Source organism: Pristiophorus japonicus, chromosome 1 (genome assembly GCF_044704955.1).
Source record: "Pristiophorus japonicus isolate sPriJap1 chromosome 1, sPriJap1.hap1, whole genome shotgun sequence".
Lineage (NCBI taxonomy): Eukaryota > Metazoa > Chordata > Chondrichthyes > Pristiophoridae > Pristiophorus > Pristiophorus japonicus.
In genome coordinates, this window is record NC_091977.1 from 43,696,898 (window position 1) to 43,818,793 (window position 121,896).

General features: G+C 44.2%; 1 protein-coding gene and 1 pseudogene across 1 annotated transcript; one reads left to right on the forward strand and one right to left on the reverse strand.

Moving 5' to 3' along the window:
• Nucleotides 1-19,750: 19,750 nt before the first annotated feature.
• On the forward strand, nt 19,751-120,747 carry stox2b (storkhead box 2b). Its single transcript, XM_070878639.1, has 4 exons — nt 19,751-19,790; nt 96,901-97,053; nt 115,375-117,622; nt 120,406-120,747. The coding sequence occupies exons 2-4, from the start codon at nt 96,921-96,923 to the stop codon at nt 120,593-120,595; spliced, it is 2,571 nt and encodes an 856-aa protein (XP_070734740.1). The 5' UTR covers nt 19,751-19,790; nt 96,901-96,920; the 3' UTR covers nt 120,596-120,747.
• On the reverse strand, nt 82,857-83,035 carry LOC139278710 (U2 spliceosomal RNA; annotated as a pseudogene).
• Nucleotides 120,748-121,896: the final 1,149 nt, after the last annotated feature.

Below are 121,896 nucleotides of genomic sequence, written 5' to 3' on the forward strand. Positions count from 1 at the left end.
GCTGTGCCTCTCATTACATCCCCATCACCCATCACTCTGCTTTCCCTCCTGCACATCCTTACTCACACGTGGTGTGAAACATTGAAACCTTTACGTTCAACATTTTGCATTCTTGGACAGATTCGTGTGCACCTTTGGAAGTGGCTTAGTGAGTTGCAGTGAATGGTGAGACGTAACGGTACCCCCTGCAATTGTGTTGAGTGTGAAAGAAATGGCTTGGGCATTGTAGGGATGCTTTATGGTGTTGGTGTGGGGTGGTGCCAACCTGGCGCATCATGTGGCAGCCAGGGTGTAAAGCGTCAAGAGAAGTCAATCTGGCCATAGTGAGGCCATCCCTGGCCTCCCAGGCAGCAGTGTGCTCAGGTGCTGATGTCCTGTGTCCTACACAACATCAGTTGATTGCGGAGAAGGTTGGGGATGCTGGTGTGCTTGGTGCTGCTGGTGTACCTGATGATGCTGGTGTGCCTGGTGATAATGGTGTTGAGGCTGATCGTGGTGGGATTCTGAGGACCAAGGTGAGAGAGCTTCAAGGGCACCCATGCTGATGGAATAGATGGTAGGTGAAGTAGAGATCACAGAAGCGATCTGTCAATGGTGGGAGAGATAATGAGGTTAGACTGGATGGAAACTTATGTAAAGACTTGCAGCATCCTGAATCTGTAGTGGAAATGCAATTTAGAGAAGCTAGTGATTAAGGAAACATATCTCAATCAGCTGGGAGCATTTACTTGATACTTGAAGCTGTCAACTCATCAGCTAATTCAATGGGCAGTGATCTCCTGCCTCAGCTTCACAGATGAGGTCTAGGTGCAGCGGGAAACCTGTGGGCAACCTGTCAAATCCAAAAAGCTGGAAAAAAAACATTGATAAGTGGCTGTAAACAAGTGACTAATGATTTTAATTGCCTGCCCCGCCGCTTCGTGTCGGATCTGCTCAGTGCTGACAGACCCAACATTTGGCGGCAGGATCCCGACCCGCTGGGAAAAGAAAACACTTTCCCACCTGACCTGCCACCAATCACACCCACTGACCCCCCGCATTTTCCAGCCTATAGATACTGGTCTCATAAAATCTAAATTATAATAAAGCCAATATAAAACCAGCTCTGGACAACTGTACTGCCTGGTTTTGTTAACTGCTTCGTAGTGTCCTGATAAATTCGAGAAATCGGTTTCAATTCAAATCCAAAATCCTTCGAGTGTTGGTTGTTTTTAGTCTTGCAATTTCAATATTGTCATTTCTCTCTGAAAATAATCAGCATAAAGTGCCTGTTAGACACTCAAAATATAGTTTTGCCTCCCCTCTTGTCCTGAGAGTATTGACTTTTGTTCCAAATGGTTCCACACACAGCAGGACTCCAGCTCTCCAGTTTTGTATATTTACTGTGAGTGTCAGCTTGGTTCAGTGGCAAGACTCCAGATCCGAAGGTTCTGAGTTCAACCCTACTCCATGCTTTGAGCACATAATCCAGTGTGGCACTGAAGGAGTGCTGCATTGTAGGAAATGCTGTCTTCAAGATGAAATGTTAAACCAATCTGCCAGTCAAAAAGATGCAATGGCATAAGCAACGGAACTCTCCTGGTGTCCTGGCTGACATTTATCCCTCAGATAGCATCACAAAAAACAGATTAACTGATCATTTATCTCATTTGCTGTTTGTGAAACCTTGTGGTGAAATTGGCTGCTGTATTTGCCTGCACAACAACAGTGACTACATTTCAAATAATTTGTGGCTGTGAGGCACTTTGGACATACTGAGAATTTGAAAGGCACAATAAAAATGCAACTTCTTTTCCCCTCACCCAAATATTTAATATTATAACTATTTAACCATTAGGGGGGTTGGGTCAGGGAAATCACAGCCAAGCCCAATCCTATTCTTACCTGCACGCTTCCAGCAGGGGTCACTGGTTAGTGATCTGAAACTGGAGTCCTGGCTGAATTTCCTCAGCCCTAATCCAGGAGTACGACCCCTACCGCCAACCTGGCTAAGATCAGCTAACTGAGCACAGTGCCAGGAATCGAACACAGGACCTTTGCTGGTCTGGTACAGCTTAGTCTACTCACTACATAGAAACATAGAAACATAGAAAATAGGTGCAGGAGTAGGCCATTCGGCCCTTCGAGCCTGCACCGCCATTCAATGAGTTCATGGTTGAACATGCAACTTCAGTACCCCATTCCTGCTTTCTCGCCATACTCCTTGATCCCCCTAGTAGTAAGGACTACATCTAACTCCTTTTTGAATATATTTAGTGAATTGGCCTCAACAACTTTCTGTGGTAGAGAATTCTCTGGGTGAAGAAGTTTCTCCTCATCTCGGTCCTAAATGGCTTACCCCTTATCCTTAGACTGTGACCCTTGATTCTGACTGCAGGGGAGCTACGTTTGTCTTTACTAACCTTTTTCTCTTTACATATCTATAGAAGCTTTTGCAGTCCGTCTTAATGTTCCCTGCAAGCTTCCTCTCGTATTCTATTTTCCCTGCCCTAATCAAACCCTTTATCCTCCTCTGCTGAGTTCTAAATTTCTCCCAGTCCCCGGATTCACTGCTATTTCTGGCCAATTTGTATGCCACTTCCTTGGCTTTAATACTATCCCTGATTTCCCTTGATAGCCATGGTTGAGCCACCTTCCCTTTTTTATTTTTACGCCAGACAGGGATGTACAATTGTTGTAGTTCATCCATGCGGTCTCTAAATGTCTGCCATTGCCCATCCACTGTCAACCCCTTAAGTATCATTCGCCAATCTATCCTAGTCAAGTCACGCCTCATACCTTCAAAGTTACCCTTCTTTAAGTTCTGGACCATGGTCTCTGAATTAACTCTTTCATTCTCCATCCTAATGTAGAATTCCACCATATTATGGTCACTCTTCCCAAAGGGGTCTCGCACAATGAGATTGCTAATTAATCCTCTCTCATTACACAACACCCAGTCTAAGATGGTCTCCCCCCGAGTTGGTTCCTCGACATATTGGTCTAGAAAACCATCCCTTATGCACTCCAGGAAATCCTCCTCCACCATATTGCTTCCAGTTTGGTTAGCCCAATCTATATGCATAATTAAAGTCACCCATGATAACTGCTGCACCTTTATTGCATGCACCCCTAATTTCCTGTTTGATGCCCTCCCCAACATGACTACTACTGTTTGGAGGTCTGTACACAACTCCCACTAAAGTTTTTTGCCCTTTGGTGGTCTGCAGCTCTACCCATATAAATTCCACATCATCCAAGCTAATGTCCTTCCTAACTATTGCATTAATCTCCTCTTTAACCAGCAATGCTACCCCACCTACTTTTCCTTTTATTCTATCCTTCCTGAATGTTGAATACCCTTGAATGTTGAGTTCCCAGCCCTGATCATCCTGGAGCCACGTCTCTGTAATCCCAATCACACTAGATAAACTCATTGTGGGAGTTGATATGCTGGGGAGTGGAGCGGACCTGAGCCAAGGGAGAGCAGAAACAGAACTGAGCACAAGAGACAGGAAGAGGAAGAGTTTGGAGTGCACAACTCGTATGAAACAAAGGGTTCAAGAAGGATAATCTGTGAAATGCCCAGAGTTTCAAAATGTTAAGTTTCAAAATCACAAAGCTTTCATAAAATATTGCAAGTAGTTAATGTCACAAGCCTGTAAAAAAATGGGATTAGTAATTAAACATAAGATGGGCAGAATTATTGGAATTGTTATTTAAGAATCATTCATTGTGTGTCGTATCACTTGCCTTGTCAAACCCCAAAATGTTGGGGAAGAGTGACCATAATATGGTGGAATTCTGTATTAGGATGGAGAATGAAACAGTTAATTCAGAGACCATGGTCCAGAACTTAAAGAAGGGTAACTTTGAAGGTATGAGGCGTGAATTGGCTAGGATAGATTGGCGAATGATACTTAAGGGGTTGACTGTGGATGGGCAATGGCAGACATTTAGAGACCGCATGGATGAACTACAACAATTGTACATTCCTGTCTGGCGTAAAAATAAAAAAGGGAAGGTGGCTCAACCATGGCTATCAAGGGAAATCAGAGATAGTATTAAAGCCAAGGAAGTGGCATACAAATTGGCCATAAATAGCAGTGAACCCGGGGACTGGGAGAAATTTAGAACTCAGCAGAGGAGGACAAAGGGTTTGATTAGGGCAGGGAAAATGGAGTACGAGAAGAAGCTTGCAGGGAACATTAAGGCGGATTGCAAAAGTTTCTATAGGTATGTAAAGAGAAAAAGGTTAGTAAAGACAAACGTAGGTCCCCTGCAGTCAGAATCAGGGGAAGTCATAACTGGGAACAAAGAAATGGCAGACCAATTGAACAAGTACTTTGGTTCGGTATTCACTAAGGAGGACACCAACAACCTTCCGGATATAAAAGGGGTCAGAGGGTCTAGTAAGGAGGAGGAACTGAGGGAAATCTTTATTAGTCGAGAAATTGTGTTGGGGAAATTGATGGGATTGAAGGCCGATAAATCCCCAAGGCTGATGGACTGCATCCCAGAGTACTTAAGGAGGTGGCCTTGGAAATAGTGGATGCATTGACAGTCATTTTCCAACATTCCATTGACTCTGGATCAGTTCCTATCGAGTGGAGGGTAGCCAATGTAACCCCACTTTTTAAAAAAGGAGGGAGAGAGAAAACAGGGAATTATAGACCGGTCAGCCTGATGATGGAATCAATTATTAAGGATGTCATAGCAGTGCATTTGGAAAATGGTAACATGATAGGTCCAAATCAGCATGGATTTGTGAAAGGGAAATCATGCTTGACAAACCTTCTGGAATTTTTTGAGGATGTTTCTAGTAAAGTGGACAAGGGAGAACCAGTTGATGTGGTATATTTGGACTTTCAGAAGGCTTTCGACAAGGTCCCACACAAGAGATTAATGTGCAAAGTTAAAGCACATGGGATTGGGGGTAGTGTACTGACGTGGATTGAGAACTGGTTGTCAGACAGGAAGCAAAGAGTAGGAGTAAATGGGTACTTTTCAGAATGGCAGGCAGTGACTGGTGGGGTACCGCAAGGTTCTGTGCTGGGGCCCCAGCTGTTTACATTGTACATTAATGATTTAGACGAGGGGATTAAATGTAGTATCTCCAAATTTGCGGATGACACTAAGTTGGGTGGCAGTGTGAGCTGCGAGGAGGATGCTATGAGGCTGCAGAGTGACTTGGATAGGTTAGGTGAGTGGACAAATGCATGGCAGATGAAGTATAATGTGGATAAATGTGAGGTTATCCACTTTGGTGGTAAAAACAGAGAGACAGACTATTATCTGAATGGTGACAGATTAGGAAAAGGGGAGGTGCAACGAGACCTGGGTGTCATGGTACATCAGTCATTGAAGGTTGGCATGCAGGTACAGCAGGCGGTTAAGAAAGAAAATGGCATGTTGGCCTTCATAGCGAGGGGATTTGAGTACAGGGGCAGGGAGGTGTTGCTACAGTTGTACAGGGCCTTGGTGAGGCCACACCTGGAGTATTGTGTACAGTTTTGGTCTCCTAACTTGAGGAAGGACATTCTTGCTATTGAGGGAGTGCAGCGAAGATTCACCAGACTGATTCCCGGGATGGTGGGACTGACCTATCAAGAAAGACTGGATCAACTGGGCTTGTATTCATTGGAGTTCGGAAGAATGAGAGGGGACCTCATAGAAACGTTTAAAATTCTGACGGGTTTAGACAGGTTAGATGCAGGAAGAATGTTCCCGATGTTGAGGAAGTCCAGAACCAGGGGTCACAGTCTAAGGATAAGGGGTAAGCCATTTAGGACCGAGATGAGGAGAAACTTCTTCACCCAGAGAGTGGTGAACCTGTGGAATTCTCTACCACAGAAAGTAATTGAGGCCAATTCACTAAATATATTCAAAAGGGAGTTAGATGAAGTCCTTACTACTCGGGGGATCAAGGGGTATGGCGAGAAAGCAGGAAGGGGGTACTGAAGTGCATGTTCAGCCATGAACTCATTGAATGGCGGTGCAGGCTAGAGGGGCTGAACGGCCTACTCCTGCACCTATTTTCTATGTTTCTATATTAATTCATACGTGCAATAGCACTTAAAGCTGCTATTTCTGGCCAATTTGTATGCCACTTCCTTGGCTTTAATACTATACCTGATTTCCCTTGATAGCCACGGTTGAGCCACCTTCCCTTTTTTATTTTTACGCCAGACGGGGATGTGCAATTGTTGTAGATTGAAAGTGGGAAAAGTGTTTTGGATCTGGAAGAGGTTCTGATTTCTTCTCTACTCAATTAACTTTTGGCTCTGTGTCTCTGATTGGCAGTAACTAACTGAGCAGAGTCAATTTTTAAATTAAAATCAAACAACGTTGCCACTCTCACTTCCCACTGCAGAAAACATGTATGCTGCAAATGGATTTCTGGAAGCCTGCCATATTCGATCATGAGAAAAATCAAATTGTGAGGAAATCTGCTTTAACAGTTACCACCATGGTTAATGATTAAGTTAAGGTTTCTAGAAATTTTGTGTCATAGAGATTTTCTGATAAATTGTGTAGTTTTACTTCCACCAGGCATCGCAATTAATTAACTCGAATTGTTGGATAAAGACCAGGTTTTGTTCTGCTTTGTACATTTTCCTTTTCCCTACCCTCCACCTCTCTAATCGTTTTCCATTCCTTCTTTTCTTGCTTTCCAATTTTATCCTGCTCTTGACCAACCATTTGTTTACCATTGCTCTCCTGTGAGTGGACTATGGGAGATAGATCAATTTGCACCTGCTTTTCACACTGAACGGGCCAGAAGGGGTCAGCCAAAGGACCACCTGAAATTGGTCCTTGGCAATCATCTTAATATTTCTGATGAACTGCTGGCCCCAGTAGCTACTCCAGAGCTAGTTCGCCAATCTGGTACAATTTGATCACAGGTTGCCTGCCTCACCGGCAGCAGCCCCAATGGATAAGAACATAAGAAATAGGAGCAGGAGTAGGCCATTTGGCCCCTTGAGCCTGCTCAATAAGACTATCTGTCCCACCTGTGACAAGAGACTGTGGTTTTCGTATTGGACTGTACGACCACCTAGGAACTCATGTTAAGAGTGGAAGCAAGTCTTCCTTGATTCTGAGGGACTGCCTATGATGATGATGGGTTGATCTTCTAACTCAACTCCACTTTCCTGCACTATCCTCATATCCCTTGATTCCCGTAATATCCAAAAATCTATCGATCTCTGCCTTGAATATACTCAATGACTGAGCCTCCACAGCCCTCTGGGGTAGAGAATTCCAAAGATTCTGAGTGAAGCGATTTCTCATCTCAATCCTAAATGGCCGACCCCTTAGTCTGAGACTGTGACCCCATGTTCTAGACTCCCCAGCCAGGGGAAACATCCTCCCAGCATCTACCTTGTCAAGCCCTGTAAGAATTTTGTATGTCCTGGGGGGGCGGGCAGGGAAGGAGAATGGGAGGCGGGGGGAGGGCAAGGGGCAAGCGTGGGAGGTCAGCTGCCCCCACCATTGCTAAGGAGTCCTCCATTGCGGTAATTCATTTTTAGAGAAATTGGGGTAAAATTTGGGTAATTTGTGCCTCCTCTTAGTGCCCCCCCCCCTCCCCGTGGGAGCGCAAATGGTTTTTTGCCGGGTGCAGCGAATACAGCGCCTCACGCTAAATTGGCCAGGGGCTTTGCAGCGGCACTAACAGGGAGAGCCCCGCTTGGCTGTGCCCAGCGATGATGACGTCATCGGCGTGCACAGCGCCCAGTTACCGCCTGGAAATTAAATTTGGTCTCGCTGGGGCCTGCCACTGACAACGACAGCTTCAGCTGTCGAGTTTCAGTCGGGAGTCAGCTGGAGGAGCGCTATTTAAAGGCGCCATCTTTGGAATAAATTTTAGTCAGCCATTACTGTTTGCAGCTTACTAACACATAGGCAGACAGACTGTTTGACAGATTTGAGCGATTTTCAGTTGAAGGAGTGTTCTGGCTGTTAAATATTCTTGCCTTTCATTGAGGGCAGATTTGAAATGACAACATTTATATTATATCATGGGGGCTGTGCTGGCAATGGACCTCCTGCTCCGACGTAACCATAGGATACAACTTAGGCAGGGAAAAAGACAGGGAGAAAGACATAGAGAACAACAGGAAAATGTGGCCAGAGTGAGGAGGGCCAACAGGGTTGTCAACAGGAGACCTCACCCTCCCAGGGTACTCCGGCAGGAATTCTCCTACATCAATTTCACTGAGGAACAATGAGTTGAAGGCTGCGCTTCAGCAAGGACGTGGTTACAGAGCTCTGCCATCTCTTGCAACCAGACCTCGAGCCTCAGACCAGGGTGAGGACAGCTATCTCAGTGGCAGTCAAGGTCACCATCGCGCTCAATTTCCACACCAGTGAATCCTTCTAGTATGCAACAGGAGACATCGCCAACATCTCCCAGTTTGCCGTCCATTGCTCCATCCGCGAGGCGACAGATTCTTGGTACAGAAGGAGGAGGGATTACATTTCCTTCCCCATGACCAGAGAGAAGCAGCTGATGCATACATGTGCCTTTGGCAGGATAGCTGGCTTCCCCATAGTGCAAGTCGCCAGTGACTGCACCCACGTCGTTTTGAGGGCACTGCATCACAATCCTGAGGTATTCTGTAACCACAAGGCTTCCACTCACTGAATGTGCAGTTGGTATGTGACCTCACCGTCAATGCCCGCTATTCTGGCAGCAGCTACAATGCATTGATCCTGCGCCAGCTCTCTTCTAGCCACCACGTGAAGCTCGCGGCTGGCTGGTCGGAGACCAGGGCTATCTATGTTCTACCTGGCTCACCTCTCCCCTCCGCAGCCCCAACACTCTTGCCCAGCACTCATATAATGGGAGCCATGCCGCCACCAGGAACATCATTCAGCAGACCATCGGAGTGCTCAAGCAACGGTTCCGCTGCCTTGACTGCTCGGGAGGAGTCCTCCAGTACTCGGCTGAGCGGGTGTCCCTTTTTGTTGTCGTCTGTTGCATGCTGCACAACTTGGCCATCATGAGGGTGCAGCCATTGCCACCAGCCATAGCTCCACCACCTCAGGAGAAGAAGCAGGAGGACAAGGAGCAAGAGGAGGACGAGGGGGAGCACGCAGACGAGGAACAAGAGGAGGACGAGGAGGAGCAGGTGCAGCAAAACCAGCGATGGAGGAGGCAGCCAAACAATCGCGATTCTGCAATGGCAGTCCGCGACCATCTCATCAGACTTTGGTTCCAGTGAATTCCATCCCAATTCCCGGTTCCTCTGCATGTCCCCATCAGCACATCAATTTGCCCTTCCATACCACAGCCCCAAAACTGAAATGAGAGACACCACCAAAGATGAAACATTCCAATTCAAAATGATCTCATTTAGGAATATCATAAACAACAAATATATTTAAGAATAATCCTTATGCAATTCCTTATATCCCCTCTTAACACTCGGTTTACCTATTCTACAGCTTGTCCGCAATGTGCCCCTGTGGCTGCAGCACGGCTGGTGGAAGGCTACTGTGTCTCAGGGCCAGAGACTACAGATGGCCTTGCAGGACACCCTCGACCAGCTCTGGGCTTGGAAGGCCTGGCTGTAGACTGCATTACCTCAGGTTGGGCAGCGGCAGTCTGGCCTGACTGGGTGACAGGCAGCGACAGGTGCAATGGCAGCATTGCAGTGGTGGGATCAGGAATGCTGTCATCCTGAGAGTGGACAGCAGGTTCATACTGCACTGATCCACTGCCACTCCCCCGGGGCAGCATCTCAGTATCCCCACCAATCTGCTGGAGCACAGATTGGTGGCCTGCTGCAACACCGTAAGATCCCCGCTTGACTGTGGTGGACCCAGTGACAGTGGCAGCAGTCAAAGCACGTGTTGCATCCAGCTGAGAGTGCATGAGAGCAGTCATTGACTGCATGACAGCACCAAGACCATGCGTGGCATCCAGCTGAGAGTGCATGAGAGCAGTCATTGACTGCATGACAGCACCAAGACCATGCGTGGCATCCAGCTGAGAGTGCATGAGAGCAGTCATTGACTGCATGACAGCACCAAGACCATGCGTGGCATCCAGCTGAGAGTGCATGAGAGCAGTCTGAGCTGCGATATCACCAACCATTCTCTGCATTACAGCACTAAGATGTTGCATTGCTTCCGCCTGTGCTGCAATGAAAGCTGCCACATCGCTCATGACATGCATCATGAGGTCTGAATCCGCACGGTTTCTCTGGGAGTCCACCATCATCTGCAGACTGGAAATGATGGGCTCCATGGTGTGCGCAGAGCTCTGTGCAATGCTGAAGGCGGGCCCCTCCACGCTCCTTACTATAGCAGAGAGGCTCTCGGGCACCCTTGCCATTGCACCTATCATTTCAGAGTGCATGGCCATCGCCCTTCTTGTGAATGCCTCCCCATCGAGGTCTTCATCTGAGTCCTGTGCAGCAGAACTCGCATGAGAACTCACCCTCCGGAGAGCTGGCACCCGAGGTACCCTTTACCCTTGACCTTCTTGCAGCCCGCTAGGCCCCGGTGCATCACCCAGTGCAGACCTCTTTGCTAAGCTAACCTCTAAGGACCGCGTAGTGCCAGTCTCTGAGCAGGTGCCTGTGGGTGAGAGATGCAATGATGCAGTGCATGGCTCCACCTCCTCCTCCTCCTCCTCCTCCTCCTCTCCCTCCTCAGTGTGATGGGAGGCTCAGGTACAGGCTGCACATCTGTTTGTTGATCTGCTGATTATCTGAAAACATAAATGGCACAAGACTCATGTTAAGGTGAAGGCAGGGGGGCAGGAACGGAGCAAGGAAGGCAGAGAGTATCAGGAGCTGGAAAGTGATAAAGCCTTCTGGTGTGACGGGGAAGCGGGATGAGAAAAGGAGAGGGGATAAAGATACCGCTGTTTCCCCGCTGTGGCCACAACGCCCAACACCTGCAGGCCAATGAGCTGCAGCACTCGCTCCTCCAGGTCAGACAGCTCCAGCAGTTGAGATTCACCCCTACATTATAAAATTCTGTCAGGACTGGACAGGTTAGATGCAGGAAGAATGTTCCTGATGTTGGGGGAAGCCCAGAACCAGGGGTCACAGTCTAAAGATAAGGGATAAGCCATATAGGATCGAGATGAGAAGAAACTTTTTCACCCAGAGAATTGTGAACCTGTGGAATTCTCTGCCACAGAAAGTTATTGAGTCCAGTTCGTTTAACATATTCAAAAGGGAGTTAGATGTGGCCCTTACGGCTAAAGGGATCAAAGGGTATGGAGAGAGGGCTGGGGTGGGGTACTGAGGTTGCATGATCAGCCATGATCATATTGAATGGCGGTGCAGGCTAGAAGGGCCGAATGGTCTGCTCCTGCACCTATTTTCTATGTTTATACCAGTCCTTTGTTACTCCCTCCGATTATGTGCCATCTTGGACTGCAAAAGAAAGTAATTTTTGTGAGTAACAGTCCAGCTATGTATGTGGGAGATATGCCTGCCGTCGTTGCATATCTGTGAATGTAGGTAAGGCGTGAGATGAGGATGTGAGTTTGAGTAGCTGCACATGTTTGGTGGTTGAGTGGTGGGGAAGTGGTGCTTTCCTCATTGTGCACAGAATAAGGTTCAGAGGCTGGTATGTAGGAGGTGTGGAAACATGTACTCACCTTCACTGCCTGACTGAGGTCATTGAACTTGTTGCAGCACTGTGTCAGGGTTTGATCAATTACAGTGTTGGCTGATATCTCCTCGGCCACTTCTCTGACCTGTGGCAATGGACTCCTTCCAGATGTGGGGAACAGCGCATCCCTCCTTCTCTCTGCCCCCACCAGTGTCTTCAATGCCGCATCATTGAATCAATCGCCTGGCCCTCTCCTCTTGCAGCAGGATTTCCAGCAGCCATCCCAGAAAGTTGTTTCAGTAGCTCACAGCTCTCCCTCAAATGCAGCAATGCTGAAAATGAGCAGGTGCAGCTTGATATAACCTCACCTTTAAGAGCTGGAATCAGCCAGTGTGAAGAATTGAAGGATGATTCAAGTCACCTGAAATTGGGTAGTGCTCTGCCATTAGCGCCCCTGCAGGGCCTCACTGAGGTCATTAGCATCTCCTTTACCGCCCGCCGCCCCCTTGGGTGCTAAAGCTTAATTTAGCAGAAGTTAGCAATCGTTTACGCCTGGCACTAACTTTTAAAACTTTTAAAACTTAGTTCCCCGTTTCCCCCCATTATCTTTTTAGTGGTAGCCTTTGGCGGTCATATTAAGAGCCACTGTTAGTCTCCAGGTAATTGTCAAAGGATCTAAAGCCTCTACAATGCCCAAACAATATGGTATCAGAAGCGTTTTCGATACTGTTTGGGTGTGTGAGGCCGGCCCCTTAAATTTGACCTCTGTGCATCCGTTTAACACCAGGAAAGCAGGTGCAAGAGCAATTTCACCCCCTACTGGCTCTGCAGTTTCAAAGATAGCACTCTAATTTACACCGTGAACAAGGATAGCCCTGCCTGCCAGGTAATTCTCTCGCTGGAGAGCAGGAGAAACATAGAGGGAAAAGTCTGATTGCGAATCCAGATATTATTGGTGCAGTCTGAGCAGTCAAAACAAGTGTTCTTTTTAAACCCTGGAATCAGATCATCCTGAATAATCAGGATGGTTGGAATGTGAAACTCATTAACACAAGGAGCAGTTGAGGTGACTAGCATAGATATATTTAAGAGGAAGCTGGATAAACACATGAGAGAGAAAAGAATAGAAGGATATGCTGATGGGATATGATGAAGTAAATAGAGTGGGAGGAGGCTGGTGGTAAACACCAGCTTAGAGCAAAATGGCCTCTTTCTGTGCTGCAACTTCGATGTAATCAGGATGTACAAGAAGTTTGGGACTGGTCGGATGGACCATAATAGTTTTTTCCAATCCTGTATATTGTAATGTTCCTAAGTATTCTGGTTCAACACCACATTCTTACTGAGCCATCAGAGAAGCATACATTCTGACATTAACTGGCAGCAATATTTTCCAGAAAATACCGGTCCTGTGAATCAAATACGTTTCCCATTATGGCAAACAACTGCACCAGTAACTATAAACATGCTTTATGTATTGAACACTTCTTTCTGCTCACTCTTGATGCCATTTCATGCTGTGGTTTGAGGAACATAATTTCTGTAAATTAAAGTGGCGCTTTCCTTGAGTGTTTGCAGCTTGATAGGAAAGCGCCCACAATGGGGCTGAGTGCATTTCCGAAAAAGAGGGAATTTAACTTCTCACTTAGTACTATATTACTCGGTTGTAAACATCCCATTTGCCTTGGTTAGTTTTATAGCTTTCACATAATAGTGTAATTTGTGGTTGGGAATGACCTTGTCAGTTTCGTAATAACACACTGTTGAAAGCTGTTGCCTGGCAAAATAGTCTGACCATTCATGAAGTTTGTACACTGAAAATCTTGATTCTCAGACATCCCTCCCCCACCTGTTGATAATCTGCCTTTAAGAGATCATTCCCCCCCGCCCCCAAAATATATACACTTTGACCAACCCCCACAAAGGTAATAGATGAGACAGTCAATACAAAGGAACAAAGATGCTTAAGGTTTTTCATCCCCAGACTCTCTCTCTCTGCCCTGCCCCCTTTTCCAATTTCTCCCTCACCCTCAAATTCAGGCAGCCTGAGCGGCCTAATTACCCACTGACAGCCAAAACGATGACACAGTATTTTGACACAAGATGTTGGCTCCTAAATCCAACCTCCTGCAGGCTGGGCTCTATAAATCATCACATCAACATTAACAGCCCAGCCTGGACTCGCAGTCGTGCCTTACAGCAGCCACCGCCAGCGGTAGAGAGAGGTAGGAACAACAAATTATCGAGTGAGCGGTGATCAGAGAAAGGCACTGGGAGAGAAAGGAATGTAAACCATCACTGCTGGGACTCACCACCCCTTTCCCCAGCCACCAATGTGTGTTTGCGTGTGTATATGATTTGTGCTCACTCTCTCTCGTTCTCTGTCTACTGGGCTCGAGACCGACTCCTGTCAGATCAGATGTGGGAACTCCTGGTGACTTCTAACAGGGATCAGTTTGCAGCCTGGAACGTATTAATTCTGCAATTATATAAGGCCCTGGTGAGACCACACCTGGAGAATTATGTACAGCTTTGGAATCCTTATCTAAGGAAGGATATACTTGTCATACCAGACTGATTCCTGGGATAGGGGGATTGAGGAGAGATTGAGTAGACCAGGCCTATATTCTCCAGAGTTTATAAGAATGAGAGGTGATCTCATTGAAACATACAAAATTCTTACAGGGCTTGACAGGGTAGATGTAGAGAGGATGTTTCCTCTGGCTGGGGAGTCTAGAACCAGGGATCACAGTCTCAGAATAAGGGGTCAACCATTTAGGGCTGAGATGAGGAGGAATTTCTTTACTCAGAGGGTGGTGAATCTTTGGAATTCTCTACCCCAGAGGGCTGTGGATCAGTCGTTGAATATATTCAAGTTCGTTGTCGGCGAGAGGCGGAGCGGGGAGATCGAGGCGTCCTACTTAAGGCCCAGCATCGAGGAGAGGCTCGGGAGTTCGTTGACGGTGAGAGGTGGAGCGGGGATATCAAGGTGGCCTATTTAAGGCCCAGGGCCCAGCATCGAGGAGAGGCTCGGGAGTTCGTTGTCGGCGAGAGGTGGAGCGGGGAAATCAAGGTGGCCTATTTAAGGCCCAGGGCCCAGCATCGAGGAGAGGCTCGGGAGTTAGTTGTCGGCGAGAGGCCTACCAGTGCAGCTGCAGCAGGGAGAGAAAGCAAAAAAGAAGTAGGAAGAAATTGAAAGGTGACGTCACAGCCAAGGGGGTAAGTGATTGGCTGGTGATTGGTGAGTAGTTTTTCTTTTTCTTTTCTATATCAGTAAGTAACCTTTTGCATTGTTGTTGCCAAATTAAGTTAATCTAAGGGTTAATTCATGGCAGGACAGCTCGGACACATGTTATGCTCCTCCTGTACTATGTGGGAAGTCAGGGATGCCTCCGGTGTCCCTGACGACTACATGTGCGGGAAGTGTATCCGCCTCCAGCTCCTGACGGATCGCATTGCGGCCCTGGAGCTTCGGGTGGATTCACTCTGGAGCATCCATGATGCTGAGAATGACGTGAATAGCATGTTTAGCGAGTTGGTCTTACCGCAGGTAAAGATTACACAGCCAGATAAGAGATGGGTGACCAACAGGAAGAGCAATGGAAGGAAGGTAGTGCAGAGGTCCTCTGCGGTCATCCCCCTGCAAAACAGATACACCGCTTTGGGTACTGTTGAGGGGGATGACTCATCAGGGGAGGGCAGCAGCAGCCAAGTTCATGGCACCATGGGTGGCTCTGCTGCACAGGAGGGCAGGACAAAAAGTGGGAGAGCTATAGTGATAGGGGATTTGATTGTAAGGGGAATAGATAGGCGTTTCTACGGCCGCAATCGAGACTCCAGGATGGTATGTTGCCTCCCTGCTGCAAGGTCAAGGATGTCTCGGAGCGGGTGCAGGACACTCTGAAAAGTGAGGGTGAACAGCCAGTTGTCATGGTGAATATAGGTACCAACGACATAGGTAAAAAATGGGATGAGGTCCTACGAGACGAATTTAGGGAGCTAGGAGCTAAATTAAAAAGTAGGACCTCAAAAGTAGTAATCTCAGGATTGCTACTAGTGCCACGTGCTAGTCAGAGTAGGAATCGCAGGATAGCTCAGATGAATACGTGGCTTGAGGAGTGGTGCAAGAGGGAGGGGTTCAAATTCCTGGGACATTGGAACCGGTTCTGGGGGAGGTGGGACCAGTACAAACCGGACAGTCTGCACCTGGGCAGGACCGGAACCAATGTCCTAGGGGGAGTGTTTGCTCGTGCTGTTGGGGAGGAGTTAAACTAACATGACAGGGGGTTGGGAACGTATGCAGGGAGACAGAGGGAAATAAAATGGAGACAGAAGCAAAAGATAGAAAGGAGAATAGTAAAAGTGGAGGGCAGAGAAACCCAAGGCAAAAAACAAAAAGGGCCACATTACAGCAAAAGTGTGTTAAAAAGAAAGCCTGAAGGCTCTGTGCCTCAATGCGAGGAGTATTCAGAATAAGGTGGACGAATTAACTGCGCAGAAAGCAGTTAACGGATATGATGTAATTGGCATCACGGAAACATGGCTCCAGGGTGACCAAGGCTGGGAACTCAACATCCAGGGGTATTCAACATTTAGGAAGGATAGACAGAGAGGAAAAGGAGGTGGGGTGGTGCTGCTGGTTAAAGAGGAAATTAATGCAATAGTAAGGAAGGACATTAGCCTGGATGATGTGGAATCAGTATGGGTGGAGCTGCGGAATACCAAAGGGCAGAAAACACTAATGGGAGTTGTGTGCAGATCACCAAACAGTAGTAGTGTGGTTGGGGACAGCATCAAACAAGAAATAAGGGATGTGTGCAATAAAGGTACAGCAGTTATCATGGGCGACTTTAATCTACATATTGATTGGGCTAACCAAACTGGTAGCAATGTGGTGGAGAAGGATTTCCTGGAGTGTATTAGGGATGGGTTTCTAGACCAATATGTCGAGGAACCAACTAGAGAGCTGGCCATCCTAGACTGGGTGATGTGTAATGAGAAGGGATTAATTAGCAGTCTTGTTGTGCGAGGCCCCTTGCGGAAGAGTGACCATAATATGGTAGAATTCTTTATTAAGATGGAGAGTGACACAGTTAATTTGGAAACTTGGGTCCTGAACTTAAGGAAAGGTAACTTCGACGGTATGAGGCGTGAATTGGCTAGAATAGACTGGCAAAGAATACTTAAAGGGTTGACGGTGGATAAGCAATGGCAAACATTTAAAGATCACATGAATGAACTTCAGCAATTGTACATCCCTGTCTGGAGTAAAAATAAAACGGGGAAGGTGGCTCAACCGTGGCTAACAGGAAAATTAAGGATAGTGTTAAAACCAAGGAAGAGGCATATAAATTGGCTAGAAAAAGCAACAAACCTGAGGACTGGGAGAAATGTAGAATTCACGCCTCATACCGTTGAAGTTACCTTTCCTTAAGTTCAGGATCCTAGTTTCCAAATTAACTGTGTCACTCTCCTCCTCTCAACAAGGGTTTAATTAAGAGGGGGGAAATAGAGTACGAGAGGAAGCTTGCAGGGAACATAAAAACTGACTGCAAAAGCTTCTCTAAATATGTGAAGAGAAAACGATTAGTGAAGACAACCGTAGATCCCTTGCAGTCGGATTCAGGTGAATTTATAATGGGGAACAAAGAAATGGCAGGCCAATTGAACAAATACTTCAGTTCTGTCCTCACAAAGGAAGACACAAATAACCTTCCGAATGTACTAGGGGACAGTGGGTCTAATGAGGAGGAACTGAAGGCTATCCTTATAAAGCGGGAAATTGTGTTAGGGAAATTGATGGGATTGAAGGCCGATAAATCCCCGGGGCCTGATAGTCTGCATCCCAGAGTACTTAAGGAAGTGGCCCTAGAAATAGTGGATGCATTGGTGATCATTTTCCAACAGTCTATCGACTCTGGATCAGTTCCTATGGACTGGAGGGTGGCTAATGTAACACCACTTTTTAAAAAAGGAGGGAGAGAAAACGGTAATTATAGACCGGTTAGCCTGACATCAGTAGTGGGGAAAATGTTGGATTCAATCATTAAGGATGAAATAGCAGCTCATTTGGAAAGCAGTGACAGGATCGGTCCAAGTCAGCATGGATTTATGAGAGGGAAATCATGCTTGACAAATCTTCTGGAATTTTTTGAGGATGTAACTAGCAGAGTGGACAAGGGAGAACCAGTGGATGTGGTGTATTTGGACTTTCAAAAGGCTTTTGACAGGGTCCCGCACAAGAGATTGGTGTGCAAAATCAAAGCACATGGTATTGGGGGTAATGTACTGACGTGGATAGAGAACTGGTTTGCAGACAGGAAGCAGAGAGTTGGGATAAATGGGTCCTTTTCAGAATGGCAGGCAGTGACTAGTGGAGTGCCGCAAGGCTCAGTGCTGGGACCCCAGCTCTTTACAATATACATTAACAATTTAGACGAATGAATTGAGTGTAATATCTCCAAGTTTGCAGATGACACTAAACTGGGTGGTGGTGTGAGCTGTGAGGAGGACGCTAAGAGGCTGCAGGGTGACTTGGACAGGTTAGGTGAGTGGGCAAATGCATGGCAGATGCAGTATAATGTGGATAAATGTGAGGTTATCCACTTTGGTGGCATAAACATGAAGGCAAAATATTATCTGAATGGTGGCAGATTAGGAAAAGAGAAGGTGCAACGAGACCTGGGCGTCATGGTTCATCAGTCATTGAAAGTTGGCATGCAGGTACAGCAGGCGGTGAAGAAGGCAAATGGTATGTTGGCCTTCATAGCTAGGGGATTTGAGTATAGGAGCAGGGAGGTCTTACTGCAGTTGTGCAGGGGCTTGGTGAGGCCTCACCTGGAACATTGTGTTCAGTTTTGGTCTCCTAATCTGAGGAAGGATGTTCTTGCTATTGAGAGAGTGCAGCAAAGCTTCACCAGACTGATTCCAAGGATGGCTGGACCGACGTATCAGGAGAGACTGGATTAACTGGGCCTTTATTCACTGGAGTTTAGAAGGATGAGAGGGGATCTCATAGAAACGTATAAGATTCTGACGGGACTGGACAGGTTAGATGCAGGAAGAATGTTCCTGATGTTGGGGAAGTCCAGAACCAGGGGACATAGTCTTAGGATAAGGGGTAGGCCATTTAGGACTGAGATGAGGAGAAACTTCTTCATTCAGAGAGTTGTTAACCTGTGGAATTCCCTGCCGCAGAGAGTTGTTGATGCCAGTTCATTGGATATATTCAAGAGGGAGTTAGATATGGCCCTTAAGGCTAAAGAGATCAAAGGGTATGGAGAGAAAGGAGGAAAGGGGTACTGAGGGAATGATCAGCCATGATCTTATTGAATGGCTGTGCAGGCTTGAAGGGCCGAATGGCCTACTCCTGCACCTATTTTCTATGTTTCTATGTTTCAAGACGGAGGTCGATAGATTTTTGGATATTAAGGGAATCAAGGAATATGGTGACAGTGCAGGAAAGTGGAGTTGAGGTTGAAGATCAGCCATGATCTTATTGAATCGCGGAGCAGGCTCGAGGGGCTGTATGGCCTACTCCAGCTCCTATTTAGTGGCCTGGAAATCTTGTCCTCACCGGTTCTGTACTGAGTGTCTACGGACCCGGGAAGGCATCCCAAAAGCTGATAACCGGCTTTTCCGATCTGTCAAGATGGAGCTTGATAGATCCAATGCATATCAGGAGCGAGAACATTTGCGAGGGCAAGATTGTGGGATTTACCCACATCTTGCCCAGCAAATGTCCTCAAAACTCTTGCACCTGATAAAAGCAGGTGCATAGCCTACTTTTACAGGCGTAAGAGTTTTAAAACATACAAAAATATAATTAAATTAAATTTATAAAACACATTTTATTGTTAAAAACCCTGCCCACTAAGGTAAGTTTATTTTTAACCTTAATTACAAAACTTTTTTCAAAAGCAGAAAAATATTTTTTTTTCTAAGGCATTTATTTTTAACTTTATTTCAATTAATTTTAATTATGTGAGGTGTTTTTTTATTTTTATTATGGTGTTTAGTGTGGTTGTTTTTTCTCATTAATAGCAATGAGAACTCGTAGATACGGACTTCTCATTGCTATTAATGTGAAAGTTGTGGAATCCTGTACCTGATTGGTTGAGCAGTCACATGTGACTGCACCTTCTGCATTCGAACCTGGAGGTCGGGAGCGCGCTTTGAAGCACGGGAAGAGAAGGCCTCCCCAGCAGAATCCCACACTCCTCCGGGACCACCAGGTAATTTCGTAGAAATGTTTCAAGTCCGAGGCAATTGCCCGCGGGAAGCCTCCGACCGCAATTTCTGGGCCATTATATTCTTATATTCTTGTGATATAAATGGAATGAAAGTGGAATGGAGACAGAAGCAGAACAGCAGCAATGCGGAAAAGCAGAGATTAGACATCGGACAGTTTTACAGAGTCAGCATGTGGGCTGACGAATCGCAGAGCTGATATTTTATGTACCTGTCCTCTGCAGTGTGTTCTGAGCGCTGCTTGCAAGGTTTGGTATCCCTTGTACTGCGCTGTCTCTTTTTGTGTGTGTGTGTGTGTGGGCTTCTGCTCAGTGTTGCATTTTCAACTTCTCCTCTCCTCTCATCTCTCTGATGGTGGCAGCTTCATCTCTTTGACCTCTCTCTTCCCCTTCCTCCCTCCTTTCTCTCCCAGTCCTGTTGTGATTTGTAGCTTTGCTCCTCCATATAGTTTTCTAGATTTTTGTCGAAGCCCTTCCCCCCAGTCATCTTTGTACATATTTAAGAGTTACTCTGATAAACCACAACACTTAGCTAAGTTCTGGAGAAAACAAGTCGCAACATTTCAGTAACCAACAGCAGAGCACCAGTCTATCTCTGATAATAAAAAGTAACTAAGCAGCCAGAGTGCCATTGCTAAAACAAGCAAAAGCCTAGCTGTGCGGTGCTTTACATTTAGTAGTTTGCGTATTTGTATGAAAACAATGAAAGGAAGTTCGCCTTTATTGGAATAGAGAGATCTAGAGGTGCAGATGCATAGATTTTTAAACATGGGTGTGTAGATAGAAAAAGCCAGATGGCATTCTTGGCTTTCCACATACAGGCGTTAAAGAAAAATGCAAGAAATTAATGTTAAATTTTTACAGACTGGTTAGACCACAACATTTCAATTCACTAGTTGGTGGATTGCATGCAAATCAAGACACCCCATTGTAGGAAGGTTATTAAGCCATGGGAAAGGTTAAAGCATAGATTCACTAGAATGAAAGCTAATGAAAGGTTGTGAAGAAAGATTCAGATAGTTGGATCTTTTTTCATGAAAACGATGAAAGGTAGGCTGAATGGAACCAGAGGGTCTTTACTTGTCCGTTATTGTTCGTCTGAATCAGAAGACGTTTACAAAATTGTGAAAGAGTTTGAGAGGATAAATAGTGCAGAACTGGCTGTGAATTTCCTCAGGGCCAATGACATACCTGAAGCTCCTGACATGCTGGGAGTGAAAAATGGGATGCGAACCAGACATCACGATTGTGTTGAATGAGTGGGCAGAAGGTCTGTCTACCCCATGAAGGCCTGGCATTGGAAAAAGGTAGTAGGACCAGTAGGATAGCATCATCCACCGCTCACCCTGCTGCTCCTGCCTCCTGAGCCCCGATTGTAGGCAAGGTACCAGCATTCCATTCTATGGAGTGGCTGGCAGGTATTTTAATCCTGGTAGATTGTGGCATTCTTGTCCATATTTTGCCTTCTCCCTCCACCAGATATCTAGGCTGCACCGATACTGATGCAGGCATCCACCTATTTTATGCTGGAAACTCTGGTAGGGTAAGGCTCTCTCTGGACCAATGAATTGAGATTCCCGCACTGTCACATTACAGTGGAGGAGCAGGATTGCAGATATTCAGGGCCTATTGTTTCCATTGTTTGGTGAATTAGCATCAAGGGGATAAAGACGGAGGATTGTCACTAGAAGAATGAGGGGGGAAGATAGAAGAATTTTTTTCACCCTGACCTATTAGAACATGGATTACTTTACCACAAATGTCAGTGGCAGCACTCTTGTATCGTGGGTTCAAGTCCCGCTCCAGAAACTTGACACTTCAGTGCAGCACTGAGGGAGTGCTGCATTGTCGGAGGTGCTGTCTTTCGGATGTGATGTTACACCAAGGCTCTGTCTGCCCTCTTGGGCAGAGGTGCAGATGTAAAAGATCCCATGGCACTATTCAAAACAGAGCAGGGAAGTTCTTCTGGTGTCCTGGCCGATATTAGTTCTTTAAGCAACATCACTGAAGCAGATTATTTGGTGATTTATCTCACTACTGTTTGTGGAACTTTGCAAATTGGCTGCCGCGTTCCTACATTACAACAGTGACTACATTTCAAAAGTATTTAATTGGCTGTAAAGTGTTTTGGGACGCCCTGAGGTCGTCAAATGTGCTACATAAATGCAAGTTATTTTTTTTAACAAGTGGCCATCGAGGCAGAGACTATTAGCAGAGATTTTACTGAATTTGCACTCCTGCAGTGGAGCAATTTTTGTTTTATTTGTTAATTTTAATGAGAAAGGGAGTTGAGTAGACAGCTCCAGTTCAAGAACAAGCATGGGATAGGTAGGATGAGTTGAATGGCCTTTTTCTGCATTGTAATTTCTGTGATTTTAGATAAATCTTTTGTGTGAATTAGTTCTTATGATAATTGTTGCACTTCAGTGACTGTTAAACATGAGGGGACAGAACTTCCCCTGTATGCTTCTTGTGTGGGCGGGTGGTAGAGGAAATTAAGAAGGCATATTATAATGAGAGACAAATGATGGGAATACATTTTACAATGTATTTCCAGCAATTGCTAGCCTGTTTGTCCCTGGTATCTAGCGTTACTAAAGACCTGGGGGAAGGGCAGGGGTTAATTTTAAAATGCAGTTGCTAAATGCGGTTGATCGATGAACAATTGATTGCATTAAAAATTTTCTACTTTTAAAAAATATTTTTTTTAAATGATGATCGCGAGACCCACTTACACTACCTCAAGGCACAGCGACCATTTCCCTTTTCCTTACCTGATGCCTGCAACCGGCCTAATTATGATAATGACAGTCCCCTCCAGAAATGGGCCTGCGTCAGGGTCACACCTGACGGCTGGCCGGAAGTTCCACCCCACCGCACTTCTAGTGGAGGAGCAGGACTACGGTAAATTCATGGCCTGATCCTTTTGAAAACTATAATTTAACTGTTGCCATATTTGTGAATTTACATTAAATTGTATGGTGTTGAAATTCCATCATTGTTACTCCAGAAATGTTAATGATATGCTGCAGGATCCTGGAAGTCACCATTGACCAGAAACTTAACTGAACCAGCCATATAAATACTGCGGCTACAAGAGCAGGTCAGAGGCTAGTTATTCTGCGGCGAGTGTCTCACCTCCTGACTCCCCGAAGCCTTTCCACCATCTACAAGGCACAAGTCAAGAGTGTGATGGAATACTCGCCACTTGCCTGGATGAGTGCAGCTCCAACAAAACTCATGAAGCTCAACACCATCCAGGACCTTAAACATTCATTCCCTCCACCATCAGCGCACCAAGTCTGCAGTATGTACCATCTACAAGATGCACAGCAACAACTCACCAAGGCTTCTTCGGCAGCACCTCCCAAACCCGCAGCCTCTACCACCTAGAAGGACAAGGGCAGCAGGCGCATAGGAACACCACTTCCAAGTTCCCCTCCAAGTCAGAGACTACCCTGACTTAGAAGTATATCGGCATTGCTTCATCATAGCTGGGTCAAATCCTGGAATTCCCTCCCTAACAGCACTTTGGGAGCACCTTCACCATGCAGGCTGCAGTGGTTCAAGAAGGCAGCTCACCACCACCTTCTCAAGGGCAATTAAGGATTGGCAATAAATCTGGCTTTGCCAGCGACGCTCACGTCCCACGAATGAATTTTTTAAAAAGTACCCCCCCCTAAAGTACCTATTGGTGTGGTCATTAATTCAAGTTGTTGTTTGTGGGACCTTGCTGTGTGCAAATTGGCTATAGCCTCCTTCTGCGCTATAGATTTCTATGTTTCTATTTTCTATGTTACAACAGTGACAACACTTCAAAAAGTACATAATTAGCTGTAAAGTGCTTTGGTATGACCTGAAGTCGTGAAAGACTCTATATAAATAATGCAAGTCTTTCTTTCCTTCTATCTTTATGCATTCTCCAAAGAGCCTGTTGTGATACCTAAAACGGCCTCATCACAGGCAGCAACCATAACTGCTGCATTCTCTTCACTCATCAACTGCCCCATCAGCTCACTCACTGGAGCTAACATTGCCAACCTCCTCCGGCATTTTCTCAATTTTTGTGAAGCAATTTAGCATAATTTATTGCACAAACTAAAGTTAGATCAACAAACTTTCTTCCATTTATTCCTATTAAATGACTTGCTGGCTGCTTGAGAAATGTTAACATGTCATTATTACAGGTAACATAGAAACATAGAAAATAGGTGCAGGAGTAGGCCATTCGGCTCTTCGAGCCTGCACCGCCATTCAATGAGTTCATGGCTGAACATGCAACTTCAGTACCCCATTCCTGCTTTCTCGCCATACCCCTTGATCCCCCTAGTAGTAAGGACTACATCTAACTCCTTTTTGAATATATTTAGTGAATTGGCCTCAACAACTTTCTGTGGTTGAGAATTCCACAGGTTCACCACTCTCTGGGTGAAGAAGTTTCTCCTCATCTCGGTCCTAAATGGCTTTCCCCTTATCCTTAGACTGTGACCCCTGGTTCTGGACTTCCCCAACATTGGGAACATTCTTCCTGCATCTACCCTGTCTAAACCCGTCAGAATTTTAAACGTTTCTATGAGATCCCCTCTCATTCGTTTGAACTCCAGTGAATACAGCCCAGTTGATCCAGTCTTTCTTGATATGTCAGTCCCGCCATCCCGGGAATCAGTCTGGTGAACCTTCGCTGCACTCCCTCAACAGCAAGAACATCCTTCCTCAAGTTAGGAGACCAAAACTGTACACAATACTCCAGGTGTGGCCTCACCAAGGCCCTGTACAACTGTAGTAACACCTCCCTGCCCCTGTACTCAAATCCCCTTGCTATGAAGGCCAACATGCCATTTGCTTTCTTAACTGCCTGCTGTACCTGCATGCCAACCTTCAATGACTGATGTACCATGACACCCAGGTCTCGATGCACCTCCCCTTTTCCTAATCTGTCACCATTCAGATAATAGTCTGTCTCTCTGTTTTTACCACCAAAGTGGATAACCTCACATTTATCCACATTATACTTCATCTGCCATGCATTTGCCCACTTACCTAACCTATCCAAGTCACTCTGCAGCCTCATAGCATCCTCCTCGCAGCTCACACTGCCACCCAACTTAGTGTCATCTGCAAATTTGGAGATACTACATTTAATCCCCTCGTCTAAATCATTAATGTACAATGTAAACAGCTGGGGCCCCAGCATAGAACCTTGTGGTACCCCACTAGTCACTGCCTGCCATTCTGAAAAGTCCCCATTTACTCCTACTCTTTGCTTCCTGTCTACCAACCAGTTCTCAATCCACGTCAGCACACTACCCCCAATCCCACGTGCTTTAGCTTTGCACATTAATCTCTGGTGCAGTAGATTTTCAGATTGCTTTTGTTTCTGTTAACCAAACTGCATTCAGGAAGCGCATGTTTCAAAACATTCCTGCAACTTTCTTGGTGTAAATCCCAGGTTTAACATCCAGTCACGCAATGATGGTTGTTTCACAGAAAGTTGCTTCATGAATGAAAATAGGCTGTTCTCCCATTTTTACCAAACATAAGGAAAAAAATTAGTTTCCAAACCAATAAAAAAAATGGTCTCAGCTCCAAGATGCAAATGAAAAGAAAAGGTCACCTCACCAAAATATTTACAAATTGTTTATCTCACTGCAAACATTCATAGGGATGAAGATTGAATTCCAGGCCAAAAAATGCTTACATTTAGCCAGTTAGAGTTAATTCATTAAAAAACTAAATTCAACTCGATGCAGCATTAAGCATATTCATATGCAATTACTTTGTCCACAACTTTGTGCAAAATTGGCTGCCACTTTTCCTAATTTACAACGGTGATTACACTTCAAAAGTACTTAATTGGTTGTAAAGTTCTTTGGGACGTCCTGAGGTCGTGAAAGGCAAATCGTTTTCAGTTATATCTGAGGAATAAACCTATTAAATGTATGGAGTAGCTATTTGTACTAAGTCTCCCTTCTACACATGCGCAGAAACAAGACTTAGGACAAATATCACCGACTCCGCACCCCCCCCCGCAGCGCAATTCCCACTAACCCTTTTCTATGCATGCGTCCTCTCCCATTATCCCCCTCCCCCCGCCCCGCCCCGACGCAGAAGCTGAAACACCATGTTGCCACCGATTCATCCAGATGCAGCCCCGAGGCCCGAGCAGCCGAACACATCCTCCATGCATCCGCCGAGCCTTCGAGTCACCCAGAGCGCTGCAAGCCCCGAGCGGGACACGGGCCCCGAGCCACCCAGAGCGCTGCAAGCCCCGAGCGGGACACGGGCCCCGAGCCAGCCAGAGCGCTGCAAATTCCGAGCGGGACACGGGCCCTGAGCCACCCAGAGCGCTGCAAGCTCCAAGCGGGACATGGGCCCCGAGCCACCTAGAGTGCTGCAAGCTCCGAGCGGGACAAGGGCCCCGAGCCACCTAGAGAGCTGCAAGCTCCGAGCGGGACACGGGCCCCGAGCCACCCAGAGCGCTGCAAGCTCCGAGCGGGACACGGGCCCCGAGCCACCCAGAGCGCTGCAAGCTCCGAGCGGGACACGGGCCCTGAGCCACCCAGAGCGCTGCAAGCTCCGAGCGGGACACGGGCCCTGAGCCACCCAGAGCGCTGCAAGCTCCGAGCGGGACACGGGCCCTGAGCCACCTGTAGCGCCACAAGTCCCGAGTCCCATGCGGGGAGAGAGAGCCTGGGGGGGGAGAGAAGAAAGAGCACTGGGAGTGGGGGGGGGGGGAAGGAGAGAGAGCACAGGGAGCGGGGAAGAGAGAGAGAGAGGAGATGAGAGATCGGGGTGGGGGAAGGAGAGAGAGCACGGGGAACGGGGGAGAGAGAGAGAACACACGGTGGGGGCGGGGGGTGGGGGGAGAGGAGGAGAGAGTGCGGGGGGGGGGAGAGAGAGCACGGGGGGGGAGGAGAGAGAATGGAGGGGAGAGAGAGCACGAGTGGTGGGTGGGAAAGAGGCATAGGTGGAGGGGGGAGAGAGAAAGCGAGAACGGGAGGGAGAGACAGGTGGGGGGGGATCGGAGGGGAGAGAAGGAACTCAGGGAAGACAGTTCATGTACTTCCAACCCCCTGGTGCAAGCTCGGTGCGTGTGTAACAAGGGACATCGTTGGGGTGGATGAAATCCAGAAGTGGCGACACTGTCACTATTCACTTCATACCCAATAAACCTGTTGGCAATTCAGACACAATGCCCCATCTATTGTTAAGGTCATGCGCTTTCACTTGGGTAAGGGTCTTCAGCTGGGAGAGGGATGCACTTGCGCTGGGGTAAGGGACTTTGGCTGGAACTTGGTTGCTTTTGGGGAGATCTATCCTCTGTGGCTTCTGATGTCAAAATGGATTGAATTACAAATTGGAATGTCACTCAGAACTTGGGCTGGGCGGTTCCAGTTACACATTCCAGAGGAACTTCAGGGTGTGGCTTATCCTCCAAGAGGATCAATTAGCAATAGTTCATGTGATAATGGAGAGCCAATCAGAGAAACGGCTGTATTTCAGTGAGTACAAATCAACGCATCCTTAAACGTAAGCACACCGTACTTTTAAGATCATTACAGATTTTCAGGTCAGGCTAGCATGTACTTGTTTTCTTTTAAGAAAAGCACCTTTCCCCTCACCTGCTAAGTATGCAGGACAAAGATTCTGTTGCCAGTTTCTTTATCATCATGGGGAGGAGGAGGCGATGGTCATCTGTTTCTGGAGCAGCATGGCTTGTTTAAAGAAAATTACTTACTTGACATGTATCTGGTGGAGGAACGGGGATTCAATTCTTAGCCGTATTGATCAAGTAGGGTCCACCAACCCTGTTTTTATATTAGTTTTAAAAAAAATTTAAATTACTTTTTTCCCTTCAGTCAGCTGTCAGTGTCAGCTGTGGCTCAGTGGGCAGCACACTTGCCTCTGAGTCAGAAGGTTGTGGGTTCAAGTCCCTACTCCATGGACTTGAGCACATAAAACTAGACTGACATGCCAGTGCAATACTGAGGGAGGTGCCATCTTTCGGATGTAACGTTAAACCGAAGCCCCGTCTGCTCTCTCAAGTGGACGTAAAAGATCCCATGGCACTATTTCGAATACTATTTCAGTGTCCTGGCCAATATTTATCCCTCAATCAACATAACAAAAACTGATTATTCGGTCATTTTCACATTGCTGTTCGTGAGAGCTTGCTGTGCGCAAGTTGGCTGCTGTGTTTCCTACATTACATCAGTGACTACACTCCAAAAGTACTTAATTGTCTGTAAAGCACTTTGAGATGTCCGGTGGTCGTGAAAGGTGCTATATAAATGCAAGTCTTTCTTTTTTTCAAGTAAGAAGCAGGTTACATAGCCTCAGATAGACGGTGATAGTCTGATAGGGAAGGGAGCCCTTGGAGTATGTGTGGTCTTGTGGTACAGGTACTGATGTACTTGTCCAATCCCTAGTAGTATTAGTGGTATTAAAATGCAGCCGCATTTAATTGCTCATGTGGTATCTAAGTCAAACTTTCAGCGATGCTTACCCACATCTGATCATGTCTCTGCAGCACATGAGCCAATTATTGCAGTTGAACTCCACCCTGTTAGCAGCAGCAGACTTCTCAACACCATGATAGAGGAGGTTAATTTAACACTACATAAGGTGCCAGGTAATTTAAAGGTAGTGTTTTCAGCACTTTTTGTTGTATTTTAAAGAGAAAGTCGGCTGTCCAATGAGCCTCAGAGCAGTCTAGCTGACAATAACTTTGGAGTGGTATAGTAGTGACATATATGTATATATATATATTATATACTTTAGAATTTACTGACCTATGACTCCAATGGGTCAGGCAGAGAAAAGCTGCAGATTTTTAATGCTCTTACTGTTATTACAGTGAGTAACCAATCAATCTGAATCTGAATTGGAATATTTAGAATATGTAAATATTGAGGCTCCAGTATTCTGCTCGCTGTAAACTGCTGCTGTCTAAAATTTCAAAGGGGTACCTAATCCTGAGAATAGTAATTATTAACTAGTTTACCCAAATAAGCTGTTGCTGAGACTGGAGTGATTGATGAGTCCCCACAGTCTTGTGAAACCATTAATACAGTCCTCCTTTGTTGAAGTGCTCCCATTTTGATGCAGCTTTGTTTATAATGTGGTAGTTTACCCATCAAGTTTTGACTTTCCCAGTCAAAATCAGGAGAAGTAGACGGTAAAAATTTTAATTGCACTCGTAGACTTCTGCAAAAATCTTTCAGCTTCACAGTGTATTGATTGTTTCAGACATCCGATATGTCCAGCAGTTAACAAGTTAATGATGCGTAGATTACCTCTAACCCTTCCTATGCTTTTACAGTATATGAAAACAGAATAAACAAAAATCCACACCCACTGAATAGGGTGTTTAGATCATTTAACAGTGTGAGTTCAAAAAAAGTTAACAGGCGATTGCAATTCCTCTGCTCTCGTCTGAAACAAGTCTATCCAGAGTCACCGAGGAAACTCAAGACTGAAGAAGGCCGATGCATACATGTTGTCAGGATCCTTTGAAATAGGCAGCATGCTTCTAGATAATGGAACATGTCTGATGTTCTCTTAATGCTGCAGGGATGCTTCTGAACTTAAATATTTTGAATCTGGCTCCCTGTGCGCCAGCAATGTGCCTTTGCCATCGTTGGCCGTGAGGACCTACTTTTAACATTGGGGAAGGTCCCAGCCAGAATACCAAAGATGCAAATGTTACTTATTGCTACCTGCGCGTGCGCGAGATTTGAATCTCGTACATATGTTTCACTGTTGCCAATTTTGCCCCTTAATATAAATAATGATGTTCAACAATGCAGTGGAGCGGTTCATTAACATGAAAGGGATATGTGTGGCTGCTTTTCTCGAGTAAGTCTAAGATTCATGACCGATCTAATTGAGTGCTTATTGTCAAGTCAGAGTGGAGAGGCCATCGCCTCCCAATTCCGTCCTCGTCTCTCCCAAAACTCCCTGCTTGAACTCGTCCAGTCTGGTTTTCTCCTTTCCCAAAACTGAAAGGAAGCTAAAACCCCAACTGACATTCTTTGTGACTGTGATCCTGCATTATCACTCGTCGTCCACATCATGAAAAAGAATTGCTACATGTATGAACGCAATGATTTGTGCACAACATCATTGACTTACTTTGTAACAAATGGGGCAGTGATGAAGCGGGTGCACAGCGGACAATATATTATCGATACTGCTTTGTGATGTCATGCAATCATTTAATAAGGTTTCAGAAATGGCAGAAATCTGCCTTATGTGATAATTTTATATTTTGTGCTAATTCTGCAATCCTGAATTATATGTGCAGTGATTGTTCAGGCTAAGTAATAAATCATCTGCCATATGATTTAATCCCCTCTTTGATTAGCATGTGACAGAGGATCATTCACAGTTCATTCTTTCACACCAGTTACCTTCTCTTGCTTATTGTTCTGGCCTCACCTGCTGTTTCCTAGCATTTCTTCTGCATGACATGCGTCTCATAGATTTGACCCTCGAGGTCACCAAAAGCACGGAAAGTTTTGAAGCAATTGTACAGGAATGCCCGTTTGAAAGTCTAGTGATTTCACATGGCCTAATGCACAGATGTCCAATTTTTTAAAACTGGAAGAGCCAGATACATATATCCAAATGGGTATGGGAACGGTAGCATAGATGGTTATGTTACTGGACTAGTAATCCAGAGCCTGGACTAATGATCCGGCAGCTGGGGAATTTAAATTCAGTTAATTAAATAAATCCGGAATTTAAAAAGCCAGTATCAATAATGGTGACCATGAAACTGTCGTAAAAACCCACCTGGTTCACTAATGTCTTTTAGGGAAGGAAATCTGTCGTCCTTACCTGGTCTGGCCGATATGTGACTCCGGAATGAGGTTGATTTTTTAACAGCCCTCTGGAATGACCTGGCAAGCCACTTAGTTGTATCAAACCTCTATGGCAAAGTCAGCACTGTGGGAGTACCTTCACCACGCAGATTGCAGTGGTTCAAGAAGGCGGCTCACCACCACCACCACCTTCTCAAGGGCAATAAATGCCGGCCTTGCCACTGATGCCCACATCCCGTGAACGAATAAAAAATATAAAATATGGTTACAGGGAACTTACAAGAAAAATGCAACTCTGCTTGTACACAAAAGAAATGGAGCTTTCCTCATCCCCTCTCTCTCCTACTTCAAAGCGAGAACATTTGGAAACTTCAGTCACAGCTCTTTAAATTTCCCGTGCCTGGAGGATCGATAAAGACTGGTGGAAAAAGGCTGCTAATTAATCTAAATTCATAAATCAAGGAGCACTGCTTTCCATCATCCAAGCCTGGGAAGTTTAAAAAGCTGAGCAGAAGTCAAAATTCACATTGTGCCCAAGTGCAAAAAGATAAAAGGAACTGGCAGTGGCTTTGAGGGCAGGTTAAAAAGAGTTGGACACCCCTGACCCAATGCATGCTCTAGCAGTCCTGGTTCAGTGAAAGTCCTTTTATGCTATAAAAGTGCAGCCAATGATGCATTTGCCCTTCTCCCTCAGCTAACTGCACTAGAAAATATAAAAGCACAGACTTAACCTATTATGGGGATGGCGGACCTTCTTTCATTGGTCTTGTGAACTGCCATTGGATTTGCCGGATCATTTTCTGCCAAGCATCTGATGGAGAAATAGAAACTGGGCACAGTGGGACCAGTGGAGCATCATAATCTGCAATACAATTGGTGTAGCGCGTTGAGCTTGGTGGCAAAATCTGAACATTTAACTGCAAATTAAAAGTGCCTCAAATAATGGCATCGCCACACCCAAAACCTATGCAGCCTCTACCAGTGGGCAAAGTTTCAGGAAACAACACAGTCAACAACAACAACAACTTACATTTATGTAGCACCATTAATATGATAAAACATCCCAAGGAGATTCACAGGAGCGTTGTCAGGCAAAATTTACCACCGAGCCACATGAGGAGATATTTGGAGAGGTGGCCAAAAACAAAGTGGTAGGTTTTAAGGAACATCTTAAAGGAGGGAAGAGAGACGGAGAGGTTTATGGAGGGAATCCTAGAGTTTAGGGCTGAAGGAAGTCGGGGATACACAAGCGAGTCGGCAAGGCAGTTGGAAATGCAAAAAAAAGGCAGCAGGGCGCAAAAAGGGTGGTTATCAGGTGAAGCAGAACAATTGTCCTCCCATTCTTGTTGTTATGAGACCCAAGTCAGTAGTTGAATGGAGGCCACAGATGGCAAAAATATATTGATAAAAACAAGAAAACCAAATAAGCACACAAGATAAACCTTCCAGGTGGTGATTATAATAAATAACAAGGAGCTACAGTTCAAGCATAATTTGACAGACGAAGAGGAGCTTGGGGTGATGAAAGCTGAATGCTGAGTGAAGTCTCATGACAAAAATCTTGATGCCGTATCGCTCTCAGTTTCAAAGATAAATAGAAAGGTAAAGTGTGAGGTGGGAGGGAAAGGTACACTGAGACAATGGGCAGTCAGAAAGATCTGGAGCCAAGAAGGAGATCCAATGAATGTGGAAAAACTAGGTGGTGCCAAACTCAATTGTAGGTAGATCTGTGCTTTAATGGTAGAAGGCTTATGCTAAGATAATGAAAATAGTTTCAATGAGAAATAATTCAGTGTGATTAAACAATCTGTGATGTTCCCTTGATGGCTCACTGCATGGTGGCTGATTAGGGCACAGTATAAATCAGGAAATTAGAGCTGCATGTAACAAAGGGGGACTTTAATCTACATGCTGACTGGGCAAACCAAATTTGCAGTAATAGTGTGGAGGACCAATTCATGGAATGTATACAAGATGGTTTTCTAGATCAGTATGTTGAGGAACCAACTAGAGAACAGGCTATTTTAGATCTAGTATTGTGCAATGAGAAAGGGTTAATTAATAACCTTGTAGTAAAGGGGCCCTTAGGGAAGAGTGACCATAATATGATAGAATTTTACATTAAGTTTGAAAGTGATTTAGTTAAATCCAAAACTAGGGTCTTAATTTTAAGCAAAGGCAACTACGTAGGTATGAGGGGACAGTTGGCTAAGGTAGACTGGGAAACTACATTAAAAGGTATGATGGTAGACAAGCAATGGCTAGCATTTAAAGAATTAATACATCATTTACAACAAACATGCATTCCTTTAAGGCACAAAACCACACAGGAAAAGTGGTCCAACCATGGCTAACGAGAAGTTAAAAATAGTATTCGATCAAAGGAAGAGCCTTATAATGTTGGCCTGAAGATTGGGAGCATTTTAGAATTCAGCAAAGGATGACCAAGACATTGATAAAGGCAAAGTAGAATATGAATAAACTAGCGCGAGACATAAAAACAGAATAAAAGCTTCCATAGGTATGTAAAAAGGAAAAGGTTAGCAAAAGTAAATGTGGGTTCCGTACAGGTTGAGACAGGAGAAATTATAATGGGGAATAAGGAAATGGTAGAGAAATTAAACAAATACAATGGGCTGGATTTTAGGCTTTTATGTTTTTGGGGCTATAATGGCAGAGGGGCAGGAAAGTTAGTGGCCGGGTATAGTTTGCGCCTCAGTAGGTAAGTTTGGGCATCTGGTCCCTGCGACAGTGGGCGCAGGGCTAAGGGAGGTGTTGTACACCTCTCTTGGCGCTAGGATGGGAAACTCCCGAGCCGTGAGCACTCCAAGCCGGGAGCACTCCGAGAGATGTCTGAGGGAGGTAGGAGGCGAAAATCCTTCACAAAAAAACCACAAAAACATTCCCAAAACATTGCCTGCGCCATCACAATAGAAATCGCAAAAAAAAAAATTCAAAGAAAAAACAATCACACTTACCTTAGTAATCCATGACTCACCTCTTCGCTGACGGGATGGTCGGACCGCCCTGATTTCCCAGGCGATCAGTGCGAGGCGCACTTCCAGGTGGACGGGTCGGGCAGGAGCTCAAACTCGCGCCGGTGTTGCAACCAGGGACGTTGCACACCGGCGCAGCTCTTCTGGGCGGTGCTGCTCCGCACAGCCACAAAACCAGACCCGAGGATCCTTGTGGGTGCTGGAGGCTGACTGCCCGTCCAAACCTCATCCCACCCCCGCCCCCCCCCACTGCAGCCACTCTGGGACGAAAAACGGAGTGCAGAAGACGGGAAAATCCAGCCCCAAGTGTCTGTCTGCACAGAATAAGACACGAAAAACCTCCCGGAAATAGTGGAGTACCTAGCGAGTGTCTAGCGAGAATGAGGAACTGAAAGAAATTAGTATTAGTAAAAAAATACTAGAGAAATGAATGGGACTGAAAGCCGATAAATCCCCTGGACCTGATGGCCTAAATCCTAGGGTTTTGAAAGAGGTGGCTATAAATATAGTGGATGCACTGGTTGTCATCTTCCAAAATTCCACAGATTCTAGAACGGTTCCCACAGATTGGAAGGTAGCTAATGTAACCCCACTATTTAAGAAAGGAGGGAGAGAGAAAACGGCGAACCACAGACCAGTTAGCCTGACATCAGTAGCAGGGAAAATGCTAGAATCTATTCTTCTTCTTAGGCAGTCCCTCGGCAACGAGGATGACTTGCTTCCACACTAATATGAGTTCTCAGGTGGCTGATGAGTCCAATGCGGGACCTACAGTCTCTGTCACAGGTGGGGCAGACGGTGGTTAAAGGGACGGGTGGGTGGGGTGCTTGGGTTGTCGTGCGCTCCTTCCGTTGGCTGAGCTTGGCTTCCGCTTGCTCTCGGCGAAGAGACTCGAGGTGTTCGGCGCCTTCCCAAATGCTTATTATTAAGGACGTGGTAGCAGGGCACTTAGAAAATAATAATAGGATTGCGCAGAGTCAACATGGATTTATCAAAGGGAAATCATATTTGACAAATCTGTTAGAGTTTTTTGAGGTTGTAACTAGCAGAATAGATAAGGGGAGACCAGTGGATGTGGTGTATTTGGATTTTCAGAAGGCATTCGATCAAAACTGCACACAATACTCCAGGTGCGGTCTCACCAAGGCCCTATATAACTGTAGTAAGACATCCTTGCTTCTGTATTCAAATCCTCTTACAATGAAGGCCAACATACTATTTGCCTTCCTAACTGCTTGCTGCACCTGCATGTTTACTTTCAATGACTGGTGTACAAGGACACCCAGGTCCCTCTGTACATCAACACTTCCCAAGCTATCACCATTTAAATAATACTTTGTCCTTATGTTTTTCCTAACAAAGTGGATGACTTCACATTTATCCACGTTATACTGCATCTGCCATGTGTTTGCGCACTCACTCAACCTATCTAAATCGCCTTGCAGCGTCTTTGCATCCTCCTCACAACTCACAATCCCACCTAGTTTTGTGTTGTCAGCAAACTTGGAAATATTACATTTGGTTCCCTCAGCCAAATCATTTATATATATTGTGAATAGCTGGGGCAAGAGCATGGGCAAGAACATGGCATATGGAATATAATGTGGAGAAATGTGAAGTTATGCACTTTGGTAGGAAAAATAGAAAAGCAGAGTATTTTTTAAATGGTGAGAGATTGGAAAATGTTGGTGTTCAGAGGGACCTCTGGGTGTCCTTGTACACGCCTCACTGAAAGGTAACATGCAGGTACAGCAAGCAATTAAGAAAGCAAATCGTATGTTGACCTTTATTACAAGAGAATTTGAGTATCACTTTGGTAGGAAGAATAAAAAGGCAGAATATTTTTTAATATGTGAGAAACTTTTAAATGTTGGTGTTCAGAGAGATTTGTGTGTCCTTGTGCAAGAAACACAGAAAGCTAGCATGCAGGTACAGCCAGCAATAAGGACGGCAAATGGTATGTTGTTCTTTATTGTAAGGGGGTTGGAGTATAAGAGTAAGGAAGTCTTGCTACAATTGTATAGGGCCTTGCTGAGACCACACCTGGAGTATTGTGTACATTTTGGTCTCCTTACCCAAGGAAGGATATACTTGCCATTGAGGGAGTGCAACGAAGGTTGACCAGACTGATTCCTGGGATAGGGGGATTGTCCTATGAGGAGAGATTGAGTATACGAGGCCTATATTCTCTAGAGTTTAGAAGAATGAGAGGTGATTTCACTGAAACATACAAAATTCTTATAGGGCTTGACAGGGTCAATGCAGGGAGGATATTTCCTCTGGCTGAGGAGTCAAGAACCAGTCTCAGAATAAAGGGTCGGCCATTTAGGACTGAGATGAGGAGAAACTTCTTCACTCAGATTGGTGGTGAATCTTTGGAATTCTCTACCCCAGAGGGCTGTGGAGACTCAGACTTTGAATATATTCAAGATACAGATCAATAGATTTTTGGATATTAAGTGATATGGGGATAGTGCAGGAAAGTGGAGTTGAGGTAGAAGATCAGCAATGATCTCATTGAATGGCGGAGCAGACTCGAGGGGCCGACTAGCCTACTCCTGTTCCGAATTCTTTTGTTCTTACGTTATGATTACCTATTTGAAAGGTGAGGCACATGTTATACATGGCCACAAAAGTCAATATGGCAAAATTGGATCTCCAGTTCCTGAAGTCACACACTTCCTCCTTAGGCAATCTGTGAGTTTGCCTAACCAAGCTATCTTGTTACCATGGTGATGGCTCTTCTCGCAAGCGCCCTATATCTTTGGTTTGAACATACTACATGTTTCCTTATGAGGAAATATTAACTCATGATTTGAAATGTAATTAATTAATGGTTTATTATACTCTCATAGTTTATTATTAATAAAACTTAACGAATTAAAAAGTCAGTTGGTTAAAGTGTGTAGATTAGGGAAGTTCGTGACAGTCTTAGGTGAAGCAGTGCCTTATAGGATTTACCCAGTGAGTAGCTGAGTCATACAAGAAGGGTCCCAGGATTGAGCCCTGGTCTATGTTGAGTTAGTTGATTTTAGTCAGGGCAGCAGTAGAGACCTCCGTACCCTATGGGAAAAGGGGAAGAGTGCAAGAAATATTTCTTGAACAGTGACAGTACGGGCATGAATGTTTAATTTTGTCTCTGCTTCTTGATTTATGGATCTGTTTCACACTTTAAATGAGCTAGGTCCATGAAATGAGAGTCAGCTAATTGAAAACAGGCATTGTATTTGTCCAAATTACAGATAGATCTAATGTGGGTTTTGCAGGGTAAATGAGGTTATATTTCTCAGAGTGCTGTAATGGTTCCTGAATTAGCCTTTCTGATGTTAATGATTTACCCTATTAATACTATATTCACCATCCAGTAGCACATTTCAAAACAATCTCTGCTGATTGCTATGGCCTTGTACTCGTTGGAATTTTGTGTCAGGGTCCATTGAAAGTCACTGTCACACTAAGTTAATGTTTAAAAGTCAGATTGACAGGAAGCTAACTTCTACATAATGGCCAGCACTGGTGCACCATTTTCTTGTTGGTATCCATGAGATTTAATATTACAGTGAGCATTTTATGTAGGTTGCATATATGAGTTCTCCATGATAAAACTGCTTCAAGTAGAAGCAGTTCAGTAATAATACCCAGTGTTGTCAACCCTCCTTCATTTACACTGCAGAATAGCATTAGCAGCAACAAAGAATTGCACCTGTACAGTTGTTTCAAAGTTGTAAATCACAATTTTTATTTCTTGCCACATACTTTTTCTGGGGGAATTGTATGTAGCCAAAAAAGTGGAAAACTGCATTGCTGGCATATTCCAGTCCCCTTTTAAGACTCTCTTCCATTCATGTTGAGCTTAATGATCCACATTTTGCTCCTGACATGTAATAATGCTTTATATATTTGATTACTCATTCTATTGAACATTCTAAACTACACCCTGTAGGCTCTACTGCACTCCTTATTTTGATCATGCCTGCAAATTTAATAAACTTATAACTGGTTTCAGCATCCAAGTTGTTTATGTAGATTAGAAATATTAGGCATCCAAACACTCAACATTTCTTTCCAGTGGGACATTATACCTTTCACTAGTGCTCCCTGCTTCCATTTTTTAAACAAGTACTTATCCAGATTCTACTCCTACTTTCTAAGCTATATCCATTGTTGACATTATTTGTAATCTCCTTAAAGAAGTCCAGGATTTTGTTTTTTTCGCAGGTTAATAGCCTTCTAAATGTATCTGTCTCTTTAAAATATTGGTACATAAGTATTCCTCCAGCCTCATCCTTATAATGATTTCCATTATTTTACCTGATATTGATGTTGGGTTTATGGACTCGTATTTGCCTGAGACAGATTGGTCTCCCTTTTGAAATACAAGTGCAACATTATTTAACAGTGGCCACTCTAGATGGGGGTTGTGCAGACAACTTCTTCAGATGGTTCTCCACCCAGGGCCGGATTAAGGGCTTGATAGGCCTGGGGAAAACTGATCTATTTGGGCCTACAGTTATGTTTGTTCATGTTCATTACATTACGTATAAATATAATAACAAATTACTACAGTGGACTTATACTATAATATATTAATATAATATATTATATATTAACATATATTTTATATATTAAATATATTATACAATAACTCGGTTAAATAATAACACAGATCTTGTCTCTGCAAAAATAGGACGTTAGGCCAATAAACTGGACTGGGAAAATAGATTCAAGTATGGGACAGTTGAGGAACAGTGGCGGACATTGAAGGAGATATTTCATAACTCTCAACAAAAATATATTCTAATGAGAAGAAAAGACTTTAAAAGAAAGAATAACCATCAAATTGAAAACAAATTGAAAACAATGGCATACAAAGTGGCCAAGATTAGTGGGGCAGAATGTAAAAACCAGCAAAGAACAACTAAAAAAATAATAGAGGGAAGATAGAAGAAGATGAAAGTAAACTATATGAAGCATGAAATATAAAAATAGATAGTAAGAATTTCTACAGGTATATAAAAAGGAAAAGAGTGGCTAAAGTAAATGTTGATCACTTAGAGGATGAGACTGGGGAATTAATAATGGGGAACAGGGAAATGGCAGAGACTTTGAACAAATATTTTGTATCGGTCTTCAAGGTAGAAGACACTAAAAATATCCCAATAATAGATAATCAAGGGCTATAGGGAGGGACAAACTTAAAAGTATCACTATCACTAAAGAAGTGGTACTCGGTAAAATAATGGAACTAAAGGTGGACAAGTCCCCTGGGCCTGATAGCTTGCATCCTAAGGTCTTAAAAAAATTGGCTGCAGAGATAGTGGATGCCTTGGTTGTAATCTACCAAAATTCCCTGGATTCTGGGGAGGTCCCAGCGGATTGGAAAACCACAAATGTAACACCCTTATTTAAAAAAGGAGGTAGACAGAAAGCAGGAAACTATAGACCAGTTAGCCTAACATCTGTCGTTGGGAAAATGTTGGAGTCCACTATTAAGGAAGCAGTAGCAGGACATTTGGAAAAGCATAATTCAGTCAAGCAGAGTCAGCATGGTTTTATGAAAGGAAAATCATATTTGACACATTTGCTGGAGTTCTTTGCGAATGTAATGAGCAGGGTGGATAAGGGGGAACCAGTGAATGTGGTGTATTTGGATTTCCAGAAGGCATTCGATAAGGTACCACATAAAAGGTTACTGCACAAGATAAAAGTTCACTGGGTTGGGGGTAATATATTAGCATGGATAGAGGATTGGCTAACTAACAGAAAAGAGAGTCGGGATAAATAGATCATTTTCTGGATGGCAAACAGTAACTAGTGGGGTACCACATGGATCGGTGCTGGAGCCTCAACTATTTACAATCTATATTAATGACTTGGATGAAGGGGCAGAATGTAATATAACCACGTTTGTTGATGATACAAAGATGGGTGGGAAAGCAAGTTGTGAGGAGGGCACAAAAAAAATCTTCAAAGGGATATAGACAGGCTGAGTGGCCAAAAAATAAGCAGATGGAGTATAATGTGGGAAAGTGTGAGGTTATCCACTTTGGCAGAAAAAATAAAAAAGCAAATTATTATTTAAATAGAGAAAAATTACAAAATGCTGCAGTACAGAGGGATCTGGGGGTCCTTGTGCATGAAACACAAAAGTTAGTATGCAGTTACAGCAAGTAATCAGGAAGGCAAATGGAATGTTGGCCTTTATTGCAAGGGGGGGTGGAGCATAAAAGTAGAGAAGTCCTGCTACAACTGTACAGGGTATTGGTGAGGCCACACCTAGAGTACTGCGTACAGTTTTGGTCTCTTTAATTAAGAAAGGATATACTTGCAGTGGAGGCAGTTCAGAGAAGGTTCATTGGGAGATGAGGGGTTTGACTTATGAAGCTAAGTTGAGTAGGTTGGGCCTATACTCATTGGAGTTCAGAAGAATAAGAGGTGATCTTATCGAAACATATAAGATAATGAGGGGGCTCAACAGGGTAGATGCAGAGATGATATTTCCACTCATCGGGGAATCTAGAACGAGAGGGCATAGCTTCAGTATAACGGGCTGCCCATTCAAAACTGAGTCGAGAAGGAATTTCTTCTCTCAGAGGGTTGTAAATCTGTAGAATTCTCTGCCCCAGAGAGCTGTGGAGGCTGGGTCATTGAATATATTTAAGGCGGAGATAGACAAATTTTTAAGCAATTATGGAATAAAGGGTTATGGGGTGCGGGCAGTGAAGTGGAGCTGATTCCTTGATCAGATCAGCCTTGATCTTATTAATTGGGGGAGCAGGCTTGAGGGGCCAAATGGCGTACTCCTGCTCCTATTTCTTATGTTCTTAAACAATATTTTCCTCGGTCTTGTTTTTCCTCTCGTATTGTCTATTCTATTCAGCCCATTTGGGAGGCCTTATATTTTTTTTCCTACATTTATTTGGTGGGCCTATGTTCTTTGGTGGGCCTGGGGCTGCAGCCCCATTCGCCCCATGGTTAATCCGCCCCTGTCTCCGCCACTCGGATGAGAACAACACCGCTTCATTTATATTACAATGTAGCCGTTAAAATCAGAGTTGCTGTCAGCAACAGTACAGTAATCTAAAGAGGCCATTAGATATCAAATGATGTAGAGGCAAATTACAGAAAATTACAGGGGAAAAAGTCACTGGTGGACGTAGTTTATAGGTCCCCAAATAATAACTTCACGGTGGGGCGGGCAATAATCAAGGGAATAATGGAGGCATGTGAAAAAGGAACGGCAGTAGTCATGGGGGATTTTAACCTTCATATCGATTGGTCAACTCAAATCGCACGGGGTAGCCTGGAGGAGGAATTCATAGAATGCATACGGGATTGTTTCTTAGAACAGTAGGTAACAGAACCCACAAGGGAACAAGCTATCTTAGATCTGGTCCTGTGTAATGAGACAGGAAAAATAAACGATCTCCTAGTAAAAGATCCTCTCGGAATGAGTGATCATAGTATGGTTGAATTTGTAATACAGATTGAGGGTGAGGAAGTTGTGTCAGAAACGAGCATACTATGCTTAAACAAAGGGGACTACAGTGAGATGAGGGCAGAGTTGACTAAAATAGACTGGAAACACAGACTAAACGGTGGCACAATTGAGGAACAGTGGAGGACTTTTAAGGAGCTCTTTCATAGTGCTCAACAAAAATATATTCCAGTGAAAAAGAAGGGCGGTAAGAGAAGGGATAACCAGCCGTGGATAACCAAGGAAATAAAGGAGAGTATCAAATCAAAGACCAATGCGTATAAGGTGGCCAAGGTTAGTGGGAAACTAGAGGATTGGGAAAATTTTAAACAACAGCAAAGAATGACTAAAAATGCAACAAAGAAAGGAAAGATAGATTTCGAAGGTAAACTTGCACAAAATATAAAAACAGATAGTAAAAGCTTTTACAGATATATAAAACGGAAAAGAGTGACTAAAGTAAATGTTGGTCCCTTAGAAGATGAGAAGGGGGATTTAATAATGGGAAATGTGGAAATGGCTGAGACCTTAAACAATTATTTTGCTTCGGTCTTCACAGTGGAAGAGACAAAAACCAGGCCAAAAATTGCTGGTCACGGGAATGTGGGAAGGGAGTACCTTGAGACAATCACTATCACTAGGGGGTAGTGCTGGACAGGCTAATGGGACTCAAGGTAGACAAGTCCCCTGGTCCTGATGAAATGCATCCCAGGGTATTAAAAAAGATGGCAGAAGTTATAGCAGATGCATTCGTTATAATCTACCAAAATTCTCTGGACTCTGGGGAGGTACCAGCGGATTGGAAAGCAGCTAATGTAACGCCTCTGTTTAAAAAAGGGGGCAGACAAAAGGCAGGTAACTATAGGCCGGTTAGTTTAACATCTGCAGTAGAGAAAATGCTTGAAACTATCATTAAGGAAGAAATAGTGGGACATCTAGATAGGAATAGTGCAATCAAGCAGACGCAGCATGGATTCATGAAGGGGAAATCATGTTTAACTATTTTCCGGAATTCTTTGAGGATATAACGAGCATGGTGGATAGAGGTGTACCGATGGATGTTGTGTATTTAGATTTCCAAAAGGCATTCGATAAGGTGCCACACAAAAGGTTACTGCAGAAGATAGAGGTACGCGGAGTCAGAGGAAATGAATTAGCATGGATAGAGAATTGGCTGGCGAACAGAAAGCAGAGAGTCGGGATAAATGGGTTCTTTTCGGGTTGGAAATCGGTGGTTAGTGGTGTGCCACAGGGATCGGTGCTGGGACCACAACTGTTTACAATATACATAGATGACCTGGAAGAGGGGACGGAGTGTAGTGTAACAAAATTTGCAGATGGCACTAAGATTAATGGGAAAGCGGGTTGTGTAGAGGACACAGAGAGACTGCAAAGAGATTTGGTTAAGCGAATGGGTGAAGATGGAATACAATGTCGGAAAGTGTGAGGTCACGTTGGGAAAAAAAAACAGTAAAAGGGAATATTATTTGAATGGGGAGAAATTACAACATGCTGAGATGCAGAGGGACCTGGGGGTCCTTGTGCATGAATCCCAAAAAGTTAGTTTGCAGGTGCAGCAGGTAATCAGGAAGGCGAATGGAATGTTGGCCTTCATTGCGAGAGGGATGGAGTACAAAAGCGTGGAGGTCCTGTTGCAACTGTATAGGGTATTGGTAAGGCCGCACCTGGAGTACTGCGTGCAGTTTTGGTCACCTTACTTAAGGAAGGATATACTGGCTTTGGAGGGGGTACAGAGACGATTCACTAGGCTGATTCCGGAGATGAGGGGGTTACCTTATGATGATAGATTGAGTAGACTGGGTCTTTATTCGTTGGAGTTCAGAAAGATGAGGGGTGATCTTACAGAAACATTTAAAATAATGAAAGGGATCGACAAGATAGAGACAGAGAGGTTGTTTCCACTGGTCGGGGAGACTAGAACTAGGGGGTACAGCCTCAAAATACGGGGGAGCCAATTTAAAACCGAGTTGAGAAGGAATTTCTTCTCCCAGAGGGTTGTGAATCTGTGGAATTCTCTGCCCAAGGAAACAGTTGAAGCTAGCTCATTGAATGTATTCAAGTCACAGATAGATAGATTTTTAACCAATAAGGGAATTAAGGGTTACGGGGAGAGGGCAGGTAAGTGGAGCTGAGTCCACGGCCAGATCAGCCATGATTTTATTGAATGGCGGAGCAGGCTCGAGGGGCTAGATGGCCTACTCCTGTTCCTAATTCTTATGTTCTTACAAGGGACTTGTACTTACATAATATTTGTTATGCCCTCAGGACGGCCCAGAACGTTTAACAGCCAATGAGGTATTTTTTGAACTGTGCAATTTGTGCACAGCAAGATCCCACAAACAGAAGTGAGATAAATATCCAGATAATCTGTTTAATATAAACAATGTATTACTTTCTAAGTACTACATTGAAGTTACAGTCTACACTCCGTGCTCACGTCCACAACCTTCTACCTCAGAGGCAAGAATGCTACCCACTGAGCCGAGGCTGATACCTTGATTAGAATGAGGCCGAAAGACGACTACAAAATTGTACATTTTTCTTTAATTAAAAAGAGAAATTGGAACCTGCTTCACTAATGGCTTAAAGGAAAAGTCCACTGCCCAGTGTTGTACTGAGTTATACAGACCAGAAGGGTCTCCAGTTCAATTATTGGTATGCACGGAATTAGCTAATTTCTGCTGAGATGACAGCGGAGATATTACAATTTTCCCCTGGGCGAGGAGGGGCGGGGGATTGGGGTGGGGGGGGGGAGGGAGAGAAAGCAGCCAATGAACTGGTTCTGAGTTCTACCTCATTATCAGAAAATGTATTTACTTTTTTAATGCACACAATAAAAAACAATTATGTAGATTTTATAAGAACATAAGAAATAGGAGCAGGAGTAGGCCATACGGCCCCTCAAGCCTGCTCCGCCATTTAATAAGATCATGGCTGATCTGATCATGGACTCAGCTCCACTTCCCCGCCCGCACCCCATAACCCCTTATTCCCTTATCGTTTAAGAAACTGTCTATTTCTGTCTTAAATTTATTCAATGTCCCAGCTTCCACAGCTCTCTGAGGCAGTGAATTCCACAGATTAACAACCCTCTGAGAGAAGAAATTTCTCCTCATCTCTTTTTAAATGGGCGGCCCCTTATTCATGCCCTCTAGTTCTAATCTCCCCCATCAGTGGAAACATCCTCTCTGCATCCACCTTGTCAAGCCTCCTCATAATCTTATACGTTGCGATAAAATCACCTCACATTCTTCTGAATTCCAATGAGTAGAGGCCCAACCTACTCAACCTTTCCTCATAAGTCAACCCCCTCATCCCCGGAATCAACCTAGTGAACCTTCTCTGAACTGCCTCCAAAGCAAGTATATCCTTTCGTAAACATGGAAACCAAAACTGCATGCAGTATTCCAGGTGTGGTCTCACCAATACCTTATATACCTGTAGCAAGACTTCCCTGCTTATATACTCCATTCCCTTTGCAATAAAGGCCAAGATACCATTGGCCTTCCTGATCACTTGCTGTATCTGCATACTATCCTTTTGTGTTTCATGCAGAAGTACCCCAGGTCCCGCTATACTGCGGCACTTTGCAATCTTTCTCCATTGAAATAATAACTTGCTCTTTGATTTTGATTTTTTCTGCCAAAGTGCATGACCTCACACTTTCCAACATTATACTCCATCTGCCAAATTTTTGCCCACTCACTTAGCCTGTCACTGTCCTTTTGCAGATTGTGTGTGTCCTCACACATTGCTTTTCCTCCCATCTTTGTATCATCAGCAAACTTGGCTACGTTACACTCAGTCCCTTCTTCCAAGTCATTAATATAGATTGTAAATAGTTGTGGTCCCAGCACTGATTTGAACCAAATGGTGGTGAGGCAGTACAATTGGCCTGAGCAGGATAGGAAACTCGGCCACTGTTCCCATTCCTGATTGCCGAATGGTCTCCTTCTGTGTCGTAATTTTCTATGATTCTATGATTGCCGACCGTTGTTCCCATTCCTAATTGCTATCCAGTGACCCCAGCTGGAGGTGCGAGTACATGAACATCAACTGAGGATAGAATTGGGTTCAACTGTAATGCTCCTATAGTTGAACAGGTTGCCAAAACTGACACATGTGTATGGAAATATAATTGTGATAATACTGGGCTAGCAACCCAAAGGTCATGAGTTCAAATCCAATCATGGTTGGTTATGAAAGTTGCATTCATTAATTCTGGTCATTTATAGGCTGGCACTAGAAAAATGACCATGTACCGGTTTCTTGAACTGCTGCAGTCCGTGTCGTGAAGGTACTCCCACAATGCGATTAGGGAAGGACTTCTGGGATTTTGACCCAGCAACGATGAAGGAACAGCAGGCAATATAGATTTAAAGTAATTGGGCGAGGTTTAGAGGAGATATGAGGGGAAATTCCTTCACCCAGAGGGTGGTGGGGGTCTGGAACTCTGCCTGAAAGGGTGGTAGAGGCAGAAACAAAGTGCCGTAACATCCAGGGCTACAGACCAAGAGCCGGAAAGTGGGATTAGTCTGGCAAGCTCTTGGTCAGCCACGAGGATACGATGGACCGAAATGGCCTCCTTCTGTGCTGTAAATTTTTATGATTCTATGATAAGTCCAAGTCAGGATGGTGTGCGACTTGTAGGGAAACTTGGAGTTGTCCTTGTCCTGCTAGGTCGTGTCGGTTTCGGGTTTGGGAGGTGCTGCTGAAGTAGCCTTGGGGAGTTGCTGCAGTGCATCTTGTACATAGTATGCAATGTAGCCACTGTATGCTTATGGTGGAGGCGATGAACATCCCTGGTTGAGGTGCCGATCGAGTGGACTGCTTTGTTCTGGAAGTCTTATAATACTGCTATGAAGCGTCTTGGGATGTTTTACTATATTAAAGGCACTATATAAATACATGTTGTTGTTGTTGGATGATGTCGAGCTTCTTGAGTGTTGTTGCAACTGCACCCATTAAAACAGATGGAGAGTATTCCAACACACTCCTGATTTGTACCTGCTCTAGTAGTCATTGTGTTTATGTGCCTGATCCAGTTGAATTTCTTATCATTGGTGACCCCAGGTGCAGTCTCCATGATGGTAATGCCATTGAATTTCACTTGCTGGAGATGGTCATTGCCTGTCACTTGTGTGGTGTGAATGTTACTTGCCACTTATCAGTCCAAGTCTGTATGTTGTCCAAGTTTTGCTGCATGTGGGCATGGATCGCTTCATTATCTGAGAAATTATGAATGGAGTCGGACATTCTGCAATCACCAGTGAAGGTTATTCCCTTGTGTTCGTTCTCTCGCCTCCAACCACAAACCCAATCTGGCAGCTCGGTCAGTGGTGGTAAAGCTGTGCCCTTGATGCCCTCAATGCATACTCCAAATGCATACTCCAAATGTTGTTCAACAAGGTGGGTCTGTGGGTGTACCTGGCATGACCAGCATTTATTGCCCATCCCTGGTTGCCCTGAGAAGTGGTGATGGGCCTTCCTGATCCATTGCATTTGTAGGCTGGCACCAGAAAAATGACCATGTACTGCTTTCTTGAAACGCTGCAGTCCGTGTAGTGAAGATACTCCCACAATGCGATTAGGTAGGGACTTCCAGGATTTTGACAGTGAAGGTGTTTTTCTTTGTAGTGGTTTGATTATAACTGAATGCTATGCTAGGGCACTTCAGAATGCAGTTAAGAGACAACAACGTTGGTGTTAGACAGGTATTAATCATATGCCAGACTGGGTTGGCAAGGCATGCTTCCTTCCCTAAAGGACGTTAGTGAGCCAGTTGGGTGTTTATGGTCACTTTCTTTTTACTTCTTTCGTATGGTAGTAGCAAAGCAAATCAAATGTAAGTATCTAAGTTGGATATCCAGGCCAAAACTTCTGGTGTAACAGCGTGGATATCTTTTTGGCATGGTTTACCTCGGCACCACAAAAGGAAACTTTCAAAAATTGGTTTGCTTGATGGGTGTTGAGGTGGAATGTCGAGGTGACAATCTTTTGCGGGTTTGGCCGGAGTCGCCATTGGCGGAGGTAGGCCTCCATCCTCTGTAAATCACTGGTCAGGGTCTCTTCGGTGATGGACAGATTTGTGTTTTACTTGGCCAAGGCAATGTCATCAGCGTATACAAACTTACGGGACTCTGTGTCGGGCAGATCACTGGTGTAAACGTTGAATAATTATATTAAAATACAAGGATGAGAATTTTAAATTTGAGGGGTTGGGGAATGGGAACCAATGTAGCAGGTTATTCCTTCGTAATATTTAATGAAATAAGAACATAAGAAATAAGAGGAGTAGGCCACTTGGCCCCTCGGGCCTGCTCTGCCATTCAATAAGACCATGGCTAATCTGATCTTGGCGTCAACTCCACTTCCCTGCCCGCTCCTCATAACCCTTGACTCCCCTGTAGTTCAAAAATCTGTCTATCTCCATCTTAAATATATTCAATGACCCCAGCTCTCTCGGTAGAGAATTCCAAAGATTCACGACCTTCTGAGAGAAGAAATTCCTCCTCCACTCCGCTTTAAATGGGCAACCACTTATTCAGAAACTATGTCCTCAAGTTCTAGGTTCCCCCACGAGGGGAAACATCCTGTCAAGCCCCCTCAGAATCTTATATGTTTCAATAAGATCAACTCTCATTCTTCTAAATTCCAATGAGTTTAAGCCCAACCTGCTCAACCTTTCTTCATAAGGAAACCCCTTCAGCTCAGGAACCAATCTAGTGACCCTACTCTGAACTGCCTCCAATGCAAGTATATCCCTTCTTAAATAAGGAGACCAAAACGGTACGCAGTACTCCAGGTGTGATCTTACTAACGCCCTGTACAGTTGCAGCAAGACTTCCCTACTTTTATACTCCATCCTGCTTGCAATAAAGGCCAACATTCCATTTGCCTTCCTAATTACTTGCTGTACCTGCATGCTAACTTTTTGTGTTTCATGTATGAGGACTCCCGGATCCCTCTGCACCGCAACATTTTGTAGTCTCTCTCCATTTAAATAATAATTTGTTTTTTAATTCTTCCTACCAAAGTGGATAACCTCACATTTTCCCACATTATACTCCATCTACCAAATTTTTGACCACTCACTTAACCAATCTATATCCCTTTGCAGGTTCTTTGGGTCCTCCTCACAACTTGCTTTCCCATCTATCTTTGTTTCATCAGCAAATTTGGCTACAGTATACTCGCTCCCTTCATCCAAGTCATTAATATAGATTGTAAATAGTTTAAGCCCCAGCACCGATCCCTGTGGCACTCCACTAGTTACTGTTTGCCAACCTGAAAATGACCTATTTATCCCACTTTCTGTTAGTTAGCCAATTCTCTAGCCATGCTAATATATTACTCCCAACCCCATGAGCTCTTATCTTGTGCAGTAACCTTTTATGTGGCACTGTAGATTTCTGGATTCTTTTCCTTCAATCTGTTTCAGCGAATACATTGAGGCGAACACCAAAGAAGCTTATAACAAAGCAGTCTTTATTACCGACCGGGACTTTATCAGACAGAAGGAATGCTTTCTTGATAGAGCGCACCCACTTCCTACGGACAAAGTGCCATTACATTGTGAAGGCACAACAGTTATACATTTTCGGTACAAGATAACAAGATACAATTAGAGTGACATCCTAGTTCAGCCTATCCCTTTTGATCCCTCCTTTCCTTTGTCCACTCATGAGCTGACATCTATATGAGCTGTTTTTCCCAAAGAACTTTCTCACACTTTGCTCAAAGAACTTTCTCAGGCATTGCTTCTAAATGTTACAATTTTACTGGCGTGACTAGTAACTTAGACTTTGCAAGTCTGTTAATTGTGCTGATTTTGTAATATTTGCAGTCTGACATTCTTTTAGTTATTTTCCATTGCTTATACATTTTCACATATCCAGTTCACTTCACTGTCTTTATTGCTTATACATTTTCACATATCCACAGCACCTTATTGAATGCCTTCTGGAAATCCAAATACACAACATCTACTGGTTCCCCTTTATCCACCCTCCATGTTACATCCTCAACAAACTCCAGCAAATTTGTCAAACACAATTTCCCTTTCATAAAACCATGTTGACTCTGCTTGATTGTATTAGGATTTTCTAAATGTCCTGCTACTACTTCCTGAATAATGCATTCCAGTATTATCCCAATGACAGATGTTAGGCTAACTGGTCTATAGTTTCCTTCTTTCTGTCTCCCTCCTTTCTTGAATAGGGGCGTTACATTTGCGGTTTTCCAATCCGCTGGGATCTCGCCAGAACCCTGGGATTTTTGGTCGATTACAACCAAGGCATCCACCATCTCTGCAGCCACTTCTTTTAAGACTCTAGGATGCGGGCCATCAGGTCCAGGGATCTTGTCTGCCTTTAGTCTCATTAATTTGCCTAGTACTTTTTCTGCAGTGATAGTGATTGTTTCAAGTTCTTCCCTCCCTATAGCCCCTTGATTATCTATTTTAATTGGGATGCTTTTCGTGTCTTCTATTATGAAGACTGATACAAAATATTTGTTCATAGTCTGCCATTTCCATTTCCCATTATTAATTCCACAGTCTCATCCTCTAAGGGATCATAGAAACATAGAAAATAGGTGCAGGAGTAGGCCATTCGGCCCTTCGAGCCTGCACCGCCATTCAATAAGAGCCTGGCTGATCATTCACCTCAGTACCCCTTTCCTGCTTTCTCTCCATACCCCTTGATCCATTTAGCCATAAGGGTCATATCTAACTCCCTCTTGAATATATCCAATGAACTGGCATCAACAACTCTCTGCGGTAAGGAATTCCACAGGTTAACAACTTTCTGAGTGAAGAAGTTTCTCCTCATCTCAGTCCTAAATGGCTAACCCCTTATCCTAAGACTGTGTCCCCTGGTTCAGGACTTCCCCAACATCGGGAACATTCTTCCCGCATCTAACCTGTCCAGTCCCGTCAGAATCTTATACGTTTTTATGAGATCCCCTTTCATCCTTCTAAACTCCAGTGTATAAAGGCTCAGTTGATCCAGTCTTTCCTCATATGTCCATCCAGCCATTCCGGGAATCAGTCTGGTGAACCTTCGCTGCACTCCCTCAATAGCAAGAACGTCCTTCCTCGGATTATGAGACCAAAACTGAACACAATATTCCAGGTGAGGCCTAACCAAGGCCCTGTACAATTGCAGTAAGACCTCCCTGCTCCTATACTCAAATCCCCTAGCCATGAAGGCCAACATGCCATTTGCCTTCTTCACCGCCTGTTGTACCTGCATGCCAACTTTGAATGACTGATGAACCATGACACCCAGGTCCTGTTGCACCTCCCCTTTCCTAATCTACCGCCATTCAGATAATATTCTTCCTTCGTGTTTTTGCCACCAAAGTGGTAACCTCACATTTATCCACATTATACTGCATCTGCCATGCATTTGACCACTCACCTAACCTGTCCAAGTCATCCTGCAGCCTCTTAACATCCTCCTCACAGCTCACACCGCCACCCAGTTTACTGTCATCTGCAAACTTGCCGATATTGGGGGTCCTTGTGCATGAAACTCTTTTTGGAGTTCACCTGCAAAACATAAAACATTAAACGGTGCCACCCGACCTGGGTGACACTCCAGACATTTACAACGCCCTTTTTTTTTTTCCCCCCTTTTTTTTGTTTTTTTTTGTGTTTTTCTTTTTTTGGTTTTTTTTGGGCACTAAAATCACAATTTTCCCCAGTGCCCCCTATAAAAGGGAAGGGGGACACTAAAAGCACCGGCAATTAAAACAAATTAAACTTAAAAACGTAAAATCAAATTAAAATTTGGTTGCTGGGCGTGATGATGCACTCCAGTCCCTCCGGTGCCCACCTCTCGCGGAAGGCCGCGAGCGTACCGGTGGACACCGCGTGCTCCATCTCCAAGGACACCCTGGACCGGATGTAAGAGCGGAAGAGAGGCAGGCAGTCAGGTTGAACGACCCCCTCGACCGCCCACTGCCTGGACCGGCTGATGGCACCCTTGGCCGTGCCCAGGAGCAGTCCTACGAGGAGGCCTTCGGACCTACCCGCTCCCCTCTGCACAGGGTGCCCAAAGATCAGGAGAGTGGGACTGAAGTGCAGCCGGAATTTCAGGAGCAGCCCCTTCAAATAATGGAACAGGGGCTGCAACCTCGTGCACTCAATAAAAACATGGAACACGGACTCCTCCAGACCGCAGAAATTGCAGGCGGCCTGGGAGTCCGTGAACCGGCTTAAAAATTTGTTGCACGGCACTGCTCCGTGCACCACCCTCCAGGCCAAGTCCCCGATGAATCCTTGTGCATGAATCCCAAAAAGTTAGTTTGCAGGTGCAGCAGGTAATCAGGAAAGCGAATGGAATGTTGGCCTTCATTGCGAGAGGGATGGAGTACAAAAGCAGGGAGGTCCTGCTGCAACTGTACAGGGTATTGGTGAGGCCCGCACCTGGAGTACTGGGTGCAGTTTTGGTCACCTTACTTAAGGAAGGATATACAGAGGGGGTACAGAGACGATTCACTAGGCTGATTCCGGAGATGAGGGGGTTACCTTATGATGATAGATTGAGTAGACTGGGTCTTTACCTGTTGGAGTTCAGAAGGATAAGGGGTGATCTTATAGAAACATTTAAAATAATGAAAGGGATAGACAAGATCGAGGCAGAGAGATTGTTTCCACTGGTCGGGGAGACTAGAACTCGGGGGCACAGCCTCAAAATACGAGGGAGCCAATTTAAAACCGAGTTGAGAAGGAATTTCTTCTCCCAGAGGGTTGTGAATCTGTGGAATTCTCTGCCCAGGGAAGCAGTTGAGGCTAGCACATTGAATGTATTCAAATCACAGATAGATAGATTTTTAACCAATAAGGGAATAAGGGAATTGGGGAGCGGGCGGGTAAGTGGAGCTGAGTCCACAGCCAGATCAGCCATGATCTAGTTGAGTGGTGGAGCAGGCTCGAGGGGCTAGATGGCCTACTCCTGTTCCTAATTCTTATGTTCTTATGTATTACACTCAATTCCTTCATCCAAATCATTAATATATATTGTAAAGAGCTGGGGTCCCAGCACTGATCCCTGCAGCACTCCACTAGTCACTGCCTCCCATTCCGAAAAGGACCAGTTTATCCCGACTCTCTGCTTCCTGTCTGCCAACCAATTCTCTATCCACGCCAGTACACTACCCCCAATACCATGTGCTTTGATTTTGCACACCAATCTCTTTTGTGGGACCTTGTCAAAGGCCTTTTGAAAGTTCGAATGCACCACATCCACTGGTTGTCCCTTGTCCACTCTACTAGTTACATCCTTAAAAAATTCCAGAAGATTTGTCAAGCATGATTTCCCTTTCATAAATCCATGCTGACTTGGACCAATCCTGTCACTGCTATGCAAATGCGCTGCTATTTCATCCTTAATAATTGATTCCAACATTTTCCCCAATACTGATGTCAGGCTAACCGGTCTATAATTACCTGTTTTCTCTCTCCCTCCTTTTTTAAAAAGTGGTGTTATATTAGCTACCCTCCAGTCCATAGGAACTGATCCAGAGTCGATAGACTGTTGGAAAATGATCACCAATTAATCCATTATTTCTAGGGCCACTTCCCTAAGTACTCTGGGATGCAGACAATCAGGCCCCGGGGATTTATCAGCCTTCAATCCCATCAATTTCCGCAACACAATTTCCTGCCTAATAAAGACATCCTTCGGTTCCTCCTTCTCACTAGACCCTCGGTCCCCTAGTACCTTCGGAAGGTTATTTGGTCTTCCTTTGTGAAGACAGAACCAAAGTATTTGTTCAATTGGTCTGCCATTTCTTTGTTCCCCAATATAATTTCACCTGAGTCTGACTGCAAGAGACCTACGTTTGTCTTCACTAATCTTTTTCTCTTCACATATCTATAGAAGCTTTTGCGGTCGGTTTTTATGTTCCCAGCAAGCTTCCTCTCGTATTCTATTTTCTCCCTCCTAATTAAACCCTTTGTCCTCCTCTGCTGAATTCTAAATTTCTCCCAGTCTTCAGGTTTGCTGCTTTTTCTGCTGCTTTATATGCCTCTTCCTTGGATCTAACACTATCCTTAATTTCCCTTGTTAGCCACCTTCCCTGTTTTGTTTTTACTTTAGCTACTCTCTTCCTTTTTATATACCTATAGAAGCTTTTACTACCTGTTTTTAGATTTCTTGCTAGTTTACTCTCATAATCTATCTTCTCTCTCTTTATTATTTTTTTATTCATCCTTTGCTGTTTTCTAAAAATTTCCCAATCCTCTGGCCTACCACTAATCTTCACAACTGTGTTGTCAGTGAAACTTGTATGCGTGAAGTTTTACTCACATAGTAAAGCAGCAGTTCAAATCCCATGATTCAATTTATGAAAGATGCCCACCACTGGTTCCGATGGACTCTGGAGAGGGAGCAGAAGGATTTGTTTAGGATTTCTCCAGCAAGACACAATTGGCCAAATGGCATCATTCTGTGCTGTATACTTCTACAGTTTTATGGTTCACACTGATGGAATGAAGATGTTCTTTCTGGGTGCTGTGTCAAATGAGGTTGGGCAGATTCAATACAGTTGCTGATGGATGTGGTGCCAGAGGGAGTAATTTTGCATGGCTCTGCTCTCGGTGCTGAGCCTTGTTAGCAACAAGTGCAAGCTGGAAAATTGGGGTCACATTGCTATAGCTCTGTCACCGCTATCACTTTTACAAGGTGTGGAGCTTTTGAAAATTACCTAAGATTAAAAGCTGACCCAACATTGACACCAAATGGCTGTAAATCAAAAATCTCACTCAGAAAAGTTATAAGAATTAAAATAAAAAGAGAAAATGCTGGAAATACTCAGCAGGTCAGGCAGCATCCGTGGTGAGAGAAACAGAGTTAATGTTCAGGTCGATGACCCTTTATCAGTGCAAAGTTATAAGGACATTTGCTGTGGGAAGTGTAAATGTCATACATATAGAGTAAGAAGTGCTCTTCTGAGCTTTGGGTGAAGACATCTTGTTGGGGGTGTGGAAGATTGTTCTACATTGCTTTGAGGAGGGCTGGTAACCAAAGGACACAGATGTAAGGTCATTGGCAAAAGAATCGGGGGTTGGGGGGGGGGGATGGCGGGTGGGGAGGGCTGGGGGGGGGGTGATGAACAATGTTCCCATTAAGCTGTGCGGCCGCGCAACTGTCTGGAGGTCCCGTGCAGGCCGATCACCGGCTTTTCAATGGGACATTTTGCGCGCGCATAACATTTTGAATAGGCCACAAAGTCCATTAAAGGAATCGCACACTAAACAAAAATATGGGGGAACATTGGTGATGAGTAGACTTTTTTTTCGTGGAGAGTTGTTATGATCTGGAATGCACTGCCTAAAAGGATGGTCTGTGTAGATTGAACAGTATCTTTCCAAAGAGAAATGGATAAACACTTGAAAAGAAAAAGTTGCAGGGCTATGGGGAAAGAGCAGGAGAGTAGGACTTTCAAAGACTTTCAAAGAGCTGGCACAGGCACGATGGGCCGAATGGCCTCCTTCTATGCTGTATGATTCTATGATTTGCTGCCAGATGGTCTATCTTAACTGGGAGTGCTTGGTGCTGGGTCGAGGTCCCTGAAATGGGGTTCTGTTTTCCAAAACTAGTGTGCCGCACCCTGATGAGGTAGCACTCTTGCCTCTGAGTCAGAAGGTTGTGGGTTCAAGTCCCACTCCAGAGACTTGAGCACAAAAATCTAGACTGACATTCATGCAGTACTGAGGGAGCGCTGCAATGTTGGAGGTGTCGTCTTTCAGATGAGACATTAAACTGAGGCCCTGTCTGCTCTCTCAGATTGACGTAAAAGAGATAGGGCTTGGCCTTGGTGTCCTGGCCAATATTTATCCCTCAATCAACATCACTAAAACAAATTATCTGGTCATTATCTGTTATCTGTTTGTGGGGGCTTGCTGTGTGCAAATTGGCTGTCGCATTTTCTACATTACAACAGTGACTACACTTCAGAAGTACTTAATTAACTGTAAAGCGCTTTGGGCCGTTTTGAGGTTGTGAAAGGTGCTACATAAATGTACTCTTTTTTTTCTTTTTCAAAAATGCAGAAAACGGAATGACCGACCCCTAGAAGCTCTGTAGATATTTAACGCATTGAGACAATATTAAAATATTCAACCTGATCTCTTTGTTTATGGCATTAAACCTGCCTGCCAGAAAAGTTACTGGCTTTCAACTGGCAGCTCAGGTGGTAGTGGTCTGCAAACACAATAAAGTGGTTGTAGGTTCAAATGCATGCCAGGACTTCAGCTCATAGTCTCGGCTGACATCCACGGCAATACTGAGAGAATACTGCATTGTTGGAGGTGCTGTCTTTCAGATTTTAAGCTGGGCTATTTTAAATGGTTTCAGGATTGCGTAAAAATAACGCACAGAAAAGTAAGAGAATGCTAAGTGCTCGTAACTTAGTTTATCAGAAACTATACTTTCCAATATGTAAGGTTCGTTATATAACACAAGTATAAGTATAATACAATTTTCAATTTTATTCTCCCCCTTCCTCCCTACCCCCGATTTATCCTCTAATGCCACCTATCCTTAGGGTATTGAATCATTTTATTACACAAATTAGGGTTGTATTCCCTAGAATTTAGAAGGCTAAAGGGTGATCTGATTGAAGTTTTCAGGATATTACCAGTAACAGATAGTGTAGATAGAGAGAAACTATTTCCGATGGTTGGGGAGTCTAGTACTAGCAGGCATAGTCTAAAAATTAGACCCAGACCTTTCAGGAATGAAATTAGGAAACACTTCTACACACAAAGAGTGATAGAAGTTTGGAATTCTCTTCCGCAAATGGCAATTGATGCTCGATCAATTGTTAATTTTAAATCTGAAATTGATAGCTTTTTGTTAACCAAAAGTATTAAGGGATATGGGCCAAAGGCGGGTACATGGAGTTAGGTTGCAGATCAGCCATGATCTCATTGAATGGCGGAGCAGGCTCGAGGGACTGAATGGCCTCCTCCTGTTCCTATGTTCATGGAGTACAGTTTCACGGTCAGCATTAGCCCTCCAGTATTTTGCTTAAGTGGCTGTTCTTCACGTGCAAGAATAACAACAACTTGCATTTATATAGCATCTTTAACATAGTAAAATGTCCCAAGACACTTCACAGGAGTGTTATAAAACAAAATTTAACACCGAGCCATGTAAGGAGAAATTAGGGCAGATGACCAAAAGCTTGGACAAAGAGGTAGGTTTTAAGGAATGTTTTAAAGGAGGAAAGAGAAGAGGTTTAGGAAGGGACAGTGAGTGAGATGCTGCTATTCAACCATGGGGATCGTCACAGCAGAACCTGGTCCAGTCCTCCCCTGATATCCATGGACCCATGCACCTTTTCCAATAGGCCAGGATTCTTTCCTGGAAGTGACTCCAGTGGATTGCTGATTCTTGCATTTGTCCACAAAATTGCAAAGACTCAGTGCCCTCTAGATGGGTCCCACAAGAAGACTCAGGTAATTCTCCCTTACACTGTAAACATCACAAGGCACTTTTACGTTAAAGGAGTGCAGCTGAACGCAGACATGTAATTCTTCCTCCATCAGTAGCATTCCTGAGTATAAGTAACTGAACTTACAGGAAACCAACAGCATAATTGACCTATGAAAATAAAGATCTACAAATCAGCTCAAAAAAGAAAGACTTGCATTTATATAGCACCTTTCACGACATCAGGACGTCCCAAAGCGCTTTACAGCTAATGAATTGCTTTTGAAGTATAGTCACTGTTGTAACGTAGGAAACGTAGCTAATTTACGCACAGCAAGGTACCACAAACAGCAATGAGATAACGGCCAGATAATCTGTTTTAGTGGCGTTGGTTGAGGTATAAGTACTGGCCAGGACACTTGGGAGAATTCCCCTGTTCTGCTTTGAATAATGCCAAGGTGTCCCTTATGTATACCTGAGATGACAGATGGGGACTTCGGTTTAACGTCTCATCCCTCAGTACTGCACTGGCATGAGCCTCGGTTTTGCACTCAAGTCTCTGGAGTGAGACTTGAACCTACGACCTTCGGGCTCAGAGGAAAGACGACTGACATTCAAATGCAAGTACCCTCCACAGGATAGACATTATTTTCTTTACATAATAGCATCATGGATAAAAAACAGAATCAAAACAGAAGAGGGTGATTCAGCAATAGATCTCCAAATTAATTACAATCAAGTGTTAATCACATATAATTTCTGCAAACACTATTTAGAAAAATGCTACATGCACAGCTTTCGAGCATTATTTGTTGATCAAGGGAAATTGCATTTTTCTGGAGTATCCATTGGCCTTGCTCAGCTGCTGTCCTTTTAATGAAAGAAAGACTTGGAAACATAGAAACAGAGAAAATAGGTGCAGGAGTAGGCCATTCGGCCCTTCGAGTCTGCACCACCATTCAATAAGATCATGGCTGGATCATTCACCTCAGTACCCCTTTCCTGCTTTCTCTCCATAACCCATGATCCCTTTAGCCGTAAGGGCCATATCTAACTTCCTCTTGAATATATCCAATGAATTTATATAGCGCCTTCCATGACCACTGGATGTCTCAAACCGCTTTACAGCCAATGAAGTACTTTTGGAGTGTAGTCACTGTTGTAAAGTGGGAAACGCGGCAGCCAATTTTGCGCACAGCAAGCTCCCACAAACAGCAACGTGATCATGATCAGATAATCTGTTTTTTGCTATGCTGATTGAGGGATCAATAGCGATCAATATAAAGTGCTCCGAGACTGGAACATTCTGTCTGCTCGCTTGTTGGGAACATACATGTTGGCGCAGACAGCAGCAGGTTGTTCAGCCTGTCTGTTGTTTATTTTCATCCTTTACGCAAAACCTCGGGTGTTAAATTTTTAATTGCCTGCAACTGTGTGTGGCAGGAGAAAGTGTGGCAGAGGACTTCGGTTTGAAGAGCGACCTAGCCTTTGTTGCCATGCCAACAGGTGCAGCAGGCCGCCCACTGGCGTGTCAATGGCCATTACTGGAAGGAGTTTTCAAACAATTTGCCCTGGCAGATCACAATGCAAAGTAGTCACACCTCTATTGTCTTTATATGGCCAGGGCATGCCGGGTAAGAACACACAGTCAATCCACTCAGGAGGCTGCATTTGAAGAAATGCCTTCGACTCTTAAACTGCCTGTGGAAAGCTAAAAAGGACATGAAGGATTTTGTTTTGTGTGTGTGTGTTTCCCTGCTGCATTAAGTGCTAAATGTGGCCGTACCTGAGAGAGCTGCGCGAGGATTTCAGACAAGACTGGAAATGCTGCAAGGCCAGGAGAGAAGAGGTGAACTGTTTTAAGCTGTAACAACAGATAAAATTGAGTGATGATGTCATGTGTTTAACAGCTGCTCGTGGCTTTGGGGGGGGGGAGAGGAGAGAGAGAGAGAAACGCGTGCAAATTGCAGGACAGAAGAAATACCTCAAACATCCATGCTCAGAATCCACAGAACCAGGTTGCATAATGTAGAATTTGTGTGTGTGTGTGAATGCGTGTTTGAGTGGTTTTTTTCCCCTCTTTCTTCCCCCCCCTCCCCCGTCGCTTCCAGCGTTTTCTGTGTGTCACTGCAGGGTTCCCTTTTTTTTTGTGGCCTTTCAGAAGATTTACAAACACAATTGCAGCCGTTTGCTGGAAAGGCATTAATTGAGTCACAGTCCAGGCCAGAGAGGGAGCAGCTTTTTAATCATTTTAATATATGTTAAAGGCCATCAAGATTTAGTGAAAATGTAGACGATGCGTTCCGTGGATATGTGCTGTGCTCCTCACTTTAATGCAGTATTTGATTACTGCACCTAGAATTCTCTCGGCTGCAGAATACAGTTTATAAAGGACAGCATTTGTCGAGACCAAGGTCACCATAATCTTGCGTTCAGTTCTGAACATTTGAGGCTGAGCACTAATTCTGTGAATTGATTTTTTTTTTGGTTTCCAAGTTTATACTAATGGAGGAATACTGTAATTAAAAGGAACAGGTCTGTACATGCTGCTCAAACACTCATTGTAGTCTGCCTTCCAGACTGTTAATTTAAGAGCCCAGTTTGTACATCTGAGTGGCTCAGCATATGCAAACGTTTTTTTTAACTTGTACGATTTTTTTTGGCACAGGGCAAGCAATTACCACTTCTTATGCCAAAGAAATTGTGTAAGAATGTTGAGACTGGGGGCCCCTGTTATATAGAATTCAAAGAAAACACGCATAAATCAGAAATTTAAAGTGAACTTTGCCGGTAAGATGTTGTCTCGTGGTTACGTTGACTTGAGACATGTCATACATTTATATAACCGACAGATCTAGAATTTGTTATGTATGGATGGCAGTAGGTGACAGTAAATCTGTCCTTGGCTATTTATCTTATCTGAGAATCCCTGGCACACTAGGATATATAAGTATCTGCCTGATGCTATTTTGACAGCAAAAGACTGAGGATGCAATGTCTGCTTGAGCTGTAAGTTGGTCGCAGCATGTCAACCAATGCATTGTCAGAGAGTTGAAGGGTCATTTTCCATTTTTTTAAAAAATTGAATTGAATTCTCAAAGGTACATTCACGTTCTGTTTCATGAACAACTTCTATTTATAAAGCACCTTTTAAAACATCCCAAGGCACTTCACAGGAGCGATTATCAAACAAAATTTGGCATTGTGCTATGTAAGAACACATCAAAGGCAATTCTCAACATTACTAAAGAATTGGCATCGAGCAGACACTCCAACTACAAGCATCTTAGTGATTTGAAACCTGAGAAGAGATAGGTCTCAAAGAAATATGGACTGAAAGCACAGTAAGGAATGGCAGAGAACACCACGACAGCATGAAATAGCAGTGGAGATACTGAGCAGCGTGGAGACATACTACTCCAGGGAGCAGCACGGGCTGCAATGACAGCGAAGAGGGACGTCATCAAGGTCCAGACCGGTGATTGGAGTGTGGGCAGATACAGCAGGAGTGGTGAGAGACTGTAGAGGGACGTGATTGGGGTCCAGGAGAGACGTGAGTTCGGGGCCAGAGGCAGCATAGGCGAGCCCACACTGCGGTTAGGTCCGTGCAGCAGAGCAGGTCTCCAGTCGTCTTGGATAACCCTTGCCACTGGACCAAGACTTAGCTCTGTCAAGCCCGTGTGGTGGCTGGTGTGCAACGGTCACCACACGTTTTTTAAATCCACGCACAGGCATCTTCCACCCTTCAGGATGTAGTTCAAGACTTGGAATATTGTGTCCTTCATTGAAACACCTGTGAACTCATCCTTTTTGGCGTGGAAGCAAGTCATCCTTGTTTCGAGGGACTGCCTATGATGATGAAGACAGGTGACCAAAAGCTTGGTCAAAGAGGTAGATTTTAAAGAATGTCTTGAAGGAGAAGAGAGTAATGGAGAGGTGGAAAGAGGGAGGAAATTCCAGAGCTTCGGGTCTAGGCAGCCGAAGGCAAGGCAGTCAATGGTGGAGTGATGAAAAATCGGAGATATGCAAGAGGCAAGAATTGGAGGAACACAGAGATCTTGGAGCGTTGTAGGGCTGGAGGTGGTTACAGAGATAGGGAGGGGGAGGCTATGGAGGGATTTGAAAACAAGGATGAGAACTTTAAAATTGAGGCAATGCTGGACTGGGAGCCAATGTAGATTAGTGAGCACAGGTGTAATGGCTGAACGGGACTTGGTGCAACGTCATTGTACATTTTTACAAAAGCAAAATACAGTGGAAGACGAAAATCTGAAATAAAAACAGAAAATGTTAAATAGCAGGTCAGGCAGCATCTGCGGAAAGAGAAACAGAGTAAATGTTTCAGATTGATGACTTGTTAGAACAGGAAAAAGTTGGAGCTGTAACAGATTCTAAGCAAGTGCAGGGGCAGGGAAAGAGGGGAGGAGAGGAATGAATAAAAGGGAAGGTCTGTGATAGGATGGAAGACAGAAGAGATTAAATGACAAATGTATGATTAGTGCAAAGCAAATTGTACATTTTGTTTGCACGTGTGTGGGAGAAGTACTTTCCTGGTTTCTTTACATGACTGCGCTGGGAGAAATGTCAAGGGATTGATACAGCTGAAGTTGTCCAATTTCTGGGTATTGGGACATCAGACAAGGGATGATGGCGAGGTGGGGGACTCTACATATCATCATCATCATAGGCAGTCCCTCGGAATCAAGGAAGACTTGCTTCCACTCTTGGCATGATTTCTTAGGTGGCTGTACAGTCCAATATGAGAACTACACCTATATCAGCGGTCACAATGGTTAGACTATTGCCCTTCATGGTCAGTGGGTGGGTTGTTATGCTGGGGGCCAAGAGCAGTTTATGTTGAGTAAGCTGCCATGAAAAAAGCCCAGACTGAATTTTATTTTTCTAGTTCTCTGCAGAGACCCCTTACATCAGTAGGGCCTTTTTGGGGGAAAAAAATGCCTCTGTAAATAAGGCCAGCCTAAAACTCAGCTCATCACCCCACTCATATTTTAAAAATGAAAAATTGCAGTAGACGTGACACTTTGACTTACTTGGTAGCATTCTTGTCTCTGAGTCAGAAGGTGTGGGCTCAAACCCCTTACTTCTCTAACACAATCTAGGATGATAAGAATTAGGAGCAGGAGTAGGTCATATGGTCCTTCGAGCCTGCTCTGCCATTCAATAAGATCATGGCTGATCTTTGACCTCAATTTCCCGCCCTATCCCCATATCCCTTGATTTCCTTGACCAAAATTCTTTTCTTGCTCAGCCTTGAATATACTCGGCATCCACAACCCTATCGGGTAAAAATTTCCAAAGATTCACAACCCTCTGAGTGAAGAAATTCCTCCTCATCTCAGCCTTAAATGGCCGACCCCTTATCCTGAGACTGTGCCCCCTAGTTCTAGACTCTCCAACCAGGTGAAATAAACTCTCAGCAACTACCCTTTCAATTCCTCTCAGAATTTTACGTTTCAATGAGATTACTTCTAATTCTTCTAAACTGCAGAGTATAGGCCCAATCTACTCAATCTCTCCTCATAGGACAACCCTCTCATCCCCGGGATCAATGTAGTGCACCCTTGTTGCACTGCCTCTATGGCAAGTATGTCCTTTCTCAGATAAGGAGACCAAAACTCTGCACATAACTCCAGGTGCGGTCTCACCAAAACTCTGTACAATTGTAGTAAGACTTCCTTACTCTTGTGTACTTCAACCCCCTTGCAATAAAGGCCAACATGCTATTTGCCTTCCTAATTGCTTGCTGTATCTGCATGCTAACTTTGTGTTTCCTGTATGAGGACACCTAAATCTCTCTGAACACCAACATTTAATAGTGTCTCACCATTTAAAAAAAAATATTCTGTTTTTCTATTCTTCCTACCAAAGTGAATAACCTCACATTTCCACACATACTCCCATCTGCCACCTTATTGCCTACTCACTTGACCTGTCTATAGTCCTTTGCAGGCTCTTTGTGTCCTCTCAGTTTACTTTCCCACCAAGTTTTGGATCGTCAGCAAACTTGGATACATTGCACTTGGCCCCTTCATCTAAGTCATTAATATAGATTGTAATAGCCGAGGTCCAAGCACTGATCCTTGCGGCACCCCACTAGTTACAGCCTGTCAACCGGAAAATGACCCGTTTATCCCTACTCTCTGTTTTCTGTCCATTAACCAATCCTCTCTCCATGCTGATATATTACTCCCAACCCCATGAGCCCTTATCTTGCATAGCAACCTTTTACATAGCATCTTATTGAATGCCTTTTGGAAATCCAAATAGACTACATCCACTGTTCCCCTTTATTTACCCTGCTAGTTACATCCTCAGAAAAACTCTTAATAAATTTGTTACATACGATTTCCCTTTCATAAAACCACTGACTCTGCCTAATCATATTACGATATTCTAAGTGCCCTGTTACCACTTAATAATGGATTCTAGCATTTTCCTGACAACTGATGTCAAGTTAACTGGCCTGTAGTTTCCTGTTTTCTCCCTCCTTTCTTGAATAATACTCCAAAACAAAGAAATAACTTGCAGCACAAAATTTAGGCTGACATCTGTGGAGTACTAAGAGGACTCCAATTGGGAGGTCAAAGGCAGCTCACTGGTTTGAGGATGACTAATTTGGAAGCGAGGGGAGGAGAATGGAAGAGGGGCTAGCATGTTCGCGGCCCACAATAGTGCTGTGGAGCCTGGCTCCACTTGAAGCTAAGCTTAAAAGTGAAAACTTGCCTGTTCAATGGTGGCCTCCAGCAATCCCTTTAACGCCTACGGTTAGGCTGCTGAAACACCTTTTTTTAAAATAAAATGTAAAAAAAATTTAAAAACTGAGGTGAAGCATGCACAGCGCATGTTCTGCTCAGTGCTGACCATTTTCAGAGATATCCAGAAATAGGCTTATTAACATATGCGAAGGGCCTAATATGTGTTTTAAATTGGAAGCTAGGAACACCTGAATCACCTGATCCAATATGATCATGGACATATTTCGGACACCCTTGGGGCATGAGCAACAGCATTGGGAAATTAGTGCTTTTTGCTCCCGTTCTATTCCTGAAAAGCAGGATCAAATTTCTACCCCACTATTCATTCAGTGTTGATGTATAAATTGCATGGACGTGTCCTGCATTTAATAAATTCTCTAGGTCCCAGTCAATAGTGCAGCAAATCTTGTATTCAACACTTTATCGATGAATGTCACATTTATTTATGTCCTTCCGATGAGATGCTGTTATCTTGGTTGTTAGGTTGATAAAGATCCCACAGCACTATTCCACCTCCTAGAAATTTTTCTCCAGCAAATTCAAACTGTTGTCCTTGTGTTCAAAAGTTTAAATATTTATGGACATGTATAGTTCCATAAATCTAATCATTTAACGACATACTATGAAGTTAGTTTATGACTTCATGTCTTTTTAGCACTTTAAAAGTGAAGACTATGCATACATAGCCTCCCAAAGGCTCAATGTATTAAACTTGGAGTTTCACAGACCAGGAAATTCCAGGCTCGATCACTGGTCTCTGCTGAGTTGGCTAACCTCAACATTGTATCATTCAGTCCATGGCTCTCTTCCTCCTGCTGTTGAAACCCTAAAGCTTCAAGGCTCAATTTCACGAACATGTCTTTATTAGCCAGACTCTGCCATGTACAAGGGAGAAAGGGATAGACTGAGTAATTACAAGACAGTCAGCCTAACCTCAGTGGTGGGAAAATTATTGGAAAAAATCCTGAAGGACAGGATAAATCTTCATTTAGAAAGACATGGATTAATCAAGGACAGTCAGCACAGATTTGTAAGGGAAGGTCGTGTCTGACTAACTTGATTGAATTTTTCGAGGAGGTAACCAGGAGGGTCGATGAGCGCAGTGTGTATGCTGTAGTGTATATGGATTTTAGCAAGGCTTTTGATAAGGTCCCACATGGTAGACTGGTCATGAAAGTAAAAGCCCATGGGATCCAGGGCCAAGTGACAAGTTGGATCCAAAATTGGCTCAGCGGCAGGAAGCAAAGGATAATGGTTGATGGGTGTTTTTGAGGCTGGAATGATGTTTCCAGTGGGATTCCACAGGGCTCAGTACTAGGTCCCTTGCTTTTTGTGATATACATCAATGATTTAGACTTGAATATAGGGGGTATGATTAAGAAGTTTGCAGCTGATACTAAAATCGGCTGTGTGGTTGATAAAGAAGAAGAAAGCTGTGGACTGCAGAAAGATATCAATGAACTGGTCAGGTGGGCAGAACAGTGGCAAATGGAATTTAATCCAGTGAAGTGTGAGGAGGAGGGTTAACAAAGGAAGGGAATACACATTAAATGGTGGTAGGACACAGATGTGTAGAGGAACAAAGGGACCTTGGAGTGCATGTCCACAGAACCCTGAAGGTAGCAGGCCAGGTAGATGATAAGGTATACGGAATGCTTGCCTTTCAGCCGAGGCATAGAATACAAGAGTGGGGGGGAGTGGGTTGTTATGCTTGAACTGTATAAAACATTGGTTAGGTCACAGCTGGAGTACTGCGTGTAGTTCTGGTCACCGCATTACAGGAAGGACGTGATTGCACTGGAGAGGGTACAGAGGAGATTTACGAGGATGTTGCTGGGAGTGGAGAATTTTAGCTATGAGGACAACTTGGATAGGCTGGATTAGTTTTCCTTTTAACAGAGGAGGCTGAGGGGAGACCTTATTGAGGTGTATAGAATTATGAAGGGCCTAGATATAATGGATAGAAAGGGTGTATTTCCCTTAGCAGAGGGTTCAACAACCAGCGGACAGACATTTAAAGTAACTGGTAGAAAGTTTAGAGGGGATTTGAGGGGAAATTTCTTCACCCAGAGGGTGGTGGGTGTCTGGAACTCATTGCCTGAAAGGGTGGTAGAGGCAGAAACCCTCACTACATTTAAAAAGTACTTGGATGTGCACTTGAAGTGCCATAGCCTGTACAGTTACGAACCTAGAGTTGAAAAGTGGGATTAGGCTGGAAAGCCTCTTGTTGGCTGGCTCGGACAGGATGGGCCGAAATGGCCTCCTTCTTGCTGTAAACTTCTATGATTCTATGATACAAACCACAATACATTCAGAATATAACAGCCCAAACCTTGATCAATACAGAGTTGTTCAATGCCATCATGCCTATCCTTGCCAAGCTGCACTACCCCAACAAATTGAGTGTAACATCATTCTTGCTTTCAAATCTCTTCAATGGCCTCCGCCCCCCCCCTGCTTTATTTTAGTGAGATGGACCCATTGCTCCTCCTGATACTAGGTTACTTTTGGGTCTTGCTCCCTCTGCTCCACCATCAGTGACTCGGATTGCTTGTCAGACATCCAGTTCTGGAGGAGCAGAAATTTTCTCCAATTGAATATTGGGAAGACAGAAGCCATTGTTTTCGGACCCCGCCACAAATTGTTCCCTAGCCACTGACTCCATCCCTCTCCCCAACTTCTGTCTGAGGCTGAAACAGACTGTTCGCAACCTTGGCGTCAGATTTAATCCTGAAATGAGCTTCGCGCACACATCCACAGCATAACTGAGACTGCCTATTTCCACCTCAGTAACATCGCCCGTTTCCGCCCTCGCCTCAGCTCATCTGCTGCTGAGGCCCCCATTCCAATGCACTCCTGGCTGGCCTCCCATATTCTACCCTACGTAAACTAGAGGTGATCCAAAACTCGGCTGCCTGTGTCCTAACTTGTACCCAGCACCTCTGTGCTCGCTGACCTGCATTGGCTCCCAGTTAAGCAACGCCTCGATTTCAAAATTCACATTCTTATTTTCAAATCCCTCCATGGCCCCTCGCCCCTCCCTATCTCAGTAATCTCCTCCAACCCCACAAAACCCCGAGATGTCTGCGCTCCTCTAATTCTGCCCTCTTGAGCATCCTTGATTATAATCGCTCAACCATTGGTGCCCTCTGTTGCATAGCCCCAAGCTCTGGAATTCCTTGCCTAAACCTCTCCGCCTCTCTACCGCTCCTCCGTTAAGACGCTCCTTAAAACCTACTTCATTGACCAAGCTTTTGGTCACCTACACTGATTTCTCCTTATGTGGCTCGGTGTCAAAGTTTTTATCTCCCAATACACCTGTGAAGCACCTTGGGACATTTCACTAAATTAAAGGCGCTATATAAATACAAGTTTTTGTTGCTCCTTCAGCCACCAGAGCCCTGTCCTCTGGACCTTTCTTCATGAATCCTTCAGCTTTGTCACCTCATTATCCTAGATTTTCTAAGAACCTTTCTCATCTTTGCTTTGATGCTTGCATTGATGAACAAGCACTGATATATGGGGTTCAGGTTTACACAAGAATGATCCATCTGTTTGAGGCAACAATTCCTGTGGAGCTGTGACTCCGCATCAGTTACTGCCTTCATGGAAGGAGCGGGATGATAAGAAAATTGGGGTGGAAAAATGTTTTTTTATTATTTAAAAAAAAAAGAAATATAATTCATTAGTTCTGAAATGTGGTTATCCTACTAACAATCAGTAACGAGGATGGATTGCTTCCTTCCAAAACTACCAATTTAATCATATATTTATAGTTTACCATGGAGATAAAAATTTAGGCTAGTACCATAAAAGAATTATTGAAGCAATTATTTTTAGTGCATGAGCTCAGGTACTTCCGGGACTCGTGGAATGGCAAATTAATCTCAGTCCCCACATGTGAATAAATTATGCAAAACAGGCACTATTGAATGACAAAAAGTAACTCTGAGCTCCGAGCCCCATGAGTGTTATAAATAGCACTTGCAAAAATTGGAACATTGGTAAACTAGCCTGATTTTGGTTTTCCCATGTATGTGCTGCAGGATATTGCCCTGCTGAAAGTCAGCATGCATTGTGCTGTAGTTAAAGCTCCTGAACTGCTCAGTACTGGAAACATGCCAAGTTGAGGTGTCCAGTACTATGAGAAACTGGAACATAAATATTGATAGCTATAGTTGTTACGTGAGGGTGTAAATAAATGGATGATATATTTTATGATTCGTTAAAGTTGACTTGTTTGTTACTTCATTGCGGCAAGGATATCAGGACGGGTATTGCCATGCACTGTGGATATTTAAGTTTTAAGCAGAATCTGTCCGACTTGGGCTATCAAACATGCAAACTATCCCAGTATAAATTAAATTAAAGCTTGTATGCACAAAATGCTTTTCACGTTGGCAAAGTCACAGTTAAAGAGAAAAGAAAGAACTTGCATATAGATTGTGCTTTTTACACCTTCAGGAAGTCACAATTACTTTTGAAGTGCTGTTACACTGCTACAAATGTGGCGGTGTTTGTGCACAGTAAAATCCCACAAACATCAAATAGATAACCAGATAGTTTGCTTTTGGTTGAGGGAAGAATTTTCACCCAGAACCAGGGGAGCAACGTGCTTTTCTTCAATAAGAACAGGGCCCAAGTTTCCCCAGGAGTTGCTCTTTTTTTGGAGCAACCAGATTTTTTTGGAGTATCTTAAAAATTGCAATTCTGCCCATTTAATTTGCTCCAGTGTAAGTGAGTTAGTTCGTTTTTTTTCAAAAAGGGGCGTTACCAGCCAGTTACGCCTCTTTAAGCAAGTTTAGACAGCTAAAAGTTATTCCAAACTAAATTAGGCCAGCGTATGTGGCCACTTGTGTCCACATAGAAAAACCTTGTGGTGAGCTAAGAAATCAGTGCAGGTAGCCGGAGATATGGCGGAGGGAAGGGAACTGAGAGGACCTTGCAAAGTACTAAACACCTTCACAACAACATTAAAGAAGCATAAATGCATTTAAAGCACTAAACAAAGCACAAAAATAGGCATTCAATAACAAATAAAAAATACAAGGAAGTTGAGAGGACCTGCATCTAAAGCACCAAGACTTACAAAGCACAAAACAAATAATAAGCAATTAATTAACAAATAAAAAATAAAGAACCCTGCACCTAAAGCACCAAGACCAAAATAATAAGCAATCAGTCAATTAATAACAAATAAATATTAGAAGTCCTACCTTAAGGAACACAGCGGGCCGCTAATGAGGAAGCCCATTTGGCTAGGGGTGGCGTGCTTCGGGCCCCTCCCACACAGCTTGCAGAGCGTCGCAGAGATTCGGGCTGCGAGGGGGCTACTGCACATGCGCGCACACTCTAGCGCACATGTCCTCTAGTTTTAGTTTCCCCTATGAGTGGCAATATCCTCTCTGCATCCACCTTGTCGAGCCCCCTCATTATCTTGTATGTTTCGATAAGATCCCCTCATTCTTCTGAACTCCAATGAGCATAGGCCCAACCTACTCGACCTATTTTCATACGTCAACCCCCTCATCTCCGGAATCAACTTAGTGAACCTTCTCTGAACAGCCTCCAAAGTATATCCTTCCTTAAATACAGAGACCAAAACTGTACGCAGTACTCGAGATGTGGCCTCACCAATACACTGTACAGTTGTAGCAGGACTTCTCTGCTTTTAAACTCTAACCCCCTTGCAATAAAGGCCAACATTCCATTTGCCTTAATGATGACTTGCTATACCTGCATACTAACTTTGTGTTTCATACACAAGGGCCCCCAGGTCTCTCTGTATTGCAGCACTTTGCAGTTTTTCTCCATTTAAATTATAATTTACTTTTTCTATTTTTTTTTTCTGCCAAAGTGGATAACCTCACATTTTCCCACATTATACTCAATCTGCCAAATTTTTGCCCACTCACTTAGCCTGTCTATCTCCCTTTGCAAATTTTTTGTGTCCTCCTCACAATTTGCTTTCCCACCCATCTTTAACATCAGAAAACTTGGCTAAATTACACTTTGTGCCTTCATCCAAGTCATTAATATAGATTGGAAATAGTTGAGCCCCAACACCAATCCATGCGGCGCCCCACTAGTTACTGTTTGCCAACCGGAAAATGACCCATTTATCCTGACTCTCTGTTTTCTGTTCATTAGCCAATCCTCTACCTATGCTAATATATTACCCCCAACTCCGTGAACTTTTATCTTGTGCAGTAATCTTTTATGTGGCACCGTATCGAATGCCTTCCTCAAATCCAAATACACTACATCCACTGGTTTCCCCTTATCCACCCTGCTCGTTACATCCTCAAAGAACTCCAGCAAATTTGTCAAATATGATTTCCCTTTCATAAAACCATGCTGATTCTGCTTGATTGAATCATGCTTTTCCAATGTCCCGCTGCTGCTTCCTTAATAATGGGCTCCAGCATTTTCCCAATGACAGATGTTCGGCTAACTGGTCTATGGTTTCCTGCTTTTTGTCTGCCTCCTTTTTTAAATAGAGGCAGATGTGTTCATTTCAAATGATCATTTTACTGCAAATGCAAAAGCCAAAATATGTTCCTCCCCAGAGTTCAGGTTTATTATTCTTTAATGTAAGCTAGGATGTCTCATGGGTCAAAGTTAACACCATGTCTGGTGTAGCACATTAAATTGTTTTTGAAATGACTGAATAGAATGCATCTATTTTTTGATGAACTGGGTTTGTAGACCCAGGTCTCTCTCGGAGGTCTAATTCAATTTTGTTTTAGTATCTCAGACATTCGTTTAAAAACCTCTGACCAAGCTTTTAACCTCCTCTCCTAATGGGCCCAAATTTGGCCCTCCGTTTTTTTCTGCACACTTACCTGAGGTGTACCGACGTTCTGCTCTCAAAACGGTGCTGAAAATATGTCGCCGTATTCTCCTCGCTATGTGGACCGTCCTAGTGCTTTGCTTGGCGTGGCAATCACTGGGGGGGGGGGGGCGGAGCGGAGCTAGGGCCCTGCGCTTAAGAGTGCCGGCAGCTGTCCACATGCGCAGCAGAGTGTTCGCGCATGCGCAGTAGCTCCTCACATGACTGATGCGTGCCTGCTGCGTGGGACCCAACGCGTCCCGCCCCTATCCCAGGCCGAGTGGCCTGCCACACAAGACAGCAGCTGCCTTCCTGCGCTGAGGGTTACAAGAAACGGGTTGGTGCGGGGAGACTTTTGATTGGGTTGGGGGTGGGGTGGGGCGGCGGGGAAAGAGTTTTGATCCGGGGGCGGGGTGAAGGAGGAGCGTTTCCTTAAATGATTTAGAAAAAGAACAAGCTGCTCGAATTAGAAAAGTTGTCCCTAGACTGTCTGCTGATATGAGCAGTAAGAAAGGCAGTCAGCACCATCAAAATTCAATTGCAAACCATATAATAAACTGCAGAAATTCAGATTTGTGGATTTTAAAGCCAACCCAGGCTAAGCGATTATATTTATGAAGAAAATCGGCCGAGTGTACATAATCCATATAAAGGTTACCTCAGACAGAACAGAGTGGCTTCGCTGACAAGAATTCCTTGGATGTAGATTTAGCCTCAAGGATTGACTGGGCTTTACTATAACTTGATTTTCTATTCTTGTACTGTGTATTTCGTTTTCCAATTTCACAGTACTGGTAGAATGATTAAAATAATGAAAGTAACAGATTACACTAATAATTGATTCATAAATGGTTTTATGAAACCCTTTGTTTTCTGATCTAAATGATATTTAAAAAGTGCATATTTTATGAAGCTTTATGTAGTGGAATGTGTAAATTATGCAAAAGTTAGAGTACCAGATCTGTGTTAGTTGTTGTGAAGGTGTTTAGTGCTTTGTAAGGTGCTTTTGTGATTCCCTTCTCTCCACACACCACCTCCCCGCCCCCGCAAATTTCTGGCTACCTGCGCTGATTTCTTAACTCTCCAAGGGTTTTCTGTGTGGCCACATACGCTGGCCTAAGTGAGTTGGAGCAACAATTAGCTGTCCAAGCTGGCTTAAATGGCCAAAACGGGCATAGGTGGCTGGTAACGCCCCCTTTTTGAACAAAACAAAATGAAACAAAAAAAAATCCTAACTAACTCACTTACACTGGCGCAAATTAAATGGGGATTTTTAAGATGCTCCAGAAAAATCAAGTTGCTCCAAAAAAAATGGAGGTGGGAGGGGGTGATGGGGGTGGGGGGGGATGGGAGGGGGTGGGGGGGGATGGGGATGGGAGGGGGTGGGGGGATGGGGAGGGGAAAGGAAAGAAGAGAAAAATGGGCCAAATTTCCTCCTTTTTTATAAATGATCGTTGTGGGCACACCAAATTACCCTACAGATGCATAATCACGTGTTTGTTGCAAATGCTAACAGACAAAAAAATACTATGGATTGATGTACTTATTGAGCAGAAATTTAAGGTAGCAAACCTATGCAGACGTTAGATTAGGATTGTTGTGCTGTATTTGTGCTTGTCGCAGTGCCTACAAATTTCTTAACTGCTGAATCCTATATCTTGGTCACATAATACCTTTTGGTCTAAGGTTTCACTTCCCCCACTATTGTTTATTTTACAGTAATTTAAACTCTGAAGGGTTTGGAATTGTAATTTCATATCATTAGCATGATGTTTTTAATTATAGGACGACATAACGATACCCAGACAGATGGGTTTCATTCAACTGAACATGCAGTGGTTAACTGCCTTGTACTTTGTGGCTGTGTCATACAGCCAATCCTCAGTCGGAGCTGTAAACAAACAATTTGCCAATACAGGTGTAGTGTTGAGAATCCAGAACACTCGGGACCGAGGCCATTCCGGATTCTGGGCTTTTTCAGATTTTCGATCGTCTTTCTGACGTCACAAATCCAAAACACCTGAGCCTAGGTTTGGGTATTTCTGGATTTTGGAACGTGAAAAGTGGGGGGGAGGGTGTGGGTGGTGGCACCACGGAGGTGGTGTTCGGGCAGGCCCTGTCGCGGAGGTGGTGTTCGGGCAGGGCGGCGACGAGGTGAGGGGCGGTGAGGTAAGACCTGACGTCAGGTAGTAGTGGGACCCTGAGTTCAGCAGGGTTGACAGTTCTGGATTCTGGAACATTTTACGGATTCTGGACAACCCTGCCACCAATCGGTCCGGAATTTGGAACATTCTGGAACTCTGGATTTTTGACGCTGCACCTGTATTAACAATAAGCTTTCCTTAACTAATTTTTTGTCATAAACTAGTACCTTTTTCAGTGGAGACGGAAAGGCTCCCTAAACGCCTCTGTGAATCAATACTGAAATCGAGCAGCCTGTTTTTGCAGTGCACTGAATTAAGATGGAGCAGAAGGGAGGGCTTTGTGTTTATATAGTGCTTTTCATATCCTCAGGATGTCCTAAAGCAGTTCACAACCGCATTTTTAAAGAGCAATCATTCTTATTACATAGGCAACATAACAGCCAATTTGCACATAGCACGATTCCAAAAACAACACATGAAATGAAAAAGTAGCTAATTTGTTTTTCATGGTGTTAGTTGAGTGAGGAATTTTTGCTAAGGACACTAATGTATTTGCTTCGTGAGTTCTTTGCTTAAAAATTCATAGCAACACATTGCTATTGAGAACTAGTTGGTTCATTAGAAAAGTTTAACAATCAAACTACACATTACCAGTTCATCCACCAGGCTCACAACCACCTATCTCATCGTGGATCCCCTGAACCCAACTGGCTGGGGTTTTATTGAGTCTTGTTAAAATCACGTGACTGGCTAAGCCACTCACAACTCAACAGCTCTACAACTATTTTTGTAAAACATAAAATCAAGGGGCACTAGAACTGACAAATTAACAAATTAAACTTTGGAACATTAAACCAATCAAATTAGAATTTGATTGCCAGGGGTGGTGATGCATCCCAGTCCCTCCGGTGCCCACCATGAAAAGGCTGCGAGAGTACCGGTGGACACCACATACTCCATCCCCAGGGACACCCTGGCGTGAACTTAGCCGCGGAAGAGAGGCAGGCAGTCGGGCTGAATGACCCCCTTGACCGTCCTCTGTCTGGACCTGTTCATATGGCCACCTTGGCCAGGAGCAGTCCTACCAGGAGGCCCTCTGACCTGCCCGCTCCTCTCTGCACCAGATGCTCAACAGCTCTACAAACCAGTGAGCATACTCACTGGTGTGTACATTACAGACACCACCAGAGCTTCTCTTATTTGAATAGTACCATGGGATATTTTGCATCCATTTTAAACAGGAAAATGCGGACTCGATTTTACTGCGAACTATGAGATGTTGCTGATGTCACCTGTTGCCGCCTGAAAGGAATCAGTGGCACAAAAGTTAAGGGCGACCGTGATCTTGACAGTCAAAGGCAGTGCTGTCCATGCCCTGGTTTGAGACTGTAGTTTGGCTGCAACAGCTGACATAGCTCGGTAACAACCTCCTTAGTAAAGCGAAGGCACCTAATACATTGCTCCTCGGTCAAGTTGAGAATTGTTCCCTGAAGACCTTCTGTGGAAATGGTCTCCTGTAAAGTGCCTCCCCTCCTCCTCTTCCTCCTCCTGGCAGCTTGTCCTGCTCTCTAGTGCCTTCCTTATAATCTATATTAACGACTTGGAAGAAGGGACTGAGTGTAATGTAGCCAAGTTTGCTGACGATACAAAGATGGGAGGAAAAGCAATGTGTGAGGAGGGCACATAAAATCTGCAAAAGGACATAGACAGGCTAAGTGAGTGGGCAAAAATTTGGCAGATGGAGTATAATGTTGGAAAGTGTGAGGTCATGCACTTGGGCAGAAAAAATCAAAGAGCAAGTTATTATTTAAATGGAGAAAGATTGCAAAGTACAGCGGGACCTGGGGGTACTTGTGCATGAAACACAAAAGGATAGCATGCAGGTACTGCAAGTGATCAGGAAGGCCAATGGTATCTTGGTCTTTATTGCAAAGAGGATGGAGTATAAAAGCAGGGAAGTCTTGCTACAGCTATACAAGGTCTTGGTGATGCCACACCTGGAATACTGCGTGCAGTTTTGGTTTCCATATTTCCGAAAGGATATACTTGCTTTGGAGGCAGTTCAGAGAAGGTTCACTAGGTTGATTCCGAGGATGAGGGGGTTGACCTATGAGGAAAGGTTGAGTAGGTTGGGCCTCTACTCGTTGGAATTCAGAAGAATGAGAGGTGATCTTATCGAAACATATAAGATTATGAAGGGGCTTGACAAGCTGGATGCAGAGAGGATGTTTCCACTGATGGGGGAGACTAGAACTAGAGGGCATGATTTAAAACAGAGATGAGGAGAAATATCTTCTCGGGGTTGTAAATCTATGGAATTCGCTGCCTCAGAGCTGTGGAAGCTGGGACATTGAATAAATTTAAGACAGAAATAGATAGTTTCTTAAACGATAGGGGGTTATGAGAACCGGGCGGGGAAGCGGAGCTGAGTCCATGATCTTATAAAATGGCGGAGCAGGCTCCAGGGGCCGTATGGCCTACTCCTGTTCCTATTTCTTATGTTCTTATGTTCCTTGCTGTTCCCAATCATGTTCTGTTGTCAAAGGCAACCCTGCCAGACCACCCATGTTTGGAGCCAGGCAATTTGTGGGGCAAACAACAAAAGGAAGAAAGGCTTGGATTTATAAAGCGTCTTTCATGACCACTGGATGTCTCAAAGCGCTTTACAGCCAATGGAGTACTTTTTGGAGTGTAGTCACTGTTGTAATGTGGGAGCAGCCAAACCTTTCTTCAGAATTCACTGTCTGCATAGAGAGTGCTTGAACTCAGGAAACAAAATCTAAGTCAAATAGTAGCCAGAAGTAGTAAATCACTTGTAAGCACTGCATGATCTCTTTAAATAGCACTGGCGAGGTTGCCTTCATGCTGGTTGGTATCCAGTTGTGTTGAGCACGTGGTGGCCGAATTGCTGGGGCGGTCTAAAATTGCTGGAGCGTCTACATAATTTCCTGGCTGCTTTAAATCCTGCCAGTGTGCACTCCTAATGCGAGCGTTAACTGCTGCACTAAAATAGTGGGCTTCCGCTCGGAAGTCTGCTCGTGCATCCTGCCTGACTTTTTGGGTCCTGAAGAAGCTGGGTAGCTCCTGAAAAATGAAAGGTACAAGGCTGAATTTCTAGGCCAATAAACATAAACACATCTTGGCACAAGAATGTAAAATCCACAGAAATGTCATGCTAACTTCACTTTATAAATTCCTGCACAGCTGTAAAACAGCACAATAGTGGTGGCTATTGTATTCATAGAATCATAGAATGGTTACAGCACGGAAGAAGGCCATTTGGCCTGTGCTGGCTCTCTGCAAACGCACCTCAGCTAGTCCCACTCCCTGCCCTTTCCCTGTAGCCTCGCAATTTTATTTCTTTCAGGTACTCATCCAACTCCCTTTTGAAAGCTGTGATTGAGTCTCCAGTGTGCCAGTGCAGTCTTCGGCTGCCTGAGGAAAAGAATGTTTGAAGACCAGGCCCTCAAATCTACCACCAAGCTCATGGTCTACAGGGCTGTAGTAATACCTGCCGGGCTGTATGTCCATGCCTCTGATCTAATGTACAAAAGACACCATGTCGCTGGAGATATATCACCAACGATGTCTCCGCAAGATCCTGCAAATCCCCTGGGAAGACAGGCGCACCAACATCAGTGTCCTCGTCCAGGCTAACATCCCCAGCATTGAAGCACTGACAACACTCGATCAGTTTCGCTGGGCAGACCACACAGTTCGCATGCCAGTCACGAGACTCCCTAAGCAAATGCTTTGTGCAGAGCTCCTTCGCGGCAAATGAGCCAAAGGTGGGCAGCGGAAACGTTAACAAGGACACTCTCAAAGCCTCCCTGATAAAGTGTGACATCACCACTGACACCTGGGAGTCCTTGGTCAAAGACCGCCCTAGGTGGAGAAAATGCATCTGGGAGGACATTGAGCTCTTCGAATCTCAACGCCGAGAGCGTGAAGAGGTCATGCACAGACAGCGGAAGGAGTGTGCGGTTAAACCAGTCCCACAAACCGCTTCCCTCGGCGAATATCTGTCCCACCTGTGAGAGAGTCTGTGACTCTCGTGTTGGATTGTTCAGCCACCAGAGAACTCACTTCAGGAGTGGAAGCAAGTCTTCCTCAATTCTGAGAGACTGCCTATGATGATGATGATCACCCTTTCAGGCAGTGCATTCCAGATCCTAACCACTTGCTGTGCGAAAGTTGTTTCTTACGTCACCTTTTTGGTTCTTTGCCAATCAGTTTAAATATGGGTCCTCTAGTTCTTGACCCTTCTGCCAATGGGAACCGTTTCACTCTATCTACTCTGTTCAGACCCCTCATCAAATCACCTCTATCAAATCTTCCCTGCTCTAAAGAGAACAACCCCAGCTTCTTCAGTCTATCCACGTAACTAAAGTCCCTCATCCCTGGAATAAGAACATAAGAAATAGGAGCAGGAGTAGGCCATTTGGCCCCTTGAGCCTGATCATGGCTCCACTTCCCTGCCCGCTCCCCATAACCCTTTACTCCCTTATCAAAAATCTGTCTATTTCTTCCTTAAATATATTCAATGACCCAGCCTCCACAGCTCTCTGGGGCAGAGAATTCCATAAATTTACAACCCTCTGAGAATAAATTTCTCCTAATCTGAGTTTTAAATGGGCAGCCCCTTCTTCTAAGACTGTCCCCTAGTTTTAGTTTCCCCTATGAGTGGAAATATCCTCTCTGCATCCACCTTGTCAAGCCCCCTCATTATCTTATACAGGTATGTTTCAATAAGATCACCTCTCATTCTTCTGAACTCCAATGTGTATAGGCTCAACCTATCCTCATGTCAACCCCCTCATCTCTGGAATCAATCTAGTGAACCCTCTCTGTACAGCCTCCAATGCAAGTATATCCTTCCTTTAAATACGGAGACCAAAACTGTACTCCAGGTGTGGCCTCACCAATACCCTGTACAGTTGTAGCAGGACTTCTCTGCTTTTATACTCTCTTCTTCTTCCCCCCCACCACCCACCCTTGCAATAAAGGTCAACATTCCATTTGCCTTCCTGATTACTTGCTGTACCTGCATACTAACCTTTTGTGTTTCATGCACAAGGACCTCCAGGTCTCTCTGTTCTGCATCACTTTGCAATTTTTCTCTATTTTAAATTATAATTTGCTTTTCTATTTCTGTCAAAATGGATAACCTCACATTTTCCTACATTATACTCCATCTGCCAAATGTTTGCCCACTCACTTAGCTTGTCTATATCCATTTGCAAATTTTTTGTGTCCTCCTCACAATTTGCTTTCCCACCCATCTTTGTATCATCAGCAAACTTGGCTGCATTACACTTGGTCCCTTCATGCAAGTCATTAAGATAGATTGTAAATAGTTGAGGACCCAGCACAGATCCCTGTGGCACCCCACTAATTACTGGTTGCCAACCGGAAAATGACCCATTTATCCCAACTCTGTTTTCTGTTAGTTAACCAATCCTCTATCCATGCTAATATATTACCCCAACCTCGTGAGATTTTATCTTGTGCAGTAACCCCTTATGTGGTACCTTATCGAATACCTTCTGGAAATCCAAATACACCACATCCACTGGTTCCCCTTTATCCACCCTGCTCGTTACATCCTCAAAGAACTCCAGCAAATTTGTCAAACATGATTTCCATTTTATAAAACCATGCTGACTCTGCTTGATTGAATCATGCTTTTCCAAATGTTCTGCTACTGCTTCCTTAATAATGGACTGCAGCATTTTCCCAACAACAGATGTTAGGCTAACTGGTCTATAGTTTCCTGCTTTTTGTCTGTCTCCTTTTTTAAATAGTGGCGTTACATTTGCGGTTTTCCAATTTGCTGGGACCGCCCCAAAATCCAGGGAATTTTGGTAGATTACAACCAATGCATCCATTATCTCTGCAGCCACTTCTTTTAAGCCTCGGACGTAAGCCATCAGGTCCAGGGGACTCACCACTGACTCATCATTTCTGTAAATCTTTCTTGCACCCTCTCGAAGGGGTTTACATCCTTCCTAAAGTGCGGTGCCCAGAATTGGACACACTACTCCAGTTGAGGCTGAACCAGTGTTTTATACAGGTTCATCATAACTTCCACACTTTTGTACACTCTCTTCATGAAGGCAGGATCCCGTAAGCTTTTTTAACCGCTTTCTCAACCTGCCCTGTTCATGCATCCCCTTTAGGATTGTACCCTTTCCTCTCCTCACATTTTGGTAGAAAGAATATCACTTCACACATTTCTGCATTAAATTTCATCTGCCAAGTGTACACCCATTCTACCAGTCTGTCTGTCATCTTGAAGTCTATCACTATCCTCACTGCTCACTACTTCCAAGTTTTGTCATTGCAAATTTTGAATATATATACCCAATTTTCCCCAACCTTTTTTTTCCGTGCACTTGCCCTAAATGCGCTGACTTTGCCCGCTGGAAACTGCTCCGAAAAAAAGTGGCCCCATTCTGCCGACTCTCGCATGTCCTAGCGTGGTGTACATAGTGCAGTGGGGGGGGGGCGGGGGGCAGCTGCGCGCATGCGCAGTGGAGTCTGCGTGCCTGCTCCTCACCCTTCCGGTGTGTCCTGTGGGCTATGAGCAGGACACGATGCTTGCAGCCCTTATCCCCGGCCAAGTGGCCTCCCGCACCGGCCGGCCGACCTATACTGACTTCGGCCGAGGTAGGACTTGAGTTTTGTTTTTTATGTATTGATGTATTGTGCTTTGTTTCGTGAGGAGCGTTTTAATGGCAAGGGGGGATATAAGAAAAAAAATTGTTTCTTGCATAAAGGTAGGACCTCTTTTTTTTAATTTGTTATTGATTGCTTATTACTTTTTGGCCTTTGGTTAGTGCTTTGTAAGTCTTGTTGCAGGTCTTCTCAGCTTCCTTGTATTTTTTATTATTGAATGCTTATTTTTGTGCTTTGTAAGTGTTGGTGCTTTAAATGTACTAACCTGCGCCGAATTCTTAACTGTCCGCAATGTTTTTCAGAGCTGGCCACATACTCCAAATCAACTTAGGTCAGCGTAAGTTTTAGCTGACCAAAGTGGCATAACTGGTGTAAGTGGTTGGGAACGCCCCCTTTTGGGGGGTTTAAAAAAAACTCAACTAAAAAAAAATCGTACCTAAATTAGTTACTCTGGAGCAATTTATTGGGGAAAATGGTTTTTTTTAAACTTGCACCAGAAAAACCAACTTACTCCAAAAATGATTGACCAAAATTGGACCCTGTAATCTGGGCTATACACCAATGCAGTCCTGAGCGAGACATCTGATTCTCCTTTAGTGTAAATGGCCTGGTATTCAGGGAAACGACAGCGTAGTGGGCCCATGAAAATGTGGGACTGCATAGCTGCAATTGCTTGCTTCTGTAAAATAAAAGGAAAGCATGTCCAAAAGTAAAATACTGCAGATGCTGGAATCTGAAATAAAAAACGAAAATCTCAGCAGGTCAAGCAGCGTCTGCAGAGAGAAAGAGTTAAGTCCGGGTCTGTGACCCTTTGTCAGAACTGGAAAAGTTCAAGATGTAACAGGTTCTTGAGGAAGTGCAGGGGGCAGTAAGAGGGGGAGGGGAGGGGAGGAAAGAACAAAAGGGAAGGTATGTAACTGGTGGAAGGCAGGAGAGATTAAGAGACATGAGATGATGGGAAAACATGAGATAGTAATGGGATTAGTTAAGAAACAAAAGATGGGGTGTGAATGGTGGAATCATCACCAGCTGCCATGGGAAAGAGAAAAAAAAGGGGAGGTTGTTGTTTTAAAAAAAATAAAGTGGGGTGGGGGGGGGGTGGAATATGGGAAGATGTTATGGACTAAAATTGTTGAACTTGATGTTGAGTCCAAAAGGCTGTAAAATGCCTAAACGAAGTATGAGGTGCTGTTCCTCAAGCTTGCGTTGAGCTTCATTGGAACAGTGCAGGAGGCAGAGGACAGAGAGATTAAAGTGGCAGGCGACCAGAAGCTCGGGGTCACGCTTACAGACTGAACTACAAAGCGGTCTCCCAATCTGCATTTGGTCTCCCCAGTGTAGAGCATGAGCAGTGAATACAGTATACTAAATTGAAAGAAGTACAAGTAAGTCGCTATTTCACCTGGAAGGAGTGTTTGGGGTCCTGGACAGTGGGAAGGGAGGAGGTAAAAGGGCAGGTATTGTATCTCTTGCGCTTGCACGGGAAGGATAGGTGGTGCTGGGGGTGATTGAGGTGTGGACCAGGGTGTTGCGGAGGGAGCGGTCCCTTCGGAATGCTGAGAGGCGAGGGAAGGGGAAGATGTGATTAGTGGTGGGATCACACTGGAGGTGGCGGAAATGGCAGAGGATGATCCGTTGAACGCTGGAAGAGTGAAAGGTGAGGTCAAGCGGAGCTCTATCATGGTCTGGGAGGGAGAGGAAGGGGTGAGAGCAGAAGTGCGGGATATAGAACGGATACGGTCGAGGGCCATGTGGAGGGTTGAGGAAAAAAGACATATCGGGCACTAGTATAGAAGGTGTTGTCGTCAGCACAGATACGACGGAGCCGGAGAAACTGGGAATGGAATGGAGTCCTGACGGGATGCGGGGTGGGAGGAAGTATAGTCCAAGTAGCTGTGGGAGTCGGTGGGCTTAATGAAGGGTTATTGACAAACAAAAACAATCTCCAGAAATGGAGACAGAAGTCAAGAAAGGGAAGAGTCTGAGATGGGAAAGCTCATCCTGTGTTTGCAAGTAGAAATCAGGTGTCACACAGTAGAGTCTAGAAGTGTTGCCGAGACTGGCACATGGCTGAAAATGTTAGAACGGGGGATCGTACTTCACAGCATACTCTTGTCAACAATAATAGTTTTACACGCAAGTGTAAAAGTATCTTGAGTCGCTATTTTTCTCGTAGCAGAATAATGCCTTGGGCAGAAGGTCATTGGTCCATCTAGCCTACCCTTCCAAGCCTGCCCTCACCATGACTATAGAATAACAATGTATCCCTTTTGCAAATGAGAATTCATCAAATCTTTTTAAAGCATACCATGGTTTATTTGTTCCATCACCCCCTCTATAATCTGATGCACAATTCTATTGGCCTCTTATTTAAAAACATGTTGACTGTTTTCCTTTTACATCCTTTAAACTGTATCTCTCAGTCCTTGATTCCTGCACCCAACAAAAGAACATTCTTACAGCCAAATTCTCCATACCCGAGGAAATCACATAGTTCCCTTAAAGTTCGTGGTTTGACAATCTTTAGAAAATTAATAAATTTGATTAGCAATTTCAGAATTATAGCCATTTCTGCACAGCTAACTTTTTTTGTTAGTATTTGATTAAAGGAAATCATCAGTTGAGAAATATGGCCCTGGAAATTGATTGACTGCATCTGTGTTGCAGGTTTAAAAAAACAATGGGCAGCAAAGCAGCCAACATGTGTCAGCTGTGGCTCAGTGGGTAGCACACTCTCCTGAGTCAAAAGTTTGCGGGTTCAAGTCCCACCCCAGAGACTTGAGCACAAAAATCTAGGCTGATGTTCCAGTGCAGTACTGAAGCAAAGATGCCATATTTCAGATGAGATGTTAAATTAAGGGCCCGTCGACTTTAGGGTGGATGTAAAAGATCTCATGGTACCATTTCGGAAAAAGCAGGAGTTGCCCCCCCAGGTGTCCTGGCCAATATTTATCCCTCCATCAACATCATAAAAACAGATTATCTGGTCATTATCACATTGCTGTTTGTGGGAATTTGTTATGCACAAATTAGGATCCACATTTCCTACCTAACAACAGTGACAGCACTTCAAAAAGTACTTTGTTAGCTGTAAAGGACTTTGGGATGTCTGGTAGTCGCTAAAGGCGCTATATAAATGCAAGTCTTTCCTTAACATGGCTAGTGGCTTGCACGCACACAGCATGCCAGAAGTGCGCTGCCCACCATTTGGTAAAAGCAGAAACCGAGGCGCCCAGGGCCCTTGCTTGAAACAGGCAATATGTGATTTGCATATCCGGAGACCACCTTTGCATAATTTTTTTTAAAAACTTAGTTGAATGTGGAGCCAAACACCATTCGTTGCTGGCTATCACTTACCGACCCCCCCCCCCCCCCCCCCCCCCCCCACCAGCTCTCCAGATTGCTTTCCCCTATCGATTGGCTCCCAAAGCAAGCACTCTACTCTGAACTCCACGGCAAACAAGCCAAAGGTGGGCACCTCGAGTCTCATCGCCAAGCGCAGGCAGCGGAAAGAGCGTGCGGCAAACCAGTCCCACCCACCCTTTCCCTCAAAGACTATCTGTCCCACCTGTGACAGGGACTGTGGTTCTCATATTGGACTGTTCAGTCACCTAAGGACTCATTTTTAGAGTGGAAGCAAGTCTTCCTCGATTCTGAGGGACTGCCTGTGACCCTCCTAGGACCTACCTGAGGGCCACTGTCAGTATTGCAGCTGCCCTGAACTCCAGTGCCAATTCGCTGGTGAGCTGCATGGGGATTTTTTTTTTTTTTAATCCAATTTCGTTCCAGATCAACTCTAACGCCAAAGATCACTTTGCGCCAATGTGTTTGATCTTAGGCCAAAAGGCCGAGAGGCGAAGTTGCACCGTTCCTGGAAATATTGCAATACCAGGTCGGTGCATGGAGTGGATGGGGCATGCCCCTGATCCAGCTCCCTGTCCAAAAATCAATTCAATATCATGTCCCCATAGGGGATATTAAACTGATAAGAACAGATACTACACTTGATCGTAGCCAAAAAGCCGAGAAGCTGCATGGGGATTTTTTTTTTTTTTAATTTTTCGTAGCTGATCTTTCCAATTCTTTGTCAGATCACAAACGCCAGAGGTCACCTTGCACACATCAAGGATCACCCTGCGCTAATGCTCTTAGCCAAAAGGCCTAGAGCCCAAGCTCCGTTCCTGGAAGTACTGCAATACCAGGTTCGTGCCATGGAGGTGGATGGGTCAGCAACCCCACACACCTCCGTGGAGGTGGATGGGTCAAGCCACCCCACCCACCGAAGCTGCATGGGGATTTTTTTTTTTCCATAGCCAATCTTTCCAATTCTTTGTCAAATCACAAACACCAGAGGTCACCTTGCACACATCAAGGATCACTCTGCGCCAATGCTCTTAGCCAAAAGGCCGAGAGCCACTGCACCGTTCCTGGAAGTACTGCAATACCAGGTTCGTGCCATGGAGGTGGATGGGTCAGGCCCCCCACACACCTCCGTGGAGGTGGATGGGTCAATCCACCCCACCCATGGGGATGCCCAGCAAGTGTGTGCAGCTCGCTGGTTTCAGTTTAAATGAGGCCTCCGGCCCAATATCGGGTATGCCTCAGGCCTACCTGTTCCGGTGCGAGGGATTACCCTCTGCACCCAGTTCGCTCTGGCCTGCCGGAGCAAAATCGTTTCCAGACCGTGATCATGCATACCCGATTCTTCATAATGCAATTAAGCATTAGATAGTAAAAACCATTAATGGTGTTTTGTGCACTAGGTATACTCCATCTCTTGTGAAATGCTTACTGAATTTACAGAAAGCACCAAAGAAAAACAAGGGTTATTTTTCCAAATGAGGAACAGATGAAAGCAGTGAACAGGGAGGGGGGAAATTAGCCCGACAAAGTCTGATCTGAACTTTCATCACCAATGTTATAAAATGTTCATTAGGAAACATTTCTGAGCCAGGAAAACATGAGATAAATCACGATAAAAATGCTTCAGTAAAACTGTAGGGCCCCAAGCCACAATCCCCAGCGTCACCTGAATGATCCTGTCACCTTCCCTTTGAGAGATGAAGTGAGTTGTCTTGTCGCACTTGTAAATAGCTTCATTGTCATTCAAGACAGATGGCCGCAATTTTACCTGCTGTGATGCAAATGATTCACCTAATCTACTCAACCCTCCAAAAGAAGTGGGTGCATTCCTTATTAATACAGTGCTCGGGCATCAGTATACTGTAAGTGATCGCTGTGCACAGCTGGCTTTAAATCAAGATCGGCTTTTTATTTTTATTTTGGCGATAATCCAGTTCCGATTGCAGGTTCACTATGCTTGCATGTCCAAAACTGGCCCCCTTATGCTGATGGAGACTCACGCATCCATTTTATCCTCGGCCTATAATTCTGTTATGGAATATTAGCAACACATGATCTGATTTTGAAAAATATGTCTTTCATCACCATTAGGAAATAACCAGTCATTTATGCTGCACCACACAACACTGCCTCCCTCCTGAGACCTCAGCAGAGTTCTGTCATCATCACATTGCCACTGGAAAATCAGATAAATGGGTCAGTGACAATGCTGCAGCACAATAATAAGCTTCAGGCAAAGTTGCGATGTACACAACACTTTCAAAGTTATAAAAAGCAAGACAACATTTGCACGAAATCAACCATCTTTATCCGAGAACAAGATTTGTTAACTCCTAATTGTATAACCCAAGGTAAAGTTGATTTTACTTCAAAAGCTCGATGTAGAGATGAGCAAACCCGATAACGTTCAGTGGCATAGCTGTTAATATTAATTTCCCAATTTAAATGTATTTTTGGCATGATCTTTGTGCCAATACCGAAGCCGCACATAATAGCAGGAAATCCCCTTGAAATCGACCTGGCTGTGCCTCTGGCATTTACTTAGTGTTAAATACATTTCTCTTAATTTTAGGCCCTGTCATTCCTCCAGTATTTTGCTGGGTTGTGTGGAATTTCAACTTCTCCTCCCAATTTTAAACATTGGTGACAGAACTTCAATTATTTAAATACTTTTGCCACCAGCAAAAGGTAAACAAAGAAGGGGAAAACTCTAACGCTGATCTGACTTTTCTCCAGTGTGACTGTCTCCTCATTATGTTATAACATTGTAACTCTATACACTATAAGCATGAAAATGTCCTCCAAATATAACTTTGTGCCCGTGCAAAGAACCACCGTGCTAGTACCCCCAACACATTTGGTGATTTAAGTGCATATGGTTAGGTTTCCAGCATTTTATTGCACAACAGCCGACAAGTAGACAAGTAGACTATGGCCCAGACGCGGTGCCGCTAACCACTCCCGCTAAATTCGGCGGGAGTTTAGCGGCAGCAGTAACCCATTCTACGCTGCATCGGCGATCATGATGATATCGCAGTGCGCAGCTCCCCATTAGCATCCCAGACCCTAAATTGGGTATCTTCCCCCTGAAGATGACCGCGACGGCTGCAGGGACGAGTGCCAGGCGGCCAGCTGCTCGCGGGCCATAGTTAAAGGGGAGGTGTGGGCCTTTTATTTTTTTAAATGCCTCTGATTTTGCCGCGGGGTCCGTACCAACATTGGTCAGCTCGGCATTCTGCTTGAGGTCCACGTAGGACCCTTTTTTGTACTGCAGAGTTTGCAGCTTGGGCCCTTCCTTTTTAATTTAGGGACGAGCCCCTCCTACTGGCTGCACTACGCAGCCAAGTGCATAGCGTTGCACCCCGCTCCAGAGGCGTCTGACCCAATACCGCCCCAGAACGGATTTCATTCGGGGCCCAATTTAGAGAGTGGGGTGGGACTTCAGCACCTGGTGCAAAATATCCCGTCACGCTAGTGTTACCGCCCCCCCAAACAGGGCGGTACCCAATTTCTCCCCCTATATCTTTTTGGGTATAAATTAAAATGTCTCAAACTTTCCAAGCATTATATAACAAATGTGATGCACCATAAAACAGGTGAAATTATATATAAATGTCAGGGCAGTGAAAAGTATGAATTAAGTACACCACACTTAATGGTGAATAATGAGCATTTACACCTTCTGGGTGAGGTGTGCAGTTCTCAGCGAGTTATATTTGTGTAAATGCTGAGCCCGTTCGTGCAGATATAAATGTAAAACCAATGAGAGACTAAAGCATATCCAGAATTTGTCTACCATTTGCCTTATTTCTGCCATGGGAAATCAAAGGTGGTACGTCAGATTGAGCTGGTGCCAGAGGTTGTCTGCAATGAAAAATAATAGCGTCTCGGTGCACAAGAGAACAATACTGTCCTGACATCAGAGGTGCAAATTTATAGTTTGAACTCCATGTTCCAAGGTCACAACATGCCGTTTACAGTGGTATATCATCGCAGGAATGTGGTAGCAACTTCTATGAAAGTAAAGCATTTATGTTTATGTTTTGTCACTCCTGAGGTACAGCAATAAATTGGTTATTTCAGCTGGCCTTTCTGAAGGCAATCACAGAGAGCTTTTGCAGAATGGAGCTGGATCACTTAAACATAATTTTGTAATCCTGCAGTAATGTTCGGTGCCTAGCTCTGTCAGTAAGCACGTGCTAACAATAAAAAAAAATTAGCAAGATCATCTGATTTGTAATAGACAATTTATTCTTCTGAACTGTTCCAGAGAGACACACTTCTCCCCCGCCACGCCAGGTTTACTCCAATACACCATCTCTGCTGAAAATAGGTGCAGGAGCAGGCCATTCGGCCCTTCGACTCTGCACCACCATTCAATATCATCATGGCAGATCATGCAACTTCAGTACCCCACTCCTGCCTTCTCTCCATATCCCCTGATCCCTTTAGCCGTAAGGGCCACATCTAACTCCCTTTTGAATATATCCAACGAACTGGACTCAACAACTTTCTGTGGTAGAGAAATCCATAGGTTCATAATTCTCTGGGTGAAAAAGTTTCTCCACATCTCTGTCCGAGATGGCTTGTCCCTTATCCTTAGACTGTGACCCCTGGTTCTGGACTTCCCCAACATCGGGAACATTCTTCCTGCAACTAACCTATTCAATCCCGTCAGAATTTTATGTTTCTATGAGATCCCCTCTCATTCTTCTAAACTCCAGTGAATACAAGCCCAGTCGATCCAGTCTCTCCTCATATGTCAGTTCTGCCATCCCGGGAATCAGTCTGGTGAACCTTTGCTGCACTCCCTCAATAGCAAGAACGTCCTTCCTCAGATTTAGGAGACCAAAACTGAACACAATGTTCCAGGTGTGGCCTCACCAAGGCCCTGTACAACTGCAGTAAGACCTCCCTGCTCCTTTACTCAAATCCTCTAGCTCTGAAGGCCAAGATGCCATTTGCCGCCTTCACCGCCTGGGGCATTGGAACCGGTTCTGGGGGAGGTGGGACCAGTACAAACCGGACGGTCTGCACCTGGGCAGGACCGGAACCAAAGTCCTAGGGGGAGTGTTAGCTAGTGCTGTTGGGGAGGAGTTAAACTAATATGGCAGGGGGATGGGAACCAATGCAGGGAGACAGAGGAAACAAAATAGAGACAGAAGCAAAAGACAGAAAGGAGATGAGGAAAAGTGGAGGGCAGAGAAACCCAAGGCAAAAAACAAAAAGGGCCACTGTACAGCAAAATTCTAAAGGGTCAAAGTGTGATAAAAAGGCAAGCCTGAAAGCTCTGTGCCTCAATACGAGGAGTATTCGGAACCCAGGAGAGGGCTCTGAGCTAGTTAAAGTGGGCGAGAGCTCAGATGAACAGGACCCCAAGAAAGAATGCAAAAGGCAGAAGGCAACAGAGCAGAGTAGCACTAGGGTAAGGGTAAACCACAAGGTGATAGGAAAGGACAATATGTATGAATATAAAGAGGCTGCAGGAGGGGTCAAAACTAAAAATCATGGTTCAAAAACTAGTATTAAAACCTAAACGCACGCAGCATTCGAAATAAAGTAAATGAGTTGACGGCACAAATCATTACAAATGGGTATGATTTGGTGGTCATTACAGAAACATGGTTGCAGGATGGCCAAGACTGGGAATTAAACATACAGGGGTATCTGACAATTCGGAAAGATAGACAAGAAGGGAAAGGAGGTGGGGTAGCTCTGTTAATAAAGGATGATATCAGGGCAGTTGTGAGAGATGATATTGGCTCTAATGAACAAAATGTTGAATCATTGTGGGTGGAGATTAGAGAGAGTAAGGGGAAAAAGTCACTGGTGGGCGTAGTTTATAGGCCCCCAAATAATAACTTCACGGTGGGGCAGACAATAATCAAGGGAATAATTGAGGCATGTGAAAAAGGAACGGCAGTAATCATGGGGGATTTTAACCTACATATCGATTGGTCAAATCAAATCGCACTGGGTAGCCTGGAGGAGAAATTCATAGAATGCATACGGGATTGTTCCTTAGAACAGTATGTAACAGAACCTACAAGGGAGCAAGCTATCTTAGATCTGGTCCTGTGTAATGAGTCAGGAATAATAAACGATCTCCTAGTAAAAGATCCTCTCGGAATGAGTGATCACAGTATGGTTGAATTTGTAATACAGATTGAATGAGGAAGTAGTGTCTCAAACGAGCGTACTATGCTAAAACAAAGGGGACTACAGTGGGATGAGGGCAGAGTTGGCCAAAGTAGACTGGGAACACAGACTAAACGGTGGCACAATTGAGTACAGTGGAGGACCTTTTAAGGAGCTCTTTCATAGTGCTCAACAAAAATATATTCCAGTGAAAAAGAAGGGTGGTAAGAGAAGGGATAACCAGCCGTGGATAACCAAGGAAATAAAGGAGAGTATCAAATTAAAAACCAATGCATATAAGGTGGCCAAGGTTAGTGGGAAACTAGAAGATTGGGAAAATTTTAAGCGACAACAAAGAATGACTAAGAAAGCAATAAAGAAAGGAAAGATAGATTACGAAAGTAAACTTGTGCAAAACATAAAAACAGATAATAAAAGCTTTTACCGATATATAAAACGGAAGAGAGTGGCTAAAGTAAATGTTGGTCCCTTAGAAGATGAGAAGGGTATTTAATAATGGGAAATGTGGAAATGGCTTAGACCTTAAACAATTTTGCTTCGGTCTTCACAGTGGAAGACGCAAAAACTATGCCAAAAATTGCTGGTCACGGGAATGTGGGAATGTGAGACGATCACTATCACTAGGGGGGTAGTGCTGGACAGGCTAATGGGACTCAAGGTAGACAAGTCCCCTGGTCCTGATTAAATGCATCCTAGGTTATTAAAAGATGCATTCGTTATAATCTACCAAAATTCTCTGGACTCTGGGGAGGTACCAGCAGATTGGAAAGCAGCTGATATAATGCCTCTGTTTAAAAAAAGGGGCAGACAAAAGGCAGGTAACTATAGGCCGGTTAGTTTAACATCTGTAGTGGGGAAAATGATTGAAGCTGTCATTAAGGAAGAAATAGCGGGACATCTAGATAGGAATAGTGCAATCAAGCAGACGCAACATGGATTCATGAAGGGGGAATCATGTTTAACTAATTTACTGGAATTCTTTGAGGATATAACGAGCATGGTGGATAGAGGTGTACCGATGGATGTGGTGTGTTTAGATTTCCAAAAGGCATTCGATAAGGTGCCACAAAAGGTTACTGCAGAAGATAAAGTTACGCAGAGTCAGAGGAAATGTATTAGCATGGATCGAGAATTGGCTGGCTAACAGAAAGCAGAGAGTCGGGATAAATGGGTCCTTTTCGGGTTGGAAATCGGTGGTTAGCAGTGTACCACAGGGATCGGTGCTGGGACCACAACTGTTTACAATATACATAGATGACATGGAAGAGGGGACAGAGTGTAGTGTAACAAAATTTGCAGATGACACAAAGATTAGTGGGAAAGCAGGTTGTGTGGAGGACACCGAGAGGCTGCAAAGAGATTTTAGATCGGTTAAGCGAATGGGCTGAGGTTTGACAGATGGAATACAATGTCGGAAAATGTGAGGTCATCCACCTTGGAGGGGGGGAAGAAAAACAGTTAAAGGGAATATTATTTGAATGGGGAGAAATTACAACATGCTGCAGAGGGACCTGGGGGTCCTTGTGCATGAAACTCTAGTTAGTTTGCAGGTGCAGAAGGTAATCAGGAAGGCGAATGGAATGTTGGCCTTTATTGCGAGAGGGATGGAATACAAAAGCAGTGAGGTCCTGTTGCAACTGTAAAGAGTATTGGTGAGGCCGCACCTGGAGTTCTGCATGCAGTTTTGGTCATCTTACCTAAGGAAGGATATACTAGCTTTGGAGGGGGTACAGAGACGATTCACTAGGCTGATTCCGGAGATGAGGGGATTACCTTCTGATGATAGATTGAGTAGATTGGGTCTTTACTCGTTGGAGTTCAGAAGGATGAGGGGTGATCTTATAGAAATATTTAAAATAATGAAAGGGATAGACAAGATAGAGGCAGAGCGGTTCTTTCCACTGGTCAGGGAGACTAGAACTAGGGGGCACAGCCTCAAAATATGAGGGAGCCAATTTAAAACCGAGTTGAGAAGGAATTTCTTCTCCTAGAGGGTTGTGAATCTGTGGAATTCTCTGCCCAAGGAGGCAGTTGAGGCTAGCTTATTGAATGTATTCAAATCATATAGATTTTTAACCAATAAGGGAATTGGGGAGCGGGCGGGTAAGTGGAGCTGAGTCCATGGCCAGATCAGCCATGATCTAGTTGAGTGGCAGAGCAGGCTTGAGGGGCTAGATGGCCTACTCCTGTTCCTAATTCTTATGTTCTTATGTATTACACTCAATTCCTTCATCCAAATCATTAATATATATTGTAAAGAGCTGGGGTCCCAGCACTAATCCCTGCAGCACTCCACTAGTCACTGCCTCCCATTTCGAAAAGGACCCGTTTATCCCGACTCTGCTTCCTGTCTGCCAACCAATTCTCTATCCACGCCAGTACATTACCCCCAATACCATGTGCTTTGATTTTGCACACCAATTGATTTGATTTTTAACCAATAAGGGAATTGGGGAGCGGGCGGGTAAGTGGAGCTGAGTCCACGGCCAGATCAGCCATGATGTTTTTGAATGGCGGAGCAGGCTCGAGGGGCTAGATGGCCAACCCCTGTTCCTAATTCTTATGTTCTTATGCACCTGCTTGCCAACTTTCAATGACTGATGTACCATGACACCCAGGTCTAGTTGCTCCTCCCCTTTTCCTAATCTGTCACCATTCAGATAATATTCTGCCTTCCTGTTTTTGCCACCAGAGTGAATAACCTCACATTTATCCACATTATCCTGCATCGGCCATGCATTTGCCCACTCACCTAACCTGTCCAAGTCACCCTGCAGCCTTTTAGCATCCTCCTCACAGCTAACACCGCCACCCAGCTTAGTGTCATCTGCAAACTTGGAGATATTACATTCAATTCCTTCATCTAAATCATTCATGTATATTGTAAATAGCTGGGGTCCTAGCACTGAACCCTGCGGCACCCCACTAGTCATTCTGAAAAGAACCCATTTATTCCGATACTCTGCTTCTGATCTGCCAACCAATTCTCTATCCACGTCAATACATTACCCCCAATACCATGTGCTTTAATTTTGCACACTAATCTCTTGTGTGGGACCTTGTCAAAAGCCTTTTGAAATTCCAAATACACCACATCCACTGGTTCTCCCTAGTCCACTCTACTAGTTACATCCTCAAAAAATTCTACAAGATTTGTCAAGCATGATTTCCCCATCATAAATCCATGCTGACTTGGACCGATCCAGTCACTGCTTTCCAAATGCACTGCTATTACATCTTTTAATAATTGATTCCAGCATTTTCCCCAACACTGATATCAGGCTAACTGGTCTATAATTCCCTGTTTTCTCTCTCTCTCTCTCTCTCTCTCTCTCTTTTTTAAAAAGTGGGGCCGTGATTCATGCTAGAGTACTTCTCCAATAGCAGAGGCAGCCCTCAATCCAGTATCTTGCACAAGTTGGTCATTGTTCATGTTCATGTGTGGACTTGCTCAGTGGTAGCAACAGTGTATCCAACTGCAGAGAAATCATAACTGAACCTCAGCCTGAGTCTGATCCTGCATTTGCCCAGCATCTACGTACACCCCGCTTGCAGTAGAGGTTGCTGGATGGCAATTGGGAGTGAGAACACTTGCTGATGTTTCTTTTTCCTCTTGCCCCCAGCCCAGCAAAGGCTGCTAAGACCTATTGTGCCAAAATCAGTTGGGTTAGCACAGTGGTTCTCGAATCTTTTTGGTTGAAGGACATCCTTTCAAATCCGTTAGTAATCATGGACCCCCAACGAAATTATGATACGCTGTACTCATAATATGAAAGTGCAGCCCCCGTCCCATGTTATAAAAATTCCACAGACCCCTTGTATCACAACACCAATATTTTTCTGTATAAAAATAAGTTTGTTACTTTTGTTTTTCTTATATAAGTACATACATCTAGGCTGACACTACAGTACAGTGCTTGAGGGCACGCTGCACTGTTGGAGGTGCTGTCTTTCGGATGAGACGTTAAACCGAGGCCCCGTCTGCCCCCTCAGGTGGAGGTAAAAAATCCCGTGGCACTATTTTGAAGAAGAGTAGAGGAGTTATCCCCGGTGTCCTGGCCAATATTTATCCCTCAATCAATGTAACAAAAACAGATTATTTGCTCATTATCACATTGCTGTTTGTGGTAGTTTGCTGTGCACAAGGTGGCTGCTGCGTTTCTCACATTACAATAGTGACTACACTCTATAAAAGTACTTCATTGGCTGTAAAGCGCTTTGAGATGTCCGGTGGTCGTGAAAGGCACTATATAAATCCAAGTCCTTCTATATAAGAACATAAGAAATAGAAACCGGAGTAGGCCATACGGCCTCTCGAGCCTGCTCCGCCATTCAATAAGATCATGGCTGATCTGATGATGGACTCAGCTCCACTTCCCCGGCCGCTCCCCATAACCCTTTATCCCCTTATCATTTAAGAAACTGTCTATTTCTGTCTTAAATTTATTCAATGTCCCAGCTTTCACAGTTCTCTGAGGCAGTGAATTCCACAGATTCACAACCCTCTGAGAGAAGAAATTTCTCCTCATCTCTGCTCCTCATCTCTGTTTTAAATGGGTGGCCCCTTTATTCTAAGATTATGCCCTCTAGTTCTATTCTCCTCCATCAGTGGAAACGTCCTCTCTGCATCCACCTTGCCAATCCCCTTCAATCTTATATGTTTCGATAAGATCACCTCTCATTCAGGGCAAGGGATGGAATTAGTGGCTAGGGAACAGTGTTTGTGGCGGGATCAAAGACAATGGCTTCGGTCTTCCCAATATTTAGTTGGAGGAAATTTCTTCTCATCCAGTACTGGATGTCAGACAAGCAGTCTGATAATTTAGAGACCATGGAGGGGTCAAGAGATGTGGTGCTCTACCTCAGCACCATGTGGAAACTGACGCTGTTTTTTCGGATGATGTCGCCGAGGAGCAGCATGTAGATGAGAAATAGGAGGGGGTTAAGGATAGATCCTTGGGGGACACAAGGGGTAACGCTGTGGGAGCAGGAAGAGAAGCCATTGCAGGTGATTCTCTGGCTACACTTGGATAAGAATGAAACTAGGCAAGTGCAGTCTCACCCAGCTGGACGATGGTGGAGAGGCGTTGGAAGAGTATGAAGTGGTAAATGGTGTCAAAGGCTGGAGACCGGTCGAGAAGGACAAGGACGGATAGTTTACCTTTGTCAGAGTCGCAAAGCATGTCATTTGTGACTTTAAGAGCCATTTTGGTACTGTGGTCGGGGCGGAAACCTGATTGGAGGGATTCAAACATGGAGTTCCAGGAAAGATGGGCACGGATTTGGGAGGCAACAACACGTTCAAGGACTTTGGAGTGCAAAGGGAGGTTGGAGATGGGGCGGTAGTTTACAAGGACGGATGGATCATGGATTGTTTTTTTGAGGAGTGGGGTGATGACGGCAGATTTGAAATAGAGAGAGACAAGTACCTGAGGGGAGAGAATCGTTAACAATGTCTTGGACTAAACTAAACTAAAACCAGAATAATATTCATACAAAACAGCAATATTCTAAATTCAGTATCTGTAGTCTGTGCTATAATTTACTTCCTTTTTATAATTCACTTACAAACGCACTTTTAAAATCCTGACTACCGAGCCATTGGCCCTCCAATCACTATGATATTTCTGCAGCTACCGATCTGTGGCAGCTGATCGGATTGTCTCAGTCGTAGTGACAAAGAAGTCTTTGAGCTCCTCACACTTGTTGGAGGTGAGGGTCAGTAGAGAAAAGAAGCCAGGGGTTATCTTTGCTTTCCAGGATGAGCAAGTTTGGCATACAAGAGCAGGACCCGATAGTCTTTTATGTGGTCCAGCCCGATCTGGCGGCGAATGGCTAAACCAAATGTCCGCCCTGTCCATTCAAATCTGTGTCCCTTGGACTTAAGGCAGCGGAGACAAGGGCTGTACCAAGGGGAATGGCCAGGGTGAGAGAGAGTAATGGTTTTAATGGGGACTGGGGCATCAAAGAAAGAGATACTGAGGGTGTGGTTGAGCAAGTCGGTAGCTGCAGAAATGTCATGGTGAATGGAAGGCCAAAGGTTCGGTAGTCGGGATTTTAAAAGTGCGGTTGTATGTGAATTAAACATAGAAACATAGAAAATAGGAACAGGAGTAGGCCATTCGGCCCTTCGAGCCTGCACCACCATTCAATAAGATCATAGCTGATCATTCCCTCTGTGCCCCTTTCCTGCTTTCTCTCCATACCCCTTGATCCCTTTAGCCGTAAGGGCCGTATCTAACTTCCTCTTGATGCCAGTACATTGGATATATTCAACAACTCTCTGCGGCAGGGAATTCCACAGGTTGACAACTCTGAGTGAAGAAGTTTCTCCTCATCTCAGTCCTAAATGGCCTACCTCGTACCCTAAGACTGTGTCCCCTAGTTCTGGATTTTCCCAACATTGGGTACATTCTTCCTGCATCTAACCTGTCCAGTCCCGTCAGGATCTTATACGCTTCTATGAGATCTCCTCTCATCCTTCTAAACTCCAGTGTATATCGGCCCAGTTGATCCAGTCTCTCCTCATATATCAGTCCAGCCATCCCTGGAATCAGTCTGGTAAACTTTCGCTGCACTCCCTCAATAGCAAGAACGTCCTTCCTCAGATTAGGAGACCAAAACTGAACACAATATTCCAGGTGAGGTCTCACCAAGGCCCTGTACAACTGCAGTAAGACCTCCCTGCTCCTATACTCAAATCTCCTATATATGAAGGCCAACATACCATTTGCCGCCTGCTGTACCTGCCTGCCAACTTTCAATGACTGATGAACCGCTGCACCTACCCTTTTCCTAATCTGCCGCCATTCAGAAATCTGCATTTGTGTTTTTGCCTGCAAAGTAGGTAAACACTCAAATATCCATATTATACAGCATCTGCCATGCATTTGCCCACTCACCTAACCTGTCCAAGTCACCCTGCAGCCTCTTAGCGTTCTCCTCACAGCTCACACCGCCACCCAGTTTAATGTCATCTGCAATCTTGGAGATATTACACTCAATTCCTTCATCCAAATCATTAATGTATATTTACTCCACGAGTTACTGCTTGCCATTCCGAAAAGGACCCGTTTATCCCGACTCTCTGCTTCCTGTCTGCCAACCAGTTCTCTATCCACGTCAGTACATTATCCCCAATACCATGTGCTTTGATTTTGCACACCAATCTCTTGTGTGGGACCTTGTCAAAAACCTTTTGAAAGTCCAAATACACCACATCCACTGGTTCTCCCTTGTCCACTCTGCTAATTACATTCTCAAAAAAAATTCCTTATAGATTCGTTGAGCATGATTTCCCTTTCATAAATCCATGCTGACTTGGACCGATCCTGTCACTGCTTTCCAAATGCACTGCTATTTCATCCTTAATGATTGATTCTAACATTTCGACACTACTGATGTCAGGCTAACCAGTCTATAATTACCCATTTTCTCTCTCCCTCCTTTTTTAAAAAGTGGTGTTACATTAGCTACCCTCCAGTCCATGGGAACTGATCCAGAGTCGATAGACTGTTGGAAAATGATCATCAATGCATTCACTATTTCTAGGGCCACTTCCTTAAATACACTGGGATGCAGACTATCAGGCCCCGGGGATTTATCAGCCTTCAATCCCATCAATTTCCCTAACACAATTTCCTGCCTAATAAGGCTACCCTTCAGTTCCTCCTTCTCACTCGATCCTCGGTCCCCTAGTACATCTGGAAGGTTATTTGTGTCTTCCTTCGTGAAGACAGAATCAAAGTATTTGTTCAATTGGTCTGCCGTTTCTTTGCCATTTTCAATTCACCTGAATCCGACTGCAAGGGACCTACATTTGTCTTCACTAATCTTTTCCTCTTCACATATCTACAGAAGCTTTTGCAGTCAGTTTTTATGTTCCTTGCAAGCTTCCTCTCGTACTCTTTTCCCCCTCTTAATTAAACCTTTAGTCCTCCTCTGCTGAATTCTAAATTTCTCCCAATTGTAAGGAAGTAAATTATAGCACAGACTACAGATACTGAATTTAGAATGTTGCTGCTCTATATGAATATTATTCTGGTTTTAGTTTAGTTACAGTGCTTTTATTGACCTCTTATCGTGTAGTTGAGAGCAGAGGGGTACAAAGTAGGTGCAGCATATATGGGATTAATTTACCAGTTTTAATATCAGATTTACGTGCCAGTTTCCCAACATTTATCTTTACTTTCCATGTGTGATTCTTTTTGATGCAAATGCCTCAGTTTATATTTTCACTGCTTGACCAATGTTGATTCCTTTTATGAAGTATTTGTTTGAGCTGTGGATACTTAGCTGTGTGTATTTTAAACAATAAATATGGTTTGTGTTTTATACAATAAATCTAATTGGGTTTATTTCTATATCTGATCCATAGGTGATGTGTCACCAATCAGTATGTCCCCCATCAGTCAGTCGCAGTTTATTCCACTTGGGGAAATTCTTTGCTTGGCCATCTCCGCAATGAATGCTTCAAGGAAACCCGTCACACAGGAGGCACTCATGGAGCACTTAGCTACCTGCTTTCCAGGTATGTTTTTAGCCGTAAATATTTTGCAAATTGTATTGAGGTTAGCGCAAATTCAGAATTTAATCATACTAAATGGATCTGGCTGTTGTTTTCTTATGTCTAAAGACGTTTAACGTGGAATAGCTTCACTAATAAGATAAGAAATAGGAACAGGAGTAGGCCATACGGCCCCTCGAGCCTGCTCCGCCATTTTATAAGATCATGGCTGATCTGACCATGGACTCAGCTCCACTTCCCCGCACGCTCCCCATAACCCTTTATCTTCTTATCGCTCAAGAAACTGTCTATTCTGTCTTAAATTTATTCAATGTCCCAGCCTCCACAGCTCTCTCTGAGGCAGTGAATTTCACAGATTCACAACCCTCAAAGAAATTTCTCCTCATCTCTGTTTTTAAATGGGCGGCCCCTTATTCTAAGATCATGCCCTCTAGTTCTAGTCTTCCCCATCAGTGGAAACATTCTCTCTGCATCCACCTTGTCAAGCCCCCTCATAATCTTTATACGTTTGGATAAGATCACCTCTCATTCTTCTGAATTCCAATGAGTACTCAACCTTTCCTCATAAGTCAACTCTCATCCCCAGAATCAACCTAGTGAGCCTTCTCTGAACTGCCTCGAAAGCAAGTATATCCTTTTGTAAATATGGAAACCAAAACGACATGCAGTATTCCAGGTGTGGCCTCACCAATACCTTTTTTATATAGCTGTAGCAAGACTTCACTGCCTTTATACTCCATCCCCTTTGCAATAAAGGTAAAGATACCATTGACCTTCCTGATCACTTGCTGTACCTGCATACTATCCTTTTGTGTTTCATGCACAAGTACCCCTAGGTCCCGCTGTACTGTGGCACTTTGCAATCTTTCTCCATTTAAATAATAGCTTGCTCTTTGATTTTTTTCTGACAAAGTGCATGACCTCACACTTTCCAACATTATACTCCATCTGCCAAATTGTTGCCCACTCACTTAGCCTGTCTATGTCCTTTTGCAGATTTTTTGTGTCCTCCTCACACATTGCTTTTCCTCCCATCTTTGTAGCGTCAGCAAACTTGGCAACGTTACACTCAGTCCTTTCTTCCAAGTTGTTAATATAGATTGTAAATAGTTGGGGTCCCAGCACCAATCCCTGCGGCACCCCACTAGTTACTGGTTGTCAAACAGGGAATGAACCATTTATCCTGATTCTCTGTTCTGTCAGTGAGCCAATCCTTTATCCATGCTAATATATTACCCCCAACTTTTATCTTGTGCAGTAACCTTTTATGTGGCACCTTGTCAAATGCCTTCTGGAAGTCCAAATGCACCACATCCACTGGTTCCCCTTTATCCATCCTGTTCGTTACATCCTCAAAGAATTCCAGCAAATTTGTCAAACATGAATTCCCCTTCATAAATCCATGCTGACTCTGCCTGACCGAATTTTGCTTTTCCAAATGTCCTGCTACTGCTTCTTTAATAATGGACTCCAACATTTTCCCAACCACAGATGTTAGGCTAACTGGTCTAAAGTTTCCTGATTTTTGTCTGCCTCCTTTTTTAAATAAGGGCATTATACTTGCAGTTTTCCAGTCTGCTGAGACCTCTCCAGAATCCAGGGAATTTTGGTAAATTACAACCAATGCATCCACAATCCCTGCTGCTACTCCTCTTAAGACCCTAGGATGCAAGCCATCAGGTCCAGGGGATTTATCTGCCTTTAGTCCCATTATCGTACTGAGTACCACCTCCTTAGTGATTGTGATTGTGTTAAGTTCCTCCCCCTCCTATAGCCCCTTGACTATCCGCTGTTGGAATATTGTTAGTGTCCTCTACCATAAAAACTGCTAAATACTTGTTCAGAGTTTCTGCCATCTCCATGTTCCCCATTTCTAATTGCCCAGTCTCATCCTCTTAAGGGACCAACATTTACTTCAGCCACTCTTTTCCTTTTTATATACCTGTAGAAACGCTTGCTATCTGTTTTTCTATTTTGTGCTAGTTGACTTTCATAGTCTATCTTTCCTTTCTTAATCATTTTTTAGTTGTCTTTGCTGGCTTTTAAAAGCTTCCCAGTCTTCTGTCCTCCCACTAGTTTTGGCCACTTTGTACGCCCTTGTTTTTAATTGGATACCATCCTTTATTTCTTTAGTTAGCCACGGATGGCTATCTTTTCTCATGCATCCTTTTCTCCTCACTGGAATATATTTTTCTTGAGAGTTGTGAAATATCTTCTTAAACACCACTGTTCATCAACTTTAATCTATTTTCCCAGTCCACTTTACCTAACTCTGCTCTCATACCTTCATAGTCTCCTTTATTTAAGCTTAGTACGCTGGTTAGAGATCAAACTTTCTCACCCGCCATCTGAATTTGAAATTCAATCATGCTATGGTCACTCACATCGTCGTTAAAGCTAAAGGAGGGTTTAAATTAAGTTGGCAATGGGATGGGCACCAGGATGTAGCATTAGAAAGGAGAAACAAAGGATTGGGAGAGATGGATAGCACTAAAGCAAGAAATAGTAAGATATTAAGGTGGGGTCAGACTAAGAGAGAACACAGGATGGCCTAAGATAGGTTTACAGTGTATGTATGTGAACATAGCAAACAATGTTGGTGAGCTGCAGGTGCAAATAGCCACATGGGAATATGATGTGGCAATAACGGAGACCTGGCTCAAAAAAGGGCAGGATTGGGTATTAAATATTCCTGATGTAGGATGTTCAGAAAGATGGGGAAGGAAAGATAGGAGGTGGTGTGGCAGTATTGGTTAAGGAAAATGTTGCGATGTTGGAGAAAGAGGATGTCCTGGAGGGGTCAGGACAGAATCTTTGTTTAGAGTTGAGAAATAATAGAAGTGCCAGGACTTCAACTATCCTAATATAGACTGGGATAATAGTGTAAAAGGCAGAGAGAGGGAAGAATTTCTGAAACGTGTTCAGAAGAAATTTCTTGATCGAACATGTTTCCAGCCCGATGAGGGAGGAGGCATTGCTGGATCTGGTTCTGAAGCATGAGGTAGCTCAAGTGGAGCAAGTATCAGTAGGTGAACATTTGGGGAACAATGATCATAGTATCATAAGGCTTGGATTAGCTATGGAAAAGGACAGGGACCAATCTAGAGTAATAATACTTAATTGGAGGAAGGCAAATTTCAGTGGGATGAGAACGATCTGACCCGTGTAAATTGGAATCAAAGATTGGCAGCCAAAACTGGAATGTAGCAATGGGCTGCCTTTAAAGAGGAAATAGTTTGAGCAGATTCTCACTCAGGGGGAAAGGCAGGGCAACTGAAGTTAGAACTCCCTGGATGACGAAAGTGCAAGAGAGTAAGATGAAGCAGAAAAAGAACGATGTCCGGTCGAGAATACATCGGAGAATCGGGCTAAATATAGAAAGTTCAGAGGAGAAGTGAAAAAGAAAATAAAAGGGGAAAAGAGAGGGTATAAGAATAGAATGGCAGTTAACATAAAAAGTAATCTAAAAGTCTTCTACAGGCATATAAATAGTAAACGGGTAGTAAGAGGAGGGGTGGGGCTGACTAAGAACCAAAAAGGAGACCTACGCATGGAGGCAGAGGGTATGGCTGAGGTACTAAATGCGTACTTTGCATCTGTCTTCACCAAGGAAGAAGATGCTGCCATAGACATAGAAACATAGAAGCATAGAAAATAAGTGCAGGAGTAGGCCATTCGGCCCTTCGAGCCTGCACCGCCATTCAATAAGATCATGGCTGATCATTCCTTCAGTACCCCTTTCCTGCTTTCGCTCCATACACCTTGATCCCCTTAACCGTAAGGGCCATATCTAACTCCCTCTTGATGCCAGTTCATTGGATATATTCAACAACTCTCTGCGGCAGGGAATTCCACAGTAGACATAGTAAAGGAGGAGGTAGTGGAGATACTGCATGGGATAAGAATTGATAGACATGGTACTAGACAGGCTGGCTTATTTAAAGTAGATAAACCGCCAGGACCAGATGGGATGCATCCTAGCAGGCTGAGGGAAGTGAAGGAAGAAATTGCGGAGGTACTAGCCATAATCTTCCAGTCCTCCTTGGAAACAGGGGTGGTGCCATAAGACTGGAGAATTGCAAATGTTACACCCTTGTTCACAAAAAGGTGTAAAAGATAAATCCAGAAACTATAGACCAGTCAGTTTAACATTAGTAATAAACAATAATCGGAGTCAAAATTAACCAGTTACTGGGACAAGTGTGGATTAATTAAGGAAAGCCAACACGGATTTGTTAAAGGCAAATCATGTTCAACCAACTTGATTGAGTTTTTTGATGGAAAGGGTTAATTAGGGCAATGTGGTTGATGGTGTACATGGATTTCCAAAAGGTGTTTGACAAAATGCCACATAATAGGCTTGCCAGCAAAGTTGAAGCCCATGGAATAAGACACAGTGGCAGCATGGATAAGAAATTGGCTAAATGACTGAAAGGAAACAGACAGTAGTGGTGAATGGTTGGTTGTTTTTCAGACTAGGGGAAGATAAACAGTGGTGTTCCCTAAGGGTTGGTTCTATGACCACTGCTTTTCTTCATATATATTATTGACTTGGATGTGGGTGTACAGGGCACAATTTCTAAATTTGCTGATGAGACAAAACTTGAAAGTATAGTGAACAGTGAGGAGGATAGTGATCGGTTAGTGGAATGGGCGGACGCAGGCAGACGTGTGCGGGAAGTGTTATCCGCCTCCAGTTCCTGACGGTCCACTTTGCGGAATTGGAGCTGAGGGTGGATTTACTCTGGAGCATCCACGATGCTGAGAATGACGTGAGTAGCACGTGTAGCGAGTTGGTCTTAACGCAGGTGAAGGGTCCATAGCCAGATAGGGAATGGAAGACCAGCAGGAAGAGCAGTGCAAGGAAGGTAGTGCAGGGGTCTCCTGCGGTCATCCCCCTGCAAAACAGATACACCGCTTTGAGTACTGTTGAGGGGGATGACTCATCAGGGGAGGGCAGCAGCAGCCAAGTTCATGGCACCGTGGCTGGCTCTGCTGCACAGGAGGGTAGCAACAAGAGTGGGAGAGCGATAGTGATAGGGGATTCAATGGTAAGGGGAATAGATGGGCGTTTCTGCGGCCGCAACTGAGATGGTATGTTGCCTCCCTGGTGCAAGGGTCAAGGATGTCTCGGAGCGGGTGCAGGACATTCTGAAAAGGGAGGGTAAACAGCCAGTTGTCGTAGTGCACATTGGTACCAACGATATAGGTTATAAAAAAAAAAAAGGGATGAGGTCCTACGAGACGCATTTAAGGAGCTAGAAGCTAAATTAAAACGTAGGACCTCAAAAGTAGTAATCTTGGGATTGCTACCAGTGCCACGAGCTAGTCAGAGTAGGAATCGCAGGATAGCTCAGATGAATACGTGGCTTGAGCAGTGGTGCAGCAGGGAGGGATTCAAATTCCTGGGGCATTGGAACCGGTTCTGGGGGAGGTGGGACTAGTACAAACAGGACGGTCTGCACCTGGGCAGGACCGGAACCAATGTCCGAGGGGGAGTGTTTGCTTGTGCTGTTGGGGAGGAGTTAAACTAATATGGCAGGGGGATGGGAACCAATGCAGGGAGACAGAGGGAAACAAAATGGAGACAGAAGCAAAAGACAGAAAAGGGATGAGTAAAAGTGGAGGGCAGAGAAACCCAAGGCAAAAAACAAAAAGTGCCACTGTACAGCAAAATTCTAAAGGGTCAAAGTGTGATAAAAAGGCAAGCATGAAAGCTCGGTGCCTCAATGCAAGGAGTATTCGGAACCCAGGAGAGGGCTCTGAGCTAGTTAGAGTGGGTGAGAGCTCAGATGAACAAGACCCCAAGAAAGAATACAAAAGGCAGGAGGCAACAGAGCAGAGTAGCACTGGGGTAAGTGTAAACCACAAGGTGATAGGAAGGGAAAATATGTATGAATATAAAGGGGCTGCAGGAGGGGTCAAAACTAAAAATCATGGTTTAAAAACTAGTATTAAAACACTCTACCTAAACGCAAGCAGCATTCGAAATAAAGTAAATGAGTTGACGGCACAAATCATTACAGATGGGTATGATTTGGTGGCCATTACAGAAACGTGCGTGCAGGGTGGCCAAGACTGGGAATTAAACATACAGGGGTATCTGACAATTCGGAAAGATAGACAAGAAGGGACAGGAGGTGGGGTAGCTCTGTTAATAAAGGATGATATCAGGGCAGTTGTGAGATACGATATTGGCTCTAATGAACAAAATGTTGAATCATTGTGGGTGGAGATTAGAGAGAGTAAGAGGAAAAAGTCACTGGTGGGCGTAGTTTATAGATTCCCAAATAATAACTTCACGGTGGAGCGGACAATAATCAAGGGAATAATTGAGGCATGTGAAAAAGGAACGGCAGTAATCATGGGGGATTTTAACCTACACATCGATTGGTCAAATCAAATCGCACTGGGTAGCCTTGAGGAATTCATAGAATGCATACGGGATTGTTTCTTAGAACAGTATGTTACAGAACCTACAAGGGAGCAAGCTATCTTAGATCTGGTCCTGTGTAATGAGACAGGAATAATAAACGATCTCCTAGTAAAAGATCATCTCGGAAAGAGTGATCACAGTATGGTTGAATTTGTAATACAGATTGAAGGTGAGGAAGTAGTGTCTCAAACGAGCATACTATGCTTAAACAAAGGGGACTACAGTGGGATGAGAGCAGAGTTGGCTAAAGTAGACTGGAAACACAGACTAAACGGTGGCACAATTGAGTACAGTGGAGGACTTTTAAGGAGCTCTTTCATAGTGCTCAACAAAAATATATTCCAGTGAAAAAGAAGGGTGGTAAGAGAAGGGATAACCAGCCGTGGATAACCAAGGAAATAAAGGAGAGTATCAAATTAAAAACCAATGCCTATAAGGTGGCCAAGATTAGTGGGAAACTAGAAGATTGGGAAAATTTTAAGCGACAGCAAAGAATGACTAAGAAAGTAATTAAGAAAGAAAGATAGATTACGAAAGTAAACTTGCGCAAAACATAAAAACAGATAGTAAAAGCTTTTACCGATATATAAAACGGAAAAGAGTGACTAAAGTAAATGTTGGTCCCTTAGAAGATGAGAAAGGGGATTTAATAATGGGAAATGTGGAAATGGCTGAGACCTTAAACAATTATTTTGCTTCGGTCTTCACAGTGGAAGACACAAAAACCATGCCAAAAATTGCTGGTCACGGGAATGTGGGAAGGGAGGACCTTGAGATAATCGCGATCACTTGGGGGGTAGTGCTGGACAGGCTAGTGGGACTCAAGATAGACAAGTCCCCTGGTCCTGATGAAATGCATCCCAGGGTATTAAAAGAGATGGTGGAAATTATAGCAGATGCATTGGTTATAATCTACCAAAATTCTCTGGACTCTGGGGAGGTACCAGCGGATTGGAAAGCAGTTAATGTAACGCCTCTGTTTTAAAAAAAAAAAAAAAAAGGGGGCAGACAAAAGGCAGGTAACTATAGGCTGGTTAGTTTAACATCTGTAGTGGGGAAAATGCTTGAAGCTATCATTAAGGAAGAAATAGCGGGACATCTAGATAGGAATTTGGAAAGAGGTGACATGATGGGTCCAAGTCAGCATGGATTTGTGAAAGGGAAATCATGCTTGACAAATCTTCTGGAATTTTTTGAGGATGTTTCCAGTAGAGTGGACAAGGGAGAACCAGTTGATGTGGTATATTTGGACTTTCAGAAGGCTTTCAACAAGGTCCCACACAAGAGATTAATGTGCAAAGTTAAAGCACATGGGATTGGGGGTGGTGTGCTGACATGGATTGAGAACTGGTTGTCAGACAGGAAGCAAAGAGTAGGAGTAAATGGGTACTTTTCAGAATGGCAGGCAGTGACTAGTGGGGTACTGCAAGGTTCTGTGCTGGGGCCCCAGCTGTTTCACTGTACATTAATGATTTAGACGAGGGGATTAAATGTAGTATCTCCAAATTTGCGGATGACACTAAGTTAGGTGGCAGTGTGAGCTGCGAGGAGGATGCTATGAAGCTGCAGAGTGTCTTGGATAGGTTAGGTGAGTGGGCAAATGCATGGCAGATAAAGTATAATGTGGATAAATGTGAGGTTATCCACTTTGGTGGTAAAAACAGAGAGACAGACTATTATCTGAATGGTGACAGATTAGGAAAAGGGAAGGTGCAACGAGACCTGGGTGTCATGGTACATCAGTCATTGAAGGTTGGCATGCAGGTACAGCAGGCGGTTAAGAAAGCAAATGGCATGTTGGCCTTCATAGCGAGGGGAATTGAGCACAGGGAGGTGTTGCTACAGTTGTACAGGGCCTTGGTAAGGCCACACCTGGAGTATTGTGTACAGTTTTGGTCTCCTAACTTGAAGGACATTCTTGCTATTGAGGGAGTGCAGCTAAGGTTCACCAGACTGATTCCCAGGATGGCGGGACTGACCTATCAAGAAAGACTGGATCAACTGGGCTTGTATTCACTGGAGTTCAGAAAAATGAGAGGGGACCTCATAGAAACATTTAAAACAAACGGGTTCAGACAGGTTAGATGCAAGAAGAATGTTCCCAATGTTTGGGAAGTCCAGAACCAGGGGTCACAGTCTAAGGATAAGGGGTAAGCCATTTAGGACCGAGATGAGGAGAAACTTTTTCACCCAGAGAGTGGTAAACCTGTGGAATTCTCTACCACAGAAAGTTGTTGAGGCCAATTCACTAAATATATTCAAAAAGGAGTTAGATGAAGTCCTTACTTACTCGGGGGATCAAGGGGTATGGCGAGAAAGCAGGAATGGAGTACTGAAGTTGCATGTTCAGCCATGAACTCATTGAATGGCGGTGCAGGCTAGAAGGGCCGAATGGCCTACTCCTGCACCTATTTTCTATGTTTCTATGAATAGTGCAATCAAGCAGACGCAACATGGATTCATGAAGGGGAAATCATGTTTAACTAATTTACTGGAATTCTTTGAGGATATAACGAGCATGGTGGATAGAGGTGTACTGATGGATGTGGTGTATTTAGATTTCCAAAAGGCATTCGATAAGGTGCCACACAAAAGGTTACTGCAGAAGATAAAGGTACGCGGAGTCGGAGGAAATGTATCAGCATGGATAGAGAATTGGCTGGCTAACAGAAAGCAGAGAGTCGGGATAAATGGGTCCTTTTCGTGTTGGAAATCGGTGGTTAGTGGTGTGCCACAGGGATCGGTGCTGGGACCACAACTGTTTAGATGACCTGGAAGAGGGGACAGAGTGTAGTGTAACAATTTGCAGATGACACAAAGATTCGTGGGAAAGCGGGTTGTGTAGAGGACACAGAGGCTGCAAAGAGATTTGGATAGTTAAGCGAATGGGCTAAGGTTTGGCAGATGGAATACAATGTCGGAAAATGTGAGGTCATCCACCTTGGGGGCGGGGGGAAAAAAAACAGTTGAAGGGAATATTATTTGAATGGGGAGAAATTACAACATGCTGCGGTGCAGAGGGTCCTGGGGGTCCTTGTGCATGAATCCCAAAAAGTTAGTTTGCAGGTGCAGCAGGAAATCAGGAAGGCAAATGGAATGTTGGCCTTCATTGCGAGAGGGATGGAGTACAAAAGCAGGGAGGTCCTGCTGCAACTGTATAGGGTATTGGTGAGGCCGCACCTGGAGTACTGCGTGCAGTTTTGGTCACCTTACTTAAGGAAGGATATACTAGCTTTGGAGGGGGTACAGAGATGATTCACTAGGCTGATTCCGGAGATGAGGGTTTACCTTATAATGATAGATTGAGTAGACTGGGTCTTTACTCATTGTAATTCAGAAGGATGAGGGGTGATCTTATAGAAACATTTAAAATAATGAAAGGGATAGACAAGATAGAGGCAGAGAGGTTGTTTCCACTGGTCGGGGAGACTAGAACTAGGGGGCACAGCCTTAAAATACCGGGGAGCCAATTTAAAACCGAGTTGAGAAGGAATTTCTTCTCCCAGAGGGTTGTGAATCTGTGGAATTCTCTGCCCAAGGAGCAGTTGAGGCTAGCTCATTGAATGTATTCAAATCACAGATAGATAGATTTTTAACCAATAAGGGAATTAAGGGTTACGGGGAGCGGGCGGGTAAGTGGAGCTGAGTCCACGGCCAGATCAACCATGATCTTGTTGAATGGCGGAGCAGGCTCGAGGGGCTAGATGGCCTACTCCTGTTCCTAATTCTTATGTTCTTATGTTAACGCAGTAAAGTACGAAGTGATACATTTTGGCAGAAAGGAGAGGAAATATAAACTAAAGGCTACAATCCTGAAGGGGGTGCATGAACAGAGAAATCTAGGGGTATATGTGCACAAATCGTTGAAGGTGGCAGAGCAGATTGAAAAAGCGGTTAAAAAAAATTTGCGGGCTCCTGGGCTTCATCATGAGTAGAGTTATAAAAAAACACTAGTTCAGCCTCAACTGGAGTATTCTAAGCACTGCACTTTTTAGGAAAGATGTGAAAGCCTTAGAGGGGATGCAGGAAAGATTTCTGAGAATGATTCCAGGAATGAGGGACTTCAGTTACATGGAGAAGCTGGGGTTCTCCTTGGAGCAGAGAAGATTGAGAGGAGATTTGACGGACGTGTTTAAAATCCTGAGGGGTCTGGACAGAGTAGATAGAGAAACTGTTCCATTGGCAGAAAGGTTGAAAACAGAGGACACAGATTTAAAGTAAATAGCAAAAGAACCATACGATAAAACTTTTATCACACAGCGAGTGGTTATGATCTGGAATGCACTGCCTGAAAGCGTGGTGGAGGAAGACTCAATCACTGCTTTCAAAAGGAAATTGGATAAGTACCTGAAGGGGAGAAATTTGCAGGGCGACGGGGAAATGGCAGGGGAGTGGGATTAGCTAAAGTGCTCTTGCAGAGAGCCGAATGGCTGCCTTCCATGCTGTAACCATTCTATGATTCTATGTCTGGGTGGTGAATCAGTTGCTATGTGTTTGTCTGCATCAATTCGAATACAGGACCAGCTGATAAGGTGAAAATCTCATCTCTTGGCTGCCTTCTAAAAATCTTGTGTGAAACAAAAAACGATTAATAATGGAAATGCACAGCAGGTTGTCATCCGTAAATAAAACAGACCGGTTCACATTTGTGGTATGATGTGTCATTTTACAGATGCTGACTGACTTGCTGTGTATTTCCAGAACTTTCTATTATTTTTTTCAGATTGAGTTTTTTTTTTTAATTTGCCGAATCTTATGTGAAACTAATTTGGGCAGTCCCATAATGAGCATGCTAAGTTACTTGTATTAAAATACAAGGTAGCTCTTTGGTATGACCCGCACATTTAATGCTCTCTCGTGTGTTCGTTGCTGGCTGACAGATAATTGGTGTCAAGAAAGATTGTCATGATCTGTGCTCGTCATGGGCAAGGCCCAAATATTATTCGCACAGGTACGATTGACCATTGTAATTGAACCACCTTGTTGCCAGTGATGGAGTAAAAAATACACTCCAGCCGATGATTCGAGATGTGCTGGCAGCATCTGGTGGTAGAAATTCAGAAGTCAACTATTTATTATAAAAGAATTGCAAACAAATAGTACCATCCATCCCCTTATATAATTACAGCAAGTAGTACGTTCAGTGATTAAATCATTCATTTTAACAATTTGTTCAATATTCTATAAAACATCATCTTTTTGCGTGTCCCAGCAGTTTATTTGATAAGTCAAGCGTGCTTCTCTTTAAAAATAAAAACTATTTGGATTTGAAATTCCAATGAGTGGGAAGGACCGAGAAGCAGGTACAACGCCCACTGGAACCAGAATTTGGGGTGTGCTCCAAATTCTAGTCTGAGGGTGGGGGGCGGGTGAGGGAGAGAGCCTATCAATCTACCTCGCCCCTCCCCTCCCCCCGCCCCGCCGTGTACTAGAAGCTTATGAGGGAATTCCATCATTAAGGCTATTGGGCACAATAGACCTTACACCATTTAAGAGCTCGCATGAGTGTAGGCTTGTTAAAGGCCTCTAGGAAAAGATCATCAATCCTCGAGGAGATCTATTATCGCTGCAAAAATGGCCATATGCTCCTAATAGGAGGACTTTAAAATGGTTAATGCTGTTCCACTTTGGTCCTTCTGTGCCTCTCGTCTACCCTCGGTGTGTCATGGCGCCACTTTTCTCCTGGCTGCTGGAATAGGATACTCTGACGTGCCCTTAAAAGTGAAGGCCATCTACACCAATTATGTTAATGAATTAGTCCTGGCAATTTGGGATAGATGTACAGGTTTTTCCATGAATGCTTGGGGTTATCTACTCCCAGTGGAGATTTGGCTCTAGAATATTGTGATCTTTATCCTTAATTAAATTAAGACAGCTAAGTCCTCCAGATAGTTTGTCAACGGTGGCATTTTTCTTTTTAAATAGTGTTTTAGATCCACCACATATTGCTGGTTCCTCTTTTTAAAAAAAAATTCATTCCTGGGATGTGGTGTCTCTGGCATGTCCAGCATTTATTGCCCATCCCTAATTGCCCTTGAGAAGGTGGTGGTGACCCATCTTACACAACTGAGTTTAAAAAAAACTCAGCAGCCTGGAGTAGCGTGGCAGCATACCACTGCAAGGTACAGCACGAGGGTGACGGCAGCGAAGAGGGCAACTGGATTGGACGTCAAGGTCCAGGTCAGTGATTGGAGCGTGGGCAGGTACGGCAGGAGTGGCGGGGTTGGGGCGCAGGAGCGGCGAGTGATCATGGAGCGACACGATCGGGGCCCAGGAGAGGCTTGCGTTTGTGGCCAGAAGAGGCATGGGCCCAGGGGCAGCACGGGTCAGCCCACACTGTGCACTAGGTCCGTGCAGCAGAGCTGGTCTCCAGTTATCTTGATTAAACCTTGCCACTGGACCAAGACCTAGCTCTGTCAAGCCGGTGTGGTGGCTGGTGTGCAACGGCCACCACACGTTTTTATAAAAAAATATAAAATAAATCCACGCAAAGGCATCTTCCTACCTTCAGGATGTAGTTCGGGACCTGGCATATTAGGTCCTTCATTGAAACACCCGTGAACTCATCCCTTTCTGGTGTGGAAGCAAGTCATTCTTGATACGAGGAACCGCCTATGATGACAACTGAGTGGCTTGCTCGGGCAGTTAAGAGGCAGCCACATTGCTGTGGGTCTGGAGTCTGGGCCTACTGCCTCCAGGGAAATTGCCTTGGAGGTTTGGGGGCGAGCTGTGCCGGTAGCGCCCCGCCCCGCGATTAGCGCCTTGGGCCGGCGCACACCCAGCAATGACATCATTGCCGTGCATACCGACCCCTATGTGCCCTGCGGAGGAAATTGCCCCCCTAGGGCGTGAAGCTGGTGGACATCCGTCGCCGGGGATCCCCTTAAAGGGGAGGCCTTTAGCGTCCTAGGCTGCCATTTTATTTTGTCGGCCGACTCTTGCATCGGCCCGACAATGCCGGTCCTCTCATCAACTGGGCTGCCATCATGCAGCCCGTCACTCCAGTTTGGGTGCCGGATCGCTGGTCCGGTTGATTACGTCCCTGGTAGCCCAGTGACTGACCACTAAAGGGTCTGCAGAGTGCACAGCGGCCCTCCCCTTTAATTGAAGGGGATGGGCATTGTAGCACGTCAGTAGTATGTGGAGCATCCGCGTGGCGTTGACTCCAAGGAAGCAGAGCACTGGTCACAGCGCTCCGCTTCTTTTTGAGGGGCGCGCGGCTCAATTCCACGTCTGGGGCAGGACATCCGGGCCGGGCGATAAAAGTCCTAGCCCTCGAAGGTCCTGCCCCGGGTCGAATAGGCCGTCTAGGCTCATGCCTGGAGGCTGGCGACTTGGAAAGGAACTGAAGGCTTCAGGTGCCCATAGAACTGGAAGTGTACCCAGCAATGAGTCAACACCTTCAGGGGAAGAGAAGGCAGAAAAACAAACAACCCAAATTTGACACATGCTCTTTACCACCTTCAGTTTGCTCAAATGTCGCTCTGGCTCCTGAACAAATTCAGGCTTTAGTCCAAAGTAAACGGTGTCTAAAACATAACACTCTTTTTCCCCTCCACCCCCCACAAACACATTCCATGGGGAAGGAGCTTGACCAGCAGTGTAAGTCTGTTCAAGAGGATGAGAATGGACAGAGAAAACTATCTTTCTATAGTTTTCAGTAAACCACCTGAATAAAAAGCCATATTTTGAGCTGGCAGGCGCAAGGACATTGGATTCCTGATCCTCCTCCTGTAATAATTGTTTAATAACAATTTATAATGGATTAGTGTAGCACTTCACAAAAGCAACAGAGATGCCATATGTGATTTGATGTTATATGAAAGGCCGGTTTACTTAACAGCTGTTAACACAACTTAACTCTAATTAATAGCCAATGCAAGTACACAGAACAGCATTATGTAAACTGTTCAAAAATTGTGAATGAGCATAATTTGGAGTAAATCCAAATAAAAAATAGCAATTTTCAAGATTTACTGCAAACATAAGCTTTTTTTCATTTTAAAAGTCATCTGAGACCATTTGTAATGTATTCATATGTTGTCAGCATTGTTCGTATCGGATGGCTGTGGTGCAATAACAAATGCCTAGTGTACATATATTGGGTGAGCCTCTCTTCTTGCATCAACATGGGCTTGCAGCCAAATCGAGAAAGCAAACTTGGCAGTGATAGATTGAGTTTAACAGAGTTCCATTATTTTATGGAGCTGAGATTGCAGGGCATTAACAGTAGCACTTCAAAGTCTGTTTCACCAAGTATATGATTACAGTGACATGTGTATCAGGATCAAAGAATGAATCGGTTCGCAAGGTTTTCATGAATCTTCAACCGTAACCAATGACATGTTTACCATGACATAGTGGAATTTATGGCATGATTGTGATCACTCATATTTATGTGGCAAGCTTTTTAAGTGTCAGAGGTACGGTGTAGTCTTTAAAAAGAGATCACTCCATTTGTGATGTATAAAATGAATTACAGTAAACTTTAACTCTGTTTTCTTTTCACGCCATATTTACTTTACACTATGTGCCAACAGCATCCGCGACCTCCGGGGTGGCTTTAATTTGCACTTTAGAGGCAGCAGCAAACCTGGCAACAGCATAAACCATTCCAGCAAAGGCAGCCATCTTTTACGGCTGCTCTCATAGGCCAATCAGTCATGGACCTTTGGGCTCCTTTACCTGCAAGTCCCTTCCCCAGCCATTGGGGAAGGCAGCAGCCATCAGGACAAGGTTACAGATTGTATCTTAAACTGTGCAGGCTTGTTTTTCCTCCGCACCAAATAGATCCCTTAGACAATACTGCAGACCTGCATCTTGAAGCAATTCTGCAATATCACTGCTTATCCCACTTGGTCATTACGTTCAGAAGCTTTGTAGCAGATTTATTTCAATTGTAAGATTATGGGATCAATTTTTGTTTAGCTACAGGTTTAAAATACTGTATTGTAGAATATTAATATTTCTCTTTGGGGCCAATTCAGTATATAGTTTTTCTATTCGTTCATGGTATGAGAGTGTCGCTGGCTTGGCCAGTATTTATTGCCCATCCCTAATTGCCCTTGAGCCATCTTCTTGAACTACTGCTGTCCGTGTGGTGAAGGTATAGGGAGGGATCTTTTATGTCCACCTGAGAAGCCAGACGGAGCCTCAGTTTAACTTCTCATCCGAAAGGTGCCGCTTTCCCTCAGGGCTGCACTGGAGTGTCAGCGTGGATTATGTGCCAATGACTCTGGAGCGACACATGAACCCACAACCTTCTGACTCAGAGGTGAGAGTGCACCCAGCCAGCAATGTGGTTTTTGCATTTCAAGCCTGTGCAAACTTCTGACACTGGGGAAGATTAATTGCCAGAAACCTTGTGAAACTGCACCTCTGTGCAGAGAACACATTTACTAAAGTCCATTATGTTTTAAGTATTAATAGTGCACCCCATGCCAGCAAACAGTTGTCATTGGAATAATGAAGCTAAAATTTGACATTTTGGCCCTGATCTTTACTCTAGGTGGATTCCACGCTCAGGCCTGAGTTAAAATTACAGTTGGGATCTCAATGATGTCTTTGTGCCACAATATGCATATGTAAAGAAGGACCCTATTGGCTCCGGGCGCCTGGCCTTGCTGCCTGCTCAGGTGGGCAGGTTATAATTGCAGATGTTGCGATCCTGGAGTCTTTCGACGAGCCAGGGTGATTTTAACTGCCCATCCGCCAGGTTTTTGCTGAACGAGTAGGGTTAAAATTGTTTCCGTTTCCTCCTGAGGGTAGTGACTCATGCTAAATAGAGTCACACTGCTACTGATGGTTCCTGATTCATCACCAAAGTGACTATTCCTGACATGCAAGTCTTTGATAATGACTACTGGAAAACTAATTGACCATGGGAGGACATTGAAACAGCCAAATTCTTTGCCCAGCAAAGGTCCATATAAACTCATTTTGCAGATAATATTTAAGAGTGAGAGCCCTGGCTGATTTAAAAAAAAATATATATATATCTCCCTATCATGGATCACCTGAGTCCAGTTGTAATTACCACATCTCTACCCTGGATAAGATCAGCTATCTCAATACAGGCCAAGAATTGAAAATGAATCTTTTTGATCTGTTTGCATCAGCACCACAGTGGGGAAAGAAAGAAAAGATTTGGATTTATATAGCGCCTTTCATGACCACCGGATGTCTCAAAGCGCTTTTCAGCCAATGAAGTACTTTTGAGTCACTATTGTAATTTGGGAAACGTGGCAGCCAATTTGCGCACAGCATGGTCCCGCAAACAGCAATGTGATGATGACCAGATAATGTGTGTTTTGTTATGTTGGTTGAGGGATAAATATTGGCCAGGACACCGGGGATAGCTCCCCTGCTCTTTTTCAAAATAGTGCGATGAGATCTTTCACATCCACCTGACATGGCCTCGGTTTAACATCTCATCGAAAAGATGGGACCTCTGACAGTGCAGCACTCCCTCAGTACTGCACTGGAGTGTCAGCCTAGATTTACGTGCTCGAGTTCCGGAGTGGAACTTGAACCCACAACTTCTGACTCATAGGCAAGAGTGTTACCCACCGAGCCACAGCTAGGACTGACTGAGGGAGGGAGGATAAGGTCATTGCACTATGCTTAATGAAATCATAAATGTATTCTTTATAAACACATTCATCATTTTACTATATAGAAGGGATTATATTGCAAGGCTCCACTCGTGGCATGAGCACAGGTCAGAACACTAAGGCCACATCTACAATCCGTGCTCCTGCCGAGCTCGCCTTACAAAATTTCCTTCTGGTACACAGAGGAAATCACTCCGAGCTACATTTACCTGCTGACACGTTGGGACAGTCTCCTACCCATCTCTTTCAACCCCCACCCCCATATTTATTTTTATTTACTTTATTTTTTTTCTGCTCTCTTGTTTCCCTGGACCACGCACACCACTCCCTAACCTGCTCCCATTGCCAGTTCTTGAGCCAACCACCAGACATGTAAGAGCAACTTGGAGAGTGACTGAACTTTCTCTTTTTTTTTTCCTTCCTTCTCGGCAGGAAGTGCTTGACCTTTGCTCAACTCCTTGCCCAATGACCGGCCAAAATCTGGAGCTTTCTTAATGGGAAATTCCATGCAGGAACCCAACAACTCTACAAGCTTGTGCCACAACACACCAATTCTTTGAGTTCTGATGAAAGGTCATCGACCTGAAATATTAACTCTCTTTCTCTCTCCACAGATGCTGCCTGACCTGAATGTGTTTCTGTTTTTTTTTTACACCTATTCTTGTGTCACTCTTATCAAAACTGATTTTAATATTACTTCACTTAAAAATGTATCCCTTTTTTAACCTTTATCCTTACTCGGCAATACTAGTCTCTCAACATACAATTCCTGAAAATGGAAGACAACACTGTTAGAAGATGAATATCTCTGTTTTCCTCCATCATTTTGTAACATATTGTTGCCCATTCGGCAGGAGACACTCTTACCTCAGGGCAAGACAGATAGAGTGTCCTTTTTTGACTGTGCTGCAGCCTGAATGAAAAATGAAGTAACTAATTTTATATATAGTTAGCATATTAGCTACCAGGTACAACCACTGCAGGTATTCAGACTCGCAGTCTTGGATATGTAGTGAAAGCAATTGCTACCATTTTACCAAACCAGCGTTCTGTGAATGTTCTCTAATTATGAATGACTCTCCTGAAGCTTTTGTACTGAGCACTTGTATTCACTATACAACGAGCGTGATATCAATCATTTTAAATAATACTAACCCTTAATGTGCTTATAGTAGAATTTAAGGCATAACAACATTCTGATTAATAACTAAAATGCAGTTGCAAATATTACACTTAATTACTCTTGCGTAACTTTTTGTTTCTTTGTTTTTATAGGAGTTCCCACCCCTAGTCAAGAAATTCTTCGCCATACATTGAACATGCTCGTAAGAGAGCGGAAAATCTACCCAACTCCTGATGGATATTTTATTGTAACTCCACAGACTTATTTTATTACCCCTTCTCTCATAAGAACAAATAGCAAATGGTACCATCTGGACGAAAGGATACCTGAGAGGTCTCGATGTACTTCGCCACAACCAGGGACTATAACTCCATCTAACTCTGGCTGCCTCCGAGACAGAGCCCACCACAGAAACCACTGTGATTCTTGCAACTGCTTTAGAGAGGAATTTCATAATCATTCATCCACTCTTCAGAAAAAATCAATAAAAGAATGCAAGGATTCCTTTTGTCCTCCTTCTTTCAGCCAGATGCCAATAACTCACACAGAGAAAAGTAAGAGTACTGTAAACTGTTCATACAAAACTGAAACCTTGCCAAAACCCAAGGATGGAGAAAAGCAACCTAAAAAATTTGGTCTGAAATTATTCAGATTGAGCTTTAAAAAGGACAAGTCAAAACAGTTAGTGAATTTTTCTGCCCAGTTCCCTCCAGAGGAATGGCCTCTGCGTGACGAAGATAATCCGACCTCTATACCAAGGGAAGTAGAACAGGAAATAATTAAACGTATTAATCCGGACCTGACCGTGGAAAATGTCATGAAGCATACAGCGCTAATGAAGAAACTTGAAGAAGATAAGGCCCATAGAAATAAACCAGGCTCGTCTGCCCAGCACAGTGGCAAGAGCAAAAAAAGTAGAAGCCACAAAAAGACCCATGGTAAATCCCGATCACACAGCAAGTCTAGGGTTCCTAAGGGGGAACAATCAGAAGATACCCACTTGGATGTAGCAGAATCCAGAGAATATGAGTTTTACGATCCAATTACCAGATCCCCCTGTGATAAAAGTACCACTTTAGAAGTAAAGGGTGATAATGGCTTTCTTAACCATGATAAAATAAACATGGTTGAATCTCATTTTCCTGTGACCCCAGAGTGGGATGTGTCAGGTGATCTTTACAAGAGAAGAATGGAGAGTCGATTTCATGAACATTCTAGGGAAAGTTTACAATCCAAGGTTCATCGGAGCCACAGCCATACTCAAGACAGAAAATCAAGAAATGATAGAAGCAGCAAAGCCAAGGAGAGGTCTAGATCAATGGATAATTCTAATCGACCTCTAGGCACTACTTTGTCCGGCACAGCAGAAGAGATGCAAGGATGCAGCATAGATGAAAGCCACTCCAATAATGACAAATTACGTTCTTCCAAATTACATCACAGACCGGGACTGTCATTACATTCAAATCATATTACTGAGCCAAGCATACCTGAATGTGTTGATATTGATAATTCGGCAGCTCTTAGTGATACCTGCAATCCACTGGAACACACTACAGCTGGGGAAGGTTTGCCCAAATACAATGATCCTAATTGTGCTGCAGACGCAAAAGCTGATGATTACTTTCAGTGTAATGCATCCAAGGAGACTATTCGGACTGCGTCTTCTCCATCAGCTAAATGTAATGATGAGCATCTGTTGAAAGATTATGATACTTTGACCTTGTCAGATGGAGCTAAGAAGCTGTCCCCTTTGGATAGATTCTTAAAACAGCCACCTATTGAAGAAAATGTGAATGGACAGCTTGAACAATTGTCGCTGCAGCAGAAGCATTATCCTGAAAAGATGGATATTAACAGCATTCATTTGCCTGTAGCTGGGCAGGCATCTACACTATCATTGCCAAATGGACAAGTGTTCAAATCACAGTCTGAAACGCCGACTGTAAACCATGTGGAGAATAGTTACCAGGAATCCACTGATATTTCTTTATATGAATCGCAACACCAGAAACCATCTGAGGTGCTTCACACAAACTGTGAGAACCTTGTTGGCCTAACAAGTGTGGCACAATCACTGCCTGTTCTACCGGGGCACGGAGCAGTAACAGGACATCAGGAGTCTTCCTTCGACTATTATAATGTGTCCGACGATGACTCCGAAGATGGGACCAACAAAAACCAAGAGGAGGGTAAAAGCCGAGAAGATGGTGGGACTGTGCAGTGGTTGCTAGAACGAGAGAAAGAGAAAGGTCTCCAGAGAAAGTTTGAGAAGAACCTAACTCTCCTGAGCCCAAAGGAAAGTGACAACAGCACCAGCCAGAAAGCTTCGCATTCTGCTCGACTAGATAGTATGGACAGCAGCAGTATAACAGTAGACAGTGGATTTAATTCTCCACGGTAAGCAAGCAAATGGTAAATCCAGCATAATCATTCATTTGAGACCCTTAAGTTTTTCGATCCTGTGGTAGAATATTTCGCAGTACTGTACTAGACTTCAAAATTAGCCAATGCAACAAACGTAAGGTAAAACTAGTAAAATTTAGAAATGAGAATGGAGAATTGTGTGTTTCAGTCTAGCATAAAATATAATTGACCAGCAATACCTTCCACTATATATTTTCCTTACTTTGTTTAGCAATATTGATTATTTTACAATCCGACAGATACATACACACAAAAAAAATCTTGGATTTAATGTTCTCACTTGGCGCTCCTGGCAGGAAGCTTCTCCTGCCAAGAACGCGTATTGGAAAAGCGGATATGTGGTCTCATCATTTCAAATAATTAAAAGCTCATAGACAGTGCTTATCCAAAATTCCGATATGACTTTCAGCAGTCATTGCTTCCCTCCTGGAGCACACAGTCCGAGCATTAACCCCTCTCGAGTGTTATTAGATTCAGATTATTACAGTGCAAAATCGTTCATTTATAGTTCAACAAATGGTCATGTTCAGTAACTTGGCATGAATTCCTCATGCTGAAACAGCAAACAGCTTTTTAAAATATTTTATTAACCAAAGATTTTCCTATAGTTAGATCCAACAAAAAGTTGGAAAATTACCCTTATTGATCGTCTGAGTGCGAGTGCCTATTTAGTATCAAATTATGGCCAGTTTAATGCTTTGAATATATGCCCATTGGCAACTGGAATAAGGCTGTTAAGGGGCAAAATTGGCCCATGACCCGATTTGGGGGCGGTAACTTTCCGGGGCCAGGATTTTTATCGCACGGCACGGAAGTCCCACCCCCCGATGCAGAATTGGACCTTGCACGCCTCCAAGGAAGCGGAGCGCTGTCCCGCTGGGCAGGCCACATTGTTCACATGCCTGACACGAGACTCCCAAAGCAAGCACTTTACAAAGGAACTCCTTCACGGCAAACGAGCCAAAGATGGGCTGAGGAAACATTTCAAGGATACCCTCAAAGCCTCCCTGATAAAGTGCAACAACCCCACTGACACCTGGGAGTCCCTGGCCAAAGACCATCCTAAGGAAGTGCATCCGGGAGGGCGTTGAGCACCTCGAGTCTCATCGCCGAGAGCATGCAGAAATCAAGCGCAGGCAGCGGAAGGAGTGTGCGGCAAACCAGTTCCACCCACCCTTTCCCTCAACGACCGTCTGTCCCACCTGTGACAGGGACTGTGGTTCTCGTATTGGACTGTTCAGCCACCTAAGAACTCCTGTTTAGAGTCGAAGGAATTCTTCCACCATTCCGAGGGACTGGCTATGATGACTTCCTTTGGGGCGATAGCACAGCACTGAGTCCAGCGGCGCACGGATGCTCCATGCAGCGCTAACACGCTGCATCACCCCTCCCCTTCCGTTAGAGGGGAGGGCGGCTGTACACCCTACATGGCCCATTGGTGGCCGCCACTGAGCCACCAGGGATGCGCGAGACCAGGCCAGCAGCCCGAGCACCCAAGACGGAGTGCTGGGCTGCACGATGGCGGCCCGGTTCACCCTAGGGGCGCAATGGTCGGGCCGACCCAAGAGTCAACTGAGCAACAAAGATGGCGGCCCAGAGCTCTGCCGGTCTCCCTTTTGAACAACACCCTGGGAGAAAATGTCTGCCAGCTTCGCGACCAGCAAAGCTGGCATTGACATCTGCCTGCGCCAACCTTGCGACCCGCGGGGGCAATTTAAGGGGTCGGCGCGGGTCAATGAGGTCGCCACGCATGGCGATGGCATCATTGTCCATTGTGCACTGGCCTGGGGCGCTAACTGCAGGGCGTGGCACTGCCGAGACAGCGCCTCCCAAACCTTCAGGGCAATTTTCTGGGAGGCGGTATCACCCCCCCCCCCCCCCAATCCCCCAAACGAAAACTCTCTTGCACCCCGGAGGTGCTAACGGGGCTATAAATAGGGGCAAAATATTAGGACACCAGTATACAACAGAGAAAGAGAAAAGACTCCCATCCTGCCATGTGAGCTAGATTTATCCCAGGTCAGTGAAAAGATTGTTCCAACCCAATGTATCATCTGGTTCTACATCACTAAAACATGTAGCAGGAAGAAACAGAGACAATGCACATGTATTAGATTTTATGTCACTGATATATTAACATAATGTTTCCTCTTTCAGTTGCCTAAATCTAATGTACAGATTTTTGCATCATGTCTGTTTTGTTTTTCCTTCCTGCTTTATTTTCCTCCTAATTCCTCTCCGAGCCACTCTTAATTTTCCTTTTATTTTACAATAGGTGAATGTCACTATTTCAGCAACAGTTAAGAGTTGAGGTGGTTAAAGGTTACATTTTTGCATTAAGGACAATGCTTGTCATTTATGAAATAGATAAGTACAAATGTGAAAAATGTATAATCCTGTGAAAAAATGTGCACTGATGAAGGATCGCAGTACAGTACTGGGCATTCACATTGCACCAAGCAATAGCATCAAATTCTGATATCTGGTCAGGAGTAATACTGAAACCTCTTGTCCTGAGTAAGTGTCTCTTCCCAGCCCCCCTCTCCCAACACCCTCCCCCACCCAACTTCCCTCACCACCAAACCTTCAGAAGAGCAACCTCTATTGTACTACAGTAAAACTTGTATTTCCTGCACTGTCTACGCTTCTGGCCTCTGAGTAGTGTTGCCCAATCAGGCCAAAAGTTGTGAAGGATTAAATGTTGTGGCATTAGTGTTTGGAAGCATTAATGTTTTTCCATCCATGGTGTCTTTCAGTACTCGTGAAAGTCTGGCCTCTAACACCTCAAGCATATTAGAAAGCAACAGGCGTCAGAACCCTGCTCTTAGTCCGGGACATGGAGGCACGTCAGCATTCAGTTTACGAGCAACTACCGATCCTGCACCAAGTGAACCTGAAAAACTGCAGAAGCCCATGAAGTGTCTCGCTTCTGTTACCAGTGTTTGAGCGCTGTCAGTAATAGCTGTCAGTGACAGATTCGGTATCATACCCTCGGCAATCACACACCTGCACCTCAACTGTCATTTGGAAAAAAAAACTGACACCATCAGACATGCTCGTACATAAAAGGGAGGTGCAAACTAAATCTAGAATGTCATGTCTATGACTTGGAGCTTTTCTTTTTCCTTGAGTACTTATTAATTTTACTTCTTCATCCTTTAGGTATTGAGTGGGTAATTCATCTTACTGCATGGCATTCGCCTACATCATACTGCATGAAACGTCCATTGTGGTTTTGGTAAAGAAGAAAAAAAAAGCACAAACTGTTTGCACTTCATGGCTTTGGTCTCTTGATGATATTCTATCAAAACTTCATGTTTAGAAATAATCTTCTTTAGAACATTATCAAGCCAGCAAAATGCCCCCTCAGTGATTTTGCGAAACCAGTGCATGTGTTAAATCTGGACGAGCACATATGTGACAGTCTTAAACACTGAAGATATTATCTTCAACTCTATGGTCAGTTATTTCCAATAAACATTGTTGTTAATAGTTATGTGGTACCAACAGATATATGTTGCACTATTTAAAGGTAAAATAATGTCTGACTTTTTTATTGTACAAGATTATACATCAGGCTGTGTTATTGTACATATAAATCACTATTGAAGTTGCCGAAAGCAAACCATATAGAAAAACAGTAAAATTGCTACAAGTTTTACAGTTGCTGTAAATCTTATACCAATATAATATGTGAATTTGATGTGCATTGTTTTCTTGTACAAATAAATATGCTGTTGAATAAGCAGCTCAAGATTAAATAAATATTTTTTGCATGTACGAAGAGAGTTACAAAGCAGTACAATTGAGGCATTTCGATCACTGCAAGGGTCAAAATTTGAGCAACTTACACCTCACCTGGGTCCCGTTAATATGTTGCTACCATTAGCTCCCTCTTAACTGTCTTAATTATTTTCCATATTGCAGTGTATATATTGGCTATATAGGTGCAAGCTCAGCATTCTTGGATGATGGTCTCAGACCTGCCACAGTTTATTGTCATGTAATATCAATGAGCGAGCATTACAATCATTTGTGAAGTAATCAAATGCCTGATGCCACATTACGTTAGAAGGTTATTTGTCACATAGTGACATATGCAGCCTGATTTTATGTTTGCTGTTCACACCAATACTGGCACAGCACCAGGTCCTTTTTTTTTTACAATTAAGTGTAAGCTTTGTTTTATGCCCATTACTGCCTTTGTGTTCTGTGATGCCATTACAAGATTTAAATCGCTTTTGCTA

Bases quoted from the DNA above. Each gene is read 5' to 3' on its own strand.
- stox2b (XM_070878639.1), top strand. From the start codon at position 96,921: ATGTCCCCCATCAGTCAGTCGCAGTTTATTCCACTTGGGGAAATTCTT. The intron at 97,054-115,374 runs GTATGTTTTTAG...TTGTTTTTATAG, and splicing joins CTTAGCTACCTGCTTTCCAG to GAGTTCCCACCCCTAGTCAA. The intron at 117,623-120,405 runs GTAAGCAAGCAA...GGTGTCTTTCAG, and splicing joins AGTGGATTTAATTCTCCACG to TACTCGTGAAAGTCTGGCCT.